This window comes from Mus caroli, unplaced genomic scaffold, assembly GCF_978045245.1.
Source record: "Mus caroli unplaced genomic scaffold, Mus_caroli_1 scaffold_12, whole genome shotgun sequence".
NCBI lineage: Eukaryota > Metazoa > Chordata > Mammalia > Rodentia > Muridae > Mus > Mus caroli.
Genome location: NW_028227267.1, coordinates 60,048,042 through 60,192,220, shown reverse-complemented (window position 1 = coordinate 60,192,220; position 144,179 = coordinate 60,048,042). Strand labels below are relative to the sequence as shown.

The 144,179-nt window shown below is 46.0% G+C and overlaps 3 protein-coding genes across 3 annotated transcripts in view; 1 reads left to right on the top strand and 2 right to left on the bottom strand.

Annotated features, from left to right (window-relative positions):
- CUNH8orf74 (chromosome unknown C8orf74 homolog) overlaps positions 1-8,876 on the top strand; it is a 16,862-nt gene extending 7,986 nt beyond the window's left edge. The window contains exons 3-4 of the mRNA XM_021182347.2: positions 6,483-6,898; positions 8,542-8,876. Of these exons, the coding sequence (XP_021038006.1) occupies positions 6,483-6,898; positions 8,542-8,781 (656 nt within the window). The 3' untranslated portion in view covers positions 8,782-8,876. The remainder of the gene's footprint in view (positions 1-6,482; positions 6,899-8,541) is intronic.
- A 21,817-nt stretch (positions 8,877-30,693) lies between these two features.
- Positions 30,694-36,721, bottom strand: Sox7 (SRY-box transcription factor 7). Its single transcript, XM_021182321.2, has 2 exons — positions 36,423-36,721; positions 30,694-32,683 (listed from the first exon to the last, which is right to left on the bottom strand). Exons 1-2 carry the CDS (start codon positions 36,658-36,660, stop codon positions 31,779-31,781), a joined length of 1,143 nt encoding a protein of 380 aa, XP_021037980.1. The 5' UTR covers positions 36,661-36,721; the 3' UTR covers positions 30,694-31,778.
- A 23,964-nt stretch (positions 36,722-60,685) lies between these two features.
- On the bottom strand, positions 60,686-121,130 carry Pinx1 (PIN2 (TERF1) interacting telomerase inhibitor 1). Its single transcript, XM_021181999.2, has 7 exons — positions 120,998-121,130; positions 117,012-117,121; positions 115,143-115,235; positions 112,770-112,848; positions 109,028-109,120; positions 102,877-102,953; positions 60,686-61,438 (listed from the first exon to the last, which is right to left on the bottom strand). The coding sequence occupies exons 1-7, from the start codon at positions 121,014-121,016 to the stop codon at positions 60,914-60,916; spliced, it is 996 nt and encodes a 331-aa protein (XP_021037658.1). The 5' UTR covers positions 121,017-121,130; the 3' UTR covers positions 60,686-60,913.
- Between the last annotated feature and the right edge of the window lie 23,049 nt (positions 121,131-144,179).

Below are 144,179 nucleotides of genomic sequence, written 5' to 3'. Positions count from 1 at the left end.
TCTCACAGGTGTCATCTAAAAATGCCATGTGTTCTCCCGCCATTGGTCAGCAGAGCAGGCACAGTCATACTCCCAGGGCAACCGCAGAATGATGTCTCCTGCCCTGGCTTATCCCTTCCTTTCCTCAGAGACTGTGGCTAGCTACATTCAGAGACATTTCTAACCACAAGAAGCCTCAAGGGGCAGGAGCAAGAAGTAGAAGAAATATGTTCCTTCCCCAGGTTAGGAGTTGAAACTGACTCCAATGCTAGGCTCTGGTCCCTGGGTTGGGAAGGGTCCCATCTTTTTTTCTGGACCTAACTTTATAGAACAAGGTCCCTTGGTCCAGATAGATGATTTGAAAGTCATTGCGTTCTCTCCACCTTGTTGATGACTAGGCTGCTCAGTTTCCTTGGACCAGTTTATTTTTGAGGTCTTTGGCTCAGACCCTGCATCTCTGAGATAGTACTCACTGCAGAACAACCTTCTTTCTTGCATCCACCTCTAAACGTCTACAAACGGAGCTTGAAGCTGCTTAAGAGACAAGTGGCTTGGGTTGAATTCTGACTCTGCCAGTCCTCAACTGTGTGTATTTGAGTGAATCTCTCAGCCTCTCTCTGAGCCTCAACGTGCCCCATGGGTCAGTGTGAGCCTCCCTGAGCTGAGAGGGGATTGAGGGGCCCAAGTGACACAGGGTAGATATGATGTGATGCTGTGTCCTCCAACCCTGAGGATAATACTGCCTTGGTAGCCACCGCATGGATTTCAGATGCTGCTGAACACAGAGTGGAGCTGGATAGAGGGTGATGAGCCTGAGCTCCCGTCTGCCTTCCTCTTCTCAGGCCAGCCTCTGCTACTCAAGCACTGGGAAAGTCAAGTTGTCAGGTTGTGTCCTGGCTTGACTCTTCTGCCTTGGATCCAAAACAAGGCAACCAGACTATCGTGTTGGAGACACCTAAGTCATCCGGTACCCATCCAGAAAGATCAGCCCCTCTTCACCAGTCCTAGGTCCTCCCCACCCTCAGGCTGGGCTCCTCTCCTGTGCTGCTTTGGAGACGGCAGTGCTCCCCTTCCAGGTCTTTTATGCCCAATGCTGGAGCCAGCTCTTGTGTTGCCATCGGCAGATCCTCCCCCACACCCTTCTCCCATCATTCCTCTCCTCCTCCACTCTGCTCCTCCTCACAGGTGTGGGCCTCCAGGGGTTTGGGGACAGACTTCAGGAAGTTCCCAGTGGCCAATGCAAATGAAGGCCACTCCCTGTTATTGAAGAGCAGTGTGCAGGCCCAGCTCTGCCTGCCTCTACCAGAGACTTCTGCGGCTTAATCCCTCCATGCTGAGTCACTAGGACACAAGGAGCCAACTGTGCACCTCACAGCAGCGAGGGACAAGGTCTACTGAGCCCAGACAGTGTCTCTGGTGGAGTTCAGAGTCAACTCGGGATTCTTGTTGACCCAGGCAAAGGCTTCACTACAGTTTCCTTACCTTTCAAGAAAGCTGCATCAATCTCAGGAAGATTCAGACATGGCTGGGCCTAACAGATGTCACGATGCAAATCTGAATTCTGTGTGTGGCTGCTGGGGCTGAAGAGGACGAAATGGCCTTGGGGAAAGCAGTAGACATGGCCACCCACATAGAGGGGCAGGGCCCCCATGCTGTGCACTGCTGAACCAGGCCAGGCTGCAGGCAGAACAGAGCACCTTCTGGCAAGTTCATCATGAGGATCCTCGAGAAGTTCTGACTGATGGCTTACCTCATGAAGGTTCACCACTTACAGTGATTCACCCAGGCCTGCAGGCCAGCTTTAATGACTTCCTGGCACTCACCTCGGACACCTGTCTGGTGGTCCCTCGACTTGGCTGTCATTCTCAGTCTGAAGCCCACTCAACCTCCTCTTGCTTCACTACCCGGAGGGCCCTGGAGCTACACTGTAGCGCTTAGCTGGGAGGAACTTAAGGATTCTATGTGTTCCTTCAGCTTGAGGAACCCCTCACCTCCCAATCTTCGGCATCCACACACATCCTCTCGCCACCCCTTCCGTACTTCTTGCTTTTCTCGTCCTGGGCCTTGAAGGAACTGCAAGTGTTTATACTTGCATCCTCATCTCTTGACAATTTGCAGTATGCATGTGCCCTCAAAGTAGCCAAGACTGCCTATTTCACGTCATTTTTTCAACCACTACCACCCTCTCCAAAAGATGAACTGAATTTGTCAATATGCCTACAAGTCTGAGCAGCCCCAGACTCACGCCCATGTAGGAAAGGCCCCAGCAGCAGGAGGGTGATGACCTGGAAGCGATCATGGAGAGGAGAGGCTCTGTGTTCCTGCTGGTCACCTTGTAGCCAGAGGCTGAGAACTCCTGGCTTTGATCCCAGATGCAAAGAAGAAATTCTAAAAGCAGCCCTGCCCTGGGAACCAGTCCTCACCTTCTGACATGGATGAGACAGGGCTGTGTTTGTAGGGAACTATCTGCATTCTAGACAGTCCCAGGGATTCTAAAGTGCAAAACTGAGAGGCACAGTCAAGGGTCCCACTGGGTCTAGTCCTTCCTTTCCACTAACCAGGATGTCTGTGATGCTCAAGAAACCCAGAAGGAAAAAAATTAATGCTAAGGATCAGGGTTGCTGGCAGAGCTCAGCTTCAGAATATAGTTAGAGATCAATTTTTTTTTGTCCCATTGAAGGTGTGTCCCCTTGACTCATTTGGAGTTTTAATAAACTAATATGCAAGAGATAGGAATCTAGTTTCGTTCTGCATGTGGATATCTAGACTTGTTAGCACTGGGTGCTGAAGAAGCAGTCTGTTCTCCAGTGTATTCTTTTAGATTCTCTCGCCCTAGCTGCATGGGTTCCTATCTAGGTTCTTTGTCTTTCCTTTGCTTCACTGTTCATGTATTTGTTGTGGAGTCAACGTCAGAGATGCACTATGGCACTAAAGTGGAAGCAATAGTGACTAGGAAAAACCACGGGACAGGTGGAGAGGGAGGGGTGGGAGGGGGAAAGGCAACAGGATGAGAGATATTCGAAGTGTATTATGTGCTTGTATGAAAATTGCTTTATGTAGCCCAGTACATAAGATTGTTAAAAAGAAAGAGGAAAGAAAAGAAAGTGTGTGTGTCAGAGGAACACAAAAGAATAGCAAAAAAGAGGCCAGGGAAGTTGGATGCTGTTAGGGTTTGAATATGTAGTGCCTTGCACAGGCTTATGTTTTGACTACTCAGTCCCCAGCTCTGGCCCTATTTTAGAGGCTGTGAAGCCTTTAGGAGGAGCAAGTAGATTGGGTGGAGGTAGTCACTTCAAAGGAGAGGGCCTTTGAAGGGGATGTCTGCCTTTGGTTCCACTCTCATCTCACTTCCTGAGTGCCACCAAATGAAATAACCTCTGCTCTGTACTCCTACAGCACCGACTGTCCCATTTCACCATGCTTCTCCTACTGTGAAGGACTAAAACTGTAATCCCGACCCAACCTTCCAGTTGCCCCTGTCAGGGATTTAGGTTACAACCACAAGAAATGCAGTGGATACAGGTGATAGACACAGCAGAGTTGCTCAGGCAAGTAGCCGCAAAAGAAGACACAGCAAGATGGAGCCAGGCCAGTACCCAGGTGAGGTGCCAGCTGCTCCGTGGAGCACAGATGCTAGCCTCACTGTGTTCCCAGGGGATGCTGCTGTTGTCCATTGGCTGCCTTTGCAGTAGAGGAGTCTTCTATACTCAAATTCCCAGCTCAGACAAGAATAGGGTAGCGAGGGACACTAGACATTGGTGCAGTCACTGTTCCCCAGGTGGCAGCTGCCAAGAGCCTCTGGTTGGTGAACCAGATCAGTGCTTGCTCCAAGCCAATCCCTAAGCGTCAGTTCCTCTCTCCATCATGGCCTGCTGCTCCTGCTCACAGATACCCCACTCCCACCTCCAAAAACTCATTTCTGCTCACCTCGAATCTGCTGCTCAGATGTCCCTAAGTGTCTGCTCCTAATATTTAAGCCATAGCGATTGAGCATGGCCCATGGGTCCCTTCCATTTGCTTGCTACCTCCTTTGCTGCCAACACTTGCTACGGTCTATCTGACTCTACTGTTCTGGACCCATCTTGCCCCCAACCTGAGCCATGCTGTTGTTTGCTCAGCTCTTTCTCTCCACACTGGACTAACCTCCCTCCCTAGCCCTGCCTCTTTTAGCCAGAACAAAGCTGCTGGCCAATCCCTTCTTCTCAGAGTGCAGTCATCTGAGAGTTCCTCCAGCCCAATCCTTTCCTTGTTGGACACCATGGCATTGGCTTCTACTTCCCACTCTTCATGGGTAGAGGTGTGACTTTTTAATCATAGCACTACCAGCACCCAGCACAGTACCTTCTTACAGGATGGGCAGTGGCTGTTCATAAACTTGTCAACAGATTGACAGATTGACAGATTGACCTTGGAATAAGGGCAGGAGGAGCTCAGAAGGAAGTTGAAGATAGGAAGGGTGAAGACAGGAAAGGAGAGAACAGAAGGTGGGGGTTGAGGGAGAAAAGAGAGATAGCAGAAGCAATGAAAGAAGGAGGGAGGAGGGAGCCAAGGAGGAAGGAAAGAGGGAGGCAAACTTTTATCAAATGACCTCTGTATCATCCGTGGCTCTCTGCCCTGTAGCTCTAGGAGAGGCAAATGCATATGTTAGCTCACAGGAAGCTCCAACAAGCCTTTAAGTAAATATATACAACCCACAACTTTACATTCAATGGAAAGTTGCTGGTGCCCCAGCTAGGAAGGGTCAGAATGAGTGTCTTGGAAGGACACTCATCCAAGCCAGGGCCTTTCCCTAAGACAGAGCACAGCTCTTAGAATTGAACTTGTTCTGCTCTGCTCTGCTCTGCTCTGCTCTGCTCTGCTCTGCTCTGCTCTGCTCTGCTCTGCTCTGCTCTGCTCTGCTCTGCTCTGCTCTGCTCTGCTCTGCTCTGCTCTGCATGAAGGGGTTTGCCTACACCCAGCTTCAGCCTGTAGCCACCTCCCTTCCCACTCACCTGTGGAGCCCGGGCGTTAACAGTCTAAATCTGAAATGTCTCCTAAAGAGTCGTGTTTGGAATGTTCACTTCCCAGTGAGTCACGGTGGACACTTTAGGAGATGGATCTAACTGGCTGCAGTACTGAGCATGGACCTTTGAAGGTGGCATCCAATGCCTGTCCCAGCACTGTGCTCTGTCTGCTTTCTGGTACACTCTCACTTGACTAAACTCCACTTCACACCTATACTGTCACAGTTACAGCCTCAATGCTCTGCCTTCCATAGCTTCCCCACTGTGACAGACTGAAAAACCTCCGAAAATGAGCCAAAATACAAGAAGCCCTTCTTCCCTTAAGTTGAATCTGTGGGGTTTGGTACCAGCCACAGATGTAAAAATACACCAGACAATCTCCCCAGAGCCCCTAACGAGGCTCTCAGCAAAGCTGGCCCCTGCCTACCTGCTGTTTTTAAAGCAACACTACCTCTTCCCTTGGTCCTCAGTTTCATGAGATAATTAATGGTCAATATTCCCACATGGAACAACACAGCCCAGAGAAGTCCAGAGTAGGTGGAGACCTAAGATGGCAAACTTTCAACATGACCCTATGAGCAGAGCCAAGACACCCATTTATAGAAGGTGGGGAAGGGCAGAGTGAAGGTTCCTCTAAAGCCAGGGGAATAAGGGATGTTGGGAAGAGTTAAAGAAGAGATATGCTGAGTCACCCCAACTTTAGGAAAAAGCCAGGCTCCTGCATCCAGGACTTGATTTCTATAGCCACTAAAGGGACTTGCATTCTAAGCATGTGTGGCCCTGCATTGGCCTCATACAGAGGGCAAGGAGACACATGACTAAGCTCACTGTGTTTAGCCATGGCATCTATGAGAACTGGCTCTCCTGGTTATATGAGGGTTGTGTTCTTAAGCCATATCTTGCTTGCTCTGCCTAAGACATGCACAGCAGTCTGCCATGACCCTTCAGGAACCAATTCCTGTGTCAAGTCCTGGCACCGCCTGAGTGGAGGTCTGCTTCCAACCATTGCACCAAGGCACCTAGAGGGCTTGGGCATGGGGAGGGATGGGAGAGAACTGATCTCTCTCCGAGCTTCACCGTTGGTGTTCTCAGAGCTGACTCTGGGTGAGGTGAACCCTATTTGTCCAGCTCTGCCCCCAAGTCCCCATTATCAAGGTGACCTGGACACATCTCCAGTCACCACCTTCTCCACAAACAGCAGAGACCCCTTGTTGCTCTGCCTTTTCCTTTCTGAGGAATTGAACGTTGAAACTGTGCAAAGCACAGTTGGAGCAAGTCAGAGCAGGAGCCTAAGGACAAAAAGGATGAAATAGTTCCTAAGAGAAAGTGCAGTAAATACAAGTTACCATGGAAGAAATGCATGGGAAATGAGCCGCACTCCAGAGCCCTTGGGAGCTAGTGCGTGGTGCTGGAGAATCAGAGTCAAGATGCAGGCTCTGAGGTCGAGCCTGGGTTCACAGCCCAATTGACACTCTGTACTCTACTGCTCTTTCCCCACAGGCTGCTCCATCACAGAGGCTGTGACAATACTGGGGAAGAAGCTCCGAGATTACCAGAAGCAGTTTAATGTCACCCACCTGCTGGCCCTCTGTGACTATTCCCATAACACTTTCATCAGACACTATAGACTCTACCAGTATGTCCTGAGCCAGGATCAGGAGGTCAACCTGACAGTCGCTCATGAGCAAATATGTGCACCACCCCAGCCCCTTCCACTGACGGACGGCACAGACAGGGATGTGTGGAGGCATGAGCAGCAGGTAGCTGAGCTGAGCACGGCTGAGGTGGAGAAGCGCGCAAATGTGCTGATGCTGAAGGAGACACTGCGCATGGAGCAGGCACAGATGCTGCAGAAGGCCTTTGGGGTTGAGGAAGCTCCAGGGCAGCTGCAGCCCCATCCAACCCTGAGGAAAGAGGTGAGGCTCTGCCACAGGATCTCTGAGACACAGCAGGCAGGACTCACTCCCAAGCCTCCTTCACTATGTGCACTGGTAGTGAAGACAGAAGGCCACATAGGCATCTAGCATTTCCCACAGACTTTGCATGCACATCATTGCACAACATTCCTGTAGAGTAGAAACTCTGTCCCCATCTCTGTGGTGACATAATAGGGCTAGAGAACATCATTTTCCCAATGCCACCAAGCTATGGTGGAGTAGAGTTCATAGTGGGTTGAGGCCTGCTGACCCTGAAGTCTGAGTTTTTCCCATTGTTGTTGACTGGACACAGATACCACTGAGTGTGTCATCAAAGTAGCATGGCTCTCTGAGCTGATGGGAGATATCTAAGTGCCCTTTGTCTGTATATCATTAGGGAGAACCAGGATTTAGACAGTTTGTTGTGAAGGGTTCCATTGTTGTTTGGTTAGTTTGGGCTTCTGATTTGTCAGCCAAAGAAGTAAATATTCCTTTAAAGTTCAAAACTATGTATGAGAAATTGCTAAAATAATAATAACCTAGCAGGTTGGATGACACTCATCCAGGGCCAAGGCTCCTGGTACATGGTAACAGGACAAGACCATGCGATCTAAGTACATGAAGACAGCCAACACAGGTAGCCAGGCATGGAAGTGCACATCTACCATCCTAGCACTCAGGAAGTAAAGGCAGGGGAATCAGGAGTTCAAGGCCAATCTTGACTCAGTCACAAACAAACAGACATCTGGTGGGAGTTGAGGAAGCTCAGGAACAGCCTGTCTCCAGGTCCCTGTCCCCAGGTCCCTGTCCCCAGGTCCTTAAGGGACCTTTCTCTATGATACCTTGGAGTCTGTAGGCTAGGCCAAGGAAAGGCTGCTTGATAGCAACTCCTGCTCCCAACACTGCTCCACCATGCCTTTCAGATCCCTTTGACCTTCCTTAGGGCTCTCTGGCAGAGCTTGGGCTCCCTCGCACTGAGCCCAAGGGAGACATTTGACACCCAGCACCACGTGACAAGTACACTTCTTTGCGGAGTCCAATCTTTACCTAATGCTGGGGAAGAACATTATTTTTATATTGAAGTAAAATTCAGGGAATACTCTGGGATGAACAGTACACCAGATTTTAAGTACATATTACAAACAACAGCATACCCCCAAAATATATCCTTCATCATCTCCAGATATCACGCACAACTTCTCCTTTCGCATATCTCTAGGACACTGCAGGTCAGGAATGTGAAAGGGGTCATAGTGTGTCCTGTTAGAATGGTAAATGGGGGCTGAGCTCATATTCTTATAGCTGGCTGGTCGGGAGGTAAGTCTACTCTCTAAAGCTCTGTCTGTACCCTCCAGTGTAGTGACTAGAACTGAGAGGTACATGGGAGGAGCTTACTATGGCCACACGAATTATGAGTTGTCACCGGCTTATGGTTCCAGAAGCATGTGAGGGATGAGTGACACACAACAAGGAGATTGTTACCCTGAACTTGACAGTGGGAAGGGCGGAAGCAGTGAGCTGCAGTGAGGGAGAGAGGTGTGTCCAGAGAAGATGGCCACCACCAGGAAGAGCCAGCACTGACAGGAGAAGGAGGATGAGCCTTGGCTGTCCTCCAAGCATGCTCACTGGTGTGTATCTTGCAGGCTCTGGAGCGTCTGGTCAGTGAAGCCATCCATATCCAGATTGCGTGCCTGCAGGAGCTTCTACAGTACGAGATCCAGGCAGCCTTTGACATCCTGGACCTGAGGCTGCAGAAGAAAACACTCAGTCTCAATGCTCCTCCACCCCCGCTTCCCTGTATCACCACTGGCCCAGCAGCCTTAGAGGACTCTCCTAAGGCTAGTAAGGCCAATAAAGGAAAGAAAGCCAAAGCTAAGAAGTAGGAGGCTGGTGACTACCACTCAAGGACACGCGAGAAAAGCAACTTGGGGCATGCTCAATATAGACCAGAGGCTCCTAGTGATTAAAAGGAACAAAGTGACTGCCATGCTGTCTCTGTCTTAGAAACCAGTGTGTGATTGGAGAAGGTAACCGATTGGCTAGGCCAGACCTTTCTTTCAGTGGGACCTTAGAAGTCCCCTGAGCCAATAACACCCTGAGGTTCTCTTTTCCTGCATGTTCAGCAAGCGGTGAAGGTCTTCCAGAGGATGCTAGGAGAGAGTGCAGGCAAGGTCAAGGACCTGCTCACAGCCAGCTAGAGACAGAACTTAAGAAAGGGTCCTGGAGCCAGTGCTCAGGGTTCTGTCTGGATTCTTTCCCTGGGGCACTGTGCCTCCATGCAGACAGATACAAGTTTGCAGCTTGCCTCCATGCAGACAGATACAAGTTTGCAGCTTGCCTCCATGCAGACAGATACAAGTTTGCAGCTTGGTTTGACAGGAGACAATAGCTCAGTTACATCACCCTACCCCCCCACCCCCCCACCCCCCCCACCCCCCCACCCCCTCATGAATAGACCACCAGCTCAGGCAGATTCATCCAACTCAGCACCAGTCAAGCCAGCCTGGAGAGGGCAGGTGCTCCAAAGTAGTTCTTGTGGTCCCAAGTCTACAAAGCAGTGACAGAATCCTTTAACTCTCTGGGGCTCCTTCCCCTCACCCAGAGAGAGTGGGGTCCCACCAGAGTTTCAGCCATGCTGTAGGTGGGGTGTTAAAGAATGGTGTGCAGTGAGGGGGCTATCACTCCATTGGTAGAATGCTTGCCCAGCATGCATGTGACCCTGGGTTTGATTCCCAGCACTGTGTGAACTGGGCATAGTAGTGCACACCTGCAATCCTGGCATTTGAGATGTGCAGGCAGGAAATCAGAAGATCTGGGTCATCCTTGGCTACCTAGAAAGTTTGAGTTCAGCCTTGGATACATGAAAACCCTGTCTCAAAAATATGGATGGATGGAAGGAAGAAGGGATGAGATAAGAATCTCCTCCCTCTGTCCCTAGAGATTGAGAAGGACATGAACCATCTCAAAGGCAAGTGCTCTTCACTGTGGCCTATGGTGAGCCATTATCTTCATCACAGGGAAAGCTGCACTGCTCTGCACTGGAAGCTTCACCCTTATAAGTTTCATACTCAGGGGGAAAACAGGCATGCCCATCCCTGGCTGACTCTCACAGGCAAAGTAGGCACCAGGATTTGCATCTGTGATGTGGGTTTCAGGGAAGAAGAGACTGTACCTCCTTTCAAGTTCTTTCTGGATCTATGATCAGGACAAAAAGAGGGCTTGGGTGTTAGATTCTGGCAATGGACCCTGAGCTGCCTGGAAGCAGCCCCAAGTAGGATTTTCCAGCATGGTGGGTGGACACTAAGCAGACAGTGGACTGAGGGTTCTTCCCTGAGCCACACATGCACACACCAAGCTGTGAGGAGCCTGAATAAAGAGCTGGCCTATGCCGGTATAAACCTGGAACAGTGTGGGGGTCCGAGGATGGAGTGGTTACAGATTGGTATAAACCTGGAACAGTGTGGGGGTCCGAGGATGGAGTGGTTACAGATTCTGCTTTGTTGGGGACAGTCCCGGGTGACATCTGCTGGGCCCAATTTACTGCTTGTTCCCATGGTAATGGAAGCCAGGAGACTTGCTTTAAAAGATGGCAGGCTTGGTTGGGAATCCTCTACTTGTCCCAGGTTCAGTCACCATACCGTATGTGGTGGGGACATTGTTATGATCTGAATCTAACATGCCCCTGCCAGGCTACTGTTATGAACCCTTGTTGACCAGGGAGTAACACTACTTAGAGGAACTGTGGAACCTTTGGGTAGCAGGGTCTAGGTGACAGAAATATGTCCCTAGAGGTAGGCGTTTAAACCTGATATCTGGTCCCTGCTCCTGATTTGTCTTTCAGCATGCTGCTGTCACCACGACCTGTGCCCCTCAACCATGCTTTCCCTGTAATGAAGGACACAGATGCTAAATAAACCTTTCAACTCTAAAGTTGTTTTGCCCGTATTTTGGTCACTGCTGTGTAAAAGTAGCTAATACATGTGAGGGCAGTCATGGCATGCAGTGAGTGAGCTCTTACCTGGTCTCAGTACCTGAGAAGACACCGGGGTGCCGGGCCTCCCCTCTCAAGCCTTCCATAACTCAGTGGAACACTCCATGGATAGTCTGTGAGGCCTCCCTGGCCTATCAAGAGCAGGCCAACACAAGCAACCACAGATAGGCAGCTCCTCCCCGTTAGGGCGGAGCCCAGAGAAGGCTCAGGGACTGATCCTCCTGCCAGCTGTTTAGTCCCCAAGCCACTGTGCACTGTAGGTGTGGGAAGCCACCAGCCAGCAGGCTCCAGAGCCTGTGGGAAGGGTGGAGAGATGAGCCAGGTGCTTCTTGTGTGGAAGGTGCAGACGTGGACGGAAGGACTTGGCCCTGGGCCAGGGTGGGGGTGGCATGATAAACCCACAGCCATCCACTTACCTCACTGCTTGCCGTGACACTTGACTTTTCAGTAGAGCCTTTGGCGGCAAGAGATTTGATCAAAGAAGAACCTGCCTGGTAAAACGTGATTGGTTTTGAGTCAGAAACTTTATGTAGCCCTAAGTATCCTGGGACTTCCTAGTAGACTCAGCTGGTCTCAAACTTGTGGCGATCCTCCTGCCTCGGTCCCTTGAATTCTGTAATTAGAGGCACTCTTCACCACACCTAGTCCAGATGTGACTATCTCGGCTTGGCTTCTTTCTAGAAAGGTAACGGCAATACCACAGTATAAACAAACTCGATATCGGGTATACCAGGAAAGTCACAGCAATATCCATGGGTACAGAACTCAGAGAGTGCCAAGCAGCTAAAGACAGACATCTCAGGAGGTCAGCAGGACTTTAAGGCCATCTGGAACTTGGAATTTGACACACAAGGAGCAAGTGACCATGAGGCAGTTCTGGGGTACTTGCTCTCTGTGGATTCCTAAGATGTCTTACACAAGCTGCTCATTGGACATCACTGACTCAAAAGACCTTCCCTCTCGGCAAAGGATGCCAAGTGTTCTGTGCTGATAGCAGCTTCAACAGAAAGCACAGAAGGTCAGTTTTGTACTTCCAGGAGACACAACCGAGGCAGAGCAGAGCCTCAGAAAGATTCATTCCAATGCCTTCAATATTGTGAATGGTGTCAGAAATTCAACCAAAGTCTAACACCCAGGGCTAGGGTAGGTGACTCAGTAAAGTCCCTGCTGTACAAGCACAGTATGAAGCTGAGTATGGCTTGTAATCTCAACACCAAGAAGGCAGAGACAGGAGGATCCCTGGGGGTCCCTGGCCAGCCAGCCTAATCTACTTGGCAAGTTTCAAGACAGTGGACATCCTGTCTCAAGCCAATCAACCAACTAACCAATCAAACAAAAAGAACAGAAGGCCCCTGAGGCTGAAGTTGACCTCTGACCTCCACAGGTATTTGCATCCTACCCTACATACACAAACATGAACCCCCACATATAGAATTCAGCAATTACTAATGATAAAAGTACTTGTTTGGGGGGGTGCTTATCACCACGGGAACAGGAAGCAGAATTAAGAGAGAAGAGAAACTGGAAACAGGAAACTGGAAAAGAACAGGACTCCACCGATGACACTGCCAGAGGCTGTCAGTGGTCCCTCAACTCTTCACCAGTATTAACTGAACACTTACTGCTACCAGACACTCAGGGACAGCTTTTCCACTTTTGAGTTGCTTGAATTCTAAAGCAGGAAATTAACCAATGATAAAATAAGACTCCTGGAAGTGCCTGAGGCTGTTCACACTGTGGCAGATCAGGAAAGAGAGAAAGCAGGACCAAGGCTCGGGCCCAGTAGCTGGGGATCATCTTCAAAGTTCAGCCACCAGCAGCCAACCTCAATAGTCAGGCCCTGCCACCCAACAGCCATAAACAGATACACACATCAGTGTCATCTTGGGTGTCAGTGTGTTCAAAGCCGAGGCTGTTTAATGCCTACTGTATGCCAGACACTGGGGTGTGTCTTACAAAGAAACAGAAAAATGTCATGCGTGCTCTGGGGGGGGGGGGACATTCACTGTAGTGTTCATGGGAGCTCTTCACCAAGGTTCCCCCCTCCCACAGGGTGAGAGAATTCCCCAAGTAGACCAGTCAAAATAGTGACCCCAGTAAATGGACCAGGCAGGGGAACAGGACCCAAACTGGACCAATTAACAGACCTCATCTTGACCCATCCACCATACCACCAGACATGGTGATGAACCTAGAGATTTTGCTGCTTGAAACAGACAGGACGCATTTCCTCTAAGTTGTGAGGCTCAGAGGATTTTAGGACCAAGGCAAGCTCGTGACTGAGACTCAAGAGGGAGAGAGGGAAGAGTCCAAGGTGAGAAAGAGAGAGAAGGGAGAGCTCTGGCTAAGAGATTACATCTTTAATCCCCCACGCTGGGAGAAGCACCACCCTGTTGCTCAGTGGTTTGGCTGTGTGAGCCAAGGCACACACACCCATTATCTGACTGAGGTCAGTGGGAAGGGCCGGGAAGGATGCAACCGGGACAGATAAGGAAACTGAGGCTCACAGGTGAGATGATTGCTCAAAGTCACTTGGCTAATAGAGGGTGAAGCTTTGCAAGGAGCAGCCAAACCTCCCACTAGGCTGCCTGGGTGACAGCTCCTGGGCCGCTGGCAGCCTCACAGATGGGCCCTCTAACCAAGACCACCACCCTCCCAATGTGAGCCATAGGCCCAATGACAGAGACTGTAGATAGTCTCCATGGAAGTAGCAAACTATCCAGGCACCGCTGCAGTTCCTATCCTCTGGAACATGTGCACACGAAGTCAAAAGGAAGGTCAGAACAGATGGGACAGAGCTTGCCTACACCCCAATAGCAGACCCCATTCGCTATCAAACACAGAAGTCCTAGCTTACATGGATCTCTGATGCTCCTCACAGAGCCCCTGAGCAATGTCTAAGAAGTTCCTGACACTTAAAGGTTCTTTTCTATCCCAAGGGGTGAAGTACAGCCTCCAATGGCAGTGCCCAGCCTTGAACTAAAGAGTTGGGGAACCCATGTCTCTCCCAAGACGACTACTGCTCTGACATTTTAAGAACATGGTTTCCAGTCATTGCTCCGTGAGAACTGGGCCACAGGGTTGCTAAACCTGACCCAAGCCTTAGACATGATGAGACTGTGCTATCTAGGCCCCACTATTTCAGAGCAGGGCTCTTGGGTTGTCCTTCCTGTGGGTTTCAGATTTCAAGTAGAGCCTGGAAATACTGTTTCCGTTGGCCCTCCACACAGGAAATGGCATGGCTGAGATCGCCCGGAACCTAGTGTGTTTGTGATTCTCTCTCTCTCTCTCTCTCTCTCTCTCTCTCTCTCTCTCTCTCTCTCTCTCTCTGTGTGTGTGTGTGTGTGTGTGTGTGTGTGTGTGTGTGGTGTGTGGGTGTGTGTGTGTGTCAGGGCTGCACTGGCTGTGTTTTGCACTTTGTGTTCCCACCAATGTAGTGCACAACTAGTGCAGCCCTGTCACTGGTGCCTGGCAAACAATTCCAGATCTCTGGTTTTCAACAAGCATCATGGCTACACAGTATAGTAAGAGTTAACATGAACAGCTTGCCTCTGCTCCCTGTAACATCTGCCCAGACAGGTGAACAGGGGCCAAAGCATGCACTTCTATACGGCTAGTCTCCAGAGCTGGCAAGGTGGACCTTGCCAGGTGACACTGTTAGCTGGCAGCTTGTATTCTTACCCCTGGGGCTTCCTCACGGCATGGAGCTGGGTTCCAGTAGGAGGAAGAAGTTAGCAGACACTTCCATGGGTCAGAGGCGAACACCCCCACCCCCTGCTTCTACCGGTGCTTCATTCCTGTTAGTTGCTTTTGCCATTGCTGTGCCAAAACACCCTCATGAAAGCAGCTTAAGGAAGGGTCTATTTTGGCACACGGTTTGAGGGTACAGTTAAACATGGCAGAGAAGCCACAGCAGCAGCAGGGTCGTGTGACAGCTGGTCACATTGGATCCACACTTAGGAAGCAGAAGGGCAGAGGGTATGCTGGTACTCAGCCTGCTTCCTCTCTTTTATTCACTCTGGGACCCCAGCCCACGGAATGGTACCATCCACATTTAGGGTGTTTCTTCCCACCTCAACTAACGTGTAATCTTGAAACTCCTTTTCCAGACATGCCCAGAGGTTTGTTTCTAAATCTCATTAAGCTGACAGTCCAGATTAACCATCACAATTCCTGAAGTAGTTTCAGGCCAGCCAAGACTCAAGGGGGGCAGGCAAACAGACACAGCCCTCAGTGCAGGGCGTGACAATCACATCGAGCCATCTGTAATCTGCCGGGCTGGCACAGACACTGGATAAGCGAGGAAGCAAATTAGCAATCAATTGAGCAAGCAAATCTGTGAATGGGAGCCACCGGAGGACTCCACGCATGGTCTCTCTGCTCAGCTCCAGCATTCTGCTTGGGCTCTCGGGAGAAGATATTAACACTAATTTGTCTCAGACTGGGTGGTTTCCTTTTTTAATCTCAGAGTTATGAAATAGCAAAGCTGACGGGATTCTCGGGGTGTAGAAATCTACTTCAGCCATCTCCTAGCTGAGTAAAATGCAGAGGGGAAAGAATTTGCCTCTGGCATCCATGGTGGCTGTTGGCCCATGTCTGGGATACTCCAGAGCCTCTTCCCAGGAGTCTGCTGTTTACAGCATGGGAGTCTGCCTTACCAGTCCCTTGTGAAGATTCCCTTCCAGAAATCCCCCTCAGTGCCCTGTTGGGGACAGTTATTGAGACATCTCTAGAACCCCAACACAGGAGGAACCAAGGATACGGAAGGAGCTCAGACCAGGAACTCACAAAGCCCCTGTTTGCAAGGCTTCACATTCATTCCAGGGGTGGCCCACTCGTTTGCCAATCACGTAGTCGTATGGCTTTGATAGACACACCTATGGTGACCACACAGGCACTGTGTTGTTCCACATTGCACAGTCCAGGGGCATTTGTATGTTTGGGCCCATGAGCATCATGGGGAAATCATAGAATACAAATAAGCCCTGGCTTACGTTGAGCGCCTACTAAGCAAGGCTCTGATTTAGTCTCCTCCATTTATGGATGAGAAAACCAGATCCAGAGATGTTGAGTAATCCTGGCTCTGTCTCCTTGGTTAATACTTCATCTGCTGGGGCCAAACCAGACCACCTACTCCTTTCCCTCAGTCAGCCAACCTGGATGTCACAGCCCCACTCTACAGGGAGATCTCAGGGAGTTCTGATACCTTCCACTGGATCCATGATGTGGCAGAGCTGAGGGAATACTGGTCACAGAAGCAGGACTCGGAACAAGAGAGACATAGTAAGCAGGGGTGAAAATGTCTGGGAGCTGAGAGGTTTGAGGGAAGGTTAGGCATATCTGAGGTATATGCAGCCACACACTGAGCAAGCTACATGGTATTGCATGGATTTCTGGAGAGACGTTCTAATCAGTCCAGATCGAAATAGCATTGAATGGCCAAAGAAATGATTCTATTTCAAGTTAGGTGAACCGGTGAGTTTCCTGGAACTGGTGAGTACAGGCACATACGGGCAAAGGGTGACATACTGGCGTATGGGTGACTCAGAGGTAGCTTTTTCACTGGAAAGGTCACTCTAGCATGAGTGACCACGCTAGAAAGCTGTGTTAGTGGAGCCTCCCGCACAACTTGTGAGCAGCTATACCACTGAAGTGTCTCCTCTTCCACAGCAACGATATGCTGTTTGTGGGAGCCCCAAGAGAGCATTAGACATTTCTTGTGAGTCTTATGAGCCTTCTTTTCTCCAGGAGGGAATGTTTGAACTTAGGGGAAACAGACACATGACACTGGCTTGCTCCCATGTTAGATGGAGAAGAGATTGGCCTGTGAACGCTGGATGATGAACTAGATCTAGTGGGAGCAGGATTTGTGACTGGGGAATTCTATATTCCAAGTTCATGGTCTAGGGGACCAACTGTTTTCTAACTCACATGTTTTCCTCTGTCCTCTATCAAAACTACTGCAGGTGTCTAGGAGACAAAAAGAGAGAGAAGAGAGAAGAGAGAGAGAGAGAGAGAGAGAGAGAGAGAGAGAGAGAGAGAGAGAGAGAGAGAAAGAAAGAAAGAAAGAAAGAAAGAAAGAAAGAAAGAAAGAAAGAAAGAAAGAAAGAAAGAAAGAAAGAAAGAGAAAGGGGGAGGGAGGGAGGGAGGGAGGGAGGGGGAGAGAGAGAGAGAGAGAGAGAGAGAGAGAGAGAGAGAGAACCTACAAAGCCACGGTTCAGCTGTCAGAGAGACACACAGGACAAGTACCCCATGTGGTTTACAGAAAACCGAGACACCTCCAGGCTCAGGAACCCCAGGGCCTTGGTCCCTCCTCCCAGGAAGAGAGGTTTCCATGTTAAGCAAGATAGTACAAGTCAGAGGCTGAGCCTGGCTATCCTGGCTCAGGCTTATTCCCAGCACTGCAGGACATCAGGGCCAAGTGACTGACTCACCCTGCAAGGCTCCACACAGTCACTTCCCTTCAGGGCAGTGGTCCAAGCTTGAAAGTGGGCATCCCTGCCACCCCGGCCACTAGGGCCTAGGCCTGGAGCCCAGACGGGCCTTTCCAGCATTTCTGAACGAGACTGACTTGCTGCTGGCAATTGTGTTGTATCCTGGCAGGAAAACTCCAGAACCTCTTGATGGTGGGAGCCATTTGGGAAGTCTCCTGGAGGAGTCTGTGCCAGTGGGAAGACTCAGCTGGAGGCTGGGAAAGGTGGGTAAGGTTCTGTGCTTGCTAGGGCCCTGCAGTAGAGGAAACGGGACCTGGCTCCTATTCCTTCAGCAAACCCAGTGCATCCTGGGATGCAGTGCCATGGAAAAGAACCTGAAGCAGGTTTAACACAGGGTATTCACTCACCATAGAAGTATAGACAGTGATCAGGAAGACATTCAAACTCATATTTATTCATTTAAAAAGCAAGTTCCCAGCCTGCTCCAGGAACACTGGGAATAAGCTGAAGAGGGTGAGGGAGGCAGATCACAAATTTGCCACACTCTCAAAAACGCCAGTTTCTAAGAGCTGGGATGTAACTAAGGGGTAAAGACCCCCCCCACACACACACACAACCTGTGCAAGGCTCTGAGCTCAATCCCCAGAACCGTTCAGAAATAAAGCAGCGTATTTCCAAATCAAGAATCTCAACGTTCTAAAGAGACTTTGGGTGAGCATAGACTTTGACTGTAAAAACATCTAGAAGGAACATAGTGAAATATCAGTAGACAGCATCCATCACTGCATATGGAGCTTATAGGGATCTCCCCTGTCCCAAAGGGATCAATGAGAGAACAAGATTTAGTGACCCGAGAATGTGTGTGTGTGTGTGTGTGTGTGTGTATGTGTATGCATGTGTTTTATATGTGCACCTGTATTCATATGTGTATCTGTGTGTATATATGTGTGTGCGCTCACATGTACATATGTACATGTACACACACGTATAATTCATACATATATGTGTGTAAATTATATGTATATGTATATTGTATATCTATATAATATGTGTGCAAATATGCATGTGTATATGTATAATGCATGCAGGTCTATATGTAGATGTATATAGATGTGTGTGTTTGTATATATGTGTGTATGCATGTGTTTATATGTATGTGTGTTCATGTACACATGTGTAATGCATGTGTATATATGTATATTGCATGTACAGGTATGTATATATGTGCATCTATATAATCTGTGTGCCTGTGTGCATATGTATGTGTGGATATATATAATGCATGTATATGTATTATGTAGATGCATGTACACATGTGTGTCTGTATATGTGTGTGTGCATTTGTGTGCATGAGTATGTGTGTCTGTTCCCATGTAGCACAGATTTCCTACCTAGCCATACCCTGGTGAGAACAGCATTCCAAAGCACTTTTGCTCATGCATGGTGCCAGGGTAGGGTGTGGCTTCAGCCTAGGAAGTATCAGAATTCAGGATAACATTAGATTTTTCCGGGATCACTAGAGGGTGACATTACTGGGAAGCTATTTCTCATCATGGATCATCCCCAGCTACTCCAGCTGATTCTGTGCTACCTCTGATGTCCAGAAATATCACCTTGCAGAGAAAAATACAGATGCAGAAAAGCAAAGCCACTGGACTAGGATGGAACCCTGGGCTGGGATAGAGCTCTAAGCTGGGACAGAGCTCAGGACGAAGGCAGAGTAATGGGACTCTCAGGCCTGAGCAGTTCTTATCCATTCTGCAACCACCACAGGACACCTTCTCTGTACATGCCACAAAGATCAATGTGATGTCCTTCCCAGATAAACACATTCCCAAACTGGTGGGAAGAAACAATTACAAAGCTGGCATCAACACAGTACACTGCCATGTGCAAATGACTGTGGAATACACAGAACTGGGGCCAGTCAGCTCTGGTGGGGACTGTGAGAGAGCAGGCCTGGGGAGTGGAGGGCATGTCAATGATGCTTTTAAAGGTGGAAACACTTGAACCAGTGTCCTGGCACAAACTGGGAATTTTCTATGTGAAGATGTGGAGGAGGGCAATTCAGCAGGCGAGAACCACATATGCTAAGACCATGGGGTGTGAAGTAACGGATATCCTATTTGTATAATTTCTGTGGACACCAGCTCAGGCTAAGAAAATAGGTGAAACCTCATGAAAATGACCCTCAGAAAGGGTCAGGCTTCATTTCATTAGCAGAACTAAGCTAACCTGGAAGAAGGAAAGGCCCAGGGCAACAAGGATAGGCAGGATAGAATCCAAGAGAGCAGGGGCTCAGAGACACTGTGCCTAGCAGCAGAACCCCAGGATCTACCCAGCAGGGGAACCTGTGAACAGGATTCAGACCATCAAGGCCTCTTGTCCCACCCTGTTCAGCTGACCCAGGCTGGTGGAGAGATGGAGAAACAGATGTGGACAAACGGAGCACTGTTTGCAGGAGATAGGGACCAGGGTGGTGATGCATGGGAATGGAGCCAGGCCAGGTGTCTGGGGGATTCATGCCATACCCTAGTAGCCAGGACAATGGAAGCAGCCAGGATGCTGACTGAGTTGCACTAAGGGTCAGGATACAGCAGCTCTGGTGCCAGTCCAGCTATGTGCAGCTCCTAAGCCTCACCTGGCTGAGCTCTTGCCCAAAAGCACCACCATCATCACCACTACCACCACCATCACCACCACCACCATCACCACCACCACCATCACCACCACCACCATAGAGATCACCCTGATACAGAGGCCAGGGGCAGAGCAGGGAAGGACTAAAAAGATCTTTCCACAGTTCAGAAAAGTAAGGTGTTTTAGCACTAGGACACTATGAGTTCTGCCTCCTAATTTAGGGAGGCACAGAAAGGGTACGCAACTGTCCAAAGTCACACAGCAATTGGATGGCTGAGCTGGATTGGCAGAACACTAGAGAAAAATACCTTGACCCTGATTTGCTTCCCACGCTAAAAAACTTGAGCTGTACATTGGCCCTTGGCCATCTGCCTTGCTTCCCAGGGAATTTCCCTCCTTCCTCTTGTAGCCCACCAGCTGCCTTGAGAACCTGAGGCTTTGCCCATTTGGGAGGAGACTCACTCCAGGATCAAAGTAGACCCTGAGCCAATGGAGCAGAGACTGCTGGGAAGGGGTGGGGATCTGGCCTCATGACTCAGGACCAGTCTGCGGCCAGCCATGAGGATGTGGCCCTCTGGCTATCCAGCTGGGTGACCATTACAAGCATCAGCACCAGCCTCCCCTATCTGGGTTGGGCATACTTGTGCTTGGGTCAGGATGGCTGGACTGAATAAAGGAACAAGCAAGTGTAACAAGGGCAAGCACTTACAACAGCACACACTCACCTCCGCACGTGTGCACAAGAACATTTGCCCAATAGACGCAAATATGTCCCCATCAAGCCTGAGCATACCAGCTCAGGGCAGAAAGCAAGCCTTGTGGGTGGTATGTGTGTGTGTGTGCACGTGCACATGTGTGTGCATACTTACACAGGAAAAGTACATGCAGAAGGGAGGACAGAGGACAGTCTCAGATGTCACTTTGCCACCCACTCTTTTTTTGTTTTTGTTCTTATTTTTTACTTTTTTAAAGACTTGTTTATTGTATGTACGTGAGTACACTGTCTCTGTCTTCAGACACTCCAGAAGAAGGCATCAGATCCCATGACAGACGGTTGTGAGTCACCATGTGGTTGCTGGGAATTGAACTCCAGGCCTCTGGAAGAGCAGCCAGTGTTCTTAACTGCTGAGCCATCTCTCCAGCCCCTTGTTTTTATTTTTTTAAATAGAACTTCACTGGGTAGCCCAGGCTGTCCTGGTACTCACAGAGATCTACCTGACTCTGCTTCCAGAATTCTGGGATTAAAGGTGTGTGTCACTAAACCCAGCCACTTTTTGGTTTTAGGTCAGATTATTTACTGGCCTGCACCTCCACATGTAGGCTAGGCTAGCTAGCTAGTGAGCCCCAGGGACGAGCTAAGATCACAAGCCCATGCCACAGCCATACAGTTTTTTCACAGGTGTCCTGGGAACTGAATTCAGGTCCTCCTGTTTTACTGACTCAGCCATTCCCCCAGTTCTTTTGGAAATCTTTTTTTTTAAAGGAGTCAACTCTGAACCAGGACAGAATGGCCAGAATATAAGGATCTCCCACCCACTTTGGGGAGATGCCCTAACCAGAGATGGGCCTGGGAAAGGGGCGGGGTGTGTGACAGGAATGTCACCTGGGTTTGTGAGCTCAACAGCCACAGGCCTCACAGGACCAGATCCTCCTTCATTCACTCTCAGCTGAGCTCTGAGCTGCAAGCCCTTCCTCTACAGCCTATACCTATTGTACCCCTAACATATCCCACTCCAAAGAGCAGAGTCTGGTCCGACACCATGGCAGATTAGGCAGGAGAAGGATCCAGAGATTTTCCTATAGGAAGAGAAGCTAGGGTCAGCTAGAGAAAACACTGGAAACAAGAGACCCCTCCTCTGGCCGCTCACTTGCCTGTTCTTCCTCAGGGTTTGGGGGGCACTGGACAAGCATTCCTGCTGCTCCTGAAGATGCCTAGCCCGCAAATCTAAAGATGGGGTTAACTCCTAGAATCTTGTGATTTGCTTTCTGAGAGTAAAAGGCAGCTCAATAAAAGACAAGGCTAGCCCCTCAGAGCTGTCAGAGAAAGTGGGGGTACAAATCTACACCCAGAGCCCACATCTGCCTCTCCTGGGATGTCCCTTGGAGATGAGCAGCTGGGAAACTGGGAGGAGGTGGGTTCTTTGGTAACTGAACAATTTACATGGTTTCTGAAGCCCAAATTCCAGGCGTGGGGTCTGATTGGCTTCTGCTAGTAGAAGTTCTGATGTTCTGACAGTTGGCTCAGGGGGCAAGTTTTCTGGTCTCTGGGGATGCAGAGGGTGGGACTCTGAGACAGGCGGAGTCCCTAGGTGGGACCCCTGGGTGTGCAGATCCCTGCATTTCCTGTGGCTGCTGGGGACAGTCAGGCGGACAGAGAGGAAGGCACAGAGCTCTGCTAATCTGGAGAAGAGATTTTCCTCCTAGGAGGCCCTTCCTTGGGCAGGGCTCTCTTGGTGGCGGCCGAGGCGGCTGGCCTGAAGGTGGTGGCCAGGCTCTATAGGGAGAGGCTGCCTTATCAGACAGGAAACACTGGGCTCTGGTCACTTCCTCCCACTCCTGGTCACAGCAGCTCTCAAGGCAGGAAAAGCTCAGCAGCTACTACTCATTGGGTTCTCTGCCTGCCTAACCCCCTGAGCTGTTCTCTAAGCATAAAAGAGGCTTGCTTAGGTGCTGTGTGCCCCCACTGCATGTGCAGTGTGTGTGTGTGTGCGCGCAAGCGTGCATGCACACGCGTGCGCACTGTGTGCATGTACTATGCACATGTATGTCACATTGAATAGGCTCTATGTGTGTTCTGCTTGCTCTGTGTGCACTGTGTATGTGCTATATGGATGTATTATGCACATGTATGTGCTATATTCACAAGTTCTGTGTGTGTGCTATGCACATGTATGTCACATATGCATAGGCTCTGTGTATGTTCTGCTTGCTGTGTGTGCACTGTGTATGTGGTATGTGGGTGTACTATACACATGTATGTGCTATATTCATAGGCTCTGTGTGTGTGCTACATGATGTATGTGCACTGTGTGTGTGATATGCGGATGTATTATGCATGTGTATGTGATATATGCATAGGTTCTATGTGTGTGCTATATGCTGTATGTGTACTGTGTATGTATGCTTTGTGCAAGTACTCTTATGTGCTGTATGTGTGTCCATGCTATGTATGTATGTTGCATGCTCTGTATGTGTGCACACATATATTTGCTGTGTGATGATACAGGTAGTGTGTGTGCACATGATGTGTGTGTACTCTGTCCCAAGTGTGTTTTGTGTGCTGCCTGTTGTGCATGTTCTCTAATTGCTGTGAGTGCAGTGTGTTCTGTTTAGCTTCTCTGGACCTCATCGCACAGAGGATGTCCTGGAGTCCTGTGCTGGAGCCCCTGGTCATATTCCCTCTTCCAAGCTCCTTACCCTCTTCTCCACCTCGACCCCTCAGCTGGCTACCCTTAGGTGAATCTTTACCTCACTGAACCCCATCATCAAACCTAACATGGGGTATATAGCAACGATGCCTCCTGCTCAGCCAGGGGAATTTTTCCCCCAAGGGTTCAGAGCTGGGGTGAGAGTTTTCTAGTTCCAAGTCCCTTCCATTAAAAATGCAACAGCAGCTTTATGCATAATAGCCAGAAACTGGAAACAACCCAGACACCCTTCAACTGGATAAAGAAAATGTAGTTCATTTGCACAATGGAATACTACTCAGCTATTAAATACAAGAACTTCATGAAATTTGCAGGCAAATGGATGGTACTAGAAAAAATCCCGAGTGAGGTAACCCAGACTCCAAAGGACATGCACAGTGTGCACTCACTGAAAAGTAGATATTATCCATAAAGTACAGGATACCCACGCTACACAGACCCAACGAAGCTAAATAACAAGGAGGGCTAAAGGGAGAATGCTTGAATCTCACTGGGAAGGGGAAATAAAATTGCCATTGGAGTTAGATGGATGGATGGAACTGAGTGGGAGAGGGAATGGGGAGTGGAAAGGGAGATGTAGGGAGAACTGGGGAGAGAGGGCTGGGAGAGATAGAAGTCAGGGGGGAAGGCACCTCTAGGACTTGCCAAAGACCTGGGATGGGGGAAGCTCCAGGAAGTCTTTGAGGTTGACTCCAGCTAAGGCTTCTAGCAGTGGGGAATATGGAGCTTGAAGTGGCCACCTCCTGTAGTCAGGCATGACTCCCAGTGGAGGGATAAGGACACCAACCGACACACAAAACTTTCCACCCAAAATTTGTCCGGCCTACAAAAAATGCAGGGACAATGATGTCAAGGAGACTGAGGAAATTGCCAACCAATGACTGACTCAACTTGAGGTCCATCCCATGGGCAAGAACCAACCCCTGACATTATTAATGATACTCTGTTAGGCTTGCAGACAGGAGCCTAGCCTAACTATCCTCCTAGAGACCCCACCCTGCAGCTGATGGAACAGATGAGACCCACAGCCAAACATTAGATGGAGCTCAACTCGGGAAGTTTTATGGAAGATTTGGGGGAAAGATTGAGGGACCTGGAGGGAATAGGGACTCCACAAGAAGACCAACAGAGTCAACTAACCTGGACTCTTGGGGCTCCCAGAGACTAAACCACCAGCCAAAGAACATATAAGGGCTGGACTTAGGCCCCCTGCATATATGCAGCAGATGTGCAACTTGATATTCATGTGGATCCCCCAACAACTGAAGCAGGGGCTTACCCTGATTCTGTTGCCTGCCTGTGGATCCTGTTCCCCTAACTGGGATGTTTTGGCTGACCTCAGTGAGAGAGGATGCACCTAGTCCTGCAGTTACTTGAGGTGTGAGAATGGGTTGGTACTCAGGGAGAACCTCACCCCTCTCAGAGATGAAGGGGAGGGGGGAAGAGGAGCAAGGGCCATGGGAGGGAAGGACTGAGAGGAGTCTGGGCTGCAACTGGGATGTATAATGAATAAATAAATTAATGGAAAAATTTTTAAATAAAAAACAATGCAATCACAGTGAGACTTTGGCAATCAAGTGGGTCATATTGCAGACTCGGTCACTCAGACTGAAAGAATTCACAGTATTGCTGGTGTCCTACCCAGGACAGTCAGTCAGCACTGAGCCTGGGTAGGCTTTGCTCCCAGTCATTATTTATCATTTTCCAAAGAGCCTGACCTAAAGAGAGGTCGCATAGTAGAGCTTTCTGTTAGGTATCATGAGTCATCTGATGTAAAAATCTCTGAAGGTGTATTCAGGCTAACTGTGGACTGCACCCTGTGATATATGGGGCCTGAGCACAGGGGATTTGAGAATCCACAGGAACCCCCATGCATACTAAGAGTTCTAAATTATAATGGCTGAGGAGGTAGCAGTAGGATGTAACACCGCTCTTCTGTTCTCTTGAGCACAGTTCAGAACGTTACACATGTTCTCTGGCCTTCCCAGCATCTTGAGATGGGGTGGCAGGGCTGGTATTCCTATCTTTTCAGATAGATAGATGGTAGATGATAGATAGATAGATAGATAGATAGATAGATAGATAGATAGATAGATAGATCTCTAGCTTCTTGAGATCTGGTCGAGAAGCTGTGAGATTTTCCCCATTTCTGTGATAAGAACCAATGGGGTAAAGAGACATGGGCAAGTGGACTTCTTTAGTCACTCACCCTCCACACGACCTTGTGACCTTGAAGTCACAGCCTTACCATGTAGATCTCATCACCTCTACAACATAATAACTGCCTTCTTGGGGCCTCTGGGGTGACCAGGGCATCTGAAAATGGAGGTAGCAAGAGTCTGGTCACATAAAGTCAGTGACAAAAGGTCACCAGGGGTTTCCAGCCTTCACATAGTATCTGCTCTTCTTTGTGGGATCCACAGGATCATCTCAGATTCTTTGTACCAGGAACTGTAGGTAATGTCTAACCTAAGCTACTTATATGCTAGCAAGTATAGCTATATATGTGACCCAACAGATAACCATAAAGCTACTTAAAATATAATAAATTCTTCTTGCAAGTTTTAAGGTTGAGGTATAGCCTTTATAAATGACATCCTGATACTGGGTCAGCAGGTTGAACAATCCAATTATGGAGAGAGTCATAGGATGGCCAAGTGAAATATGTAAACTGTGATGTCTCATAGGGTGGCCAAGTGAAATATGTAAACTATGGTGTCGGTTCACTGAAGTTCTGTGTAGCCACAGAGGAGGCTAGTTGTCACTGACCAACTCCTACCTTAGGGTGTTGACTGGAACAAGCTATTACCAGTGGGTTGTGTGTCCACATGATCACAATCATAGTACATACAACCGTGTAAGCTGGAAAATGGAACAGGAGATGACACACATAAAATCAACGATAGGGAAGTAGATACAGCAAGGGGGCAATTTCTTTCTCCGTTTTTCTATGGCTCTCTCCTTTTCTTTTCTTTTCTCCTGCTGTTTTTCCTTCTCCTTGTCCCATATTTCTTGTTTTACCCAGAGTCTCACTGTGTAGTTTAAAATAGTGTCAAACTTTTGATCTTTTGTCCTCCTGTCTCAGCCTTAGTGTTACTGGCTACACAACAGGATGGGTGGATGATGAAGCCCATCTGAGGCTCTCCATGTTCTTATTAGAATTTTATCAAGCAGGAAGAAAACAGCTTTGTAGAATAACTAAGCCTAATGATATGGGGAAAATTTAACATTAAAGAGTAAAATAATTGTTATAAAAGACATATGAATATATAGACCAAAAACGTTTAAAGCAAGATGGATATATGTAAAAAAAAAAAAAAACTAATGATGGCTCTAAGTTTTGGATGAGAGCTAACTTTATTTTCCTAAATTTACTTTAAAGACTAAGTCTATATTTATAATTAAAAGAAAGATAACAGACTGACAGGAAGTAGGATGAATCTGTGTGTGTGTGTGTGTGTGTGCACGCACAGATGAGTGAATGCAACAAATAGAGAAAGAAAGGAGGCATAAAGGGAGAGAGAAATGGAAAAAGAAAGACAGAAAAAGATGATATACATATATCATATAAATAGATTATTGATAGATAATATATAGATGATTGATTATAGAAGATGATAGATGGATGGATAGATAGATATAATAGATTATAGATAGATGATAGATAGATAGATAGATAGATAGATAGATAGATAGATAGATAGATAGATAGATTATAGATAACATTTGCTAGATATTGTGGGGTTTTGTTATTTTTTTGTCAACTAGACACAGATTAGAGTCACCTGGGAGGAGGGAAATTCAATTGAGGAATTGGCTGTGGGTGTTTTCTTGATAAATGATTGATGTAGGAGGGCTTAGCCCTCTGTGGTGGTACCATCTCTGCACAGGTGGTCCTAGGGTGTATAAGAAAGCAAACTATGCCATCCACCCAAAGCAAGCCAATAAGTAGCACTCCTCCATGGCTTCTGCTTCAGTTCCTGCCTCAAGGTCCCTGCTTTGATGGACTATGATGTGGAAGTGTAAGCCAAATAAACCCTTTTTTCCCTGAGTTACTTTTGGTCAGTCTTTTATTGTAGCAACACAGAAGCAAATGGGACAGAATGGGTATGGCCTTTTTCATTTCTCTCTCCCCTTTCCATTGGGAAGAAAGCAGAAATACTATTTATTCAAAGAGGAAGGCTCATATTCCATCTTCAACCTATCTCTCCATTCTACACTGCAGCAGGTGCAGGCCTACCTCAGTCACATGAACCTGAGAGGCACATGAACCAGAGGTCTTAGGGACATAGTTCCAAGGAGGATGGACCCAGAAGGATGGGGGGTCTTTCACCACTACTCAACCCAACTAGGGTTCTCAAACCTACTCTGGGTCTGGCAATGGAGGACACACAATCTAGTTGAATTCATTGTTGGCCAGTCGCTGTAGCTACCAGGGTCCATGGGAGAATAAGGACCTGCCACTTGGACATTGTATGAGGTATCACTAGACAGGCAATAGTGTGAGGGTCTCCATGCTGGCATGGTTAAACATGGATGCATGAGAAAGGATGGTATTTTCAGAGACCGGTTGGTATTCTTGCAGCAAGATCCACCAGAAGAAAAGAGAAGCCGAGAGAGAAACTTCTGGAAAGGAGAGACTCGGCCATTGGGGAACTAACATTGGGGCTGGGCAGATATGACAAGCCTGAAGTTTGTATAGTTGGCAGGAGATGTAGTGGTGGGGGGTGTGTCTTAGAGAAAAGAACACAAGTGTTTCCCTTTCTACAACATTTGTGAAAATAAAGACTGCCCTGCACATAAGCAAGTGGGAGTTGAAATACAGGGCTCCTCAGCCACAAAGTGGGTCCCCTTTATTGTTCGCTGCTTAAGGAACAGCAACAGAGAGAGACCTTAAGGCAAAGAGTGACATGGGAACGTCAGCATTTTAGAAAAACAACTTGCTGTCATGGCTTGTCATCCTGTAAGATGACATCAGTCACATTGTAACCTGAGTACCACTGGCAGGGTGCACAGGGAGCTGGGACCCACAGAGACTTTGGTTCCCACACTGTCCCACTCAGAACAGAGAACCCTCCTGCCTTCTTCTTGCCATCTCATCGGCATGGACAGTGTAACCACACTGTGTGTTACAATGATGCATGCCCATTTGGCAGTGCCAAGGGGCATACCTTGACCAGATACTGCCAATTCAGAGCTCAGTATAGCCAAGTATAGTACCTCAGTGTATCTCTGCATATGGCCACCACTGGCCAGGTGCAGAGCAGCACGGCTCTGTGTCATCTCAATTGTCACCCATAATTGCTTTCTTCTTCTCTGGCCTGAGATGGTCATGGATTGAGGAGCGGTTGAATCCATGCCCCAGTGAGGCACAGAGAATGGAACCAAGGAGGCTAAAGAAGGGTTTCCACAAGTCCAAGGCTAGTCTGGGCTACCTAGTGAGTTCCAGGTCAGTCTGAGCCACAACATGAGGCCACATCTCCAACACCCAAACCAGGACCAAGGAGAAGCACTAAACCCTCAGCCATGAATGCTCCCAACGAATGCGCCTCATGGGTGCTTGAAGCCAACATCCTAGGAGGGTGGTGAGTCCCACGCCATCTCCCACTCAGAACTGTAGTGTCCCTGTCTGTGTAATGTGGTGGGAATGACGAGCCCCACCTGGGCTGTGGATGAGAAACAGGTCAGAAACCTTTGGTAACACTCCCAACAACAATGAGGTGCTACTGAATAATGAGTGTGGGTTATGATCAGCAGAGAAGGATGTGCAGAACCCAGGAGGGCCCTCGTTGGCCCAGAGGAGCATGGGAAGGGGCATGGCTACCTTTGACTTAAACAAGTTCCTTCTTTACATGAAGAGAGGACCATATTAGGTGCCATACATGGGACAGAGCCAGGCTGATTTTCCAGGAGCTTTTTTGACTGAGTGTGCGTCCTGGGCTTTCCCAGCTGTCTCAGACCTTGATTCCAGGCTGTGTGCCTGTCTCCCCGACAGCATGCTGTCCAGTCCAGAGGGCCACTGCATACTGCTACACCACTCAAGTAGGGGAGAGGGCAAGATGGTCATTTGCTTAGACTTGGGAAGCATGCAGTTACTGAATAGGCATGGAGAAACTGCTCATGTGGGTTGCTATGGCTTTCCTTTTCCAATGTCAACAAAAACAGCACTAACGGGTAGAATCAAAGTTTGTCTTTTCAGCACAACTCATAAAGAAATTTAAAACCCTATATAACAAAAACTCCTTAAAATAAAAAAGTCGACTCAGAAAATAACACAAACAATATTACAGGTAGCACTGAGACCTAGTATGAAATTTTAAAAAAAAAATACTATTTCAAAGGATAGAATGGTGAAGGTACAAAAAAAATTTATTTAAATTAAACATTTTGACAAATCAATTTCATAGCTGTTCCATGCATATTCAGTTTTCTTGAAAAAAATGGAACAGAGTAGCTTAATGCCTGTGATAGTGTTTCACGAGATTATTAATATCCATCCGGGACTGGGCACCAGTCAATTACATCGTCAACAATTCACTATTTATTACCAAATGGTATATACAGTAATAGCATAAAGATTAAGTATATCTTATAAGTGATATTATAATAAGACTTCTTGGGGATCTGTCAACAATACAAAATATAAGGTGGACATAATGGCAGAATATAAAAACACATTTTATAAAGGCAACAATACACACGTGTCCAAGGGCAGACAAGAGTCTGTCAGCTTAGTGTTCCGTATGTTCCTTCAACGGAGGTTTAGGGGATGGAAATGTCTGGGGTGCGACCAAAGCTCAGAAACATCTTTGGGTGTCACAGGGTGTTTGTTTGGGACAGCCAAAGGACCGTGGGATAGGTGATTGTTCTGATGTATCTACTTGAGAAACAAGAATCAAGTTCCCTTCATGGCCAGGGGAATCGTGCCTGGGATTCCACGCGAGGGGCCCTTGGAATTAGGGGCCAGTTTGGAGGGAGAGTAACAGAGAAGAGAGAAAAGCCCTCCTGGGAGCAAGGGGCAGAGAGTCATCTTTTGCATCTGTAGATAGGAGTATGCTACAGCTCTGCTCTAGAAATCAACACATCCCAACACTGCTGCTTCGTGGACAGACGTTTTAGGTTCTTAGCTCTTTGGTTCATTCTGCGAGGAGGGGATGAGACATTGTTACAGTTGAGAAGAAGCTAAATCAGGGCACACACCTTGGGACACAGGGTTGCGGACAGGCAAGCCTGCATAAGGTCATTTCTCACACTGTAGTCCCCTGAGATGTATGTAACAAAATAATGTATCTAAAGTATATATTAAAAAAAAAAATCCAGGCTGGGTGTGGTGCCACTCACCTTTAATCCCAGCACTCAGGAGGCAGAGGCAGGCTTACTTTTGAGGTTGAGGCCAGCCTGGTCTACACAGTGAGTTCCAGGGCAGCCAGGGCTACACAGAGAAACCCTGTCTCAGAACAAAACAAAACAAAACAAAAACAAGTTCTAATCTGATTTTGCTTTCAGTGATGCAGTTGAACATACTCATTAATTTTCTGAACCAGGGTAGATCTTTTCCTTTAAAAAAATTACATTGTGTGTGTGTGTGTGCATGTGAGCATGCTCAAGCACACATATAATGCAGGGGCACACGTGCATTTGGAAGTCAGAATACAACTTGCAGGAAATCAGTTCTCTTCTTCCACCATGTAGGCTCCGGAGATAGAACTTAGGTCATCAGACTTGGCAGCAGGCACTTTTACCCACTGAGACATCCCACACCATCTTGCCAGACCAAAGGTGAATATTTTTCTCGACTGAAGGAGTTTCTTTGGAATTCTAGGGTGGCTGTGGACAGTGTTATAGGAAAGCAGAATACCTGGGTCCTTGGGCAGTCAGTCATTCACACTTTCCTTGGCCTTGAGAGGGCTGTAATTTGGAGATCCATAGAGCGAGGGCTTGGCTATGAAGCCAACCCTCACTGTATAGGAGAGAATAGTCAGGGCTGGTCAAGCCAGAGTGGGGTTTTGCCAGTTAGAGACTGAACTCAGATGGACCCCAGGCCCAGGGTCCATCTCACTGGGAGCACCACAGATCAGAAGTAGCTACACCAAAAGCAGGAACTCCAATGCACTGGGCTTCTCCCCATCAGCTACACTGATGGTGTAGAGCGGCTAGGAAATCCTACTGCACACAGCTCCCAAGGCTGTGCTTCCTGGGTGAAGCCAACAAAACACATTTAAAGGGACAGAAGGAGCGCTGGATCCTGGCTTTTGACCGGAAGGCTCTGGAACAGCAGTTTTGACCTCCTGCCACCAAGGAGTGGCATCGCCACAGTTTCTGCTCAGCTCAGTGCTTCATAGGGAGGAGGGGATGGCAGGGCTGGGCCAGGCTCCATTCCTCCAGCTCTATGACACACTGTAGCTGTTGTAATACGTGGCCGTGGCATCAGCCAGGACTGAGATGAGACTGGTCTCTGTAGGGCCTGTGGGAGTCCCCTGGGAGAGTGGGACATGCCCAGTGAGGGTTCCAACCCCTGCAGCAGAGTCAGGGTGGCCAGGAGTGTTCAAATACTGATCAAATTCATTGCGATCCATGTCTCCCAGAAGTTCCACCTGGCTTAGCTGATCCAAGGTGTCAAAGCCAGGGTGCTCGGGAGGTGGGGACAGCTGGCCCAGGTGGGCCTGGAGGTTGGGGTGGAGAGGGTGGTAGGTGGCATGGGAGTAATAGGCTGGAGATGGGGGACATCCAGAAACAGAGGACATCATAGAAACCCCTGGGGATTGGCCAAGGGATAAAGAACCTAGAGGGTGGCTGCAGTGGATGGGACTAGGTGTGAACTCCGGTGAGTAAGGGGGCCCTGGTAGATGGGGGAGGTGATGGGGGTGGCCATGCTCCTCCTGACATGAGGACGAGAAGAAGGTCTGCTCCGGCTCCAGCGCATCCAGGGGCGACATCTCCGGAGGTGTGGGCAGCCCGTAGGGATACGTGTCCACACTGCCAGGGGCAGCAGCTGCACCTTCACGGTAGCAGCTGTGCAGTCCAGGCAAGGTGGCCCCTGGGGAGTACTCACCCCTGTCCTCCTTCTCCCCCCTGCCAATGCCATTTTTCTCAGGCAGCGTGTTCTGGTCACGAGAGAGGGAGCTCAGGAGGAAGCCAGGGTCCACGCGCTTGCAGAGGCGCTTGCCTTGTTTCTTTCTGCGGGGCCGGTACTTGTAGTTGGGGTAATCCTGCATATGCTGCAGGCGCAGCCGCTCTGCCTCATCCACATAGGGTCTCTTCTGGGACAGTGTCAGCGCCTTCCATGACTTTCCTGATCACACAAACCAGAAAAAGGCACGCTCAGACTCCAAAGTGCTGGTTCAGCCTCCGCACCTACTTCAGCCTCCTGCTTCTTAGCATCCCATTGCTGTCCTCTGACCCCTACCCCACCCACTGGACCCCTCTCACGGATACAGAGGACACCACCTGCCTCTAGGCTCTTTTCATCCCAGATCACACACGCACTGAAGGGGCTGGACCGACTCTTCCTGTTTACACCGCACAATGTTGGAGAAAAGTGCTTAGAAATCATCATCTCACCCCAAACCACCAGATGTGGCAACCATTCCAAACCGTGAGCGTCCCAGGGAAGTCCTACCCGACCTAATGGTCAGCAACAGAAAAAATAATCTAAAGACTGTAATATTGACTATGGTTCTTAAATCCTTTAGGGGTCAGTTGTGTTTATTTGTGCGTTTTAATGAAAGTTCCCTGCCACTTATGAAGGCATGTCATGCTGTTTAGTAATGTATATCTCTTGTGTCTCTTAAGTGCGGTAACCCAGCTTCAGCCAATCGTGTCATCAAGAAGTAGATTAGAGAATCTTGTTCAGGCTCATAAATAACTATTCCTCACCTCTGAGGGTCAAATAGACACTCTATGGAAAGATATAGGAATAGCCTGTAAGCTAATATTTACACACACACACACACACACAGAGAGAGAGAGAGAGAGAGAGAGACAGACAGACAGACAGACAGACAGACAGACAGACAGACAGAGACAGAGAGAGACAGAGAGAGACAGAGAGACAGAGAGACAGAGACGAGACAAAGACCCTCGAACGTATGTGTGTGCACTACCACTTTCTCTCGTGGAGTTAGGACTCTCAGACCATAGCAGGACAGTTTCTCAGCCACAGCTCTCCACAGAGGCAAGCTCCTTAACTGCCCCCTGGTCTCCATCTTTCTGATTATAACAGGTGCTGCTTCCAACGCAGGGCTCGGCTCTCCCCTTTAGGAGTCTCCTCTCTGTGTATCCTCACCGGTGTTAAAATGCTGCATGTACTTGGTTTTCTATTCACCGTACCCTACCTGTCTGTCCCTTTGCAATCACAAGCCACCTTGGTACACCACTTCCATCTTTCAATGGAACGCAGCCCTGCTCCAGAGAGTTCCAAGGATCACTTACAGACCATTTAAACTGCTGCCCACTAAAATGGAGGTAGGCATCTGCAAATTTAGCATGCTCTTCTAGACTCTAATGTACCCTCAAGTTTCAGACCCTCTAGTGAAGAGGACAAGGCATCTGGCCGGTTAAGCCCTGTAAGGAAAGAGGCCATGTCTCCCTACTGGGTACAATAATACACTGTGGCTAAGCACAGGGTATGTACACCCTGCCCTGGTTTCTGCCCTTGCCCACAGTAGCTGGCTCCATGGGTCAGAATATTATAGGACACTGAACGCTCAAAGGCAGAAGCTACCACTATCTGCAATTGTTGCAATTAGTTGTCACTTAGAAGTATGTCTCAAAGAGTGTCCACAGCACCAGATGTAGAGATGGCACTAGTTTTGCAAGATGTCCAGGATCCAGACACACCGCATGCTCTAACCGTGGCCTGACTATAAAACGTGGCTCTGGTCCCCAAACGTACCCAGATGCACTAGACTTACTAAAACACGGTTTCCACTTTAAATCCTAACAAATGTCTAATTTGTGATACACTTTCTCATTTGTCATGTAGTAGGCACACCTCAATGTATTCATGGTACACTAAATAGTTCACTTTCTATTGCTAAAAATCCTTTACCTGGGTTTTAAGGTTGACGTTTGGGAAGCCTGCAGTGGCAAATGTTGGGAGTCTCTCGTCCGTGCCTTCCCTCGCATGGGCCAGAAAAAGAAGAACGTTCTCAGGAAGGAGGAGTACACGGGGGCTGCAGCTGCCCCTGCTAGCAGGCGCTGCGTGGTCTCTACTTTAACAAGCAGCGAAGAGCTGCTGTTTTCCCCTCGCCCATTTTGAGCTGTACTGCTAAAGGAGGAAAGACAGTCCTTTCTGCAAGATGAACTGCACACTCAGAAAGCCTGCAGTTGTATTCCAGATAGAATTAGTCCACAGGAAGGTTTGTCTCCCACATCTCTGTCCCTGTCCTCATCCCCCAAAAAAGGCAGCCTGGATTCCTTTCCAGGTTCCCCACCCTTCTATCTCCACCAGGGCCTTCCTCAGAAACCTGGTCAAAAATAAAAAACATTCTCTCCCCAACTGGGACTGAACCAAAGAGGGATTCATAAAATTCATTAAAAAAGAAAACAATATAAGCTTTCAGATAAAAAAAAAATGGTTGTAGATATTAGTCTATTTCTTGTCATGCTAACAGAATGGGGAATGTACAGGCTTATTATTTTGTTTGGAGGAAGGAGGCCCAATGGCAATGCTCACCAATACACACTGGGCAGAGTTGGCCAAAGATTTGGATAAGAGATGCTTGGAACCCCACAACTCTCACCAAGTGCTTTTTGGAGCCTCCAGACAGCCAGAGAGCTGGGCCATCTCTCTAGGCTCAGGCCTATTACCAGCAGAAAGCCAGCGCTCGCTCTGTGACTCTGAAAGAGGAAAGAGCCCAGGCTCCTACGGAAAAGGGAAGGGCTTCCATCCGAGCGGGGTGGGGTCAAGTGGCCTGTATGCCTCTCCTGGCAGGCCTTGGTGCCCTCTGCAAACAAAATATTTTGAAGGGATCTTATTGGTTACAATAAATAAGAACCACGTTGAAGGGTAAAGAGATTTGAAGTAAGGTGAGATTGAAAGTTTTTTGGCTTTGAGACTAATTCAGTGGGTAAAGGCATTTGCCACTAAGCCTGAAGATATGGATGTCTAATTCCTAGAACCCACATGATGGCAAGAAAGAACTTACTCCCCACCTCCCAGATGTCTTCTGACCACCCCACACACACTCATGGTGGCACGAGTGTGCACGCATACACTCACTAACACAAACATGTTTAATTAATATGTGGGTGTATAAATGTGTGTGTGTGTTTGTGTGTGTGTGTGTTTGTGTGTGTGTGTGTGTGTGTAATGCATATATTAACCCACCCACCCCTGCTCTGAGTACTGGAGAGAATAGAAAATCCAACAAGAACGGGTTCCTTGGAACCGTTTTAGCATTTTCATCCCCAATTCTCTGGCCTGTCTGGTTCCAGTCAGGATTATCTGCGGACAGCACCATAGCTATAAGCAAGAAGCGATGAGATTCAAAGGCCCTCTCAACTGCTCGAAATATCTTTTCAAGTTATCTACACTTCTTCGATAAATAGATAAGCGAACCCAGCCTATTCTGGAGGACATCTTTTGTTGCTGATTTTCTTTTTCTTTCTGTTAAATAGTTTAAAACAGGGACGTTTCTCAGTGAGGCCTCAACTGACGTACGTTCGTTATCTTTTTCTCCGTGACAATATCTCTTACTGATTTTCCCAGTCTACAACGTGAGGAGTGGAGTTTCCTCAGTCTTCCAGCAAACGCGGGTTCTGAGTCCTTAAACCCTAGTTCCAGTCCCCGAGACCGGCCGCCGGTCGCTCCGGCTCCTGAGACCCGAGTCTCAGCTCCGCGGCCCGGAGAAGGGACCAGTCCAGAGCCCCGCGCTGTTCCTAAAGTTTCACTGGTTTCACCAGTTTCACCGTGGCCCGCTCAGGCCCTGGTGGTGTCTGTGTTCAAATCCCACCCCCACTCCCCACCTTTCCGAACGGCGTTGTCACCCGCGCCATCCGCGCACCAGCTTCGCGTCCCGCGCACTTACCCAGCATCTTGCTGAGCTCCGCGTTGTGCAGGTCCGGGTTCTGCACTGCCAGACGTTTCCTCTCATCCTTGGCCCACACCATGAAGGCATTCATGGGCCGCCGGATCCTGCTCTCCGAACCCTTGTCCCCTGAAGGTCGGGGGACGGCGGGCGGCGACAGCCCATCCGACAGCTCGGTTTCCAGGGCGGGACACTCCAGTCCCTCGGTCCACGGGTAGGCGCCCAGCAGCGAGGCCATGGCCGAACGCAGGTCACTTGGCTTCGCCTCGTGGGACCGGCGCTGACCTGGCCCTCGCTCGGGTCGCGACGTCCAACTTGGCCAGCAGCCTCGGGCTCGGCCCTTATTTATCAGCTTCGGGCCACCGGGTCCGCCAATGACTCTCTGGGGCGGCGCGGCCCCTCCCGGCTGCCCCGCCGCGGCGTCCCCGCTGCGACCTGCCGGCAGGGGGAGGGAGGGGCCGGGCCTGCCCCGGTGCCCGCCCCTGTCCGCCCCTCCGCCTCCCGAGCCTGCCCCGATCCCGCTCCGGTGCAGGTGCTGCAGGGCCAGGAGGAGCGCGCCCACGGCTCGAAGTCACCACTGCTTGGCGCAGGAGTCAGGTCCAGCCCCTGTTCCACTGTTGGGCTGCCCTCCGCGCTGGGACCAGACTCCACCAAAACTCCCGCAAGGGAAAACCGAACTCAAACAGCTTACACCAGGATACTCGAGGAGGAGAGACACTGACTATCAATGTCCCTAGATCGGCCAAGTATGCTGCTGTGGACAGATCACACCTATGGCTTGGGTCATCTCGCTCCAGTAAACGTGGGCAGCCACCAAGGGTCTTAGGTGGATGTGGGATCCACCAGACTAGGGACTCTGCGCACTGACCTCCCTAAACTGGCACTGTGGATCTCTAGAGGGGTCCGGTTTTCTGCTATCCGATTTTCCTCTTCTTGTCTTTGCCCCCATCCCACTCTGCCTGCCGCTGCCCCCGGCAGTCGGAGTCTGCATCTTCCTTGCTAGTAGCCCTTTTGTGGAATCCATTTCTGGTGCTTCTTCCGACTCTAGAGGAGCCGCTTTTCCGCTCCTATGTGTCCCAACTACTTCCTTACAGTGGAGCCTTCTCGGTTTCCCGCATCCTGAATGAGCTGTGGACCAGGAACTTGAGACCCTAAGGCACACCGCGGCTACTTTGGCTGTTACATCAGCACCTACACACAGTAGGCATTCAAAAACTGCCGAATGAGTGAATGAACGAACGAGTGAAATAACGAGCCAACTTGCTTTAGACCCACCCCACTGTAGAAACACGGCAGGGGCGGGGGGCCAAGTTCCTGGAATTAGACCCACAAATATTTATGGCGCGCCACCCCATGTGGAGGCTCCACAGAGGCGACCTTCGAAAGAGGCAGAGTCTGAGCGGAAGACAGTGGTGTTGGGTGTGAGACTCTGTCTTGAGTTACTGAATGCGTGACATCAAGTCCCGTATCTCCCAAGACCTTTCCTAATCCTAAAACCCGGCGATAAGGCTGACCTCACAGGTGGTGATGAGGTAAATACAGTGAGCTCTGGCTGTGTAATCTTTGATGGAGATGCCTCTCTAGTCTCAAAGTCCCCGTGAGGTGACTGAATTCGCTTACAACGTGAAAGGCGGCCAGTGCTGAGGCGCTGTAAATGTCCGGAGAGCTGCAACTTCTCCGAGTTTAAGACCTAATTTTACCCTCAAGGACCCCAGATAAAATTCATCAGGGCATGTGCTTTCGGCATAAAATAGAGTGGCATTTCCCATCTCCTCGGGTCAGGGTCCAGCAACAGGGCTCTAAGGCCGGTGTCCCTTAAAGCCGGTGATCGCTGCCCTCCACCCCCCCACCCCCCCCCCCTACTGTGCAAAGCCAGGACAGCTACCAGCCAAAGGTGGTGCAGCAGGGAGCTAGTCTGGAAGAGGGTGTCCTGAGGTGCAGGCCGCAGAGCCATCAGGCACCATCCTAGACTGGAAGGTTTGCCCAGATATCCAGAGGCAGAAGTCCCCATGGGGCTGTTGGGGGCGGGCACTAGGCCATTTGCAGTGTTGTGCTTCACTGCCAGGATTGCTTCCAGAAATGCTTCTCCTTGAGAGGTATGGCTTTCTGAGAAAGGAGAACAGGACGACAGTGGATCACAGGGGCCCACTAGTTTGACCCTAACTCTGCTCAAGGGACAGGTTGCTTTTAATGCAGCGTCAGAGAGGCCAGCGCAGCGTGTGCCTGTTTGTGAAAATGCTGGGCTCGCACAGTGCAGAACCATTAGGGAAGACTGTAGATACCTTGGCAAACCCGGGGCAAAGAGAGGGGTCAGGCTCGGAGAATACAGGTTGGGAAAGTTGCTTCCAAATAGTTAGTTTCACACATTGCAGCTGGTGATCGTGAGTCTGAAGTCTTTGTGACTTTGCTCCATCGCTAACCAGACCTGCTGTTTGGAGGCTGGAACCCAGGCTGGTTGGTTTGCTCACTTTTGTAACTTCATCTTTGTAATGGTGTTTCTTCTCCCTCTCCCTCTCTCCCTCTCCCTCTCCCTCTCCCTCTCCCTCTCCCTCTCCCTCTCCCTCTCCCTCTCCCTCTCCCTCTCCCTCTCCCTCTCCCTCTCCCTCTCCCTCTCCCTCTCCCTCTCCCTCTTCCTCTCCCTCTCCCTCTCCCTCTCCCTCTCCCTCTCCCTCTCCCTCTCCCTCTCCCTCTCCCTCTCCCTCTCCCTCCTCCTCTCCCTTTCCCTCCTCCTCTCCCTCTTCCTCCTCCTTCCTCCTCCTCCTTCCCCTCCTCCTCCCTCCTCCTCCTTCTCTTCCTCTTTTAAATTTACTTTACATCCCAATTACAGCCCCCTCCCGCCTCTCTTCCCAGTCTCACCCTTACAAATCCCTCCCCCATTGTCCCCACACCTTGTCTCCAGAGAAGGGGAACCCCCCTTGGGTACCACCCCACCCTGGGGCATCTAGTTCCAGCAGGTCTAGGCACATTCTCTCCCACTGAGAATCATCCAGGCAGTCCAAGTAGCGGGGAAGGGACCTGGGAGCACGCTCTTTGGCCAGTGGGAAAGCCGGAAAAGGGTGGAGGAGACGCCAAAGGACACAGAGTTGCAGTGACCCTGGCGCCTCTCAGATCTCTGCGAAAGTCAGACTTTGCAAAAGTACTGATCAGCCCTGAAGAGTCGAAAGGCCGATGAACTACAGCAGCTACGGCGCCCCGCCCCGCCCCGCCCCGCCCCGCCCCGCCCCGCCCCGCCCCGCCCCGCCCCAGGCTTTCGGATGCCCGATTTTGCCAGTGCTGGCCCAGGACTGTATCAGTGTATTGGTCTGATCATTCTAGACTCCTGTAAGAGCTGCAAGTACTAGCCTTCTGCAGGCAATGACTCAGAGTCAAGGCACAGGGGCTGCAGCTGGTCATAGCAGAGCATAAACCCAAAGTGGCAAAGGATCCCCAGCTCCATGCAGGATATCAGAGTCAAATATGCAGTACCCGAGAGGTGACCTTGCACACTGGAACCTGTGTGTGGACCATGCTTCAAATTTATCTAACCCAAATCAGGGCTGACCCACACAGGCTACCGGTAATAACCTCCCTCTCTGCTCATCTCTTAAATGACATCTAGTTTTCCCTCTCCCTCTCCCCTCCCCCTCAGTCCTTCTCCCTCCATCGCTCTACTTTCTACCTCTGCAGTTCCCTAGCCCCGGTTTTTCAGGAAGACATAACCTGACCACAAAACCCCTCAAATCAAAGTTTTCTGCAATTTGTCCCGTGAATTCATGTCTCCTCCATCTGTAAACTGTAAACTGAAGATTAAACCAGGTTGCGTGTGCACGTCAATGAACTGTGAAACACTAGAATGGACACATGGTGAGCTTCTAAAAGGCTTAAAAGGTCAGGCCTTCAAAATGCTCGCCTCAAGGAGAGTTTTTCCATGGCCCTGGGGACCTAGGAGAGGGAGTCAGACAAAAAGGGTCAAAGCTGGCTTGCAGGTTCGCACTTCACCAGGCAGCAGCACTGCTATGAGCCAATAGCTGATAGCCACAGAGACTGAGCAGGACTAAGCACAACTTCTCAGCCTTAGCAGGAGCAGACAGCAGCTGTGCAGTCCTCACTTAGAGCAAATGTCTCTTGTTGCTGTTTGTCCCTTGATCTAAGCTGGAGGTGGAAAATTTCCTCCCCATCTTTGCTTACACTGATCTGTCTGAATTTGATTGACAGTTCACAAGCTGGTTGCTATTGGCTTGCTCCACTCTGCTTCCATACCACCTACTGGAAGTCCACGCTCAGTACAGGGCCATTTCCCAGAGGACGGAGGCCAGGCTGTGCCTATAAGTGATGAAGCCGAGACACTACCTGGCATCTCTTGCATCAGCTCCCTGGCTCTCACATGCCCAGGAGAGGGCATTTCACCAGCCTCTGAGATTCACTCTCCTTGACCCCTCCCCTTAGCTCTCTAACTTCAGGAAGTCTCAGCAGAACTTTTTTCACAATCACATCCAGAGGTCAAGACTTGGCCTGGACGCTGAAATCAAATGGGCCAAGAGCAGCTGGAGCTAGCCCAGCCCCACCTGCTTACTGTGCTCACCACTCTTCCCTGGTGACTTTTCTTTCCCCTTCGTCCTTCTGTCCTCCCCCTTCCTTTCCTCTCTCCCCCATACCTCCTTCCTCCCTCTCCCATACTTTCCCCCATTTCTCTCAATGGGTCCCTCATCCAAAACTGGTCCAGAATTAGCAGCCCCCATTTCCCTACAATTCACTGCCTTAGAGAGTTCCTCTTTTTCAATCCATAGGAAATTTGTTCAAAGCCATTGGTGATAAACCCATGGAGGTTATTAATTTAGAACAACTTTAGGGATGAAAACTAACAGCTAGGATCTGAGATGTCCCTGTAACTGAGCCGACTGGAGCAAGCAGAGCACAAGGTCATCTTTACAGATCTCACAGATAACAGGATCACAGGTCCTCTCTATGGAAAGGAATTGCTCCTGGGTGTGAATAAGGTGGACCTTTAATACTTCTTCTGTAATATACGAGTATAATATCAAAACAATGTTTTCTTAAGTTCCAGACACCCTGGTTCCTATGGCACCCCTAAACCCCCAGGTCCCAGCTCTCTAGTCACTTGCCTGACCAACCCTGCCTCCCAATAGATTCTGAGAGATGACCGAGCAGAAGGAGGACAGTCTGGGCTCTAGAAGCCCAGGACAACTGGCCACTGCTGGTTATGGAAATCTTAACCACGGAACCTTGTTGGTTCCAGCCAGGTCCAGGGACTCATCTGTGACCCCTGAAATGAAGGACCTTGTTCTGTGATTCTGCCAGTGCCTGTAAGAGGAACGGGAGAGGCCCAGGCAGGAACATGTCTTCTAATTTAACTTGCTTCCTTCCAGTCAGAACATTTGTTAGTTCTCCCTTAAAAGAGCATGCAGCCACACCACTCCTTGGAAATGCTGTACTTAATTGGTTACTACTAAACTCTTGAATTCTGATAAAGGAATTAACAAATCAGCTGGGTGTGGTGGCTCATGCCTGTAATTCTATTATTCCAAAGGCAGGAGGATCAAGAATTTGAGGTCAGCCTCAGCTACGTAGTGAGTTCAAGATTAGCCTGGGCTACATGAAACTCAGAAGAAAGAGAGGGAAAGCTGGAGGGAGGGAGGGAGGGAGGGAGGGAGGGAGGGAGGGAGGGAGAGAGAGAGAGAGAGAGAGAGAGAGAGAGAGAGAGAGAGAGAGAGAGAGAGAGAGAGAGAGAGAGAACACTGTAAGAATGACTGGGTCAAGGAAATATATTTCTTTCTCTTCATCCAGTTCAAATTGCCTAGATAGAGTGGAAGTGAGTACACACCATGAAGTAATAACACAGCATGGAAAATAAGTGTTTACTGAGGTAAGTACATCTGGGTGAGGAGTGTCAGGCAGATGATGACAAAATGGTGACATTCAGCCTGATAGAGATCTGATTTCAGAGCTTTGTCACCAGCCAGCATTCCCTGCGTGAGCTAGTTGAGGACACTTCTTGTTTGTTTAGCTTATGAAATTGCTTTAGTGGGTGGACTAAAAATTTCTATTATTTTGCATTCTGTTTCTGTTTTTTGTTTTGTTTTGTTGTTTTGTTTCTTTTTTCTTTTTTTTTTCCTTTTTTAAAAATTAGGTATTTTCTTCATTTACATTTCCAATGCTATCCCAAAAGTCCCCCATGCCCTCCCCCCACCCACTCCCCCACCCACCCACTCCCACTTCTTGGCCCTGGCGTTCCCCTGTACTGAGGCATATAAGGTTTGCAAGACCAATGGGCCTCTCTTCCCACTTGTAGCTGACTAGGCCATCTTTTGATACATATGCAGCTAGAGTCAAGAGCTCCAGGGTACTGGTTAGTTCATAATGTTGTTCCACCTATAGGGTTGCAGACCCCTTTAGCTCCTTGGGTACTTTCTCTAGCTCCTCCATTGGGGGCCCTGTGATCCATCCAATAGCTGACTGTGAGCATCCACTTCTGTGTTTGCTAGGCCCCGGCATCTGGCAATCAGTCTGGAGGTTCCTCAGAAAATTGGACATAGTACTACCGGAGGATCCCACAATACCTCTCCTGGGCATATATCCAGAAGATGTTCCAACCGGTAAGAAGGACACATGCTCCACTATGTTCATAGCAGCCTTATTTATAATAGCCAGAAGCTGGAAAGAACCCAGATGCCCCTCAACAGAGGAATGGATACAGAAAAATGTGGTACATTTACACAATGGAGTACTACTCAACTATTAAAAAGAATGAATTTATGAAATTCCTAGGCAAATGGATGGACCTGGAGGGCATCATCCTGAGTGAGGTAACCCAATCACAAAAGAACTCACATGATATTTTTGTTTTGTTTTGTTTTTTAATTGAGGCATATCACATCTGCAGAAAAGCAGGGATGCCTGCTGGCTGTTTTACAGGATGACCAAACCTCAGAGTGCTCAGATTAGGAAATGTAAGGTTCCCAATCCTGCTGGGTTTAGTTGCCTGCCCTGCTCCTATATTGTAAAATTGCAGCTTTCCTGCAATAAGGCCTTTTGTTCTGTTCCCACCAAGCCTAACAACCTGAACTTGGCTCCTGGAGCACACATGGTGAGAGGAGAGAACTGACATCAGCGGTTTGCACACACACACACACACACACACACAAATTAATGATTACAATTCTTTAAAAGCAGAGTGCTCAATAAAACATTTGAGCGATAGTAAAGCCAGCAGTGCAGAAGACAGCTTGCTACTCTTAGTGAGGGGTGAGGGGAACACTGTTTCAGGAAGAGTCTGGGGCAGGGGGCTTTGGTTAGACAAGAGGCAAAGGAAGAATGTGCCAGCTATGCACAAGGGACTCCACCATCAGCAAAGGAGGGAACAGGCAGGGGAAGTAGGCTCTAGGATTGGGTAGTAGGAATGATGTCAGCAGGCTCTGGGCATAAGGAGCTGTCCCTGGGGTGGGGGTGGGGGTGGGTGCACCTTGTCCTGAGTTAATAAGGACAGGTAGATAGTGACCTGGAATTTGGAAGCCTGGAAGGAAGTGAATAAGGTTGGGCTCCGGAAAGGTTTGCATACGAAAGGTATGTTACAGTAACCGTGGAGGGTCATTGCTCCAGGGTCTGCAAAGCCTTAGAACTCCAAGCATCTGCATAAAGAAAATGCAAAGTGTAGTTAGTATGTATCCATCTTTGACTCTCTTGGGCCTGAAAGAACAATTTGCATATACGGGGCCTGGGAAGGGAAGGTGGGAGGAAACAGGGAACTGTGATGCACTGGCCAAGTGCATAAGAAGAGGGCTCCCTCCTTGGCTTTGCTTCCAGCTGTTGTTCCTTTACCCAGAGCAAATCAAGGGCTTCTGCCATACTTGCTTGTGTGCAGGGTTGCTAATCAGAAAGCCGGCTTCTTGGCAGTTTTAGAGGAGCCTTTACAGACAGACCCCTTGGGAAATGTGTCCCTCATCCAACATGTCTGTGTAGACCACCTGCCTCAGTTGGTCCTGGAACCATTTGCTCCTCCATTCTGCTGGGCCCATAGGGGCTTTGGAAGGGGTGCACTCCCACTGTTGACATCTGAACACAGTGGCACAGCACAGCAATGGAACCCACGGAAGCTTCTCTGCCCACATGTCTGGCACCAGTGTTTGTTCTGGGGCCAGCCAGGCTGACCCTGCTGACTGTATGTTCTCCTCATGGTGTTGCTTTCCTTTCAGCATGGCTTCAGCGGAGATGGGACTTCTTGCATATCAGCTTGGGATCCAGGAAGGAGCACTCACGAGAGTGCGCACACACGCGCACACACACACAAAGGCACAAGCAGTGCAGCCTTTGTTGACAGGCTCAGAAAGCACCTGACTGCACCCCCACACCCAGCTGATCCACTCTCAGTCTGGCCAGATTTAGGAAAAGGAACATGGATCCTAAGTCTAAGTCTCCAAATGGAGGGTCAAAGTCATGTAGACACTACAACTCTTCAATGGCTGTGGGAGATGGCAGAAGTAAAACAGAAGACTGAAAGCCTGAGACACCTGGCAGGCTTCCTTCCCACCCCCAAGGCCCAGGGGAAAGCAGAGGAGAGTGCCCGCCTCTTTTTGACACCTGCCTTCCATACACATTTGATAGCCACACTTCCCAGTGCTACATCTTTAAAGGGGGCTCAGAGGAGAACAGTGGTCCCACCTTAAGGTGAAGGATATGCCAGAACAAAATCTGAAGGGGCAGGGTGGACATTAGAGTTGTATTTGGAAAAGACCTTATGGAGTCATAGATCTGCATTAGGAACTGAGGTGTACCGGGTTTCTTTTGAGGGGGTTTTCGGGTGCAATTTGAAACAAACTTAAAGGCCGGTATTAAAAATGGCTCCTCAGCCCTTCTCCAGCTGTCTTTGGACTGGAGTCACCCTGCTCACCTGACCTGGGGGTCACTAAGTATACTGTTTAAGAGGCACAGGCCACAGTCTTATTTCTGCATGTGAGTACACTTCTGAGGTGCCACCATCCCATCCCAGGGAAGGTCTGCTATCATCGCCTGCATTCTGTAGCTGGTGATGAGGCTGTTGGAGAGAAGTGACTTATAAATGGGGAAGAGGCCCCGTCTTCCAAGCATCTGGTCACTGTCCGGTTCTCCACAGGACACATGGCTGGACGCAGTGAGGCTGGATCCACTCAAACAGCATCCTATGTCAAAAACAGAATCCCCCTTCTACCCACGACAAAGACTTGAGGATCATCGCTACCCTCCTGCCTCACAAGCCTGCAAAGCCGGGGAAGGGATAAGGGAACAAAGGTGGTGCTCAGACATTGTGCAACAGAGCACGGGATGCTAACTAAAAGGGACACGCCTGCGGGGAGCCCTGCGTGGTGGTGGGAACCCACAGAGACTAGGGGACTCTGAGGAGAGGATTCTCAGTTCAGGAAGGACAAAGCCAGCCAGGACAGGAGACTGTCCAGAGGCAGGCAGGGGTGAGGGAGTGGGGGTGGGCTCTGAAGTTCTTCTGCAGGATCAGCTGAGCACTAATGCACACATATGTGTGTGTGCATGTACAAGTGTACACAGTGTGTGTGTGTGTGTGTGTGTGTGTGTGTGTGTGAATGCTGATTCTGTGGAGAGAGCACTGGAGAAGGCAGGAGAATAGTTGTTGGTCTCCTGAACTCTCACAGGGACAGATAGATTCTGCTCTCACCAGTCAAACTAGGAAGCCTTCCTAAGACATGCAAGTAGCCTGAGGGGTAAAAACAAGAACATACAACCTATAGTCAGAAGAAAAAACATCAATCAATAGAAACAACCAGAAATGACAGGCCTGATGAGACTGATAGCATTAAAAGAGCTTTTAAAAGAAGCTCCTCCTCCTCTCTCCAAGAGGAAAGTGAGAATTGAAGAGAGAAGAGAAAATCGTTAAAAGACCCAGTTGAAGACAGAAAGCTGCAAAAGGCAACGTGTGAGAAACAAGATGCAGGAGACAGGAACAGCAGTCGGCTGGACACCGCAGGCAGAGGTCATAGCAAGCCCCGGGTGTGCCAACGTGAACTCTCCCAAGGGAAAGGGGAGAAAAACTACAAAGTAAACAAGAACAGAAACTTTGGAAGCACCACTAAGCGCAGAACTTAAAAGCAGCCAGAGTCTCGGAAGAGAGGAGCTAGGAAACAGGTTTGGAGGGATCATGGCTGGAGACTTTCCAAATTTAACAGAAGCCATAAGCACACAGTTTCAAATGACCCAAGATCCCCAACCAGAGGCAACACAAAGACAGCACACTGGGCACACCTGGCCAGGTTTCTGATAGTTGTTTGACATATTAATTAATGTTGGTGTGTGTGTGTGTGTGTGTGTGTGTGTGTGTGTGTGTGCCCTCTCGTGCATGTGCGCACATGCGCTCCTAGGAATGGGCCATGTTCACTGTCTGTTGTGTGTGCAGAGGCCTGCTTTATGACTGACTCTCTACCTTATTCCCTTGAGACAGGGTCTCTCATTGAACCAGGAGTGAGGCTGGTGACTACTAATTCACAGCTATCCTCCTGTCTCCACCCTCCACAGTGCTGGAGTTACAGGCTCAGGTGTGTGGTTATTCTTTGTTTTTTGTTTTGTTTTGTTTTGTTTTTTTGAAGTGGGTGTTGAGGATTTCTCAGGTCCTCATGGTTGTACACCAAGCAGAGGCTCTTTCTTACCTGCTGAGCCTTCTCCTCGGCTGTTAGTATTTGAAAATATTAAAAGGCACCTAGAAGTCCCATGGCAGAGGATGCCCCACGGAAGAGGACATCCCAGGGCAGATGACATCTTGGGGCAGAGGACATCATCTCCTGGCAGAGGACGTTCAATGGCAGATGATGTCCCACGGTAGAGGACATCCCAAGGCAAAGGCACATATACAGCAGTGAGTGGAAGATTTGGAGGAGCCTCGACACGTGGGTGGCCTCTTCTACCAGCTCCTCCATGTAGTAACTAAGCCACGCCCCGGAGACCTACGCCACGCCCACGAGACAAGTGTCAATCATTTATCCTGGGCACCGTTCTAATTGTCTCCTACCACCTCACCATGCCTTTACTAAAGGCCAAGCTTCAAGCGCATGAATCTTTGGGGAACATGACATATTCAATCCAGAGCACCCAGAAAAACTACCTTTTAAAATGCAGGCAAACAAAGGACTTTTCAACGTACGAAAGTTGTGGGAACGTCACTCAGCAGGCAAGCGCTGCATTGGATAATGAAGGAGGTTAGTCTTTCCAGCAAAGGCTTGCGGTGCCGCACAGACATCTGGATCAACACAAAAGAATGGTAATATAATGTATGGGCAAGCATAAGATATCATTGAAAGATAATTGCTTAAAAATAAACCCAACTTCCTATGGAGTTTAAAACAACATTTAAGTAAAATGGTGTAATAACAATAGCACAAAGACCAACTAGAGGGGCAGGAAAGTAAGTATAAAGGCCTTTGAATGCTTGTCTATGTAATGTACAACTTTATTCTATGGGAGACACTGAGCAGTGATGTAGACTGTAAACTCTTTAGCAACTACTTAAAAGAATAGGCAATTAATGTATGCCAAACTGAATAATAGAAAGTAATGGTTTTAACTTACCCAACCCAGGAAAATGAAAGGAAAAACAAGCAAGCAAGCAAACAACAAAAACCAAAGGGCTGGTGAGGGGAGTCGTCAGACACACAGCGTTTGCCATAAAAGCCTGGCTACCTGAATGCAATCCCTAGAATCCGAGTGGAAGGAGAGAACCACCAGCTCTTCAAAGTTATCCTCTGAACACCACATGTATTCTGTGGCATGCACGTGCCTGCATGCTCAGACACATATATCACACACACGCATACACACACATGCACACACACACAAAACTAATTTAAATAAAAAAACAAAGCAAGATGGATAAGTCAAAACCAGTAAGATGTTAGATTAAATACAGCCATACTCACAATCACGTAAAATATTTATGGGCAATCTCTCTATATGTATATATATATATCCAACCAGAATAGTCCCATAGAAATTGTTTTAAAAATAAAGCCTTAGATTAAATGGAAAGAATGGAAGGTCTGACTCACACAGGCATGCTGGAAGACAAGGAAACACTTGTAGAGCTACAGCAGGCACGAGAGTGAAACTCAGGTAGGTCAAAGGCATTGAAATGATAGGTGTAGGGAATTAAATGATTACCATTATAATGCTAAGAAAACATAGACGGCATTCAATAGCACATAGCAGAGTTAGCGGAAAAATGGTATTTCTAAGACAAAAGTTAGAAATGAAAAACAGAGATGAATCTTCAGCAATTGGCAGACTGGACACGCTTAAGCCACGTGCCAGTGATCTTGAGAGTATGTCATACGAGCCTCCTAAACTCTAGGAAAAGGGAAGTGGGTCAGAATGTCTAGGATTGTGGGGACAACAAAGGGCAAGACTCAGACGACCTAGAGCAAGCGAAGGCGAGACAGACATAGGGAGAAGAACAGAGCAAAGGGAGAGGGAAGTTGGAAGTAATGTGAGAATTTCCCAAGCCAAACAGGCAGGAACCCAGTACACAGAAGCTAAACAAGGAAAAAGCAACAAACTGTGGAGAGCCAAACACAAGGTAAGCATCACCAGAGAAGCCGGGGAACAATCATCTCACCATAGAAGGAGGAGGGCAGCTCCCAGGGTCTCTGTAGAATCTACAGGAGACAGGAGACAGCAAGAGGAAACATTCTAGTGTGTTGAAAGTAAAAACAAAACAAAACAAAATCCCAACCATGTGCATGTGTGTGCACATGAGCATACACACACAAAGAAATTTTCATTAACAAATGTTCTTCAGAGAGAAAACAAATTCCATAGGTCAGCAACTTGGATCTATATAAAGAAAGGTCTCAAAAAGAAGACAATTAAAAAAAATTACTTTATTTACTTGAGCCATTACAGATGGTTGTGAGCCACCATGTGGTTGTTGGAAATTGAACTCAGGACCTCTGGAAGAGCAGTCAGTGCTCTTAACCACTGAGCCATCTCCCTAGCTCCCAAAAAAAGGACACAATTTTCGTGTATCATCTGAAGTGACTGAGCTCAGGGACTTGTGTATGTTAGGCAAGTGCTAAGTATAGGCCACTGAGCTACAGCTGGAGCCCAAATTGATTAGTTGTTTTTCATTATTCTTTGATACAAATGATGCATTCAATCATTATAACTTACCTGTAAGTAAAATGGATGACAGGGGCAAGAGACGTGCGAGAGAAGTCGGGATCCGCTGGTGCCAAGCACTTGCATCACCTATGATGTTGGACAGTGTCCTTTGGAAGCAGACTTGAATTAGTTGTACAGTGTATATTGTAAATCCTAGGGTGCCTACTAAAAAGGTAAAGAACTGATATGCTAATAATATGCCTAGAAAAGAGGAAGATGGAATTTTCAAATAATGTTCAATGGAGCTGTATGGTAAAAAAAAAGAATGGAAACAAAGAAAGAAAGGAAAGAGGGAAATGATGGCAGACCCAGTGTGCATAATTCAGCTCTATGATGACTGTGTCCACGTCCAGCGTTCTAAGTACACACTGAATGAGAGAGGCTGTCAATATGGGCTGAAGAGCCAAAGTCCGATGAATATATCCTAGGCGAAAGGCATAGAAAATATTTTTGATATAATCATAGAAAAATTCACAAGTCTAGAAAAAAAGAGGCTCTTTTTGTGTACAAGATATATACAGAACACCAAACAGGAAAAGAAAAGAAACTCTCACATCATATCACCATGAAAACACTTAACATATAGAACAGAGAAAGTGTATTGAGAGATGGAAACTCCAAGAGAGAGATGCTAAATCACGTGGAAGGTACCCTCCTGTGCCCGCTTCTGCAACAGCTGACTTTAACAGAAACTCAGAAGCCAGGCCTTGACTGAAAGTGAGGACAGACAGCAGGCATCGGGAAGAGCATGAATCACAAGTCCCGGGTTTTCTTTTCCACGGAAGCACATAGTTTCAGTACTTTGCTCCAATCAGTTTGTCTTTTATAGCAATTAAAGTATGACATGTGCATTCATTTAAAAAAAAAAAGTTAAAGAAAAGTATGCCGTGTTGGTAGAAATCCAAAGAAATCTGAGCCAAGCCTGGTGGCGCACTCTTATAATCTCAGCTGTGCAATTTAGTGAGACCCTGACTCAAATTACAACATGAAGGGGGCTGGGCTTCAGCTCTGTTGAAGGGCACTTGCCCTCCTGCCTAGCTGACTCTGTATAGGGGCCTGTGCTGGCTGCTTTCTTTGTTCTTTCCATGGATCTTCTATTTTCTTTATGCCCATGTGAGGGTTAATCTAACATTGAAAAGTTAAGATAATCTACCATAGATGGTTCTGACATCAACCACACATACAAAACTCAAGGCCTTTACAGCCCTCATCCCTGTGTGTCATAACACCCATCTTTATATACACTATATCCATTAATGTAGACATAGCTGTTTTAATTAACTCACACACACACACACACACACACACACACACATATATATGCATAATGCATGTTCATCAGTGCATGTATTTACTAGGTCTACATAGACTGCCCACTCATTAAAGTAGATGTATCTATCTGAATTAGCATACATCTCTGTATATTCTTATTTTAAGGAAGATGCATATTTCTTTTTAATGTTTTTATTTATTTCCTTTTATGCATCTACTTAGCCCTTTTCATTATTTTTTTTAATTAGGTATTTTCTTCATTCACATTTCAAATGCTATCCCAAAAGTCTCCCATACCTCCTCACTCCTCTACCCACCCACTCCCACTTCTTGGCCCTGGCGTACCCTCCTGTACTGAGGCATATAAAGTCTGCAAGACCAAGGGACCTCTCTTCCCAATGATGGCCAACTAGGCCATCTTCTGCTACATATGCAGCTAGAGACACGAGCTCCAGGGATACTGATTAGTTCATATTGTTGTTCCACCTATAGGGTTGCAGACCCCTTTAGCTCCTTGGGTACTTTCTCTAGCTTCTCCATTGGGGGCCCTGTGATATATCCAATAGCTGACTGTGAGCATCCACTTCTGTGTTTGCCAGGCCCCGGCATAGTCTCACAAGAGACAGCTATATAAGGGTCCTTTCAGCAAAATCTTGCTGGCGTATGCAATGGTGTCAGCGTTTGGAAGCTGATTATGGGATGGATCCCCAGGTATGGCAGTCTCTAGATGGTCCATCCTTTCGTCTCAGCTCCAAACTTTGTCTCTGTAACTCCTTCCATGGGTGTTTTGTTCCCAATTCCAAGAAGGGGCAAAGTGTGTCCACACTTTGGTCTTCATTCTTCTTGAGTTTCATGTGTTTTTGCCAATTGTATCTTGTGTCTTGGGTATTTTAAGTTTCTGGGCTAATATCCACTTATCAGTGAGTACATATCATGTGAGTTCTTTTGTGATTGGGTTACCTCACTCAGGATGATGCCCTCCAGGTCCATCCATTTGCCTAAGGAATTTCAGAAATTCATTCTTTTTAATAGCTGAGTAGAGATTTATCTTAATAAATTTGTCTTTCACATTCCATACAAAGAAGTGGGGCTGCAAAGTAAGCCATAGAGATGCTTTCTAAAAGCTATATGATGTGTCTGAGCACTTGCTTGCATGTATACAGGTGTACCACGTGTGCAATACTTTATAGGGAAGAAGAGAGAGTTGGCCTCCCTAGAACTGGAGTTCCAGTTGCTTGTTAGCTGTCATGTGGGTACTGGGGTGCTGAGAGAACCTGGGTCCTCTGTAAGAGGAGCAAGCTCTCTTAGCCACAGAACACTTTCTCTCCAGCACCCTTTGCCTACATTTCATGACTGAGGCACCAGCCAGGAGACTCTAGAGAGACTAGAAAGCACGGCAACAACTTTGGAACCATGGACACATGGGCTCCTGTCCTGGCTAAGTGTTTGCTAGTTGAATGATCTTGAGAAACTCTCAATCAAGCAGTGCCCTGCTCTCTACAGAGTGGTTACAAACAACTCTGGGCACCATGAGAATAAAGTAGAACATACTTACAAAGCATCAAGTCCGTAAAGGGTGATGGCTAGATAAATCACCTGTCTTCCTGGCTACCATAACTTGGGTACAGAAGGCAGAACTGAAGTCCTTGAGAAACTCAAAGTACCCTTCACAGAACTGTGACCAACATGAGTGCAGAGAGCTGGCTTAGAGTATATGAGTGTTTATCATGCAAGTGTGAGGATCTGAGTTCAAATCCCTGGCACCTACAAAAATAATCTGGCCATGGTGGCACATACTTGCAATCACAGCACTGGGAGGATGGGGTGAAGACGGGTGGATTCTGGGAAGTCCGGCCAGTCAGTCAGTCTAGTAGAAATGGGAAGCTCTGTTCAGTGAGAGACCCTGTCTCAAGGGAATAAAGCAGGGTGCAATAGTGGCACCCAACTTCCTTCTCTGGCCTACATATATGTACGTGGATGGGAATATGCAAACACACACACACAAAGAGAAAGAGAGAGAGAGAGAGAGAGAGAGAGAGAGAGAGAGAGAGAGAGAGAGAGAGAGAAGAGAGAGACAGAGAGAGAGACAGAGAGAGAAACAGAGAGAGACAGAGACAGAGACAGAGAGACAGAAACAGACAGAGACAGAGAGAGTAATGGAAAGGGAAAGGGATGGAGAGATGGCATGAGAGGGAGAGGGATGGTGGAAGAGAGAGAGAAGCCAGAAGGTCCCCATGTAAAAGAGGTCATAGGAAGCCATTTGGGGTTCCTCTCCAGTCTAGTGGTCTTGCAACAAATTAACAAATTGTTGCCCCGACTTGCACTTCTCTGGCGAATTTTCACAGGTTTCTTCCATCTCTAAAGTCCAGGACCCACGAGGGAAGTTCACACGAACACCTGGTTCCAGGGAAGGAGTTCAAGGTTTCCATTTCTGACCTTCCTCAGAAGAGCACAAAAGGAGTTGGCACTCGGATGGCCTACTCCTACCTATTCACCCACACTGGTTTTACTCCCCCAGGTGCACAGGAACACTCCTTGGCTTGCAAAATCTTTAAAGGCTGAGAGTTTCCTTTTGACTCTGGACATACGAAATCCTGAGGGCTCAGCTTCTGTGGCCCAGTTAACTAACCGTGAGCATCTGAGGGCTGGAGCCAGGTCTCTGGCAGCATGGTCACCATCTCTGGCAATGCTGTAGCCTGCAGGCTGGTAGAATGTTTATGTGAGAATCGTGCTGGAATCTCCCCACAGTAGTCTGCACCTCTTCTCTTCCTTGTGAATGGAACTGTGTTGGTATGCAAGCACTTGACCAAAACAGGACTAAATACATTAGTGAAAAATAAAAGCAAGGGGCTGAGGTGATGGTGGGGTGGAGTGAGTGGGATGGGTAGGGTGGGTGCGGTGGGGGGGGGGGGGTGCTGGTTCCATAGCAAGCATGAGGCCCTGGGTTTGGACCTTCAGCACACACGTAACAAGTGGCAGCACACCTGTAAACCATTGCTGGGGAAGTGGAGACAAGACAGGCCAGGCCAGACAAACTGGTTAGTTCCAGGTTTAGTAAGAGACCCTGTCTCAAAACATCAGGTGGAGAGCTGAAGAGGTGACCTAGTGCTTAAGAGCACTAACCCTGCAAACAGGGAGACCAGAGTTTGGAACCCTGAGACCACTTGTGGCTTGGCCTCCTAGGGAGAGTGGAGACAGGAGGCTCACTGACGCTTGTGGCTTTCAGCCTTGCTGAGAACATAGGAGCCCTGGTTCAGGGAGAGACCCTATCTCAAAGAAATGGACAGAGAGTGGTAGAGGAAGGATATTTAATGCTCTATTTTGGCCTCTGAACATAAGGAATGCTTGTGTGTGTGTGTGTATGCACACACACACACACTTATGCACATGCACACACATACACAAATAAATCTTTAAAAGAATAAGCTGGAGAGTGATTGAACTCTCCAGTGATGAGTGATGTACACCCATATAACTACAGTATAATAATAGAAAGACAACCCTAAAACATAAAATATGAAGCACAGTATCCTAAACTTTCACATGATCAGGAAGAGGTGAGCACCTGGGGGGACAGCCCATGTGACAGCCCACTTCCGTGCTGGTGGCCCCTGTACTCATCTGCTGGGCGTGGAGTGAGCCGTTCTCCCTTCAGGGCTGGAGCTGTGGATGGACCCTGCTTTGGAAGCTCCTCAGCTGTGTCTCTCCCTCTTCCAGCTCACTTAGCATCGTTTGTTCACCTCCGATGGGCAGCACCTTGCCTCAGCACGGTGGAGTTTTGCAATCCCTCCCAGCTAAATTGCAACAACTTGCTCGACTTGGGGCTGCCTCAGAGTCCCTGGCAAGGTAAGGATCCCAAAGCCTGTCACCTGAGAAGTCTGAGTCAACGTAAGCCCATCCCAGCCCTGCCCCAGGGCCTGCTCACAGGTTGCCACCTCCAGTGGCCAGCCCTAAGCCTTCCTGGGACTCAGCTGGCTTCAGGATGACCTGACCACGCCTTTCAGTGTCTCATCCCGAGCTCGTCTGGCCTGCACATCATCAGGGCTTGAGAGCTTGAGAGCCCTGATAATGGCCTACATCAGAACTCCCGTTCCAGGCCGTGTGTGCTGAGAGGATGGCTGCCACCTTGCCTGTGATTGGGCTCCCATGAGGAGCATCTACTTTTAAAGACGGTTTCCTTAGAGTATGTCTAGGGACACAGAAAGTTTAAGAAGAAGGTAGGGATTGCCCATGTGTCCCTGACCCCCATTCATCCAGGTGCTCCTAGTACCACTCCTATACCCCCATACCAGGGCCAGGTGGTAGCTACGGTAAGTGGACATCTCCCAGAGTCCACAGTGGATGTGGAATCCTCTCAGGAGCTTACTCAGGCTTGCTTTGGACAGTGTGTTCTGTGTCTTTGCCATAGTAAGCACTGTCTTTGTATGTTCTCCTTTGGCCCATTGGAGGCAGAGAGTACCAGCTTCCAGTACCAGTGGTTGGGTATTTTGCTAGGTCCTACTTACCCTTAATCCCTCTGCACCAAGTGAAGAAAGGAGACTTGGAAGAAAGGCCTTGTGAGGAGTCATATGAGGGTCTAGTGGTCAGGTGAGTCACAAGGAAGGTCCTTCAGGAGGGGTGGGTCTCATATATACTGTGTATATAAGTTACATGTCTATTGCTGTGATAAAACACCATGACCAAAGGCAACTTACATATGAAAGCATTTGTTTTGGCTTATGGCTGTAGAGGGATAAAAGTTCATCATATGTAGGAGAGGCATGGCACCAGGAATAGGAAGCTGAGAGGTTACACCTAAACTGCAAACAGGAAGCTGAGAGGGCAAACTGGAGGTGGGGTGAGGCTGTAGACTCTCAATGTCCACCCCCAGTAATCTGCTTCCTCTAGCAAGGCTCTGTGACCTAAAGGTTTCATCATCTTCCCAAATAGCACTACCAACTGTGCTCAAATACAGGAGCATTTCTAGGGGGAACATTTCTCATTCAAACCACCATAGTCAATTCCCTGGGGCCCCATAGGCTCATGGCCATATCGATGCAAGACATTTAGTCCATCTTCAAAAGTCCCCACAGTCTTTCACAGTCTCAACACTGTTTAAAAGTCCAGAGGCTCTTTTGAGATTCAGGGCAATCTCTTAGCTGCGAGCCCCTGTAAAAGAAAAACAAATGACATATTTCCAACATACAGTGCACAACACACTTTCTTATCCCAAAGGGGAACAGGAAAAGCAGAGTGAGGGAACGGTGGACAGAAGTCCATCAGGGAGGACCCCAAATCTCGCAGCACCTCGCCCGTTTCTGTGACTTGAATTCCAAAGGGTTTTTAATGGCATTGCACCCCCAGCTTTGCTGCATGTAACATCCATTAATTTGGGGCTGGTTCTACTTCCTGTGTACATCTCTCTCTCTATGGCAGATGTCTCTGGCATCTCTAACATCTTGAGGACTCTCCCAAACCTCAGGCTTCACGTTTATAGCTTCACACAGTGGTCTCTCTGGACCTCCATGCCGTGACTCCGAGCCAGAACTACAGAGCCATGGCACTGGGGAGCATGTCCCAGAGATTTGAGAATGGGAAAGAAGCCCGGATGCAACTGGGCAGTGCCCACAGGTAGAGGGTGCTAAGCTGTGAGCTTCAGGACAGGCCTGCTTCATGCATACTGGTGGACAGGGGAGAGCAGCTGAAAACTCCACACTAGAGTTGCTGTCTGTGGATGCATGTGGTTCCTATGGCAACAGCAGGTCCAGAAGGCAGCCAGGGAAGATGAGCTAGAGCTCCCTGATGATGCCTAGGATTTGAGGGCGCTGGAAAAAGCCCCCTGCAGAGGTAGGTTTAAAGCTTGATATCATTGGGTTCCTGGACTAGGAACTGTCTAGGATGCAGCAGCAATGCAGGTCAGGAGCATCTCTACAGAGGGAGAGGGAAGAACAGCGTGGAATACCCCCCAAACATTTAGGGTGTGTGGAGCCCTCTCCTGCCAGGTGGAGGGCAAGAAGAGCCAAGGAGTGGAGAGGAGACTGGAGAGGACATTGTAGGATGGCTGGAGGTGAAAGAGAGTAAAAACATTTGTCACACTCTTGGTCCATGAGCCCCAGACTAACCACCACCTGACATTTTAACTGACATTTTAACCATTCAATGGCTGACTTGGTCCCTTTCAGGCTAAAGGGTTCTCTCTGGCACTGGGTGGAGTAGGTTGTCTCCCAGCTCCTTCCATCCTTGTCTCTGCAGCAGGCCTGCTATGGCAGAGCCACTGGAGGGTAGCTGGGCTCTGGCATTCACATGGACTCCAGGGTGGGCAAAACTCATGCCTATTGCAAAATGTGTGAGGAACACAGAGAATGAGCATCAGTTCATCAGCTAGAAATGCTGTTGATAGATTTTAGTACAAGCTCACTCCAGGTTCAGGTTTAATAATGGGCTGGCAAAGACCTTCTGAAAGCTTCCGGCCCAACTGGAGCACAGACCAGGATGCTCTCAGGATGAAACACTCTGCTTGAATGGAGGGGAGGGGGCTTGAGCCTGGGGTTGTGCGATGGGATTATCTCAGGATCTACTGGTCTGCTCTAAAGGACACACTGGGAATATGGGGAGATCTTCATGGGTCAGCTCTTCTACCGTGAGCAGCCTGAAGCCTAAAGTTGGTGATCAAGACATGTTTTTACAATAACTGTTTTTTGGCATCTACGTTCACTTTCCCAAGGAAATCCAGTGTGGAAAATTCCAGATGTAATTAGTTACCAAGTCCTTTCCTCGGTAAAAGAACTCACTGTAGGCTTGCTTACATGGTTTCTCTTTACATGAAAATTCAACTCAGGTTCTCAGTCCATTCACTAGCCAGTCCCTAACTGCAAGATCACCTCTGCATGAACTCTGGAGTGGCTCGCTTTCTCTGTTCCCTTCTTTACACAATGCCTCTGTCTGCCTTTTTCTCCTTTTGCTGGATCCAGAAGGGCTTGTTCGAGTCATTTTAATATATTCAGTCTTTCCTAAATAGACTACTTGTATGCAAGGTTAGTCACCTCCTTTATTAGGACACGGTACTAATTTGCTCATGAATAATGGTACACCATAAAAGCACGCACCGGGCACCCGATCTGACCTCTTCCACTCCATGCCAGCACAACAGGCTCTAAACTGCAGCGGCTGCAGAAGCTGAGAGAGATAAACAGGGTGGCGGGCGGGGAGGAAGTTCTTACTCAAATCTAAATACAGCCGCTGCTTGCTGATCCAAGAGCTGAGATCACTGGGAGAGATTGCAAGGGAACTTTTCTGGTGCTGATTCTTCTGAGCAAACAGGTCTCGGCCTGCTCCTGCCACTCAGGGGACAGGTGAAGAAGAGAGAAACAGAGGCATGGCCTGTGTAAGGAAGCAAATGCTGGTTTGGGTTTTATCTTCCAAAAGCATCAATATTTACTGCAAAGTGGAAGGTTCTTTTAACCAGTCTTCAACACAGGTTGTAAGAAGCTGACTTAGTCAAGTTCCCAACAACTGCGGGGGCCAAGGTGGAAAAGGAGGCCCCTTTGGGGATTTCCAATTCACCCAAGGGCATGCTCTCATGACAGGTAAAACCAATGTGGGTTAGCTGTGGAGTCTGCCAGCTGCTTCCTATGTGCAGGTAAGTAACCAAGCGATGGGACGATGGAAGCCAAGGGCCTACAAGGCAGGTAAAGCTGGAATTGAGAGTTAGGTTGGGCCCAGGATGGTATGGAGATGGATGGTGCTGGGGCATCATGGGGCTTTAGGGCAGCATAAATCTCCAGCCATCACAAAAGGCTCTTCTGTAAAGGGGAGAGGAATGAAGGTTAACTCACAGGGCCAAATGACAATTTAACAAGTTGATTTATTTAAAGTGCTTGGAATAGGGCCCAGCACAAAGACTGTGCTTAATGATAATTGTCTATTAAAATCCATAGAAAAAGGTTGTTGCAAGACAACATGGGGGCAGCTTGTCAGAGGGCTGCTCTTTTTCTGGGAACTTTTCCTCTAATGAGGCTGCTGAGGAGAGCAATGAAGGATGCAGGATTGCTGCATTCTCATCCAGTGTAGTAACTCAGGCAAAGGGGAGACTTGTGTGCTAATGATTTTATAAGTATCCAGTCTATCACACGCAGTTCCCCGTGTGCTTATCTTATTATTCCAACTTCCCCTCTGACCCATGGAACAGTCTCAGAGGGAGACCAGTGGGAAAACATGAAAACGGAGCCTTCTGGAGAAAGTGTTCTGTCTTTTTCAAAGCCAATGATTGCACACCACTCTTAGCTAATGTTAAGTACATGCCTTCCCCCCGCCACCCCCACCTACCTATTTAAGACCATTGAGTGGTAGTTACTAGGCATAGCAACTTGCTTGATCTTCAGCACTACAAAATACACAAAGATCACCCAGGAGCCCACTAAAACTACAGTCATATTCTACATCTCTCTATAGAGGGTGACTTGAAGCCACCTGCATGTGGCTGCTGGGGATTCATCTTCCCAGTTAGTCTAGATGGACCTCACATGTTCCTGATCATGCAGACAAGTCTATTCTTTTCTCCTCTCCCTAGTTCCCTTTCCTACACTAGGAATGGAGCCAGGCAAGCTCTCTGTCACTGAGCTCCAGCCCTTGCCTCAGTTTACTAATCTAGGGAACTAAGTTCAATAGAACCCGGGCTGGAAGATGGCTCATCTCTTAAGAACACTTAATATTCTTGGTGAGAACCCACTTTGGGTTCCTTCCCAGCATCCCATAACCATACATAACTCCAGTTCCAGAGGATATGATACCCTCTTCTGACTTCCTGGGGCACCAGACACACAGAGTACACACACACATGTAGGCCAAACACCCATACACATAAACATAAATAAATCGGTAAGCAAATCTTTAAACTCAATAAAACAAAAGGCAAAAGAAGGTAGCAACATGTCGCAGTGTGGGTGTAGGCCTACCTGAGTGGTCCCCACTACCACCGAAACAGTTCTGTGAAAAATACAGCCATTAGCACAAGACTGCCTCAGAAGGATGGGAGGCAGGGTCTGATAAACAAGCAGGAAAGCTAGGAACTGGAAATACAAAGAGAGCTAGAAAGGAAGGAAGGCAGGGTTGGAAGAGGAGAAGTGGCAGAGAGGACACAGGCTGAGGGATCCATACAGCAGGGTTGGCTGGCTTGCGGAGGCACTTAGAGGCATGGGGAAGGATGTGTGGCAAGGGGAGGGAGTGTGGATATAAGGCAATAGCACCTGGCTTGAGCATAGCTTGGTGGTGCCTTAGATACCCATAAATATCTATACTTGCAAGAGCTTCCTTACGGCAGTCCTAATGCAGAGCCTGCCTTTAAGAGGACATCAGTTTCATGCCTTAGTTTTCTTCATCCATCCAACTTTCTGTAGACTTAATGATCATTATACACAAACAAGCCCATTCCAAGGGATTCGGCTAAGGAATATGAGACAGAAATAAGTCTGACTCTACACTCAGGAACCTCTGGTGACCTATAAGAGCTAGGGACTCACTATCCCCAGTTGATGCTGTCATCAAAGGAGGCCTGGGATCCCTAGTGGCCAGCAGACAGCAGAAGAAACAGCCACCCACCAACACTGAAGCACAGCACAGCAAAACATTCACTGGGGAATGCAGTCATGTAATTCCCACTTGGCAGAAATGTATGGCTGGCTGCAGAACAAAAGGAACCATCTGCATCCAAGCCACTGCCTCTTAATCCCTTAATTAGACTAAGTCCTTCAGAAGGAAGCAGCAGTCAGTTACTGAAGGAAACCAGAGTGTGTGTGTGAGTGTGTATGTGTGCGCGCACGCACACCTGTATTTGTATGGATATGAATGAACACTCATGTGAAAGGCTCAGCATTTAAAAAAGAATCTATTTGTTTATTAAAAGTTATTTTATTTATTGAAAGCCATGATCTGGAACATTCAAATCAGTTCTCCTAGGAAGGTGACCTGGGGGAAATGTGGTGAGTAGAAGCAGCAACCTGGGGGCATGTTAAAAGATGCTGAGCCACCTGGGCTTCGCCGTGCTCTGACTTCAGGCCCTGCAGTGTGCTGACAGTTGAGTGGTTGGAAGCCACAAGTTATCTGGAAACTTTCTTCTTCTTTTTCACTGGTGCTCTGTCTAGCGTGGCGTCTATTTCTACTCCTTCTGGCCTTTGCAGCTTTTTCTTTGCTTTCTTCTTCTTGGGCTTTGGGACATCATCCTGGTTGTCTGGTGTTTGTACACAATCTTCTGCAGCTTCGACAGAGGCATCGGAACACTCGTCCTCACTGGGGCCTCCAGGCTGCAGCTCTGCTCGGTCTCTCTTCTTGGCCACAGGGCCCCTCTCTGCTTCCACACGCTTTTTCTTTTTATGCCTCTTGGCCTTGTGTTGGGGAGAGTTCTCTACATCTGTGTCTGCTGCCTCTTTGTTTTTTTTCTTTCCCTTTTTCCATTCAACAGGGGTCTCTGAAAGGTCAGACCCTGGAGTTGAGGCTTGTGGCTTGTTCTTTAACTGAGCCATCCTCTTGGCAAAATATTCCTGGATGGTGAAGGCACTAGTGGTAGTCGTGGTTGTGGTCAGGGAGGTGTCCACCTCATCCGCAGAGGAGTTGCTGCAGCCATCCTGGGGATAAGAGTGAAAAGTGATTAGCAACACTCATTCATCCCATGAAATAACCAGGAGGAGCCACCCGAGCCCACTCATGAGGGACTTGAGTTGCAAAACCTGAAACACAGAGAACCATGTAGGGAGAAGGCCGGACAGACCTCATCTGGCAAGTGGCTTCACAGACTTTGGAAGAAACCTTACCCTAGAAACAACAGTGTAAGTGAGGATGAATCCCAGACACCAGGGACATGCATGTTCCAGAGCTCCGTGATTCTGCTGGCCCTTCTGTGCTGACCTAGAAACTTGGACACCGTGTGTCCGAGCACGCGTGGCTCGGCATGCTCTGCTGCTGCCGCTCTCAAAAACAAGGCTGCACACATTAGATTCTATGTTTTCTTGACACAGTAGCCCTCAAAAACTTCAGTGGAACTAAAATTACATCTCTGTTTGAAATTCTAACAGAATCAACATTCTACTGAATGACAACTGGGTTCTGAGTAGCCACTGCAGCTCAGAGTTCCATCAACTCAAGTACAGATCAAACCAACACTGGCTGTACATTTTCCAGCTCATGGCTCAAACAAAACAAAACAAAACAAAACAAAAACAAAAAACCAAAAAACCCATGCAGTCAATTTCAAGATTAAAAAAAAAATAAAATGCAGAACAAGTGAGACAAATGGGAAGAAGTTTAAATACTCTCAAGGGTGGCTAGGAAGTCAACTCAGTTGTTGCACAAGCATGAAGACCTTAGTTCAGTCCCTAGGGTTACTTTAAAGAGCCAGGCAGATCCAATCGAGGGCATCTGTAATTCCAGATGGAGGAGTCATAACAGGCCAATCATTCAGTCAGTGAGCTCCAAGTGCAAGGAGAGATCCTGCTTCAAAAAGTGACTGTGGAGAGCTACTGAGAAAGACAGGCAACGCTGACCTGCTGGTCTCCTTAGAGACCAGTGGTTCTCAACCTTCCTAATGCTTCCACCCTTAACACAGTTCCTTATGTTGTAATGATCCCCAACCATAAAACTATTTTCATTGCTACTTCATAATTGCAAATTTTCCACTGCTATGAATTGTAATATAAATATTTGTATTTTCTGAAGGTCTTAGGCAATACCTGTCATTGGACACCCCCCCGCGCCCCCCCCCAAAGGAATTGTGACCTACAACAGACTGATACTGAAGGAATCCAGAGAGTGCCTGTGCACATGTACACACACACAGACACACAAAACCTCTGTCAGTCAGCAAATGTTGCTGGTATCTCATCAGGCTATTTTGAAAGAAATAGAAATTAGCAGCCTTAGGACTCCAAAACCAGGCCACTCAGTCCTTTTGTTCCTCAAATGTTGAGTGAGGACTGGAATTCTGCATGACAGAATGAAATACCTTCTTAAGGCTCTCAGTACTTGCCAATGCCAGACTGATGGACAAGAAAGATCTTGCCTCCCATGTAAGGGCACACACCCATAGCCATGCATAGACACGGGCACTGGGAAGGTGGCCCAATAATGTAACAGAGGTCTCATTGATGGCTGTGTGCCAGGTCTGAGGTTGGGCCTTGTGTTCAGCTCGTATAACCCTGGCTCCGTGTTCTTTCACTTATTACCTTCAGAATTCCAGTTCTCAATCAGTTAATAGCAGGAACTGGCTGCTGGTGTTAATCACCCTTAGCTATTAGGAAACACAGACCATTTCTGAGTCACTTACTCAATCTCCTGGGTCTCTAATCCCAGGAAGCATGGGCCTAAGCAATTCCTCTGGTGGGGAGGTGCTGAGGACTCAGGCTCAGCACTCAGCTCAGCAGGGGAGGAGAGCATGACTGAGTACCAGCACTCACCCTCTCAGCCTGGAGAGTGGACAGAGCCCCTGCAGGGAGAGCTGTCCAGCAGGAGAGGCTCCTTCCCTCATCATTGGAAAGCTAACTCTTGGTAAGGCTTTTATTTCTAATAGTTGGCAATCTGATTCCCGAGGGAGCAGTGCTCATTACTCCCTTCTACACATTGACAACTGGAGACCAGTTTCGCTATAGAGTATAACCCTGGCGCTGTAAAACACAACAACATATATACCTTTATAAGAAAATGAGTATTTTCAAATCTGGTCTAACTTCAAAGCAAACAGTTACCTTTTAAAAAAGCATTTAGAAACATTTCCATTAAATACAAGATACAACTTCAAAAAAATCCAATCATACTTAAATTTTTCTACTCTGTACATGTTGACAATGTCTTAGGTTCACAGTGGTGTTTTAGAAACTAATATAATAACCTGATACCTTCGGATTTTATATAAAATACCACAATAGGAGGAATGACTAATCATTTTGTCAAACATTTCAGTTAAGTTCAAGGGCTCAGAACATCTATCTCTCTTAAAAAGGCCTGTTGGGGTCTCAGCTACTAATCCAATAGGGAGGTGAAGATGAGCTCCTTGGTCCCTCTGTGTGCTGGCAGCTGCTCTGTGCAGAGTGCTGGGGACCAGAACAGAACCAGGAAGTTCATAGCAAACTTACTCTGACCACCAGATCAAGCCAGGGTAACAGGAAGGTCAGCTTAGTGCATCCACAGAACAAAACAAACAGATCCACCACCTCAGAGATGCACTCCTCATGATATTCTGTCCTCAGAGGGCTGCAAGAGTCACCCACATGCCAGGCCTTGGAGGGAATGGTACTATGCAGACACTCAAATCTGTTTTAAACTCGGTGAAAAATAATCTCAAGGTTTTGTCTTCTATGAACAGGCAAGGAGGTAGGAGCCTAGACTCCCATGGTTACTTCTGAGGTTCCTTTGAGGAGCGGCAGCTTGGAAGTCTGGACCAGTCCTTTGTATCCCTGAAGTTGGGGCAGGCTGTGGTGGGAAAGGATGGTTTCTAGAAGTGCGGTCAGTACTCGTGAGTTGCAATGCAAGATTCCCATGGTCCCACTCTAACATCCTGAGTTTTACCAGCAGTAAAGACAAATGCAGGGAGATGTGTAGGCTTTCTCCTGGGCCCAGGGAAGGAAAAGGTGGGAGAGCTTTCTGCATGGCCCCAGGCCTCCCTTACGTGGCTGTGGTTGAGCTTCTGGCACAGGCACATGCCATATGTAACTATTATGGCAGTTTTCTAAAGAAAGAGCTCAGGGGTGAGGGGATGGCCATAGAATTAACACTGTCTCTCCATTGTCCCATCTTCTGTTTCATTTACTATTAGGAAGAAATGCTTGCAGAGGCAAGTGCAGAAGCCTGACGTTTTCTATGCATTTCTGAAGTGGCTCTTGTTTTTGAGCTAGTGCACAAAGCAGGTTCCTGGTTAACCTGGATATTCAGAGCCTCTGGTTTTCTCACTTTGGTTAGAGGTGCTGAGTACAGTGTGTGTTTAAAATCCCTAATGGCAGGTTTCCTCCAAAGAAAACTAGGGCCTCACTTCTACCCAATCAACAATATACTATGGGTCAGAATGGACCACTCAGGGAGGCCTGCTCCTCACTTTATTGAGTTGAAAATTTAAGGATAAAAGAATTCTATGAGATAGTTACACTGAGACATACAAGAGAAAATTGTAGCCAAAGTGCCCATACCCAGCTGGACTGAAGAGGGCAGCCACCATCAGTGTGCCAGGCACTTAGCATGGCTCCAGGAGTGGTTCATGACATGACAAGAACAACCTCTGTCCATTACAAGGGCCTAAGAGAGACTTGGGGCACAGGCACCTTATCTACAGGCACGGAAGGAGCAGGTCCTGATGCCGTGCTATGGGGTGCAGAGCCCTTGCTCCCCACCATGGCACACTGACTTCTAACCTGCATAAGACTCATGTGCGGTGTTAGCCTTTCTCTTCTGAAGATCCTGATGCCAAAGTATATCTACTGGTGTATAACCTACAGACAAGGCTTCAAGATCAGCTCTAAGGACAGATTAGCTGAAGCAGCAGCTTACTATAGAAAAACAAACAAACAAACAAACAAACAAACACTCCTCTTTAAGATCAGGAAAACCAGATTATCAAGGTTACAGTTCACAAATATAATAATTTTAAAAAATGCCCCGAAGCCAGGCTTAAGAGGCTTGTAATTTGACAAATTAATATGTAAATTTCCTTTACAGAAGCTCTTTATGTTTTTTTTCCCCTTTATACTGGATCTTGCTCAGGCTGGCTTCAAACTTGCTATGTAGGCTTGACTGGCCTTTAACTCACACCTGCCCTTTAGAAATCCAATCCTCTCTTGGGCATCTGCATGGCTGCCTACCCTGTGTTAGCATGCTTGTACTCTTTGACTTGGTTTCCTCATCAGCAATGGGCAAAGTCAAGTACCTGGAGGGTGCACAGTGCGAGGACCTCAATGACATCAATCAAAGAAAGGACAGTGATGTAAAAAGAGATAACCCTAACAGGATCTATGGTGGGAACTGCCTGTTGTCACTGTCTGCAGCCTGGAGCTGAAAAGCACACGGAGCAGTTTGCTCTGTCATTCCTAGAACAGGTACTGTCTGAAGGCCTGGTGGCTAGGGAGCCTCTGCAGAAGCCCTGCTAGGCTACAGAGAACTCTGCTCATGCACCCTTAGACCTGGACACTGAGATGGACTGCCAGGAAAATGCCCCAGAGAGGTTTCCTCTTAGTGCTCTCAAAACAGTCAGCTTGTTAGGGGGCAGGGAAAGCAAGCAGTCGAGAGGGGACTTAGGGAGGTGTTTGGAGGTGATGCCCGGGACAAATGTTACATGTGTCAGAGGCAAACCTTTCAGCTCACCAACGCTTTTCATACATCACTGCTCACCTTAGTGACAGGAGGCCAGCAGCTTTTGAATGAGGTAAGGCGCAACAGTAATCTCCAGTGAGCTCTGCTCAGAAGACATAGACTCCCAAAACTCAAGGGTAACAGACACCCAAGGGTAAGAGGTTAGTAGTTCATTGCTGTTGCCCATGATAAGCCAACTCCTGCTTCCACAACAGCTGGTCTGTCACCAATTTGTGCTGGATTAGTCTGTGGAAAGTTAAAGAAGCTTGGCAAGGGAGCAGTCTATAAAATCAGAACACTCTGTACGTTTTCCAGTCTCTTCAACACAACAGTTCTGACAAGCCCAAATGAGGTAGTAGTAGATCACTGCAAGGCAGAAACTGCATCTGCTCACTGTAGGCAGAGATAAGCAGCTATGAAGTGACTCTGTGACTGATCAGGACAATGACAAGGCCGACTCACTGCATGTCACATAGGCTTCACACCTTCCAACAGAAGGGGCAGAGTTACCTGCTCCAGAGCATAGATGGTCTCTGCCCTACAGAACTTAGAACTTCCTTCTAGATCCCTCACAATTAAGTGTATCACTTCAGTGATGGGACCTAGAGTCTGCACAGAAACCAATGTCCACAAGTACCTCTGAAGGGTTATCTAGACTGGGTTGACTGAGGTGGGAGGAGCCACTTTAAATGTGGATAGTACCATTCTTCACACTGGGGTCTCCTTAATAAGAAGGAGAAAATGAACCAAGCACAAACATTCATCATTCCATTTCCTGATGTGGGGGCAGCGTGACCAGCCACTTCCTGTTCTACCACACATCTTCCCTGATACATGGACTGTATCCGGTAGAGAAAAAACCTTCCCTTAAGCTGCCCATTTTTTCTGGTATTTATCCAAGCAATGAAACAAAACTATAGCAACTTCTCTGAAGATCCTGTGCAAGCCTCAGGCTGACCTTGCAGGGCTGTCCCCTTGGTTACTACCTACACCAGCAACTAGCTGCTTTTATTTTTCATTTTTGATTACTTACTTGTTGATGGCAGAGGCCATTTTTATTCTACTTGTATTCTGCATACTCTCTAATGAGAAAGGCATGGACAGTGTTCAACAAACGCATCAGATAAAAATGTACTGCAGAGAGATAGAAAAGAGCTCCTACCACTACCCACCCACCTGTTGGGCAGGCTGGCACCGCAAGGGGCATGAGAGCGCAGGAAGGCAAAGTGACCAGCACTTGCAGAGCCTGTCTTTCATCCAGACACAGCTATCCTTTCAGTCAAAACCCTGCCCTACGATAAGCACTGCTTGCAAGGAACAAGAATTCTGTCTGGTGCAGTGTACCAATTACCATCGTAACCCTTAGCAATATATTGACCTCAGTTAAATGACCTGAGTATTTCTCTCACGTTACCTACTTTCCAGGGGAACTGTCACACCTCCTGTGGGATTAGCCGGACACATCAATGGCCTACCTGGACTGAACTGTTTTTAGTGGACTGTACAGCAAGAGATTCTAAAGCCCAAGAAAGCCACAAAGAGGACAGCTCTTTGGACAGTAAATGAAGTTCCCTCACAGCCCCTGGCCTGAGATCAAGGGTTGGAGAGGCAGCAGTCCAAAGCCTCAGCTAGAAGTAGGCACTGAGCCTCTGGGGCACCTCTGTGGTTTTATCCATCCCCTTTGCGGTTTCAATGTTCTTAAAAGAGTGCAATGACTTACAGACAAAGAACTACTTTTGTACTCACAAAGCTTGTTCAAGCATAAAATCCTGTACTTTTCTTGTGTGACATCCATCACACAAATTTAGAATTAGGCTAAACATATAAAGCCTCAGTAGTAGCCAGCCTAAGGAATTTGTTTAGGAAACTCAATCACTTTCAACATAAGGGAGTACATGGGAATCAAAACAATCTGAAAGCCTCTTATGGAAGATAAGTTTTGATGTCAAGCAATGAAAAATGAAAACTCAGGGCTACCATTAATAGAATGGAAATTGTGCTATGACTTAACAGGCATGATGTGTGTACATGTGTACAAAGGGGGTACAGAACCCAGTCACATGTAAGATGCCCACTGTGCAGAGATTCGAGGAAGGAGCTCCCTAAAACAGGGACTGAGAAATTACTGCTGAGGGGTCTCATGTTCACCTCCTAAGTAGATTTATTTTCACATTTCTAAGAAGTTGGGCAAGAGAACCAAATGAAGACTATATCATAGCATGTGAAACTACATGAATTTCAAATAACTATAAAGCCCAAATTACCTCAGTAAAATATTTGTGGAAATATTTTCTCTTTAGTTACACAAGTATTGTTACAGGTGCTGGGTGAACATCTGCCTAATGGATATATTTTAAAATACAATCTGCTTTTAAAACCACAGTACTGACAGCTTTTGGAAATACCAGCTGTTCTCTCTCTCTCTCTCTCTCTCTCTCTCTCTCTCTCTCTCTCTCTACCAGCTGTTCTCTCTCTCTCTCTCTCTCTCTCTCTCTCTCTCTCTCTCTCACACACACACACACACACACACACACCCTCCCCCTCCCCTCTATCCTTGGTTTCTTTTTGGTATTAAGGTTTGAATGTGTTCCCTGAAAGTTCATATGTTGGAAACTAAACCTTAATAGTCACAGGTTAAGAATATTTGAAGGCAGGGCCTTTGGAGGTAGTGAAGGGCCACAGGCTTAGATGAGTGACTTTCCAAGAAGACTAAGAGACATGAGCTCATAGGTTTGTTACTGTGTGATGCTCGCAGCCATAGGAGGAAGGCCCTCATCAGATACTGGTCTTGCTATCAAAATTCTCAGCTTCTGAGAGATAAATCTTTGTTCTTTATAAATTGCCTCAGGTATTCTGCTAAGATGGCAGAATATAAACTAAGTGGAAAATTCTAGTAAATTGCTTGCCATTCTGAATCAGTGCAATGAAATCTTGTCCATCTGCCTAGATCATGAATCATCTTTTGCCCAGTGAATCTATACTATATAAGCTATCTGCACTTTTGTCATTTTGATGGCTGCCTATGCAATCAGATGTTGTGATAGCATAGCACTGTGTTCAGGGATCCTCCTCCTCTTTTTCCTCCCTTTCTCTTCCTTTTTTCTTTTTGGGTAAGAGCTCATGGAGTCTAGGTTGGCCTCACTCCCTGTGAAACAGAGTAGCCTTGAACTTCTGATCCTCCTGCTTCTGCCTTCTGAGTGCTGGGATTACAGGCATGCACTTCAATGTCTGGTTTATGTGGTGGGGAGTATGGGATCCAGGCATGGCTCACTCTAGACAAGCACTCTAGCAAGTGAGTTACATTCTCTAGCCCCTCATTTCACTCAATGAACTTTAACGTCTAAAGCATAAGAACAGCAAGGCTGGCAACTTGAATATGCCAAAACTGTAAAGTGTATCTTCTGGGTGAAAGGCAAAAGTTCTTAGGGGAAGAAGATGAACCATATACTGGGGTTGCTAAGGTCTATAGTCAAAATGAATCTTCTACCAAACTTGTGACTAAATTCTTGAGGAAAAAACTCTTGGTACTGCTGCACTTCAGGCAGTAGGAATGGCTCCTTCCACCCAAGGCTGCAGGCACTTCCCAGGTCTCAGGAACACACCCACCTTGAGCAATGGGAGACAGCTGGAAACCCTTGGAACTGAGGGAGGGCTTTAGCAGTCTTTTGCTAATGACAAAGGCTAACCTAGCAGGACTGGGCCACTGTGGGCTTTCAAAGAGCAGGGAACAATAATCCTGGAAAACGCAGTGATCTGCCATGGTCACCCTGGGAGCGTGCAGAGGTTTCTTTTGAGTTAGGCACTGGGTTTTTCCTTGGAATTCATACATAGACAAATGGCCCTCTGTGAGGTAGTAGGAATGGAAGCAAAAAGCAACTCACTTTCTGCAGGCCAAGCTCCTCACGTGAACGCCAGTGTTAACAAAGCTGCACATTCCTCTTTACTTCTTTCCACTCGCCCGTCAGCTGCCTAAGCCACCTCTCATTAGGAAAAGCCAACATAAACATGTTTTAGAAGGACCATTCTCCATGGCAACAACTTTTCAAGTCATGACATCAGAATCACTGACAAGTCATGCCACCTCTGGGGAAAAGAGAGGAAGGAATGGAGCAGTTTCCGGCCTCCCTGAAAGGTCCTCAGGCTTAGAAGCTGTAGTGACTCACACGGCAGCATCTCATCTCATACTGGCCACAAGATAAACGAGGCTCCTCCAGAGCAGACGTGATCAATGTGACATGGGCACCAACTTCTTTGAATGAAATCTAAAAATAATCCACATTGACTGTTGTTTATAATTCTAGGTCAACTGGTTCTCCCCCAGAAGCAGGACACACGGCTTCCACTAACAGCTGTGTAGGGCTCCCATCTTCCAGGGAGTTCTGGTTCCTCCATTTCTCCTCTACAGGAGACTGAAAAAAGTCACACAGGAAACTTAACAACTCAAATTGAGTACTTTTTCCTAAAAATGCAAAGTAGTTTAAAAAGACTTTAGACTGTTGTAAATATTTTAAAATCACTGCATAAGGTATCAGAAATCGTTAAGGTGTGAAACTTTAGAGAGCAGGGTCTTGAGAGCAAAGATCTTTGTAGAGTACAACACCTTCATTAGACATAATTGGTCAGGGTGCTACTCAAATAAACTAGTTTAAGAGAATAAAATTGCAAAGACCCAAGGAACTTCTCACTTCTTGTATACTATTTAAGGTTACTACCTTCACAGACTCTTTTTAACTCTGTAGAAGTCAGTCTAGACAATCATTTAAAATATATTCTTAGGAATAAATGTGGCAGGGAAAAATGAATTAGAATTCTGACTACAGTGACTCTGACTAAGCGGACCGTAGCTCCCTTCCCTTCTTGAGCTCCTAGGGCAGCACCGAGCACAAGTGGAAAACAGCAGCTAAGCTTGACAGCCTAGACTGTTTCACATCCTTCAGCAACAAGTAACTAACAAGCGTTCAAGAATAAAACCAGATCGTTAATATTATGTAGTAGATGCAACATTGAAGTGTATACAATCTCAACTTTAGGCAGCTGTTCATTAAAACTATTCAAGCAATCACTTCTTCCAAAGACATTAACACATAACAACCCTTGACCCTCAACACTCAAGTCTGAAGTTGCAAACCCATTTTCTGAGACACCTACTGGGATAGGTAAGCAAGGAGGAACCCAAGGCTGGACTGCAGAGAGGACAGGGATGGCTTAGTTGTCCCTACTCCAATCAGATGGCATGCCAGGAACATGTCCTCTCTGCTAGCTTTTCCCATGCTCTAAGTCAAAGGAAGGTTCCATGTCACCCTATTTTTATGATGCCGTAGGCTGAAAACCTACGAGAGAATGTCACGGCCATCTCCCTAGCAGGAGGTGAGGACGGAGGGAGCATGAGCTGTTATTCCACTCTTCTGCTCCCTCAACCAGGCCTTCTGGGTGTCATTTTCTCATTATCACAAAGGCCCTGAAAAACAGCAGTTTGACTTGTCAACAAACCCAAACTCAAATCTAATCCTTTCAGACCCAACATGTGTCCTGGCAAAACTCTAAGCAAACAAAGCAGTCCTTGACCTAGAGCCCGGGCACCTGGCAGGCCCTCCTCATGCTTGCTGCTTCTGTGTGCCTGTCTAGAGTGTTTTGCTGTGCAAAAGCTACATGTGCCCACCAGGAAGGCAGCTCACTCCTCAGTGGTGCTGAACAACTTTGCAGACGGCAGCTACAACCCACTTTCTCCTCCTAGGCTACTCCAGACTGAGGCCAGCCCAATCCTGTTTGAAGTTCTGGCTGCCAGGAGATGGCCGTTTATGTCCCCTGTCTGAGGACAGGAAAAGGACTGAGCCGTGTGCGAGGGAGAGATAAGAGCTGAGATTTCTGTCCTCAGTCCTTTATCAGCCCTTCCTGCAACTTTCCAGAGCAGACAGCAACATGACAGGCACAGAGCTGAGTTAGCTTGGGAGGCCTGGGCTCCCATAGCTTCTGATGAGGATCAAGGTAGGGAGGGGTATGCAATGAGCTAAGAGAAAGTTTTTCCTTTATCTTAAAATAGTTTGGCTCAAACGAAATTGCCCTTTTCTCTGTTTAGACACACAGATATCGCATCTGCTTGTTAAAGTGCAACAACAGATATGGGTTTTCATAACTTCCTTTCTGGGTGAAATGAAGCATTGCTTTCCTTGTGTAGGTCCCTGCCCACAGTTTTGTGCTACCAGCTCTTGGGCACGTAGCACAGGGCCCGTCCAGTGGGGGTCCTCAGGCTGGTGCCTGTAAAGTTCCGGCTGCGGAGCCAGTGTCTTCCACATGCATGTGAGACTCCCCACCTCCAGCCTTGCTTTCTCAGGCCAGCACATACTTAGAGAGGGCTGACAATTCCAGCCTACGCTGAAACAGACCAAATGAGGCCTGGGAGAACACTGCAGGCTGTTGCTGCTCATATGTATCATGTCACATCTGTGATACTGAGGATTGGACTCTGGGGACCTGGGCCTTTCTGATGAAAGACTGAGGGGCAACCATAGCTGATGAAGAAGAATCTACAGTAAGCAGTAAATAAGCAAAAACTGAATGGTTCTCTTGATGGAGTATTGTTGCTAACTAAATCTTAAATGTTCCCATTCTGTTCACAGGGGCAGGATCTTACCCAAGAATAAGACACTACACATAAGAACAGTAGAAAGCCAGCAGTGAGGACCTGGTGTTGCACACAGTTGGCTGCAGGGAAGCTGTGGGGTAAGAACATCCCCAGTTATCTCATTAAACAATGGGAACACCTGTGCCCTGCCTTAGCTGGGAAGCCAATCCTCCACTGGAACGGAGCGCAGCAGGAGACAGCATGTCAAGCCGACTGCCTAGAACTCAGCCGCCTTGGAGGACCACAAGTGGGGAGGAGGTGCAGTTCATGCCACCAGGCAGACAGCTACTGGCAAAGACAAGAGATCTAGGGGCTGCCTTTCCCTTACAGCCTGCTATACCTCCAAACTATGGAACAGTGAGGAAGAGACTGAAAAACCAGGAGAAACCAAGAATACAACCAGGAGGCAACAGATACAACAGATTTGATTTAAACAATTCTTAAAAATAAAATGAAGCAAACTTGATTCCACAATCAGCTGGCTGAATGCTACACATAAAGATTCTCTATGACTTTAAACCCTAATGATTTGTACATAGCCACATGGTATTCTCTAAGATCAAGGAGTACCATCCCCCCTCAGCAGCCCACCACTTGCCTTTTCACCTTTGGTACTCTGTGACACTGTACATGGGATGGGGGCTAAGGGAGGGACAAGTTACACGGCACTGGAGTGTGTGAGGAAAGATACAAGATGACTAAGCACAAGTCCTTAAGTCCTAAATCTGAACAGGCAGTCCGATGATAAACTCTTATTTCAGCATAAAAACAAAGTTTCAGCCATGTGACAAGAAGTAGAGGCTAGGATCTAGAACACATGGACTACCCTAATCCCTAGACTGTGATCTCCAAACACTTAGGGAACCTGGACATGGGACTGCATATGTGTCAACTCATAGGTCAGACTGAAGGGAAGCCACCCAGTACCACTTACTGCAGTATCAAAAGTACTCAGGTCACCATTTTCATACAGAAACACCAAAGATTCCCATAGTGATTCTTCCACTTCACTGAATCTTTCATCTCAGTAATTCTTTAGTGAAATCATTGGTGATACATGTTATGACTATGTTATCTTCAAAGAGATTATTTCTCTTTCAGTTTGAAGATTTCCTTTCATTTCCTTTTCTTCTCTGAATGTCCTTGCCAGTATTTCCAGCACTATACAGAACAGTTGTGGTGACGTGAGCGGGCACAGTCCCTGCCCCAGACCTTAGAAAGTGGTTCTCAATCCATGTGTGGCTCGAATCTCAAATATCTACAAGATGATTCATAACAGTAGACAAAATTACAGTTATGAAGTAGCAACAAAAATAATATTATGGTTTGGGGTCACCACAACAAGGGTGATGGAGTTATTAAACTATTAGGAAGGAGGAGAGCCACTGTTTGTAGGAAAGGCTTTCTTTGCTTCCTGTTGACTGGTTTGAGTTTTCATACATGGTCTTTTTCTTATGTTCAGGAATTGTTCTCCTATTTCTAAACTACTGAAACTTTCCATCAAGAAAGGATGTAAGACTTTCCCAAATGCCTTTTTTTTTCTTCTTGAAACCAACCAAAACGATGGTATAATATCTGCTGTCCCATCTGTTATTGGGCTATCCCACACTGATTATTTAGTCTATGTTTAATAAATGGATCCTGAAAACTAGATTTCCATATGCAAATCTTCCTATCTTCCACAACAAATAAGCATCAACTCAAAATAGGAAATTCAGAAGTCATAAGATGTAGAAGGTACACAAAAAAAGGGCCTTATCTTTAGGCTTGACAGTGATTTCTTGGACACTGTATTTCAAACTCAAGTTATAAAAGCAAAAACACATGGGACTATAGCAAACTAAAAGGCCCTTGCACAGGAAAGAAGACCCCCCCTGCCCCTGCCAAGAGAGAAAAACACTGCAAACAATGCTAAACAGAATGCAGTTTGTACCATTTGATGGAAAGAAAGCACCACTTCATCACAACAGGCAAATGCAAACAGATGTTTCTCTGAAAGGTCAACATGCGACACCCACACAAAAGGTATCACTCATCAGGGAACTGCAAACGCAAGGCTGCTGTAAGAACCACAGACCTAAAAAAGGTAGGAGATAACATCAGAGAGGAGGAAAGAAATAGCATGGCCATTTTGGAAGATAATAGGAAGTAACAATGACTACCATATGACCCAATAATCTTTCTATGAAGGAAATAAAGTCCTCGTCTCAGAAGACCTGCATTCCAGGATTTACTGCAACATTAAGCTTTCACTGACCATAACTCAAAAGACAGTAGAAACACAGCATGTCCTCACTTATGTGTCGATTTTCTAAAAAGCTAATATGGAGCTGAAAAGATGATAAGCAGCTAAGAATACAAGCTGCTCTGCAGCTCCCAGACCCATATGACAGCTCACACTGTAACTTCAGTTCTGGGAGACCTGATGCCATTTTCAGGTCTCCATGGGCACCAGGCATGTGGTGCACATGCACACATGCAAGCAAACATTCACACACAGAAATAAAAGCAAAAAAATATCTTAAAAAAAAACAAAACAAAACCCAAAACACCTAAGATTCAGAAACAGAGAAAAAAAGTATGGGTACCTGGGCTGGAAATGAAGATCCAAAGACACAGACTAGCAGCAGACTTTGAGATATTAAAGGTAGTGGTGAGGACTTCTGCTAAGTGACTCATAGCTGCTTCTGCCATGAAGGAGATGCATAACTGTGGCCCTAACGAGGGCGCTGATGATATATAGTTCACTTGCTTTATCATCATCAGTTTGCTCCATATATGCATTACATAACACCACAGCTGCGCTCTTCACATACGTCCAATAAAATTTGTTTACAACACAAGGAAGTACCTGGGAACGAACCTGGAAGGTTCCCATTAGATAAAGACAGAAAGTTTGCTCACTAGCAAATATGGTAGTTAAGATGTGCTGGTACAAATACATGTATTCCAATGTGCGAGTGATCTAGAAATGGAAAATTTGCCAGTTACCTTCGAGGAACACTGGAGAACCTCATTACCATTCTGAAAGCTACTAGATCAAGGAGCTGAGCAAAAGATCCATCTTATTTTCCTACAGAAATCAGGCTCAGGCCACTCTAAAAGTAGACATATGAGAAATACTGATTCTAAGCATGAAGGAGGAACAGAAAGAGATGGAGTCAGATTGGAGACTGATGTTCATGTACAACTGTTATCTACTTCTGTATAGTGTAATAATGCTAATAGACTTACAGATTTCTGCCCCTTACTTTTATGTGTTTATGTGTGTCGTGCAGGTATGTGTTGCATGACTGTGTCCACACAGGCCAGAGAAAACCTGTCCTCCTTTCCTTTTGTTGAGACAATGTCACTCACTGGCATGGGACTTGCCAAGAAAGCCGGGTTAGTTGGCCAGTAACATCCAAGGATCCTCTTCCCACTGCCCCAGTACTGAGATTACAGTCATGTTCTACTACATCCACCCAGCTTTTCATATGGCTTCAGGTCCCCATACTCAGGAAACAAGGACTTTATCACCTGAGGCATCACCCCAGTGAGTCCTTATCTCTAAGATAATTATTTAAGTGCTACACTATTTATGGGTAAAATTCTGGCTTCTCAGATGGCTGCTTCAAAGCACCACGTGGAAGAATTATCACAGTACTTGCCCCTCAATGGCCATGACTCAGACACATCTAAATGCACTTCCCTAAGGCCCCACTTTCACTGGATCTACGTCTTTGCTGGTATGATATTCTTTTCCTCCAGCTGCCCAGCTACTGTGAAGATTCCATCCTTGGCTTCTGTGAGCCAAGTCTATCACTAACATACCTGTCAAAGCCCTTCAACATCATACTTCAGGCTTTTGTTCCAGCTGACAGTCTGTGCCTTGGACTTCCTGCCCATACTGTACGTGGGACTATGTCTCACTCATTTCACAATCTGTCACCAACAGGGTTAGTGTGTGACAAGGAAAAACATTTGAGTGAGGTCAGAGAAAGAACTGGATGGAGGGAGGAAACTAGCTTGGAAGAAAATGGTTACTGCAATAGTAGGGGAATGAAGAAGAGAGATTAAACTAAGATCACAGAAACTGCATAAGGCCGCTCATGGCTAAGGCCTATCACTGTGGTCTGAAATGCAAACGATTATATAGTACGCACGGTTTTGGTATCTGGTAGCATCAACACACACAGCTGATTTTATTCATTAATTTAAAGAGAGTACCCCAAATCTCACCCTAGAAGTTCTAAGTCCACATAAGGACTGCTAAAGTGAGGTCTGAAATAACTGGGACTGATAATAACATGGTGATTAGTCCTATTCCAAGTAACTAAGTCCACACAGAACCAAACTGTTGGAGGCTGTGCTTCTGCCCCTAACACCTGCTTTTCCTAATAATGGGAGTGACTAAACTTAAAGCACTAATGTAACTCAGTGAATAAAGTCTCTTGAACTGTAGACATTAGTCATTGTTTAAAAGATTGCAAGGAAGTACCCTAAGGCGCTCAGGAACAGAGTTTTTATGTTAAACTTTTTAACAATTTAGGAATAAGACTTGTACAAGGGTCTAAAGTACACACTCTATTTATAAGTTTCAGTAATGCATGGGACATAAAAGAAAACTAACTCACTGCTTCCCAGCATCACTCAGCCACTTCCTGTCACTTTCCTGTGGAAAGCTTGCTGACTTTAGTACCCAGACTGATGGTGAGTGGCTGTTCAGCTTTTATGCTGATAGGCAGCAATCCCATGGCATCTAATGCATTGAACTCAGTGTGATTGAAGTTCATGTAGTTGTTAGAAAGCTACCGGGGCAGTGGGGGGAGCTCAAGTCCATAATCCTTGCCCTGGCTTGGAGGGCTATGGCAGGAGAAACTCCAGACTATAGACTAAGATCCTGTCAAGAATACCTACACAGTGGTTTGGAGTTCAGGTTCATATACTGCCTCAAAGCCCGGTGTGTGAAACCCACGCTCAACTTCATGATGCTGTCAGAAGGTCTGGACAACTCAGGACAGGTGATCACAGCTGGACACCACTGCTGCTACTTTGTACAGGAAAAATGTTCTGCTGGGGCAAAGATGAACCTGTCAAAAAGTGACAGCTCAAAGCAGTCCAAGCCACCTTAGCCCTGCTATTGCTCCAAGAGACTGACTCAGGGTGAACTCCCCAGACATTCAGTCTGCCCAGAAAGGAAGGAGCAGAAGCGTCACGGACGGAAGACCCACCAGCCCTTTGGCTCCTAATAAAACAGGACTTAAATCTTTCAGAGGAAGCAAGTTATGTGCTTCCTCCAACCTAAAACTTAACATTTGGAACAAGAGGTTTTAGGTTAAAGACCAATTTTTTTTTCATTGTTATAAATTGGTTTCAACGAAGCTGTGCAAGATTACAGCTTAAAGACTGATGTAAACCAAGAAGCACAAAGTCACACTCAAGGAGGTCTTATTAGTTTAAGCTAAATTTAACCTGCTCCTAAACTATTCTGTGGAGGGAAATTATCAAGCAAGTTTCTCATTGAAATTCCTTACTTTAGAATCCAAACCTATTTAAGATGTTTAGCCGCCACCTAACAGTACCCAGGTGATAAATCAGCTAATGACTTAATTATAGTTTGAATCATGAAGAACTCCTAAGGCAGAGGGAAACATTTATTTACATTACTTAAAAGAAAGCTTTTAAGGTAGCTGTGAGCAACTTAATGACACTTGCTTATGTACAAACATTTGCTGTACTAATTACAACCTGGTCTTAGAATAGCAATCCCACTGGGACAGTTTAAACAATAAGCTGGGGTTGAAGCTGTTTTTTCCTCTAGAGCAAAGGTTCTTAAACCCCAAACTCAGGTTAAAAGAAAAGCTTGAATACAAAGGCTTTCCACGACAGTGACCAACTCTGTTGAATGACCATCTGGAGTACCTGTTGTGAGTATGTGCAGCCCAGCATGGGCAGGGTGTGTGTGTGTGTGTGCAGTGTGTGTGTGTCCAGCTGTCTCTGAAGCAGTGAACTGAGAATGGTTTTCTCTTCTTCAGTATTTAGGTTTGTCACCATGAAAATCAAACCAAACTCATTATGTCAGGATTGGCTACCACAAGTTCAAGGCTGTATGTACCATTATTACATTAATGGATTCTCTGTGACTAGTAAGATGAAGTAGTAACTTTTATTCTGAAGATGTCTACCTCATATATATGTGGTCTGGCTCACGGTCTATCTGTCTGTCTGTCTGTCTGTCTCTCTCCCTCATATATATTTTTCATTGATCCAAAAAGCCTTGTAATCCTGTAGAATTATCTGTAAACATATGCTTGCACCCCTGTCAATGACTAATGATTCCCTAATCATGAAAGGTAACCTAGGAAGCTGAGTTTGGATGATCTTTCTGAAGTGACTATCACTTGCTGAGGTAGGGTGAGTAGTTTATTAGTGTGTGCTAGGGAAAGAGAACCTTACAGCTTGGGTGGACTTCTTGGGGCAATTTGACCTGACAACTGAATGTCACAGCCCTATCTGCAATGTGGGACCAAATTCTTCTCTCACATGGCTAGTTTTTGACTTCTGCTTCTATCACATACCAAGCCGCTCAGCCTTCTTGGTTAACACAGCTCCTGTGTGGTAAAGGTTGGCAGCAGTCTAAGCCAGAGGGGCCAGGGAAGTGTGAGCAGGGTGGTCCCCCAAGTCCCTCCTCGGCTTGCCCGCTGCCTAGGGTCACCAGCCTGCTTCACTGGCCGTTTACTCACCAGGCCTCACACTGTCCAGCTGCCAGAGCTGTTTGCGATCAGACCCCTGGTAGAGGGCAGCTGCTATTCCTGGGGACAGATTCCAGATGAAGTGGATAACTGCTGCAGGGTCACAAGGGACAGGTACATTTAGCTATCTGGGGTGTTCTGAAGAGCTTCCTGTGGAACCAGCTAAGGACTTGTCTCCACTGCAGTCACCTCTCCTCCCCGCCCAATTATGCCTCCACTCTGCATCTCCATTATGGTTTTTTTTTTTTTTTTTTTTTTTTTTTTTTTTTAACCACCTGTACTCATTCTGAGGCCAACCAAGAGCCAGCTGCAAGTGTCCATCCCAATTCCTTACTAATGACACCCTCACTGGCTCAGTGTCCCAATTCTACCCCTGGTAGCTCAGTACCAGGACCCAGTAAATCCTTTCTACTGCCTGATCATTTTTAAGACTATGGTAAAGAGTTAACTCTCATGGGAACAGTTATTTTATAAGTGTTTGTGGTGATATGTGGTGAAACAACACATATGCATATTGGTGACAACACAGATTTTAACTCAACACTTACCAATCATTACCTAAATGCTTTTAGTTAAAAAAAAAAAGAATCTAAAATATTTATTACTATTTGTGTGTGTGTATGGGTGTGTGTGTGAGGCTGGAAAAAGGGAACTAGTTTTCTTCTTCTATCAAGTGGGTCCTAGGGACCAAACTCAGGTCATAAGGCTTGGCAGCAAGTGCCTTTACCCACAGAGCCATCTCACTGGCCCTATTTATATTATCTGACACTATTACTTCAGAAGAAATCCTATCAGTTATTTACTATCACCAGCTCTGATTACTTTTTCAGTTAATAGATGGCAAAGGGCCTCATGAAGGAAATTAACGATAAATGTGTATGGTAGGGATGTTAACTTGTGTCACGGGGTTCAGCACAGGATTTCTTCAAAAGTGATGGTATTAAAGAGCACTATGAAGATGGACGCAACAAAATCCAGAATGTGGGGGATTCCTGAAGACAAAGAACCTTAACAGCCTTCAACAATCAATTCCAAAGAGAAGAGAAGAGAAGAGAAGAGAAGAGAAGAGAAGAGAAGAGAAGAGAAGAGAAGAGAAGAGAAGAGAATGAAATCACCCTCGTTAACCAGCTTACTCCAGCTGAACTATAGGCAGATTGTGCCCACCTGTCTTTACATGGGTTCTGTGAATGAAAACTTCAGTCTTTGTGCTTGCATGGGCAAGGGCTTTGACCACTGAGCCATCTTTGCCCCACTCCTCCTTGCCCCCAAGCGTCTGTATCTTAATAGACATCAACAAGGAAAGGATGAGGAAGAATATGAGACTAGCTGGCAGGAGACTGGCTAAGCTGGGGAATGTGTACATTGAGACTTACACATTACAGAGGGCAGATGTAGCCGTGACCAGAGTTTGGTAGGACAGCCCAGGGGAAGACAGCACCATGATGCCCACATGAAAGTTGTCCCTGGCTATTGGAGCTGCCACAGTGTAGTGGACCCACAACACACCCTCTGAGGAGTACAGACTAGTACATACACAGAAGAAAGAAGGCCTCTGGAGCCACCAGCACAAAGGTGGCCCCATCTGTGCGCTGACTCAGACAGGAACAGCGAGGCCGGTGGAGGACGACATTTCCGTTATGAGATCATGCGCTGGCCACTGTAGTTTCAACTGAAGCCAGCCCAGGGGTTTTCCCTGAAAGAGTCACAATTCCTCTCCCCAGCAAAACAGGAACTGATCCTAACAGGAATATTATGTAATGCCAGGGAACCAGGAGAGTGGGAAAAGCAGGGTTGGGGGAGAAGCACCACAGGATGAAGGGAGAGATGGGGTGGAAAAGCAGAGCCACTCTGAGCAGCCTTTGGACATGGGACAGGCCCAGTAGCCACTCAGCCCCTTCCAGCTCCCTGGAGTTACTTTCCAGGGGTAACCAGGTATCCTTCAGGCAGGCATCACCTCCCCATCTGAGAGAGGAACTGCAAGGACCTGAATACAGAGAAGGAAGCTGACACTGGGGTAGGTATGCTCTCCTGCTATACCATGTGAGCCTTTCCATCCAGATCCATTGAGGGGTAAATACAGTAAACACTTAGGGAGTACAGGACATTTTGCTCGATGTATATGCTGAAACGATGGCACTACGCAGCTAGGTAGTAGCCCCACACAGCAGTGGTCTTTGTGTGTGGTAATGACAGGCACCAGGATCAACAGAGGCTTCTAGAACCTCCTCATCTCCTAACTCTGCCTAAGCTACCCAACCTGCAGTGGGCAAGGGAGGAACATGCCTGGGGTGGAGTCAAAAGAGCATGGAGCCCAGACTTCAAGGGCCCAGACACAGATGTTCAACAGTTTGTCAGTACTGGCTCTACTTTTGGACAGACAGGTACCCGTTATTACTGCTTACACATGCCTGGTTATGCACCAACCTTCTCACCATTATTTTTGGCTATGTGCATAATGAAAAAAGTTTTTTCTTCTTTCTCATGAACTGGTACAGCTTGTGACTTTTCTAGAGTGGACATTTACTGTTTTACTAATACCAGAGTACTTGATATTAAAACACATAGAGAAAGCCCAGCAAGTAATTAGACACCTGACAACCTGAGCTCAACTCTGGTAGGAAAGAACTTCTGCAGGCTGTCATCTGACTTCCATGCTTGTGGCCTGGTGCTTGAGCACTGTCATACATATGCACACTCCCACACATGAAAGCAATAAAAATGCTCTAAGTAGGGCTGGAGAATCGGCTCAGAAGTTATGAGTGCTTGCTGGTTTCCAGAGCACCTCAAGTTCCCAGCACCCAGTTGGGTGGTTTAGAACTGCCAGTAACTCAAATCTGACACCCTCTTCTGGACTCCATGGATAACTGCATGCATGTGGCATTCATACACAAACACACATGCCTGCACACATACACAGAGTGAGACGAAGAGTACAAGCCTAAGAGCAGGCGCAGGCCCTTGAGTTTGGGCTGGTTAAAGGCGGCCACTCCTTTGTCCCTCACACAGATACTGCTGGTATTGCACTTTCAGAAGGTTCCTACACCTCTCTCATGGTTTTCCCCATTCAACCCATGTCTTCAGGGGGCAACAGAGGTTAAGTGATGTCTTTCAGCATGGCTCAGGACAGAAAAACATTCTCAAGTAAGACAAGGTACCCCGAATGCTCGGCAGTATGTTAGCTAGCTGAGGTTTCCCCTCCCAGAGAAGCCCATCCCTGTTATGCAATCAAAGCTACCCGCTGCTATCACTCATATCTCCCCAGATACCCCAATTACTTCATATGTCTTCTGTTTCTCTAAAGCACCATTCTCCTCTTGGAGTCTAAACTCACCTTGCAACACCCACCCCTATAGACAAAGTCAATTGTAACAACCTTTCTCGACAGGTCCTAAATCCTATAGTGGATTCTAGTCCTTCTCACAGTGTATGCAAAGTGTATACAGCCTTCTGGATGGCATCCAGCAGGTTCTGGAGGTATTTACAGATGACCAGGCAGGGATACCAGGTGCTCCGGGCTCTAGCCAGACATTCTGCGGCCTGAGATTGATATTTTAACACAGCTACAATTCAAATCATGCCTGCTGTGCCAGTTGGCAAACTCGATCCAAGAATACAGGTGACTGGTGTCAGTCAAGTTACAGTTGGGATCCAGGCTCGAGGCTGATGCTGGAAACAACCCTTCTTTTTTAAAAACTCAGTGAGTTGTTTCTGCTCAGGACCTGCTAGCCCCACACAACTCAAGTGTAGGTTCTAAACCAAGGGAAGGGTGGGAGCCACCTCTCTCTGCTAACTGCCCAGGTAAAGGATCCTCCCTGTCAGCTCTGCTGCTGACATCTCTGCCTAGGACCTGTGTAAGACTTCTAGGCTGACCAAAAGAATCTAGCCTCTGGAGGCCCATGGCTCTCATAGACACCCACCCTTTCCTCAGTCACTACCACAGAGGACTCTGCAAATGCTGTCTGAAGGCGAAACTAGACAATCCACTCTGATAGAGCACCTGTCCTTCACTTGGAACGACAAAGGGAGTACAGACACTGGCTAATATCTTCTCTTGCAGGTTGAGATTCTAAGTTGAGGGTAACTAACTTGGATACCTAGAAAATTCTGCTGGGCAGATGCACACCTGCCTTTCATGCCCTTCCCTAGTTCTCCACACCTTGGGTGGGCAGACCTGGCCACTGCAGCCTACTCTCTGATGCACACACAGGCCCTCCCCGACCCTTTGTTCTTTCTAGATTGCCTGCAGCAATGCTGGTCTGCTGGAGGAAGCAGGCCCCTGCGAGGAGGTGTCCACACTCACTCAAGCATAGGATGGGCTCCTCCATTCTCTCATTCCATTTGGCAGCACCATGACTTCTACCTCTTACTGCTGGGCATCTCACATTTCTGTAGAAAGCTGGCATGATCCATGGCATAGCCCAGCTTGGACCACCCTGGCAGCTTCATCCCAATATAGTTGCCACATGCGCCTCAACCCTCACCTGCATCTTCTGAGTGGCCCCTGCATGCTGACATTTTGCTAGGGGTAAGATAAAAGTGAGGAAGGATAACGATACCAAGGCCTCTTCCCTTCAGAAACTTCTTAGAAGTACAAGCTTTAGTAGTTCCTGACCTCAAATTTGTACCTCACAGTATCTGCCTGCACTGTTTTAATAAGTGAGCACATTATCTACACACTCCTCTATTAGCTGGTCTATAAGAGACTTTTCAATGAATTATTATCATGTCAAGAGCCAAAAGGTGGGGCTACGCTCAGTCTGCTTAAAAGTTTTGTCCAGATCATTGCCTTTTCTACCCAAAACTTCAAACAAGCTGATGTAAGGGAAAGGACACAGGCGTCCTTTGGAGTAAAGGAGTTTATTTTCATTTGAATTATGAAAGATCATTAATGTTAGCTATACCAAAAAGGGCCAAAGTTTTTAAAGGGGAAAGGAAGAGCAGGGCATAAGTAAGTTACTCAGCCTCAGGCATTGCCCTCACAGAAGAGCCATGAACACAGTTAATGCTGCTACAAGTCACAGTGACAGGAGTCATATATGGGCACTTTCCTATACTCCATATTACTTATACAGATAATCTTTAAACAAACATTATTGCAGTAAGTACCTGTAACAGATTCAAACAAAAACAGGTTCAAAAAAAAAAAAGAAAAAAAGAGGCAAAAAAAAAAAAAAAAAAAGAGGCAAATAATTCCCCTGGGTCCGTAAAGCAACACTGTATGACACAGAGATGATAACTATAGTCAGAGATATAGGAATGGCTTTAAATTTGGGCAACTAGATGTAAGCTAAAAATGGAGACTGGATAGTTGCTTAGCAATTATTTTTATTAACAAAGCAATTCTTAATTTTTCTCTTTGAGAATGGGAAAGTTGGGCTGTGGAGATGGCTCAGTCAGTAAAATGCCTAACATAATCAAATGAAGCTGGATTCGAATCTCTGATGGTCATCTAGAAAGACACACAATGTCAGCCTCTGGCCTCTATACACAGAGGTGCATGTACACCCCCCCCAACTTAAATTCACATATGCATTACATACACAAACAAACAGAGAAACTTATGAATGGCAAATGAAGAGAGAGGTTTTTAGGCAGACTCCTAAGAACTATGAATGTTCAGCTCTTGGTTATGTATCACAATTCACTGCTTGCTATTCCTTTTCCTAGTAATTTAAGTTTTAATTGTAAATATAACAAAAGATATAGATTCTGGGCTGGCAAGATGTTCTTTGGCTAAGCGCACTTGCTGCTAAATCTGAGGACCTAAGTACAATCCCCAGGACATGATGGGAGGAGAAAACCAACTCCTCCAAGTTGTCCTCTGAGCTCTACATCACACCACGGCACATGAACCCTCACCACAAACAAACAAACAAATGTAATAAGATGAAAATGTAGAGCCTGTAACTACCCATACAAATAGCTCCTCTAACCTACAAAGAAGAGCGGTGCTATTCACAAAGTTAGCACTGCTCTATGTGGACTTGGGGTAAAACCACTCAGAACATATGAATAACTTCTTTAGTTGGAATAACTTTAAATTAGTAGCACGGTGCCTTCGCATTAGACTTGGCATTACAAGCTCCAATCTTAGTGCAGAAACTTTGTGAAGATGGTGCTTAGTTTCTATGACACCACATAAAAGGTGCTCTGACTTCTTCCCAACAATAGAGACCGTCGTCCACTATATTGACTGAGAGGCTTCCTGTCCAAGCCACACTGAGGACTTCAACACGGTTGAGGAGGGATGGTGACAAAGAATGGAAATAAACTGGAACATGTCTCCAGATAACTCACTGGGAAGACTGATGCCTGTTAAATCAGGAAAATAAAATTCAAGAGTGTGTTGGCTTCCTTTTCTTCCTTCCTTCCTTCTTCCTTCTTTCTAAGATTTATTTGTTTATTTTAGACATATGAATGCTCTATTTGCATTTACACCTGCATGCCAGAGGAGGGCATTATCCCATTACAGTTGGTTGTGAGCCACCACATACCTGCTGGGAATTGAACTCAGGACCTCTGGAAGAGCAGCCAGTGCTCTTAACCACTGAGCCATCTCTCTAGCTCATGTGTTGGCTTTCTAAATGTAAAACTCTAAGATTATTGGGCTAGTGAGATGGCTCAGCAGTTAAGAGCATTGGCTGCTCTTCTAGAGGACCTGAGTTCAATTCCCAGCAACCACATGATGGCTTACAACTATCTATAAGGAGATCTGATGCCCTCTTTTGGTCTGTAGATGTATACACAGCAGAGCACTCATACATTAAATAAATACATAAATAAATAATTTTTAAAAAGACAAAACAAAATAAATTATTAAAAAACTCTTAAGATTAATTTGCTACAAAAAGTCATTTTGGCTAGGTGAAATTTCAATATTAAAAAATGTCTATTGGATCTACAAGAGAAAAAAACAAACAAACACCCACACCTCAAGCCAGGCCTGGTGGTGTACTCAGGAGGCAAAGGATAGTTGGGAGTTCCAGGCCAGCCAGGACTACATAGGAGACTTGGTTATTGTTGATGTTTCTTAAATATCCAGGGCTAAAGGTTATCGAACCTCCATCTCAGACAAGTAAGTGCATAGAAACTTCTCTTGCTTAGCTACAAAGGCTTGGCTCAGGTCCCACCCCAACACTCAAAGAAGCAAAAGCACCCTTTGGAAGCTATCAACCAAAATCTCCAGCAATTAATATCACTTTATGGAAAAACTAAGCATTTACCTGAGAACTTCATGACTTACTCACTGATTATAGGAAAAAAAATGAATCTCCAAGACTTTCAAAACAGTGTCACTGAAGTTGGTCAGTGTTAAAAATCAAAGTGACCTCACTTTTAACATACAGGTATATGCTAGAGAGTTCCAAATATGACAGCCACTACGAACCAACAATCACAAACATGTTCTCACTCATGAACACCACATGATCCTCATGGTATCTAAGCTTCCACCCCATTCATCTGAACAAAGGATTTGTACAGAAAAGCAAAAACAGAACAATTGCTTTAAGTGCCTAAAGGAGGCTTATGCTGAACTCTTTCAGTCACAGAAGCATCCATCAGGTGTTTTAATACAGGGAAGTAGCCAGGGATGCTGCAAGTCCTGTGGTGGCAAAGCTGGAGTGTTAGCGTACCAGTAGGATCACATGGGGATGTGATGAAGAAAGGATGGAGCTAAAACTGGTTACAGAAGCACACAGTGATGCACAGGAATGACTCATCTGCTGGGCATGCTGGGTAAAACCTGAACAATGGGCAGTCTAGGAAGAAGAGCTTTACCATGAAGTCAGAGTCAAGGACTGAAGGCACAGGTCCCCCTAGGCCATGTGGAGTACAAAAGAATTTTAACCAGGGTAGAGATTAATGTGCAAAACTCTGACATGGGCACTGTGCTGACTGATGGCCTTGCATTTCTGCCTTTACTCCATATCCACTTGGCATCAGCCTGTCTTCTGGAGGACAGACACACAAAAACCATGACAACAATTCTCAATTATATGGATTACCCAGCTCACCAGGCATGCTTTCCAGACTGCCATTCTATTTGTTTAGCTCTAAAACTTCCCAGATTCTCTACAACAACTCTCTTTCTTATGGCTTAGGTTTCCAAGCTTAACCACAGTCTGAAAATACTAAATGCAAAGTTGCAGAAAAATACAATTTAAACTTCACAGTTCTAATAAGTGTGATAACATCTGACATAATCTTGACTGGGGCACAAATTGTCTTTTTGTTCAGTGTGTTCATGGTATATATGCTGCTCACCTGTTAGTCATTGATAATAATTTCTGTTATCTGATCAACTGCCTAGTGTCACAGCTCTTGTGTTTAAAGAACCCTAATTTTACTTAATAATGACTCCTAAGTATAGGCAGAGGGTTGCAAAAGTTACTCCAGGGCATGGAACCTGGGGCAGACTATCTCCAGTACTATTTGGCAATGCTACAGTTTATAGAGTAAGGACATAGTATACATCTCACAGGGCTGAGTAGTATCCAAGGTTTCTAAAATGCACTGGTGTCTCAGTATAGTCTCCTCAGCTATGGGGATGACTGGACCACGCAGGACATGGGAAGCACTATGAAACCAATCAGCTTACTCCACACAATCTTAATCTGGCAAAGTTGCTCTGTCTTCACTTCTTTTTCTTGACCAGTGGTTTCTTCTCTTAGTCATGCAGAATATCTTTCCACAATTTAATCCAAGGAGCCTAAATAAATAAATAAATAAATAGGTTCTACATACGATGACTAAGTGACGTTTAGGAGGAAGGCTGAGTTCATTAACACAGAAAAAGCTCTAAGAAGGCCACAATATAGCTTTGTTAATTGACCGCATGCTTCCAAATATCTATAATCCACAGGACACCTAGGAGTTGGGTGGGGTGAAGAACTAATATGAGGCACTGGCCACAGCTTCAACTGAAGCCCATCTAGTTCCAACCTTCCTCTACCCGCAAGTACGTGCTCTTCTACAGCGTGGTCTTGCCTCTACCCCATGGGTGGTTGCTAGGCTACATCTCCAGCTCTACAATGGAAATTATTAATGAAGAAAAAACATAGTTACATTCCTTTAATCAGCCCAGCTAGTAGCTAGGACTCTTGAGAGCAAACAGTCCAGCAGGTAATTCTGAAGCTGCACCACGGATGGGGGTGTGGGGCAGCACACTGGTAACAAACTGGACCTAGCTGATCTCCTTTCAGTCACCTGCTGCTTTTGCAACTCTCAAAAGGGGAAACCATCTTTTATCTTAAGTGGAGGAAAAGGAATTATTTTGAATTTGTGTCTCTGCAATCATACAGCAGCTTTCTAGAAATTGGTTAAAAATGTCAACCTATCTACTTAAGGCAGAGACTGAGTATTTAAGTGTCTTTAGCCATGAACTGGAGGCAGTGAAAGCTACTACTCAGGAGCTCCACCTGGTGCCAGCTTTCCAAAAGACACCCTAAACTGCACAAGGAAGAATGGCCTGTAGGAAACACAGCCATCACTCACAAGGTCAAAGAGCCATCCTCTAGGGGAAGAACATGTTACGTCTTACTTAGTGGTTATGATCAATGATGCTCAGAAATGTATTCTGTTTACATATCATTTTCTGCTATTTGTAAGAAGCAGACCACTGGAGAGATGGCTCAGCGGTTAAGAGCACTTACCAACTGCTCTTCCAGAGGTCCTGAGTTCAATTCCCAGGAACAACATGGTGGCTCACAACCATCTGTAATGGGATCTGATACCTCTTCTGGTGTGTCTGAAGACAGCAACAGTGCACTCATATAAATAAATAAATCGAAAGAAAGAAAGAAAGAAAGAAAGAAAGAAAGAAAGAAAGAAAGAAAGAAAGACACCTTTGTAATGGTTTGAATATACTAGAGGTGTGGCCTTGTTAGGGTAGGTGTGTCGTTGTGGGCGTGGGCTTTTACACCCTAGACCTAGCTACCTGGAAGCCAGTATTATGCTAGCAGCCTTCAGATGAAGATCTAGAACTCTCAGCTCCTCCTACACCATGCCTGCCTGGATGCTGCCATGTTCTTGCCCTGATAATAATGGACTGAACCTCTGAACCTGTAAGCCAGTCCTAATTAAATGTTGTCTTTATAAGAGTTGCTTTTATCATTGTGTCTGTTCACAGCAGTAAAGTTCTAACTAAAACAAACCTCCATCACATAAACTTTAAAAACCTGAGTTTGTACCTAAACCTACTTTTACAGAAAGGAATTAGGAATGGTGACCTCTAATTTCTTAAAACCTGATAAGCTGCAGCTAGCTTATTTAAACTATTTCAATACGCATGGTATTGAGAAAAGTTTCTTAATGTTGCCATTAAAAGATCTATTTTGTTATACTTAGAAGAAATAGTCACAAAAATGGCAGTGCAAGTCACTAAGTTAAATGTTTTACTGTAAGCCTGCAGTTTTATGCTAGTAGTTTGAAATCCCATACTCATGAGCAGTAAAGCTGACAGCAGTGAAGGGTGTGTGCATCAGTGTGTCAGTGCTGGGCTTTAGTACAGGCTTTAGAGTGCAGGGTTTCTCACAGGCCTGAGAGTAGCCAGGCAGGTGAAGACTGTCGCCTGCATTTCCTGCCGTGGCTCCACAACACAGCTTATTCTGCGTTAAGAGATTCCCATGTAGTTCCCTCAACACCCACTTGGCTTTGATAGACATGAGACCAGGAAAAGGCCTCCAGAGAAGGCAGAACCAGGTGGCCATATCCAAGGGAGAGAGCATTACAGCTGTCATCCTACCTGTCTCTCTCAGCTGTGGTTTATCAGACAAAAGTGTGACCCGTGCATGTGACTCGGCACAGAGGCCTGCTATCTACAGTCACAGCACACAGCCATTTGGTAAGAGTCACTTAGCCGGAGGCCAAGGGAAGGCACTATTTTCCAAGACAGATGGGAACATGGGCCATAGGACATTATTGGGCCAGGAAGTTTTTCTGGTTAGTGTGACTTTCTACCCATGCTTGCATGAGGAACTCAGGAGCCAATGCTGGGACTGTAGTTCTGGCTGACCAGTGAAGCTCAGATGGGTTGAATTCCTGTGGAAAGTCATGACTAGAATTCAGAGGACTTCGGTGCAGGTCTGTGAAATGATGACAGACCTGCTCTTGCTACTTACTAAGTGGTCTCATTTCTGTTTGTTATTTCTGGACTGTAAGTCTCATTTACCTTGTTACATTGATTTGCTTAATTAACATCCTTCTACCTCTGCTGTCACTTCCACAAAGTGAGATCTTATGCAGGACTGTAACCTAGTAAAAGCCTGAGATACAGATCTGGTGCTATTTCTAGGGTTTGATGACTGTAGACTGCATGACATAGAAACAAACCTGTGCAGCTGAAGTGTGCCAGTGTGATCCAAAGCCACCACAGGGTGTCACCCAATGCCAGGGAGCACTGTTCCATGGTTCTTCAACTGAACCATTTACTTAGTAAATTGGGCTTTTTTGGCCACAGCTAACTAAAACAGAATGGTGTTCACGTACATGATCTGGCTGGGAACAAGTAGGATTTTTTTAGTGCTATGCTAGCCTCAAAAGCAAAGGGAACCACTCTTATCCCAGCCTTCCCACAGCCAAGACAATGGACCCTGGTGCAGGGCCTGTACTACTTAGTGCAGCATCCACAGATCTGGCCAAGGTTAAATTTAATAAGGTAACTGCATCGTACAGGGTCCTAAGAAAAGTTTCTGCTCTAGATTTATTGTCTTTGCTTAGGACGGTTGAGATAAGACATTTATGAAAACACTTCCTGAGAAATGGGATCCTAGAATTAAAAACCCTAAAGAAGGATAGGCAGAGGTGTACACTTAAAATCTAGCACTTGGGAAGGGGAAGCAGGGAGATTTCAAGTTTGAGGACCGTTTAGGTTACATTATGAGCTCAAAGCTCGCATGAACTGCATAGGGAGACCCTGTCTCAACAACAACAGCCACAGCAGCAGCAACAGTGACTTCTTTCTAGCATCATGAGGCAATCATGGCTCACCCTGCAGAGGAAAATAGTGCAGACAGGAAGCAAGGAAATCAGAAGGTACACTGAGGGTTTGCTAAGCACAAACTGCAACTCACCTTGCCTCTATCAGAAGCAACTGATCAAGGCCTAGGCTCTGGCTGACCAGCTAAAGGTAATGGTGAAGCTTTTCATCTACGTAGGCCCTAGGCTCCCCAGCTGAAGCAGAGCCCAGAGCAATTTGTATAATTTTTTGTGCTTCCTTCATTTTCAGGTAATATTTAATTCCTTCTCAGATTTCTGACAGGTTTGAAAACTAAAGTCTCATAATTGAACTTAAGTTGTTTAGCATTAAAGAAGATGTTCTAAATTTGAAAGGATGGTTTTCAGATTGTTAATTCAAGTTAAAATCAAAACATAATTCAGGTATAGAATTTCAAACTCTTTAAGTTAGGATAGATGATCGAGTAGTGTGTCTAAATTGACAAAATTGATAGACTAGACATTATTAGTGTATATCATACTTTACAGTTTACATAATTGTTATAATTATCTTCAATGTATACCTGAGAGAAAAGGCCTTTTTAACTGGACAAAGGGGGAAATGTAGCTGCTTGTATTCTCAGGCTAATTATGTTCCCCCAAAAACCTGATTGCAAGAATGTCTGCATATAAGACACTAAGGGGCCCTGCCCCCAGTTGGTTCTGATTGGTAAATAAAGATGTCAACAGCCAATGGGTGAGTAGGGCAGACAGAGAAGGGATTTTTAGGATTCCTGGGCTAGGGACAGGGAGAAGGGAGAAGGAGATCCCCACACCATGAGGAGAGGAGAGCCCCATGCCTGAGGAGAGTGAAGGACAGGGAGGCACAGCTCCCAGGGAGGAGCTGGGAGAGTGCAGTCCACCTGGGTCCAAAGCAGCTAAGAAAGAATGTAGGATTTAGTAAGTAATAACTTGGAATTATCGGCGGCAGGGGGTGGGGATGCATTAACCACACGGAGGTTAGAAAGTGGCCCAGCCATTGAACCGATCTAGGCATATAAAAGTATAAAGGCTGTGTGTGTCTTTCATTCGGGAACCCAGAACATTGGGGCAGGCAGTGAGGACTGCACTGGCACTGGGGTTTATTTCATTTTTAAATTCTTCACACAGAAGCACAGCCTGGAACTCTCAGTCCTGCTTCATGGTGGACTAAGCAAGTTTTTTCTCTCTGGACCTTGGCTTCCTTTTTCTGGAGGTGATGTGCAATTATAAAATTGCCAATCATTCTGAGGACTGAGTGACATAATGGGAACGTGAGCCCCAGTCCGACTTAAGCCATCTCCATTCAAAAGACTAGACCAAGGTCAGCTGGGCAGGTTTGCCTCTGAGAGAAGCTCTATAGTGAGAAAGAGTTCCTGGCACCACTCTACCTCTGGGAACTGCATTCCAAGGGGCAGCAAGATCCCTGCTAAAGAAACACAGCTGTCATAAGGCATGGTACCTCCGCACTGGCCATGACTGTGCTGGCCAAAGGGCAACAGCAACAAGACTACACACACTAGAACCATCTAAATGTGGCACAGGAGCAGCATTCCTCTGCAGCGAAGGGGAAGCGAAGACATACCTAGTACCACTGCACTCTGCTGATAAACAAGTGCTCACGGGAGAGAACCCACAACTCCAAATAAAGGAGCAAATCAAAAAGCTGTTGCCTGTAAGTGGATATATTCCTCTAGCTGGGCTTGCCTCAGGGGAGAGGATGTGCCTAGCCTCACAGAGACTTGGTGTGCCTGGGTAGGGGGACACCCAGGGGCCCCTACCTGCTCAGAGGAGAAGGGGGAGGGTGGAAAAATTGTGGGAGGGGTGACTGGGAGGGAGGCAGTGAGCAGGATGGAAAATAAGTTTTTTGTTTTTGTTTTTTTTTAAAAAAGAAAAGGTAAGATGGCACTGAATCCAGAAGCCTCTGGGGCAAGTCACAAGCCACACCTTCTAGGAGCACAAACAGATGATTCAAGGTGAGGCTTTTCAAGCTACACACAGCTGGTTCCCTGGCGGAGGACACTCCATTTGTCATACATGTTGTGCTATGCAGACACCAAAGACATGCCACCCCAGGCTGTAGGAATTTTACTAGTATGGGGACAGCAATTGAACTCCAATATTCCAGGCAAGAAGAAGCTTTGTATTCCAACCCTCCGTGACACGAGAAAAGCACCTCCTTTAAAAAGGCCTCCGATTTGGGGACTTCTGCCTGTACCAGATCCTGAATGATAGCAAAACCCTTCCACTTACTGTATAGTCTTAAGTTGCTGCTCCTCCCCAGCAATGAGAAGAGGTGACAGTGGGCCCAGGAGGAACCAGGAACTCCACTCCCTCACCTCACTTCTCTCCTGTGTGCTCACATGACTGAAAGGAGGGAGTCTTAGCTCTCTAGAGACTCAAGGGTATGCAAAGGAATGGGCATTAGATTCCAGAGAGATCCAAAACATTTACTTTATGCTAACAGCCTGACTTCTATTATCATTAGTACACTTAACAGAAAGACTAAGAGTATCTTAAGAGAGATGACATTTTAAATTTACCACACAAAACAATTAAGCTGTCTTTGGTAGAGTGGAAGAAAATGGTAAAGAACACATCATTAAAACCTGTAAACAAACAAACAAAAACAAAGTCAGGCATGGGGGCACAAGCTTTTTTTGTTTGTTTGTTTGTTTTTTGTTTTTCGAGACAGGGTTTCTCTGTGTAGCCCTGGCTGTCCTCGAACTCAGAAATCCGCCTGCCTCTGTCTCCCGAGTGCTGGGATTAAAGGCATTCGCCACCAACGCCTGGCTGGGGCTCAAGCTTTAATCCCAGCTCTCAGCAAGGCAGAGACAAATGGACTCCTGGATTCGAGAAAAGACTGTATAGTCTTAAGTTGCTGAGAAACCCTGCCTCAAAGCAAAACCAAAACCAAACAAACAAAAACCTATAAAAAATTTTATTTTGTACAATGTTAAAATAAGCAAAGAAAAAAAATTTAAAAAGCTCTCTGTGGTGGTTTGAACGAAAATGGCCCCTATAGCAGGCTCATAGGGAGTGGCACTATTAAGAAGTGTGGCCTTATTGGAGAAAGTGTTAGAGAAAGTTGGAGGTTTCAAATATTCAAGCCAGGCCCAGTGTCACTCTTTTCCTGTTGCCTGCCAATCTGAATGTAGACTTCTCAGCCACTTCTCTAGCACTATGTCTGCCTGTGCACCTCCATGCTTCTTGCCATGATAATAATGGACCAAAAGCCAGGCCAACTAACTGTTGACCTTTATAAGAGTTGTCATGGTCCTAGTGTCTCTTCACAGCAACGAAACCCTAACTGAGGCACGTCCATACTCTTTTCAACAAGTTTTATAATACAATAGCTCAGTGGTTGATCACTTACCTAGTATGCACAGGACTCTGGGTTTGATGCGAACCACCATAAAAAACCAAGCAAACCATACATGTCAGTAAGACGCCAAGAAACCTCCTTACACATTCACACCAACAGTACACCAAATAAAGGAAGTATTAGCATTTAAGACACATCAAGAACCAGCCTTTAGCCACTCGTGTATGGCCAAATGAAGTCTGGAACAAGCCTCCATAGACACATGGTTATTACAATGCATTGGGTCTCTCTATACACAGCACCGTTTTGTCCACTACCTCATTTCCCTCCTACACCCTGGGCTCACAGTCAAAATTGTGCCGGTTGTCTTGAGCTATATCCTACATTTTGGACTTCTGTTTCTGTCTTTATGAGGGCATTAAGCCTGTAACTCCTCTATACTCGATAGTTTCTATAACTACAGACTACTTTCAGACTTCACTGGCTGGCTTTAAGTTCAATTTTCTTCAGGGACTTGGATTGTGTCACTCCAGGAGCACATCAACTGATCTGTGAGCTAGAAAACACCTTTCCTTCCGTTGAAATTAGGCCTACTATCTAAATGATTTAATTACCTCTTAGTATGCATAACTGTGATGGTCAATCTTCACTGTCAACCTGGCTAGATTTAGGACCACCACAGAGATACACTTTCCTGTTGTCTCTAGGTTCTTCCAGAAAGCTTAGTAACTGGGGAGGACAGACTTGAATGGGAGCAGCACCATCCAATGGGCAACAGTTCCAAACTGAAGATGCCTCAGTGGAAAGGGTGCTTGTTACCAGGTCTGAGAAGTGGACTTCAATCCCTGAGACCCACAAGCTATCTTATCTTCATCTCTTCCTGACTATAGAGGCAATGTGATTAGCTGCCTCACATTCTTGCTGTTATATAACCCTGGAACTAGAAGGCAAAGTTAACCCTTCTTTCCTCCCTTAAGCTGCCTTTGTCACCAACAGGTAAAGAAACCCATATTAGCTTAGCATTAAAGTTCAATCCATTGATCAATTTAATTATACAACGACTTAAATGTTATCTAGCTACTAAGTTGGTAACTACTAAAGACACTGAGTCAGAACCACCTATGATCAGCTCTGTGCAGTACCAGTGGATGAGGGGGATAATCAGGGGCTGAATGATACAGTAAGGAAGCAGGCCCTGAACAGGCAGTGACAGCACCTGCTCCCTTTACCTCCCTTCTCCACTGGTGGTCAGAATCTCATGTCCTGGCTATTTTGTTTTTAAATAGGAATGGATTTTCTTGTCTTTATCACAGAATTGAATGGGTGAGAGGGGTGATAGTGAGGATCAGTTATACTCTGGTAAGAGGCCTGGACGGGAAGGCTGAGACTGCAGTGTCCCCAGTCCCCAGCCTCTCCTCTCACCTTCCATCTCTGGAGGCTGTGAGAATTTCCTGTATCTTTCCAGGTTACTAAGAGATGTGCTTTGGGAATGGAAGAAACTGACCTGCATCATGAATAAAATTTATGAGGCAAATTTAAAAAAAAAAGGAAGAAATATCAATATGAGATTTTATATTAAAATACAAAGGTAAAAGGAGTGAAGGCACTGTAGGGAGCAGGCAGGCGAGCTGGAGCAGCAGGGGTGTGGGAGGAATGCTCTTTTTCATCATGAGCTACTCCATGCATCCTAACATTTCCACACCTATGGGTAGTTTTAATTCGATAAGAAAAATAAGTAGCAGACATTTTAAGAGTCCATTCTATGTGCTGGCCACCACTGCAAATGCCACATGGGTGACCTCCCTCCCCCTCACAGCCAAAGCAAGGGGAACCCTTGCCCCATTTAAAGATGAGAAAATATGAACTTGGAGAGGACAGCAACCACTTGGTCCAGGACTTAGCCTCAGGCAGTGCGAACCGCAGCCTGGAGAGTTTAACTTTGAAGGAAGGCTTGCAAGGAGAATCTCACAAATTATTATGTAGAAAGCTGTTAGACTTCACCTCTGAATAAGCCCAGAGAGGAGAAACCCATCAGCCTAACATGTGAGTAAGTAGAGAGCACTTATTTTCTCCTATCTAAAATCCTATACTTTTCTATCAACCACACAAACACTGCCTAAACAGCAAGGGCAGCAGAAAAGAAAAAGTTGGGGGAAAAAATTGCAGTCACACAAACTGTAGTTAAAAAATGACTAAGTTTCCTTGATATATGAATTTGTTGGAAAACCATTTATCAACAGCCTGTTTCTCTCTAGCAGAGTCCCTCAAGCCGAGAGCCATGTCATTCCCCTTTGACTGATTAATTAGCCAATCAGGGGACATTTTTCATTGTGAGGCATGATGGTTTATTGCAGCTAATGTTTGGTCTCTAATGGCGACATATTAAAGCCAACTCGGCTATTTTAGCCCCGTGGAGTGACCAAAAGGAAAGGATAGGAGATAAATCAAGAGTGCCCTTCAGTTTCCCTTCAGTCCTTAACAAAACCCCCAAGGAGCAAATGGCTAGAAGTGAGCCCTACCAATAAAGGAAAAACAAATAAAAGAAAGGCACAACTGCCTTCAAGCCAAGGTAGTCCTTCCCGTTTCTGAGGAACAATAATTTATCCTCTGTGATTAACAGACCACTGATAGAACGGACACCTAAAAGTCAATAGCTTGCTCTTCGTCCTTTTATCAAAGGCTGGGCTCGATAGGAAAAGTGGCTCTGCAATGCTTCTTGCTCACTGCAATGGTTTCTCCTGTGCTCTGAACCCAGAGCAAGCAAGTACCCCCATGGCCAATTCCACCCCCACATTCTACTCCTGCTATACAAGCTCCCCGGAGCCACAAGGTCCAGGTGTCTCCTCCATCCTCAGGCCGTTGGCAGGCACTGAAGCACAAGGAAGCAAGTCCAAATGCAAAAGTGTGCAGACAGAGTTGCTCATATCCAGGAGACAGCATGCTTAGTACATTGAGAAATGGAGGAAGCATCAGGCTATGCAATTCCACACACAAACATGGAAAACTACCAGCCTTTCTGGCTACCAAGGAAAGCCAAAGACACACATCTATTAGAGCAGACAGATAGATGCTTTGCCTGTTTAGAGAGTAGATACAGCCATTCCCTCAGCATGCATCTTAGCATCTTCATCACAGTTTCCTTCAGTACCTGACTTAAAGACTACTCACTCAGTTACACTTGCAAGTAGGGACCCCAGTGGCACAGGAATTTGACATCTTTTGTGCACTAGAAGCACAGACTCCTTCAAAGCCTGTCTCTATTCCTAGTTCCCTGTGGCCTTGCCTGCCATTAGCAAAGTCAAGGGCTCTCCATGTGGGTGCTGGATTTCTCAGTACTGAGCAGTTCAAGGCAGATGACTGCTCACCTCAAGGCTCTAAGCAAATGCTCTAGCTCATACAGCTTCCAAAGCTCCACAGCATCCCCACAGCTAGTCTATTGGCTGCAAGAAAATCAAAGCCACCCAAGGTTGGGGACGGGCAGGTGGAGGTGAAGAGGTCATAAGGAACCTGTAAGAGCATGTGGAATGGGAGGCATTGCCTAGGCCCTTGGTGGAAAACGGAACCTGCTACCAGGACATATAATTCAGAGTTTACAGATAAACAAGGAATATCCAATATCCAAGGAGTATCCACCTTACCCTTGCCATCACTCTCTTGAACAACCACTTCAAGATCTTCATATCCACCTCTTGGATAAAGAATATAAGTGGACAAAGCCCAGTTGTCCACTATGAGAAACAAGAAAAGAAAACTTAAGTAATAAATGATGGCTGGTAGCTCAATAAAACACGATGTACCATGGATTCCAGCAGCAGTCATACAGGTGATTCCACGTGCTCATCCTCCAGAATCCAAGTTAAGGACTGAAGGCTCACGGGCCTTACCTACCAAGACTTCCTGCTGGAAATGGACCACCCACCGTTGCATCTTAGGCTGCTACCCAGTGGTCAGTCTGAGTTGTTTCACTCCCAGAGCAGCTCCACTTTGAGCTCCTGCTTCCTCCCTTCACAGCCCACCTGTGAACCACACCCAGCTCTACTGCCTGCTCCAGTGCACAGCACACATCTCAGAAACCTTTTCCATGAATATATCTCTGAACACACTCTTTAAAATATGGCACCCAGACCTGAAGGCAACAAGTCAATCTGCTGCGGCAGACAAGCAAAAGGCACAACCCTCTACAGAAAGAAGCACCTGCCATCTCAGGCCAATGCCATGCTACAAGTCTCACCCTTGGTTAATCTGGGATCAGGTTACATGTCCTACCCTCTAATGTACTGATTCAATGAGACTTTACACAGCTCATTAATTCACCTTCAAGAGATAAAGATTGGACCAAAAGTTCCAACTTAGACTATTTGAATCTGGTTCTGTTATCAATGGCTAGACAGTGACAAACAAATCATTATGAAAATCATTATGGATGAAGAAGAATCAACTGTAGAATTCAAGTGTATCACATCACATGTTTGTGAACATGGGCTAGATTTATTCTAACTAAAAGGAATATCCACCTTTTAAAAGGTGCTTAGCAGATCACAAATGCCTGCCTCTCTGGTGCCTGGCTCTGCAGTGAGGACAGAGATGGAGGGTCACATCCTCTAAATTACTTACCAACTCAACCTAGCTTACTAGTATAAAGTATTAGCATGGAAATCTGAAATGAATGGATAAAAAGAAGCCTCCAATTCAAAGACATTTTAAGTAAGAAATGTTTTAACATTTTGAAGAAAAAAATTTTTTTCTTTCACAAGAGATTTAAGATACTGCATCCAACCAGGAAAAGGAAGAATAGTCTAAAATGCCTCATGAATTAATCTAACCAAATAGAAAGGGGTCTGCATGGAAGCAGTGTTCAGATCAAATGATGAGCAAGGCATGTTAAAGTGGATGTGTAACATGAAATGAGAAAGGTGCACAAACTTAAAGAAGCCATACAAAGAAAGCCATTATTAATTTGGTGTCTTAAGTATACACAAAACAATGCAGGGTTCTAATTCAGTCAGGTCATATGGTGATGACATAAACACTTACTTGCCAGGAGCCTATGCCAGAGGCTTGTTGTTTAAAGAAACAAAGTGAGACTGTTAGTAACCCATTTCCAAGCCTCGATACGGTTTAGGAGTATTTTCTCTAGTGATAAGGCTGAGTCAGGAAATAAGCTGGATGGAGGAAGGAAACTGGGAAGGTGGGGGGAGGGAAAATAAACGAGAGGGGGAGCAAACTAGAAAGTATCAGGAAGTTCACCCAGATAGGAACTAATGGAATTTGTTTTTCAGTGTCTTCTAACTTCAATCTGCAAACTGTGGGACACACACAGAAACACAAACCACACACACACACACACACACACACACACACACACACACACGGAGAAATGACATTCTCTAACGCAGCCCCACCCCCATTGAGAACATATCCATAATTCCCAGAAGTAACAAGCTAAGGGCCAAGTAATTTCAATTCAGTACACAAGGTCCTTTCTTTGTCTCCACAGAGGATGCAGGCAAATCCAACTTAGGGCGCACTCTGCTTCACTGTTTCTTTGTCTCCACAGAGGATGCAGGCAAATCCAACTTAGGGCGCACTCTGCTTCACTGTTCTCCAACGAATGTGGAGCCAAGTGAAGAACGAAAGAACTCAAAAACCAGACAGGGACAGCCATCCATGCCTGCACAGAGCAATTTACTAACAGTTCTGAGAAACTGACAGTTTGTGATGCTCCTTCACTCATTAAGCAAGTTCTTCTTCAGATGCAGGCAGGAGCTAAGCTCCTCTTAGAGCCTCTACAGCTGCAAGAAATGCTGAGCACCAATACCGTGAGCGGAGAGAGAAGGCAGAGCAGAGGCCTGTGGTGACTGATGCTTTCTGTCCTGCAGTAATGAGAAACAGCAACAGTCTGGAAAACTACTCTAGCCTGAGACAATGTCTGAAAGCCAATCTCTGACAAACTGCACTCATCTTCAAGAACATAAAGTAGTACAAGCAACTATTTATCCAATAATCTCCCCACAAAAATGTACTATGGACACCAGAGGATGGTGACTGGCACCGCAGGCACCTTGATCTTCTCCTAAAGGAGAAGATATTCAAACAAATACCAGCCCCAAAGTTATGCAAGGCATCATTTAAAAAATATTCAAAAACTAAAGTTCAATTCGTACAAGAGGATATACAGTTAAATTTCTATTTACTGAACCCCCTACCATTGCCATACTGGATGATGCACGAGTTAGAAACCCAGAACTGGATACAAAGCAAGTCCTTTGTCTTTTAAGATGTTCACTGTCCTGCCAAAAGTACTTGACAGATGAAAAAGTCCACATGTACAATACAGTAGATGGATTTCTTAAGACATTAGATACAATGAAATTGTTAGGTACAATGTTTGGCAATGCGAAACATAAATTCAAGCCAGTGTTGCTATGGGGGTCAAGGGAGGAAACACAATAGCCCAGCTGAAAGAGGAGCCAAACAAAACAAGCATTTCCAGACCAATCTGATCCAAGGCCTTTGCCCTGCTGTGCGGACTGTTGGAAGTAACATGGTAAGGTTTCTTAGCAACACTATTTAAGGAAGGTGCATCTGTACCGTGAACTCAAAAGCAAACCCAATGTATATCCAAGATAGGAATACATAGGGAGACCTTTGATTGCTCTCAGCACAGTTAAACGGATTGTTTTCTGCATGCATATGACTGTAATATAGACTGATCTCCTCACTGTGCACATGGGCTAACAACACCCACATACCCCAAAGACAGGCAGACTTCAGAATCTGCAGGCCAACAGGCTCCACAGGTGACTGTGTGGCACCTGGAGGCTTGTGAAGCCCAGGCACACAATGACAGTGAATGGAGCAGCTCTCTTGGTACAGCTGGGCTTCGGCGCTTCCTTGGCATTCTCAACCCAGGTTCCTTATCACTGCAGTCTTTTACCTGGATCTGGATCAGCAACCAAGACTACAACAGTTCTTTCTCATATGAATGGTGTGTATGTGTGTGTGTGCTCACACATGGGGACAGATAAATGGAAACCTGAGGTTGACTTTGGCTGTCTTCCTCTGTTGCTCTTCACTTTATATATTGAGACAAAGTCTCTCATTCAGTTTGCTATCTCTGCCGGTCTGGCCAGCCAGCTCACTCCAGAGATTCTCTGTGGTGTCCCTCCCCCCCGTGACCCCTTAGCTGTAATTACAGATGCACTGTTACATCCACCTGGCTTTTATGTGGGCTCTGCAGATCCCAACTCTACTTTATCTACTGTGTTATCTACTCTGATCTAAAACCAATCACACGAACAAAACTATTTTCCTCCACTATCAGAACACGTCATCACTGAGGACAGGCCACCTTCCATGTGACTCAGCAGTCACCAGGCTAAGCAGGCCACTGGAAGCCCTAGGAAATAGCTTCCTCTACATTCCTCCTGATAAAGGAACGAGGCAGAGAGGGACTAGGTGACATAGGAATCCAGCCCTAATTTGCAAAGGAAATTGCTTGGCAAAGTCTTTCATCATAGACAATTCTCAAGTTTCTAAACACTGAGTAACAAATATCTACTACCCTGGAAAAAAAGATACCCATCAGTCTGGAAAAATGCTAGAGATAATGAAGTTGTCTTTTTGTTCCATGGTGACCACAGATCTTGGCAAGAACCAACAAAAGAACAAAGCACCAAAAGGCACAGCCTACCAGACTCACAGAGGAATTGAATTGTAGTAACTTCAGATTTTCTTAGCTGAAATGAATTTTCACTCTCTCCATCAATCTAGCTAAAGTCTTTAGTTTTTTTCACATTAGGATGACAGACAGGCTGTCTCTCACATTTGGAAGTAGTACAAAAATTCTGTGGCATATACAGCTCAATGGAATCTAATAGACTATGAATTATGGGTTCATTGGTACCTTCCGGTTCTGAAACAAGCCATCATGTACAATGGAGGATGTATCCACTGTCCATCTCATCCTCAGGATCTAGAGGTTTAGGTAGGAGTGAGGTGAGTAGCTATCTGTGACATTTTCATCCTCAGGGAAGAGGCAGAATGGGGACACACAGACAGCAGCACAACCACAGCTGGTACCTGAGCAAGCTTCTTGTTCCTCCTTTTTCCAAAAATGCAGTCCAGGTCGGTTTCACTCCTAGAGGACAGATCCTTCCCTAGAAATAACACAAAGCTTTTCAGTAAGACCATTTGTTTGAAATGAGAAGTACAGATAAATGTGACTCAAGAAAGGAGGCAACAGCAGAGGGTCAGTCCTGACTCTGACCTCACTTTACAACTATGATTAGGACACGGACTACAATTAAAGGTTCAGTGGTGACTGTCTTAGGATCAGCGCCATCCAGTCCCCTCTGAGCTGCAAACAACCTGGAACACGGACTGCACAGAAAGCTCCATCTTGAAGCTTACTGTGCCTTCAAGGTGGGACTTAGGGTATCTCTGGGTTCCTATCTGCAAAATGATCCCATTTTCTTCAAGGAGACAAAACACAGAACTGAAAATACTGATAGGCACAAACCTCAAACCCTTTAAATACTCACTCACTCACTATTTTTTTGACACACAAAATCTCAATAAAGCTAAGTGAAAATTTAAAAGAATAAAAGCAAATTAAAGCTCAATTATTCTTTTTAAAATGCTCTTACTTTAACAGGTCCACCAGTTAAACAGAAGGTTACATGGTGACTACAGGGAAATAAATGGCTCTGGTAAGAGCAGTGTCCAAGAATCGACACTTCCTGTTTTAAAAACTGACCTAACTCAATTCCAAACCTCCAAACCACTAATTTAAAATTCACTTTGGAATTTCCACTTCTACCCAACAGTACCCTGTGAGCAGTCAGCCAAATCCACTGCCATCCATCAACTTCAAGGAAAGAGCATCTGAAAGCTTAACTCTCCGCGTGAAGCCTACTAAACTGGGGAAGGGAGGTCAGGCACATACAGGAATCTGGGCTTCTAGCTGGAAGCCAAGCTCCACAGTCACCAGCTCAATGGTCTTGGTTTTCTGCAGAAAACTGACTTGACAAAGTAATGTCATGACCCAGAAAGTTCTGGTTCACTGATTAGCACTGGGGCATTCAAATATAACACTGCTCAGTGACTCTACAAAATTGAAAAAACAAAACACCCTTCAATTTGATGCAAAACCAGGTGCCAGAACCAGTTCCAGCGGCAGTGGTACCGGAATGGATGGCACAGTTGGCACAACCTGTTCCTGAGGGGTGGGAAGGCTTCCAGAGTTGCTCTCCTCCCACCCGAGGCCAACACGAGCACCCCAGACTCAAAAGAATCCCTAGTCAAAAGGCAACCAACCCAAACAAACAAACAAAACCAAGGAGAATCTACATAAGAACAGAGTGATGCTTATCACAAACAGTAGCATAGGAAATAAAAACCAGAGAGGCAGCAGAGACAACTTGTGGTTGCAGCGCTGAGAGGTGCACAGCTCCTTGGGAGGCAGTGATCTATCCTCAGCTGTCGCCAGTGCAATCCATTTCCTAGTGCTAAGCACATGCACTGTGGAAGTCAGCTTAAGACGGCTCAGAATGAGCATCAGAAACCAAGCATGACAACGCATGCTGTAATCCAAGCATCCCCTAAGCAGGGGCAAGAGGAATGGGCTGTCGAAATCAGGGTGTGCCACACAGTGAAAGAAACACCAACTCAAAAACAAACAGGAACCCTCAAACCAATGGCCAGCTCCCCTTAACCCAGCCCCTAAAAAGAGGAGCCACCCTGAAAGAAACATAAATTTTTATAGCAATTTCACTGAATGCAAAAGTTCAAAAAGAGAGAACTCAGGGCCACAGTTCACAATTAGTATGTGAAGAAATATACACATTGAGATCCAGAACAAATCTCAGACTCAAAGGGAAGCCAGTAATGTTCAATGGAGGTGCTAGGGTTTCTAGACTTCTAGTGATGGATTCTTTGTTCAGGAATTTCTATCCTCTAGCAAAGTTCATTTAAACATAGAAACCAGGGCTGTACAGAACCTGCTCAGGATTTAATCTGAAAAACAAGAACACAGAGAAGAAATGGGAGTCAGAGTCCATAAGGAAGACACCTGTAGTGGGTACAATGGGAAGACAGCTATGATCTTGAAATTAGAAGTCAGCTAATAGTCCTGACTGAATCGTATATATATATATATATATATATGTTATGAACTTATGGCCACTCTTGGACAAAATACACCTAGTAAAACTCATCTTTGAGTGGATGTTAGCTTCAGTTCTGATCTATGGTAAAAATCACAACAAAGACTGATGACAAACTGAGATCTTTGACAAATGACAAACAGGGCAGAAAACAGATGTTATCTATCTAGCTGTGGCTGTTCTAGCTGTATCTAGCTGTATCTAGCTGTATCTAGCTGTATCTAGCTGTATCTAGCTGTGGCTGTTCTAGCTCAGCTATAACTGTATCTGGAGAACCAGGAAGAAAGGCTTCCAGGAGCCGCAGACATAAGGAAGTCCATTCGAGGCTGGGTGTAGGTTTTTACAGAGGAATGCTGCACCGAGGACAGCAATCAATCTGTCTCTGTTTGGCTATCAATCACTGTTATCAGCTTTTCCAGATCATCACTGTGGTCACTGAGAGGAGGATGTGACTCCCAGAGTGACAAATGCCAACTGCACCCACTAGTCTGGCACCTGGAGAGGAAATGGACTATAATACAGGTATAAGATCAATGAGGTATAGATAGTCCTAACCCTAAAGAAATGTTGCCTTAGTAAATATGTTTGTTAAATTAAAAAACAGGTTTATCTAGGATACGTCAAAATTCATTTACATGATTCAGTCAAGAATACATTAAGTACAAAACCAATATCCCTTACAACTCGGGTCTTACTGTGGGATGTAGTGAGTTTTTGTTTCTTTAAAAACATAATTATGTTATATGAATATGTTTTTGTTTTAATCCCAGGTGTGGGATATGGGCTGCTTCAGTTTGTCCATAGCCATTAGCTATAATTATCTCATGCTCTGGGAGGGGCATGATCTTTACCAGCTGCAGACCGTTTAATTCTGGGGGTCACTGAGAGGATATAAATGAGAGAGCCTTGAGAAAGCCTGTGGTAGCTGCTGCTCCACCCGCTTCAGGGTTTGCTGGCTTGCTGGCTTGCTATTGCTGGATATTCTGATGATGAAGATTAGACTTGCCTCAAGGAACCCAACAACCCTAATCAGCAGGAAGTAGTCTAAAGAGGTCTAAGCCCCTCTTTCCCTCTAACCTTCTTTCTCTCCTACCTTGTGTTGGGGGTTGAGAAGGATTAGGGTGGAATAAGGGTTAGAAGTATGATAGACATAAGAACTCAATGAAATAGTAAAAGAATACACCAACAGTGGGAGGAGCTAGATTTCAAACAAATATAGATGATAATAACTTAAAATTACATAATTATTATTCCAAATCAAATCACCAAGTAGAAGCTACAAAAAGAAGTAATTATGCATCAGGACGAAGACTAATGTAGCTGGAATTTAGTAGCAGATATTACAGTACCACTTGCTCTAGCCAGGCATTTTGTAGTTTTTCATGTACATGAGGCTGGCTTTATATGCAGAGATCTGCTGCCTCTCTCTCCCACTGCTGGGACTAAAGTCGTGCACCACCACAAAGGCTTCTCTTGCTCTGGGAAGGTCTTCAGCAGGCTGTTCAGAGGCTGTACAGAGGAACTGCCTCCCTACGTTTTAGTTTTCTGGACCACATAGGGGCTTATGATGTGACTCATCCTCATTAGCAAAGGGAACTAGGAACCTTCATCATGAACATCAAATCCCCTATTTCCACAATGCTGGAAGAGCATGCGTTCCATAAGAAGGGTCATGTCTCACAAACCACAGAACAGAGCCTCACTGAGCTTCATGGCAGCTTGCAAATACCTCCTCTGTTACAGAAGAGGAAACAGAGTCTGAAGGAAGGGAAGTGGTTAGGGAAGTGTCTGGGAGAGCACCAGCCAGAAGCCAGCTTCCGCAGACCCAGACAGGCTCCTTTAGGATAACAACAGTTCATGTTTGTCATTCATACCCAGGGACAAGAACAACTGAAAGAAACAGCTTTTAGGAAATTAAAAGAACTGTAACACCAACTTGCACTGGATGGTGCAGACAGTGGTTATCTGCTGTTTCCTGTACTACCTGGATTTCCACTCCTTTTTCCTCTTCCTTTCTTATTCCCAGCCTTTGGGTCCTCTATTTCCTGACACCTCCTCTCCCTTTAGCATAATACCCCTTCAGCTCTTTCTTCTCTGCACAGTAAGGCCTCCTTTCTTCATGAGCAGGGCTGATAAATATGCAAACCTCACTGTGAGAGAGAAATGAAGGTATCACACACCAAGCAGTTTGACAGGGTCACCAGCAAGGGAGTGGCTGAACCAGGAATAGAAAGCAGACACAGCCAATATCCAGCAGATTAAAGCAACTTAGGGAGGTTTATCCTAACTTCAGCAACTGCTTCAGATGAGTCAGGTTCTAAAGGACAATCAGAAGACTACATGCATTTAGAGGGGAAGGAGTGGGGGAGGCTGCATGTCATCCAAAGTGAATTCATCTGTGTGCTCTGCAACACCCTTCTGCAGTGTCTGTAGTCTTCCTATAGTGTCTAATGAAATAAGAAGGGTTGCTTACGGGACCAGGGACTAAGGGGCAGCAAAGCAGTTTTCTGGTCTATATGGGTTATGGTGTGGTAAAGATAAGTCCTGTTAGAAGCCTCATGAGCCGCCAACAAAAAAGTGTTTGCCTATGAAAAAGAAATGGATAGCACAAAGGATTTGATTTTATGTTCTTCATCTTGACAAAAGGCTTTTAGCCTTTTTTCAGTTCTTTTTTTTTTTTTTTTTTTTTTTGGTTTTTCAAGACAGGGTTTCTCTGTATATCCCTGGCTGTCCTGAAACTCACTTTGTAGACCAGGCTGGCCTCGAACTCAGAAATTTGCCTGCCTCTGCCTCCCGAGTGCTGGGATTAAAGGCGTGTGCCACCACGCCAGGCTCTTTTTTCAGTTCTTAATGGTTGTGGAGGATAGTTCCTGTTATTTGGCAGTTTGGATCATTAATTATATAAAAATCTATTAAACCACACAGGGAACAAAGGGGACTGCAGCTCTCCTCCCACAGAGCCTGGAAGTCACTCTGTCCCCTAACCCCAGGCTCTGCCATGCCTTTCACTTCTTCCAAACCCAGTTCTACCTGTTGGGGACCTGGCCCTGAAGAAGAGCTACTAGCAACAGTTTCCAGTCAGAAATGTCTCCCACAGCAACTAAGGTAGGTCCTAGGAGTTAAACAACCCCAAAATGCCAAGACCAAGGCAAAGAGATATGTTTTTTCCTGGCATAGAGACAGGAACAGACATTGGTCTGTTGGATAATTTCCCAAAGAACAATCAAATAGTGTATGGATACCACAGAGCAGTAACCATCACACCTAGCGCACACGGAATACAGCATGTAATAAAGAGCTTGTGGCCATTCTACAGAAACAGCTGAGACTTGTTTAAAGCAAAGTAGAGGCTTCTCATCTGTACACGACTGCCACCTAGTGGCTATAGAGGAAATGTGCACCCACCAATGAGAAGCTATGTGGGGAAGGTGGGAATGAATGTCCCAGGAAGGTGGAGAAGAGCAAAGGAGGGTTTGCTGCCCAATTTCCAACCACTGCATATCTTGACACCACCCTGGCCATGACCATGAGATGCCTACAGCGATACTCCATGAGATGGAGAACTTATGGAGACTATGTATCATTACAGTGTAGATTTGATATAATTAATGATCCAAACTGCCAAATAACAGGAACTATCCTCCACAACCATTAAGAACTGAAAAAAAAGGCTAAAAGCCTTTTGTCAAGATGAAGAACACAAAATCAAATTATTTTCTCATCTAGCTACATAGCATTGTCATCTCCTCTAACCAGACACCGACTTCCGCTCTCAGCCGGGAGACACAGAGACTTACCCAGTCTGAAGCCTCCCCTGGGCTGTTCTTGGAACCACTGCACCCCAGTTAGCACTTTAATAAGATTCCTGGCAAGTCAGCACAGGGAACTTGCCATCATACTGAGCCCTTGGTACCCAGGGCTGCTGCAGATCAATCCACTAGGCTGCCCAGACCTCCCGTTCAGAATTTCAAACAAGCAGCCACTGCTCAGTGTTGGACGAGAGTCACAGTGCCTCAGGAAACCCAGTGCCAAAATACATACTCCAACAAGTGAATGCCAGCTCTCACCTTTTGTGAATTTCATATAATGAACCCGGTTTTTGGAGATTTTGGATTTTTCTTCAAGGCTAAAAGATTTCTTTTCCTTGTTGTCTGAGGACTCTTTAAAAAGAAGTAAAATATTAACATTGTGTAATTCTTTCTCTTCATCAAAGATGTTACTTACATAAGCTTTATAGGAGTGTCAAAAACTTATTACTGAACTGTTACCTAAGAATTGGAATTTTTTTTAAAGTAAAGTCAGGCAAGGTTCTCTCTAGCCAATAAAACTCTCAAAGAAGAGAAATGAAAATATCTTCAGACCAGAATCTACACATGATTCATGGTCTTACACGCAGCAGTACAATACCAAGGTAACACGAAAGCTTTTCAACATGGCTAAGCACATTAACACAGCCTGATACTAGAATATCATTTAATCACCTGCAGTAAGGAGTGGTGGGTTGAATCCATCAAGCCCACTGAGCCACACCTTAGGTAGCCATATCTCCCCAGGAGTTCCCAGTAATTTCAAAATGGGGCATGAAGCAGAGCAGGCTGGGAACACTGTGAAGACAGTGCTCAGCAAGGGCTACTAAGTGCTCCTTAAGCCACTGCACTGGGTCCCACCAGAGCTATTCTTGGTTTCAAAGACGCCTTGTGACCTGAGCCTGGATTGAGCCAGGGGATCACGTTGTCTCTGGGAGTCCACAGGCATTCCTCCATGGAGAAGGCCACAACCGACATGGCTCTCCTTTCACCCATGCTCTATATCACCTTAGGACCCCTTCTCTGGGATCAGTGAGCAACCCAGATATGGTTAACAGGCCCCCATCTTTTCATCAAAACTACCTTTCAACTTAACAAGACACAAGGCCAGAGAGTTTCCTGCTTTATTTATGAATACTTATCAGAATTTATAACATGTTTTCTGGTTATGCTAATAGTAATATGCTAATTATGATAACTTAACCCAAAAGAAAGCATTAGTATTAAGTGTTGCGTTCACTAGGAAACAATGTAGCCCATTATAAAAGTGTTTACAGCTAGTCATAGTGGTACAAATTTATAATCGAAGTACTTGGGAGACTAAGGCAAGAGGATCATGAATGTGAGGCCACCACGCACTACCTAACAACCCTAACTCAAAACACAATTATATAAAAAATTAAGAATAAACATATTACCATAAGATACAGTGGTGTACATGAGATGGAAATGTTATTTCAGAGGAAAGGAATTATGAACTAGAGCCTTTCTGGCAAATACAGAAGTATATGCTTACATACTTTAAACAGAAGACAGTGGGCATCAACCTCTGCCATTCACCACAGGCATCTAGGGTTGCTGTAAGTGTTAGGGCACACTTTCAAAGCTCTTTTCAGGGATACCTGAGTAAAAACTTTTGAGGATGCTGCTTCAAACCACACATTTATATTTAACAACTTCTCAGCAACCCACTTTCCACCCCAAAATATTTAAAATAATGAATGGCAAAATATCAGAAGGTTAATATGCAGTTACTATGGCAGAAGAAAGTGCCCTCGAAATGCTAATGTGAACCTGTTAAGCTATGCCTAAGCAAGACAGGATAGCTCTTCCCGTGTGTACATGCACACACACACACACACACACACGTAAGATTATAGACTTGTTTATGTTGATGTCTGCATGTGTGTGATGTGTGAAAGCATACGCACGCTTGTGGAGGCCAGAGCATGATGTTAGGTGTCTTTCTCCATCTTGCTATATATTATTATTTTGTGAAAGGGTCCTTTCTCTGAAACTGGAACTGACTGATTGGCTAGGAAGGTTGGCCAGTGAGCTCCAGGGATCCTCCTTATCTCTCCTCCCCAGTCCTGGGGTTACAGTCACTATGAGTCTTTTTTTTGGCATGGCTGCTGAGGGTCTGAACTCATGTCCTCACGATTATGGGACAAGTACTTTATTGACAGCCCCTGCCCTTTCTGCTTGTATAAGATGGGCTGACCATGTACTGACAGTTTACACGAGGCTTACACTGAACAGACCCTCCTGCCTCTTTCTCCCTAGTGCTGACATTGTAAACACACTACCACACCCAAGTATATGAAAAAGGTAACTTTTAAAAATGAAATTAAAAGATCATTCTGACTCTTGTGTTCTACAAGAGAACAAAACAAAAGGTCTGCTTAGCTAAAAAACAAACAGTTTGAATTTACTAAGGAATCTTAACAAGAGAAAAGAATGCTAGGTTCCTATGTCAGCTACCATTAAATACGATGTCAAGCAATGCATGACTATGGTAAAAAAAAAAAATTCACATGGATGAAGACAATGCATTCAAAAAGGATGGCACCACAGGAAAACAAGCTCTGCAGGTCTGTCCTGGGGACAGGCTTTCCCTAAAAGGAATCTTCTGAGAGCACAGTTCTGGGTGGCAGTGGTGTCACAGACAAGCTTCTCTAAAAGCATTATCTGGGCAGCAGGGCTACTGGCCCCCTCTAGTGGTCCAGACAGGAAATATCTACAAGTTGGTAGCTGCATGCAGCTTTGACATCATTTAAAATACTACAGGTTTGGGCACCAAGGAAAGTGAAGCCCATGCAGACTGACCCTGGAGGAGGAGGATGAAGAAGGCCAACTATCATTTGTGAAGTCAAACACAGCCTTCCTTACAAACAGCTCAGTTCCCTGGGTCCTTCACAACACCCACTGCCTGCCCCTGCTTAAACACTTCTGGGAGGGGCTGTTGCAGGTCCTCTGCCAGCCTTGGCCATCAGTGTGGGACAAGGGAGGCCAGGCCTGAGTGAGCCAGGGTCCCAACAACTGAAATGGCACTTCTCACTTAGAAAATAGTGATTATGACACCATCAGACTGAGGAAAATGGAACTTTCCAGATAATCCCTGAAAATCTGAAAAACAAGCCACCTCTTCTCTACCCACACAGCCCATCCCAGGTCTCCCTTCTTTGTGGGATCTTGGAGATCGGTTCTTAGAACTCTGTGACCTGACAGTTACGAGCACTCTCGGAGGCACTAAGCACTCAGTGACAGTAACCAGGTCGAACCCAGCACAGGACAGTTTTCCATGACTAAGAACAGGGGTGTGGACAACTGTGAGAAAAGGATCCCAGGTTCAAAGGTCCATGAGGACACTAGTGACAAAGGCGTCTCATGCCTGAGTGATGTCCTAGTCATGACACTCTGACGTCACCAGATGCTCACCAAGGTGCAGTTTCTGGTAGTCAAAGGCTTAGCTGACTTTCATCTTAGTCTTTACATAGCATTAATTTCATATGGTGTATTTTACTTTATGCCAGAAACACTCAAGAAATGTTCACAATTCTTTTTATCACAATGTGTACATAGCATATAGATACACTTAAAACCTGTATAGTTGAAGAATTATAAAGTGAACCCCTCCATCACCACTTACAGGGTCAGACCACCAGCACTATCAGTATCTAGAAGCATCCAAGTGCCCCTTCTTAATATGCCCTGCTGTTTCCTCCAAAAAAGCTAAGCATTCTTTGCTGTGAGCCACAGCTGTTTCTGCTGCAGAACGCTTAGTCATGGTCCTGGCATTCCCAGATACAAGTAACATGTCCACAGCTGTGACAACTGAAAATGTTGCTAGGACAAGCAAGACGGATCAGGGAGCAAAAGCTCACTCAGTGACAGTGACATTAGACTATAAAAAGAGTATCGGGTCCATCAGCGACTCAGGTCCGAAAGGCCTACGGCAGGAGCATGACTCTGATGGGAGGAGCAGCAGTAGTAGTGCCCTTACCTGCTGTTTCCTGACCGTGGCAAGTGTTGAGTGCTGCCAAAAGCTGGTTGAAGTCATCCTGGTGAGCAATCCAGTTGTCCTGGAAGCACCAGAAAGTGTGAGAGGCAAGCCTGAAACCTGCTATAATGCCAACACAGACATGGAACAGAAATCTGACGTTAATGTGAAATTGTACATGTTTCATTAAAATATTATTTAATTGGATTCACAAAATAGTATAAACCTGAAATGAGATTTAAGCAGATCCACATCAAGGAGGGGGTATTTAGGGCAAAGCTCAGTAGCAGAGTCCTTGGTTTGCATGTATAAGGCCCCAGGTTTGTTTCCCAGCACCAAAAAGTCAACAGAATATAAATACATATATTTAGTGGAAGCTGCTTAGAAGCTCCCACCCGTATCTCAAATGTGGATGACCCATCAACAGTTAAGTCAGAGCAAACACAAAGTAATGGCAACATTTAGAGTATTACACTAGAGCAATATAAAATTAGTGTTTTCTCACACAGAGAGACTACTGGGAGCTGGTTACATGACTCAGCAGATAAGCACACTGGCTTACAGAGGATGCAGGTTCAATTTCTGTTGTGTCCTCCCACTCCCACACCCCCAACGATGCAAGTCACATCTGTCTGTATTTCCAGTCCCAAGTGAGCCCACACCCTCTTCTGGCATCCATGGGTACTGCAAGTATGTGGTACCAACACAAAGGCACAAGGAAAACACCCATACCCATTAAAATAAAATAAACTCTGGAGGTGGGAGGCAGGCACACACCATGAACATGAAAAACAGCAACCGTGAGAGCAGAGTCCTCCTCTTTGCTCAACAAAAACTTGGACTAGTCTGCTGAATTCTAACTACTGTGTCAGCAGCAACTTCACAGAACTCTGTGGAAGGAGACCCTAAGTCTCTGAATCAGTGAGATTCAACTGTAAGATGTTCACTAATAATGTCCTCAAAACAATGAGAACCAGTTGGAAGCAGGGTTTCTGAGCAGGAGTTTGCCCCATGCACTATACACAAGCATTTCTTATTAAGAAAGTTTAAGCAGGGTGTGGTGGCACACACCTTTTATCCCAGCACTCAGGAGGCAGAGGCAGACAGATATCTGTGAGCTCATGGCCAGCCAAGAAAAGAAAGAAAGAAAGAAAGAAAGAAAGAAAGAGAGAGAGAGAGAGAGAGAGAGAGAGAGAGAGAGAGAGAAAGAAAGAAAGAAAGAAAGAAAGAAAGAAAGAAAGAAAGAAAGAAAGAAAGAAAGTTAGTTGAAAAGTTAAGGTGTGCATACAGATTTCCAGGACACATGCTTCCCCTAAGAATGTACATAAAGCATGCTTTGTGTTTCTTAAAACAGCATTCACAGTCAACACTATAAAAACTCTTTCTTTAGTGGCTAAAATTTTAGCTGTTATTCCAGAGAACCGAAGCTGTTCTAGCCAGAGATACCAAATTACTGAAGCAATTCAGTTTACATAAAGTAATTCACCCAGTTTTTAACTGGGTTCTGTTAGCTACAAGGGTTCAGGAAGAAAGCTCCCAGGCCTGCCTCTGAATGGGAAGCAGTAGGTTGGTGTTGAACTTGGAACTCTGACAGCCGTGTCCGTGCAGAGTCTGTGTTCAAGAGAACACGTGGGCTGGCAAGATGGCTCAGCAGGTAAGAGCACTGACTGCTCTTCCAAAGGTCCTGAGTTCAAATCCCAGCAACCACATCGTGACTCACAACCACCCGTAATGAGATCTGATGCCCTCTTCAGGTGTATCTGAAGCCAGCTACAGTGTACTTATGTATAAATATAAATAAATCTTTGGGTAGGAGCAAGCAGGGACTGAGTGAGCAGGGTTGACCAGAGCAAGCAGAGGTCCTAAAAATTCAATTCCCAACAAGTACATGAAGGTTCACAACCATCTGTACAGCTACAGTGTACTCATATACATAAAATTAAAAAAAAAAAAAAGAGCGAACACGTAACCAACTGTGGAACACCAACAGTCGGAAGCACGACAGCTTTCTTTGGTCACTCCCCACTCTCAAAGCCACCCATGTTAACAAGACAAACTAATACTAGGATGTGGGTAAAGACAAAAATTGATCTTATTCTGAAATGAACATTTCTTTAAAAAGACTTTTTACAAAGTTCAGCTATAAAAACAGGAGTGCCTCTCGAGGCCACTGACTAAGTAAAGGATTCAGGAGGACGAGGCAAGGTGGTGGATGCACCGCACAGGATGAGGACCAGGTAAGCCATGTGCTCTTGTGTCTTTCTTCACCCAAAGCAGGAATCACACTCGTGACTTAAAACCATCCCATTGCATGAATCCCAATGTTGATGTTGACACAAATCAATGATGCAAAACACACATGGAGAAATTGCTCACTTCATTATTGTTTGTAGCTCCAAGTCCCAGGTGGTTATTTTTAACTTTAACTTTAATATGTTCTGTGGCTCCTTGCTCCTGAGCCCCCAAGCCCTGTGGAGATTAAACAGAAAGAGATTAAATATAGCTCTCTCAGCTATAAAGAGAAATTGCCTCTTTCTTCACCATCTATTCAAAAAGTCCACAGCCTGAGGTAGCAGTTCTCAACCTCTGGGTAGTGACCTAATCCTTTCACAGGGTCACATATCAGATATGCTGCATCTCAGATATTTAAATAACAATGCATAACAGTAGCAAAATTACAGTTATGAATTAACAATGAAAATAATTTTATGGCTGGGATCACCACAACATGAAGAGCTGTATTAAAGGATCGCAGCATCAGGAAGGTTAAGAACGAGAACCATCAGCCCAGAGGGCTCTGGAAGAGACTGCACCAAGAATGCATTCTTAATTGTCAATGCTGATTCTTGAGCCCCAGAGCCAATAAAGAGTTCATGAAGACACTGAACATCCATCTTACACATGTTCTGGAGCAGGCCACTGCCTCAGTAGTGGCAGAAGCCCACAGGAGCATGTGGAGCACATGGCACTCTCTGTTACTTAGTACTGCACCATGACATCAAGAAAGAAGGTGGAGTACTCCAGGTTCCTGGCCTCACTTAGCTCTTACACCTAAGGTTGTAGGACATACCAAGAGCAAGGACAGAGACTGCAATGAGAAAGAACCTCACAGAACCTTGAAAGTTCTGTGGAGCAGGGATGGAGATTTTACTCCTTGGAAACAATGTTCAACAAGGGAGCAACCGGATCTAAAGCGCAGTTTGAAAGGCCTGCCTGCTTCCTGTATGCTGAAATGGACGTAGGAAGGAAGAAGAGCAATGGGAGGCAGCATTGTTTGAATGCAGGAATAAGCACCACTTTTGAAAGTCAGGAAAGCCTAGAAAGGAAAAGACTTGAGGGTATAAGAAGCTTATAATAAAAATTAATCTTGACATGGCCACTCAAGTATCACAGCCAGGAGGTATAACCCAATGCCTGGTAACACATGAGTTCCCCTGAGGAGAGGAAGCAAAAAGTGGCTTCATAGCCACCCTTTAATACGGTACTCATGCTGTGGTGACCCCAACCATAACATTATTTTTATTGCTATTTCATAACTGTAACTTTGCTACTGTTAGGAATCATAATATAAATATCTGTGTTTTCCAATAGGCTTATTAGGTGGCCCCTGTGAAAGGGTCACCTGACCCTGAAGGAGCTGTGGCCCATGGTTGAAAGCCACTGGTCTAGACAAAGTCGATGGCTGAATTAGATAGAGGTGGTTAATGACATAAAGAATAAAGCAAGAAAAAGGGTGGGAAGGCTACCACAACAGAGTTCAACAGAGCAGACACTGCTCAGAACGCTGCTGACGGGTGAGGTGACTTAAGGATACCATATGCCCATTGGATGCAAACACAAGAGCCCTGCAACCCTGACAGAAGCAGTTTCACAGTAGAAGCCCCACTGCAAAATATAAGAAACCCAAGAAAACATGTATCTACTACAAAGGAAAATTAAGAACCACTCTTGGAAAACACAAAATTCTGAGGCTTAAGTATGAATTCATGTGAAATGAATTAAAAAATATCTAAGAAAGATACTAATTACAGCAATTGAATTGATAAACCAGAGGACCCGGTATTTATGTTCAAGTATAATTTACCACCTGGTCACAATTTATTTCTCCAAAATCAATTAAATTGATCTAAAAGAAAGAAAGAAAAAAAACCTGATCTGAACCCTAAAGTTCTCCCAGATTCTAAGACAGATGTCTTCTGAGTCCTAATCTCCTGACATGGTGTGGACACTTTAGAGTTTTGCTACCTTTCCTTTAGACCACCCCATCTTCTCAAGCATCTTCTGGCCAAACTTGGAATCATCATTACTCCACGCGGTATTTCTGGGATCCACAGTCCATTTCTGCTTCCGCCGCCCTACAAACAAAAAGGTATCTCATCAGCACCCAGTCTTGACCTGGAAGAACACACGCGAGTCAAGCACATGCTTCATACAACACGACACATTTAGTGTTCAAGGGGCTTACAGACAGAACCTTGTCCCTGGTACTCTCAGTAACTACATATTCCTGACATTAAAACTGGCCTTGTTAAATTTAAAGTAAACTATTCCTTCTAAGAGACAAAGCAAAATATTTAATAGGCCACTATTTGAGCCTTCCCTATCCAGTCACGGGCAGTAACCAGAGCCTCTCAGTGAACACCTTCACAGCAGCAGGTGTAGTCACCATGACACTCACTGTTGCATGTTATAGGCCAAATGCTACACATATATTAGACTCAGCTTCCACAGTATCTCAATGAAGGGAAATATTCTTACCTCTTTGATATGAAAACCCAAGTCTGAGAACAGGCCCTGCATCGCCTAGACAACATGGTGGAGCTGTCCCTGATGGCAAAGGCATGGGTGAGTCAGCCCTGAGGGTGTGAGGGTGGGAGAGCTGTCTCAGCCCCTCATAGGCTGCAGCACTTAGGAGAAAGAGTCCCCACACCTTGACTGGGCAGCACAGTGGAACTGGCTCTGGGAGTGTGGGTGTGAGTGAGCCAGGCCTAGAGCTTGAGAGCAGGAGAGCTGACTCTGCCTCCTGCGGATAGTGGCATTGGATGGGCTAGCTGGAGCAGTGCTGGAGAGCTCGCCTGCTCTGGTGGTATGGATAAGTGAAAGTCAGGGGGCTGACCAGCTCAGCCACTACCCTGGCCTGGATTTGAGTTGGCCCACCCCAAAATCTATATCATCTGTGAATGGTTGGGACATGTGAAAGGACCAGAATCTGCTGATTCTAAGCTACAGGATCTCCATGACACAGGACAACAGCAGGATAACCAGGAGTCCCAATGAGGATCTAATATTGATGGTGTCACAGAAGCCAGAGATCTGGAACCAGACCTCTGACTCACTGCAACGAACATTTGCAAGTGAAGCTGTGTGGACAGCAGGACATACTGGGCACACACTGTGACATGCTACAGCTTCAGTGATGTTAGGTTTTCTATGCTTGGCTTGTATTGTTTGTATGTATTTTATTTTGTGGGGGAGGTTGCAAGGCGAAGGAGCTGAGTGGGCCTGGGGTGCATGATGTAAAACTCACAAAGAATCAATAAAAAGTTGAAAAAAGAAAGAAAGAAAGAAAGAAAGAAAGAAAGAAAGAAAGAAAGAAAAAGCTGAGTCTAAGAGATCAAAATCTGCCTACTGTCCCCAAGTAAAGCCCAAAACCTTTTATACACATTTCAACACTTACTATTTAAGGCACTGGTAAGATGGAGACTCATGTAGCACCCAAGTTAACCTTAAATTTGCTATGTATCAGGCTGGAGCGATGGCTTAGCAGTTAAGAGCACTGGCCGTTATTCCAGAGGACCAGGGTTCAATTCCCAGCACTCATATAGCAGCTCAAAACTGGCTGTAACTCCAGTTCCAGAGGATCTGACACCCTCATACAGGCAAAACACCAATGCACATAAAATAAAAATCTTTAAAAAATTTTTTTTAATTAAAAAAATTGCTCTGTAGCTAATGTACCTTCAACTTCTGATCCTACTGTCTCTATCTCCCAAGTACTGACATTATGGGTGTGTACCACCATGCCCAGATCAACTTATATTCTAAATTCACAATACACAAGTCATTATGGCCTTAGAAAGAATCAATTGAACATCATGATTAACAGATGATACATCTCTTCTTAGTCAACACCGTAATGGATTCACTTAGCCTCCAGAACTATCTGTGGCACTTCACACACCACTTGCACTGTGGTGTTTATACCCATCTTCCCTCCCTTAAGTGTCATAATCAATCCTTCATCCTTACACCTCATTACAGGGAGGAAGATAAAAAGCACTCTGTCCAGAGTGGCACCTGATAAAAATGCATGGACACATAAAGGTGTCTGATAGGAGAGAAGTAAAGGAAGAAAGGAAAAAGGAATGAATAGCTGAAATAAGGGAACAGCCTTGGGTTTCAGGTAAAGCTTTCTCTGAAATGAATATAAATAACTGGTCCCTAAGAACTCAAGCTTATCACTGTAGCTTTATTGTCTGCTTATCTGCCTAGGGTGGCCTTGAATTGGTGGCCATCCTCCACCACTCGGCAGGGATCACAGGCATGAGCCATCACATCTGGCTTCACTGTCACAAATTTGAGGAAAGACTATGACCCGCTAGGTCAATAGAACACGAATCTGAACCCCTAAAGGTGTGGCCAAGTAAGAAATCCAGAGGTTGAATGTCATTACTGCTAACCCATGGCATTCATTTAAGCACACTAACATCAATGGCCTCAAAACTGAAAAAGATCACAACCTCTACTCAAAAGAGCTCACTGTGTTGCACATAAAATCAGTAGGGATCCTTATCTATAAACACCCAGCAAAACCAAGAAACACTATAAGCATGCAGGGGGGGGTGGGCACCACAAAGCAAACTGAGTTGTGGATTCAAATTTGCAGTGCTATACCTGGGGAGGGAAAGCTGATCCAAAAACTTGTTCCGTATATACCAGCTCAACAACCTGGTATATAATATACTCAGCACAATACTGTCTTGCTCATGAGCACAGCAAAGACAGCCATATTAACCAGTGCTCTGCATGTGTGTGTCAGACCCATGTGTGGAGAATGCCTGCCAAGGATTGCTGACCAAGGTCTGTAAGGAGCCTGCCTCTCCCCTAAGAAAGGCATCCCTGTCACATACTGACCCACGATGCACTGCCCTGCTGCATAAGGAACTGGCTGTCAGGTCACTTGTTCATCCTGTATACCACTGACATTCCAAACTAGATTCATCTAGTTACCTCACTAAAATCTTTAAAGCCTGGGTGAGGCAGAGAATAGTTCATTTTCATGGAAGTAGAGACCAGGTGAACTGCCAGGAAGAGGGATCTACCTAGAAAGGGCAGTTTCCAGTCTATAACCTATTGAGCTGCCTGCAGGAAGAGCAGTGTGCTCCACTAAAACATGCTTTGTTCTAAAACGCCACAATGACATTTTTGTTTGTTTGTTTGTTTTGTTTTCGAGACAGGGTTTCTCTGTACAGCCCTGGCTATCCTGGAACTCACCCTGTAGACCAGGCTGGCCTCGAACTCAAGAGATCCCCCTGCCTCTGCCTCCCGAGTGCTGGGATTAAAGGCGTGCGCCACCACTGCCCGATAGACACGATGGCATCTTTTAAAAAAGAAAATAATATGTTTATGTTCTTTGATAGCTACACAACTTCCAGGAAAAGTTAAAAGCCAGTTCTTTGAGAGCATCACACGACTGCCAACTGGTGGCAAGAATCCATAGCTACACATAGTCTCATTTAGAAACAAAGTAGCTTCGGACTTCAGAGGCTAACCACTGCTACTCTCTCTCAGTCTCGCTTAAAACCATTCATCAGCCTGCACTCCTGTCAGGGACTTATCACTGCCTGGCACTTGTAATCCTTCTGCTTTTTTTTTCCCCCTCTGGGTCCAATACATTTTGGACAGTTGGAATTCAGGCCCTGAAGCGATGCTATGGGACCTGTCTTTGTGGAGCCCCAGGACACTTGGTTCGAGCCTGGAAAAGTGAAAGAATCCTCCTAGGTGGTCACGCTGGCCAGCGCCAGGGACAACAGTCTGGGACTCGGTGTCCTGAATGTCGGAATGCATGCGTGCGCGCACGACCCGAGCCTTTAGTACCAGGAACTGAGTCTGCCGGACCTCGCTGTTCTGTCCCCTCGCGGGCCCTGCAGTCACTGTTGTCCCCACTCGGGCCCGGACACCCGCGCCCCCGTCATCCCATCTCCCGGTCGTCCAGCTCGGCAGACACTCACGCTCTGCTAGCATCGACATTGTCTCAAGTTTGTCGAACGCTGCCTCTGGCCTGACGCCCAGCGGTTTTGAGGAACCTGAAGCGCGGTTAAGAAAAAAGCCGGCTAGGCAAGCACGCCGGGTGGAGAGCTTCGCTGGGGCGCGTACTACTGACGTCACCAACGCGCGACTCGCTACCTAGTGCGTGAAGCGGAGGGGCGGACCCGCCTTGCGGGACTGAGATTCGTTCTAGGGCTGGGGCAGAGCTGGGACGTGCGCAGTTCGCAGTTTTAACTCTGAAAGCGGGTGTGCAAGCAACCTTAGAGTTGTCCGGGGTTCTGTGAACTATGGGTACATTTAAAGAGCTGGAGAGACGGCCGAAGAGGAAGGTATTGGCACTGTGGAAGGGACCTATGCTCTTTACACTCTACCTCTGCCCATTGGCGGATGCTGAGAGAGGAGGGAGGGAGGGAGAGAAGGCAGAAACAGCCACCTAGCTGGCAAAGTCAAATGAAGCACCGTGGTTTTGTGCTTAACGGCCGAGAAATGTTAACTCTTTTGTGGTCTTCGCTGTGACAGATTTAAATCCCAGAGGCCTTTCCCAGTTCCATCGCTCTCTCTGGCATTTGCTCAATGCGTCCTGTCACATTCTGTTCCCTCTTTTTGCTGTCCTGTCTCCTCCAGAAGTGTGACCTCAACTATCTCCCACGCTGTTTATTTGCCCTGTTTTCCTCTAGCCTCTCCCTTCAACGTCCCTTTCTTTGTCAAGGCTTCAACTTCCAATATAGACCTTAGCTTTTCTCAAATCTATTTTGTTTAGCCATACCTTCAGCACCGGCCAGTGCCCTTACCTTCCAGAGGCTCTTCTTCCCTCGTTTTGTCTTTCCTTAGGAAGCTCACATCCATTTTTTTAATCAGACCTAACAAGATACCATGTAGACCCCCCAATGCACTCAGTGCAACACTTCTATGATGCAGTGTGCTGGTGAAATATGGCTGTGCTAGAGGACCTGAGAATTAGGCATGACTGTCACTTTTACCTACCTGTAAGATGAGGAGGTTGATAGCCCCCAGCCAAGAATGATTGTGTGCTTGACCACCAATTATTAACAAGAAAGAAGAGGCAGTAAATGTGACCGTGTGGTGATGGGGCTGGGTCTGACCAAATCACCTGCTTAGGACATCTGGGCTTTGCCCCAAATCCTTTCCAGCTTTCCCTTTCCCTGGGCCAGGGTTCCTGATCTAGATAACCAAGTCCAAGCCCAGGTAAACGGTGAACTTTAAAGAAGGAGGGCACACAGGAGCATTTCCTCACATTCCGTGAGGACACCAGCTTTGATGTATAACCCCTCACTCCTCTCTAAAAGATCTTTATGGGACAAGGCGGATTCGCCAAAGAGTAGAATTCCTGGTGAGTGTTCCTGGATCACAGCATCAGTTACCTTTGAAAGTCTTTGTCCTTTGTTTGTTTGAAAACATCTTTGGGGAGCATCGTAAACTTCTATTTGTCCATTAACCCCAGTTTAAGAAGAATTGGAGGAGCAAGTGTGGAGAGGACAGAAAGGAAAGTATGCAATCCACGCAGCCCTGGAGTCTGAAGCAAGTTTATTAGGGCACTGTAGGGAACTTGTTTCTATCCTGGCATTGCCTAGAGCAGAAACTAGTCTTGGTGATTAAAAAAAAAAAAAAAGTAAGCTAGTAAATTATTTAATCATTATAGAAATAAAAAACAACCAGAAAAGTTCCTGAGACTGACAGTGTGAAGTTTAGCATGCATTATGTAAAAAATATTCTGTAGCTGTGAGAGTGAAACTCCTGCTCTCTGCTAAATCCTCAGTGATTCTCCGGGAAGAGAGCAGGTTGACATGATTCATTTGTGCCTTCCACCGTCATTCCTCTTTCATTATTAATATTGGCTAATGGGGCTCGGAACTCAGCCATGTGTAGCCTGAACTTGACTGAGCAAGGGGTCGCCGTATCCTTTCCTAGAGTTAGCCATGGTGTGCTGTTCCCAGGAAGAAAGACTGTGCTGAGTGGAATTCCCGATTCAAGGTGACTTTTTTGAAACATCAGAGGTAAAAAGTAAAAGTTGTCACAGCTCAAAACAGAAAAAGAAAGATGGGCGAAGGGAGAAGGAGGATAGAAAAGGGAACAGCTCAATCGATGCTTGTCTTGTCATCAGAAAATATGCTCATGCTTGCTTCTTTACTACACAGAATGGCCAGGGGCTGATAAGAGGTCAGTAATGTCCTAGGGGTGGGGTGCATGGCAGCAGTTGGCCCTGGTAGCTTCGGGGATTGTTAGCAATAGTCCCTCCCACAACTGGCAGGGACAAGGAAGCTCAGAGAGAAGGGCAGACCCACTATAAGACATGGGCTGAAACCTTCACCCCCAAGGAGATGGGATGAGGAGGTGGTGCCTTTAAGGGGGTGTGTGCATGATCATGACCGAGGAGCCTCGGGATGGGATTGGTGCTTTTCAGAGAGAGAGAGAGAGAGAGAGAGAGAGAGAGAGAGAGAGAGAGAGAAGCCAGATGTCCTCTTCTCTCATATGCTCTAAGAATGCAGCAGCATGACAGCCTCTGGTAACCAGGAATCAGCCCTCATAGAAACCAAATCTGGCAGCCATTCGACCTTGGACTCAGCCTCCAGGACCTTGAAGGATAATTTTCTGTTATTTATAAGCCACTTTAAGTATTTTGTTACAACGGCTCAAATGGACTAAGACAGACAAATTACACATTGGCACAGAGCAACAATCTTCAGTTCCAGAGCCATCTTTCCAAAGCGCAATAACTGAGGGCAGTATCTCCTGTCATCTCCTTGGACGCAGATATTTAGAGCGTGAATGCACTCACACTTGGAGGAGGAATCTTAGTTAACAAACACCAGTACAAGCCTCACACATCTTCTTCAGAACCCAGCCCCTCTTTAAACAGCTGAAAATACTGTGAGTCAAAAATTGCCACCAGTGCAGAAGAATTTTAGAAAAGTGTTTCAGAGGGAATCCCTGTGATTTTTTTCCGGTGCATACATCTTCAGATTTGCCCCTTCATAGGACTAATATGTATTTTATATAATTGACCTCTGATTCATTTCTAAATTATTGACTTGAACCATAAAACAATTTAGTCATCAGCCCCCGACCCCAGGCTAGGATCACATATTTTTTAAGAGAAGATGGGTGAGAGATTCAAAAGCAAAGGCAGGCTGCTGCTTTTAGTGTTTCTCCTGGGAAAGACAGATAGGGTATGCAGGAAGGGGAGCATAGAAAGACATGAGGATAGGACTGGAGCTGGCTCAGTAGTTAAGAACAATCCTTGCTCCTGCAGAAGACCCAGTTTCAATTCCCTGCACTCATGTAAGGCAGCTCACAACTGCCTGTAACTCAGCTCCAGAGAATCCAGCACCCTCTCCTGACTTATGTAAGCACATGCACTCCATTTCACATCTCAGTCCACATAACTAAAAGTAATCAAAAATGAAGCTTTTTAAAAAGGTTCTATGTGTAGAAAGTTGTGGGTACCTAGGAAAATAGGACATTAAGGGATATGGACCAATTGTTGAGACTTGTGTACCGCTCTTAGTCGTGGACTGCTGAGTCTGATCATAGTACTCTTTCTGCACCTTTCTCCCTATCCCTTGCTCCCTCTCCCTCTTCTCCTAGGAGAGGAAGACACCCTGCCTTTGACGAGGATTTCTCTCAAACCATGTACTTTCCCCTTTCCCCCAGACTGCACGGCTTGAAATGAACCATGTTCAGATTATGCAAGGGAAAGTAGAGGATTACGTCCATAATTCCTGCTACTGCTGTCTGTTTGCTGCAGATGCTTTAAAAGCAGCTGCAGTCCTATAGACACATCTCTCCTCCCGCTGCCCTGCTTCCCTGCTAGCTCCACCCACCTTCAGTTCACCTTCCAGCAAAAGACATAAAAATGGAGTATGATTATATCCCATTTTGTGTTTTGCCCTACATCACAATAGAATGCTAGATTAGGGGCTAGGGGATAGCTCAGAGGGTAAAGTATTTTCTTGCAAGTATGAGGATCTGAGTTCAAACATCCAGAACCCACATAAAAAGGTGGGTTATAGTTGTACATGCCTGTGATCCCATCCACAGCAAGTTAGAAGGTCGAGACAGCCAAATCCCTAGAGTTTACTAGCCACTAGCTTAACATACTTCCTGAGGGTCTAGGTAAGTGACAGACCCTCCCTCAAACAAAAGGTAAAAGACACCAGAGGAACAACGCCTGAGGTTGTCACCAGAGGAACAGCAGCCACTGTTGCTCTCCAAAGTCAATCAGCATGAATATGGGCATGCAGATGCACTCCAGAAAGCATTCTAATAGAAGCATAAGAGGCCTGTTTGCTGCAGGCCTCTGGATTGGTCTGAAGGCATTTTACTTCCATGAGTCATCTGCAGGGACTTTAACATTAGGAAGGAAAAGTTTATGTCCAGAAAACACAACCCAGAACGTTTTAGTCCATATTCCCTTACACATATTTTTAGTATGGAGTCTTCCTCTCTAACTTCTCAATTTAAGTGTCTCTGGATTTCCTTTGCAAGGCCAGAGTGAGCAGGCCAGAGGGGAGACCAGTACAAGGTAGAGCACGGTAGGGGTCAGCGTTGCCCAGGAGGCCACCACTTACCTCCATCCTTCCTTGCTTCAGCATCTTTTCCTCTCCCAAAGGCACCAGCTGCTTCCAACCCCCAACCCAGAGGCTTCTGTTGCAGGGGAGGTCTCCCTCTGGTCACCCTAAGGGCAGTTAACACTGACATCTTCCACCCCAGGAGAGTTTATCCCACCCCACTATATATAAAAGGAAAAGGCACACACACGTGTTATTAAAATGAACTGTTTATATTATCTCAGTTGAGTCAATACATTATAATGTATTAAAATGGAAAGGTACAAAATTGAAATAAATACTTTCTGATTCATGTATAAATCTTTTTTTTTTTTTGTCAAGATGACTTTTATCGTCAGTACATGTCACAAGAAAACATTTAAAACGACACCAAAACAATCTTTGAAATCATGGTGCATGGAGGAGAAAGGAGAAGAAAGCAACGGTTGGCTTGTTTTGGCATGAGACCTTGATACAATTTGGGTTCCCCAAAACCATGTGAAGGGTGATAAAATAGAAATGCTCAAAACTGACTTAAAAAAATAAACAGGCTTTACAAAAACCCTCTTTTTTTTTTTTCTGAACCCAGCCACTTCTCTACATGGTCTGCACTTACAGTAGATACATTCATTATTGTCCAAGGGAAGACAGCCACTGCCTTTCACTTAAAGAGCTTGGTGGAGAGGCTGAAGGGATGGATGCGCTACAGCCGAAGTTGAGTAGAATGTTCCAGAGAACAGAAAAGTCTACATGGTCTTCAGGAACAGCACTGAGCATGATGGGGCAAAGGATCTCTGGGTGGGAGGTGGAGGTGGAGGATAGGGAGGAGTCCAGATCTGAAGCAGTGGAGACCAAAGGATGGAGCAGGGTCAACGGTGGCCACCATGGGCACTGGGCATCTCTCAGCCTGAGCAGTCCTGGGTTTGTCCTTAGCCTGGGAACACTGCTCTGTCAGTGAGAGATGGGCCCTGGATTTTGGAGAGGGAGTGTGGTCTCCTTTCAGGCACAGCAGCGTGAAGGGGACAGGCAGGCTTCCAAGATATGTTATGGGAGGGACTTCTCGCCTGGTTCTGACTGTTTGGTAGGTGGTCATTAAGGCAATAAGGACTTTAGCAAACTAGAGGTTAAGAGCAGCTAAATTCAGCCAGGTCAAAGGTGAACAAAAGGTGAGAAGGGGGCCCTTTCTCCTCAGCTACTTTCCCCAAGCTCAGCAAACCTCAGCTCCTGGAGCATGGGTTTACAGTACACAATAGCAGAGGGCTTGCCCTTTGGGAGGCTCCATGGAAAGAAGGCTCATCCAAGACTTGGGGCAACCTAACCAGTTTCTAGTCTCCAGACTGTTTCCTGTGGTCCCTTTCTGGTGAGTGGCAGGTGGAAGCACCAAGGTTCATGCAGAAGTTAGGTCAAGACCCCAGCTCTCGTCTTGCTGGTCTGTCTCAGTGGCCTTGAACACCATACATCCTGGAAAACCAGGCCAGATGCTTGCATGTACCATAAGACCTACACTCGGCTGGAGATTGGGCACCCTCCCCTGAGCAGATGGAAGGATAGCTATAAGGGCTATGGAACTGTGAGGTTCCACATGACCTCTGGGGAGTGGGGGAAAAAGCTCTTGTGGTTTGAATCTACTCAGAAGGAGACATGCAGAAGATAAAGGGGAGCAGAACTATTATTCTCTTTCTCCATGCTCTGGACAAAGGAAATGACCCTTATAATGCTATGGGAAGAGTGACCTCGAACAGCTACCTATTTTTTTGGGCTAACCTCTGGCAAGAGGCTGGGTGGTCTGACTGCTAAGGCTCTGGGGTAAAAGAAGGGGACCTGGGGATATTTTCTGCCAAAGGACATAGCTATCCCTGCATACAAACCAAGTATGACCTGGGTAAATCAGGCCATCCCCCATCCTCCCGCATGTGATAGCAAGCCAGAAAAGGTTCTTTATGAGATGCCTAGGGCCTGCAGGAATAGCTGGAAGATGCTAGATGCAAATTATTCAGGAGCTCCCTAAAGGACCTTGGTGGGGATGAGACATTTGCAAGAGAAAACACTACAATGGCCAGCTGTCTGGGCTAGATCCAGGCCTGGTCCCTCTGTGGTAGGAGTTGTCTTATTTGGACCCAAAGAAAGTGGGTAACAGGACTGTAAGGATTACAGCAATAAACCATCAACAAAAATGTGGCAAGCACACTGTAGGAATGTGGACAAAACAATATTGGCAGCAAGTTAACTGATCATGGCTAAGGAGGACTGGTGGATGACTTCCTTCTCGAATCCTACTTTAGTGCACAATTAAACCTATCTTCTAAGTGATACACAGTACAAGCCAAATCCTCTAAGAAGCAATCTAGCTTATCTGTTCCTTTCCCTGACAGATCACTCAAAGCCACTTGGGAAGGGGCTACAGAGAATAAACTACAGTCCAGCCATTTATCTACAGCCACTGGGACATTGCAGTCACCTTTATAGTCTCTCTGGCTCTGGTCATACCATACTGGGAAGCAGGCAGCACTCTTCAGAACTCCTGTCCATGAGCCTCAGGAACATAATCCTGGCAGGCACCTTGTTGCTTTGCTAGCCCTGCATGTATCCTGAGGAGCCTGCTGAACTCAGTGGAGCAGCATCCCTGGGCTGGAGGACTACTGTGAACAGTGGCTGGTGTGTGGCATCAGCTGCTGGCCAAGTAGTGTGCTTGCTCATCAGCCTTGCCTATTCTTGGAAGAGTTTCAGAATATGGGAACAGAGAAAACCAATTGTAACAGACAAAATGGAAGGTTTTCTAGGAATGCAGAGATGACATCCGAAGGTGCACAGGGAAGTCATTTTAAGTTAGGTTATGAAAGAATGTTTGCAAATTTGATTGTTTCTTAGCTTTTTAAAAAGAGAAAATAATGATAATTGTTATTGCCAATATCAAGCATATTAGTTTTAGGGCTTATGCTCCTAATTTGAAGTAGTGACAGCTCCTTCTCCTGATGGAACAAGTTGGCTGTGTGGCTTATTAGCCATATAAATTCACCATTTTTCAAAAGAGCCACTAGAGGGCCTTCTGTAGCCATAGAATTCAAGGAAGAACCTTGAACTTTTAACATTTGACCCATTACCTTGCAGGGGTTTGGGGGAAATCTCAGAGAACACTACCAAGTATGCCCAGGGTCCTTTTTGGCTTCTGGCTACAGCACCGGCTTCTCTTGGGCTGACTGGAGTGAATAGGGGGACTTGGTTGAGGAAGGGAAGCTGCCCCTTGGGAGTAGGCTGTAAAGGGCTGGGACAGCAGTTCTTTGAAGGTATAAAGCCCTTTAAAAATCTCCAACTCAGGAATTTGATCTCTTTCAAGAAACAGCCTCCAGTGTAACTGGAATAAAAAAAAAGTTTCTCTGTGTAATATGACAAAGGGGGAAAAGGACTCTTAAGACCTGGAAGCTGGGGCCAACAGAACAAGCCTAGTGGCCCTAATCCATGATAATACAGTAAAACTCAAGGGGCCTCCTCAGCAGGCTGTGGACTGTGTTCCAAAAGGTCATATAAAAGCACATTTTAGATTAAATCTTTATAAGGGACAAATCTCAAGGGTCCTCCAGAGGAAAACAATGGCCACATAAGAACGGGGTCACTAAGCTCCCTACAAGAGGAAGGGGAGGAGGCTGCGTCACTGTTGGGGAAATGACATTTATGGAGGTCCTTGAAACTACCATTTAGCATGAATAACATACTTGATGACTTCTGGTGGCTCCTCAGAGATAAAAGTTGACAGAGATGTGCAATGAAGAAACATGGAAAACTTAAAGTAACCCTAAAGACTCCTCAGATCAACGCCATGGCTTTCTGAGAAAGACTGTTTACAAACAAACAACAAACAAAGCCGTAGAATGTTCTTCCTGGAATGAATGGAGACAACCTTGAATGAAACTATCAAGTCAGGGGTGGGGTCTCAGGGATGGGAAGATATACGGATAGACTACTGTGATCATGAAAGACACCCAAAACAGATTCCAGCTGAAGAGCTTGAACGGGAAGGACAAAGATGGAGAATCTGCTGATAGTGTCATCACTATTCAGTGCCTTTCAAAAGCAAAGATAAATAGGATACCAGCTCATTCCTTGTCCTACATACTAGCCTTCTTCACTTGGCTCCTGCAGGCCGTGAAGTGAGATGTGACCTGTGTGTCCCCATCAACCATGATCATGGAAGATGCTTAGGAAAGTCAAGCACAGTGGTTGGGGATAGTCCACACAGATTTCATAAATTTAAAGGAGCTCTGTGAGCTGGTGGTCCTATGTTGAGAGAGAGAAAATGGCTCCGTCAGTTCTGCCGAGCTCCCCTGCGCATTATTTCTTCTCTCTGGGTGTGGCTTGCCTCAACTGTAAAAAGGAGGACCCAGGTCCTCAGGGATCTCCGGGCTTCTCTGGCACTCAGGTCTGAGGTACCAGATGTTGTCAGCTGGAACAGACAAGAGTAAGGGCTGAATTCTACAGCTTTATACCCAGAGAGTGAGCTTGTTCCTGGGAAGTAGCAAGTCAGTGTCCTCACAGCCTCCTTCCTAGAGACTGGAGGCCAACATCAGCACTCTGGCTTTGCTCCCCATGAACCCTGGCCACAGAGGGCCTGCAGGAGAGGAACAGTGCCGACATGTTTCTCTGCATCCAGCCTTGGCTTTGAGGGAAAAGAGGAAATGTACTCAATACACTCTGGAAAATGGCCACCTGCAGATGACAGCAATGGGCGAGACACTCACAGTTACCTACACCTGAGTGCCCACAAGGAGGAAGATGCCTATGAAGTGTGTTTTGAGTCCTCAACTCTGAAGAGGGGACAGACAGAGACAGTCAAGAACTTGTTCTCATTCAGTTGGCCATTGGACAGATAGTTTTCTGTAAGACCAGTAAGCCCCAGGACCTTGGGAACCTAACTGCCATGAGCTTGGGAAGGAGGAAGCAGCCTGTTTGCAAAGGGGTGAAGCATCTGCCCAAGAAAAGCAAGAGAGTCACAGAGCCTGGAACCAAACACCACAGCACCACAACGGTGCATGCTGGATCCTGGCAAGGGTTGCCATCAGAGTCTGGGGTGGGGAAAGATGGGGTGGCACACCCAGGGACTAAACATGCCCACAGATGCCTATTTGGCAAAGAGAGTATAGATTCTAGGGCAAGAACTCAACTCCCTTGACTGGAGATGCTGCCACATCCCCTCTGTCTGTTCTGTGAGGGAACCATTTTGCTGAAGAGATGTGGAAATCTTGGCATTAATAATCTCGTTAATACAAGTCTTTCCCCTGAGCAAGTCTAGGTGTCCTGAGGGGGAGGGGAGAAGTTGCAAGTGTTGTCTCCAGACAGCAGTTCAACCTTACAGGTAGCTCAGGACCCATTTCTGCATTAAGTACACTGAAGACCCAGGAAGGGTAACTGTCTCCCTTTCTGTCACCTCTCTTCCTGATCTCACAGATGAAGAAACTGAGGCACGACAAGGCCATCTGTTTTTCTTCAGTCTTCCATGTGGATCAGGTGCCATTCCAGGCAAGAAAAGCCCTGCATCTCTTTCTGAATCCTTGACCATCTCCCATGGTGTTCCTAACTCTACATTTACCATCTGTCTGCCTTTCTATCTACAATATATTATATGTACTCTTGTGTATAAAATATAAATAATTCTTAGACTTCCACTTACCTTCTTGTCCTTTCTTCTCCTTTATGTAACTAGGACTGAAAAAATAATGTTCCATGATAAGGGAAAACCACTGTACTGTTCAGAGGGAGAGATGCCCACCCTTGTCTCCAGGGCCTGGTGCTTTAGAGCGGGACTGCTCAGCTGTTCAGTGGAACGTAATTCAACAGAAATCAGCAATGGAGACAGCTGTACCTGATGAATGAACTTCCACAACCTGGTTCTAAGGAACAGTAAATACAATAGAGATAGATAGATAGATATGCTATGTTGAACCTTGAGTACCAAACACAAGTTATAAATAGAATTATGCTAAAGGAAAGCAGACAGACATCATTGGGACTAAGTCTGGTTGACAACCAGTCACCATTACGATTAAAAAATAAACTGGCCTGTTCACTGTGCACCTCCACGACACTTCTTAATGCACTAAGTACATTTTAACCATGCAAAAATACACAACATCTTAACTAGTTTTTTGTAAAAAAAAAAAAAATCAAACACCAACATTATGCATTTTTGTTAATTATATTGTTAAAGTAACAGCCAGTGGCTGCCAGATATCAGATACATCATATACATATTTTTATACAGAATCTGGACACCACAACATTACACATCAGAGAGAGAGAGAGAGAGAGAGAGAGAGAGAGAGAGAGAGAGAGAGAGAGAATTTGTTCCTTTGTGGGTTTGTTGCTGTTCAGTAAAAAAATAAAGTAAAATATGAGAAGCAATGCTAAGAAGGAAAACGCGTCAACAGTTAGGATACACGGGGAGAATTGCTAACTGGAAATACAGGAGGCAAAGAGTTCGTATTTAGGTCTGTGTCTAGAATGCTCTTCACTAAGAAACAAAAGAGCACAACAGCTGTATCGGTTTGGAGAAGCAGAGGGGCGGTAACATCATGCTGTCTTTTGCCCAGCACGTTTCCAGCGGGAAGGAAAAGAAATCATAATCACAAATCAACTCCAAAAGTTTTGTGTTTTTAAAAACGTCCTCCCTTGCCCAGGACGCTGGGCGATGCAGGGGTGGTGGCCGCTCAGTCGAGAGAGTCCCAGGCAAAGGTTGGACCCAAACCATTGGCCTTGATTTTGTTGGAGATGTGAGCTGTTGTGGGAACTCACAGCGCAATGGGATGCAGCGAGGCTTGCTCTTCTAGGAAAGGTCTCCCTGGCGCCAGGGCAGGGCCTTCTCCATGACAAGTGCCACTATTCAGGCCCCAATCCTGCCCCCTAAAACTTTTGGCGTCAACACAATCTTAAGACTTCAACCTGGAAAGAAAACAAGGCTTTGAACACAAGCTATGGAAGCTCTGCTGTGGTTATGGTTGGATACAAAAATGTGAAAATCCAGATGTAATCAAAAATACAAAATCAGTTTCAACAGGATTTGCTTTTGTTGTTTTTGTTTAAATACCATTACAGTGCAAGGGTTTTCAAATTACAGTAAAAGTTATGTTTGCTTACAGTAACTAGAATAAGTAGCTGATTTTGTTCTATAATCAGAGGTCCCTGATAAGTGAGAATGCACCAATTGAAATCAACTCAGAAAAACAGATGGAGGTCTTAACAGAGACAGGGCGCTTAAGGGGTTGCACCTTCCAACGCTAGGAACGAGAGAGGGTGGTGTTTTGCACAATTCGCCAGCACGAGATGTCTATTCCTTCAAAACTGACAACAATTTAAACGAGAAAAGAACTAGAAAATTGGAGTTAAAGAATGGAAGATCCCACGGGAGTCCTGCATCACTGAGCTTTCCCCATTATTCTTAGAAAACAATGTGTGAGCCTCCTGGCCACAATGCATTGCTGGTCAGTCACTGTTCCAGGATGTTGGGAGAGAGTGTGGTGCCACCTACTGCACAGAAACAAAACAAAACAAAACAAAACAACAGAAGCAAGCAGGGAGGATGAGGGTAGGGGCCCAGAGTCCTCCAGAGTCCTCCATTTGGTAAATGGATGGCCATTGCCAAGGAGACAGTGCCTCTCAAGGTCTCATGTACTGGAAGGAAAAAAAAAATCAAGCATCTAGAAGGACATCTGAGAATGGGTGGCCCACCTCCTGAGCCTCACCTAGGGGCAAGAAACTGGAAAAGAGGAAGCTGGCTAAAAGAATTGACCAGGTCCATGAGTGGGGCATGAGAACAGGGGGCCTGTGGAAGACTTGCCTCTTGAGACCTGGATTATCAGGACGATGGGGAGTTTTAGGAGGTTCACGAGGTACTGGAGAGGCACTTGGCTACCCTTTCTGTGACCAATGGGGGTTGGCAAACACTTGGTACTGGACACAGACAACAGCAGGCCAGAAGCTTGGAGAAGCTGCAAACCCTGCCTGTCGGTCTTTGGCCTTCTTCATGAAGCTCTCTGGAGTCCAAGCCCAAGAAAGCCACACTCTGCCCTATTTGATGGTGAATCTTGGGGCTGATTTTAAAGGAGGCTATTTTAGCACAATAGTTGCTTTGGGCACAGGATTAGCTAGACCTGTGTAGGATGTAGAATGCATTGTGTCCCATCTGTGAGCCGTGGCTGGTAGCATGGTCCCTGGGCTTCCTCCTAATGACCTGCATAAGTGGGTAGACTTATGTCTCCAGCCTAGAAAGAATCTCTGCACCATCAGGAAGTCTCCCTGCCTTTGACACTGAGTGGGAAGTGGTGATGTGAGTCTAGGAAGTACTCTGTGATTGGTTAAAATCTGTCCATTAGAGGAAGCATGGGCTCCCTCTAAAATGAAGTACCTTCCTTGATTTTGGCAAAAGGGGACTTCTACTCCTCACTTTGACCAGAAGAGACCCTATCTCCAAATCTCTCTGACTAAGTTTCCCCAGTTAGTCACCAGTCCACAGCCCACTCCCCTACCTTGGAGATGCTCTTTGCTCCCAGCCTAGTCTGACCCACAGGATAGCCCACGGTGTGGGAAGCTGGTCCACCTTAATCGCCTTTACAGATGCTATAGTCTTCCAATAAATCCCCAGAGTTCTGCCTAGACAGCCAGGTTCCCTCTCTGCAAATTATGCATCATTTAAAGATTTGTGATAACAGATGTGTTCATGTGAGGAAAGGGACAGAATGAAATTAGGGGATGGGGTGATGGGAAAAGCTAAAAGTTCATCCTCCAGAACAAGTCTGCATGGGTCATTCTTGGTACCTTGGAGTACTTGGTACCATTATGGAGCTGCCCTGCCTGAGAGACATTCTCATGAATAATGCTTTACCAACTGACACTGTTGGCACTGGCATGGTGGCAAAGTGGCTTCTGCATTTTTAATGCCTGTCACTGGAGTCTAAGATGGTTTCTTCATTGTAGTTATGTGACCTCAGTCAGGTCAGCTTCTCTGACCTCCAGCCGCCTCACATTGGGTATGAAACCACTTAATTCATAGTGATCAGAGGCAAAGCACTCAGTTGGCATTCAGGAACTGCCATGGAAAGCCTCATTTATTTCTCTTAAACACATCCCATCTTCCCATTCTGTGGAGCATCGTGACTTTCTCTATCCAGAGCACAGGACTTGTGACACATTCATCTGCAGTAGGTGGCTTCTAGGAGACAATAGCATATGTGGGGTTCTTTTGTGCTTGGCATTATTTGGTTTGCTGGTTAATTTCTGAACATCTAAGATGGCTGCCTCCCAGCTTAGCACCTTGTCTTAGAACACTCAGATCTTCCCCTTTCACACATTGAATGTTTAATATCATCAACAGGGCTTGGGAGAAGCAACACTGAGGTGTTTGTTTGTTTATTTTTAAGAAAAATAAGTGTTTTGGGCGTGTTTATCAGAGCAATGAGCAATTGACTTCATTTTTTTCTTTTAAATCAAGAAAAATATAATTGATTTTGGAGATGTTTGTTTTTGTTTTGTTTGACTTTGTTTTGAGACAGGCTCTTTCTATGTGAACCACACGATCTTCTTGGATTCTTCCCCTTATAAACATTGGGGTGAGCGAGGAAAGGGGGAACTGAACTATGTTCCTCTGTGAGATGAGTGAGTGTGCTGACAACAGAGTTCTAGGCTAGCAAAGGACATTAAAGAGTGTTGTCTGTACTTGCCGAAGAGGAAACTGCATCAGGGCTAGTGTGTTAGGCTGATGTTGCTTCCAGTGTGCCACCCGCCTTGGATTGTGGTGAAACTAGATTCCCCTTAGACAGGAGCTGTGCTTATGATGTCTCAGCATAGCTTCCTCAATTCCAGATTTCTCTTTATAGAAGTTATTCTCAATTCACATGGAAAAAAAATCCACTGGCCACATGCCTGGCCCACTTATATGTTCCAGTTAATCAAGTCAAACTAGGAACTTACTTCTTTCTGGAAGGTTTAGAGAAGGAACAATGCTAGGCCCCATCACTGTTAAGCAGTGAGAACTTGAAAATACCAGCAGCAATTGCCATGATAGACTCACTAGGAGATAGATATGTACTGCGCTGGAAGTAGGCATTGGTAAGTAATTAATGTAGTGACAATGATACACACTGAGTTCAGAACACTTGATAAAGTACTGCAGCAGAGATCTTGGAATTGGCCATGACAATAGGACAGAACAGTAGCAAAGAAGGAATCGGTAGCAACCAGTTTGGGCCCAAAAGGATACTGGGGGACTGGCCTATGGCTTCTGAGCTCACAGGGAGCTTTTGAAAGTTGGCTGAATAATGCAAGGCCTCACTATCTAGCTTATCCTCAGAATATTCTTCTCCCTTATTCTAAGTAACCATAGCCCTATCATAGAATATAGATTCACATGACCTCTGTAAGTCCCTACAGCTCAGGACAGAGGCCTATGGTCTCTGGATGTAAATGCATGATGGTCAAGAATGACAGCTAATAAGGCATAGTGACAGTCTCATTTCTCCTGGAGGTGAGGGAATGGAGAGGCTCATTCTTCCAGCTTGGGATCAATATTAGCACAATTTGGGTACAAGCAACCATCCCCTATCTTGGAGAAGCTAGTTCAGAGAAAGTTCATGTATCACTCTCCACTCTCTTTGTCTTTTTTTTTTTTTTTTTTTGGTTGAGACATTTTTCCTAAGTGAGTATCATTTTGGAGAAGGGCTCTTTGGGCCCTTGCAGTTCCTCTACAAATGGTCTACAGAGACAAGCACTGGCACTCAGTCCTGGGGACTTTCATGGAATAGAGCAGGGAAGAAGATGGAGTACATCATGTTCATTTCCCCATCAATGTTCATAATTCTAAAATCAGGAGGTACTGAGAACCACGAGGAATGCTCACCAGTAAGGGGAGGCATAGAGCTCGTGAAAGCCATGTCACTACCTCTGTTTTTGAAACTCAGTGGTGTCAGACCATCTTCCTGTCCTTTGAACCCAGAGAGCACCACTTTTTTTGAACTGGATTTCCTCCCAACAGACTGTGCATAACTTGGGGATGGGTCTAGTTGAGTGCTTGGGATGTCTGTCGGGCATTAGTGAGTGAGTAGCAAGACTGAGTTGAAAGTAGACTGTGTTAACTGGTCAGAGATTTAGGAATCTGGTGGAGCCCTATCCTAAGGAAAACAAAGCTCTTCCTTTAGCCTCATAAGAAATAGTTGTTGGTTCTGATAGGAGGTCTGAGACAGACAGCTGTGCCTGAAGCAAAGCAAGAGCCCAGCCCTTCAGACCCGCAGAAGCTGCCCGGTTTCTGTTTAGCGGTGTGGGTTCTCCCAAAACAATGGTGTCACTCAATGTTCTGACCCCTTCTCTGCTGAGTGGGGGTGATCCTTAAAAACTGGCCTCCTGGGAGAGGTCTAAAAAGAAACTGATCAATGAAGTACGTACTTATAGATTCTGTGTTGGCATTCTATCAGGAGAAAAATCTTTGTGAGGGAAATAGGTTTGTTGCCATCTGTCAGGCCCAAATGAATGTTATTCAACCTCTTCTCTTGGCCATTTCAGCATTTCATCAGTAAAGCCGTTGTGGCTGTTGCAGGCATGTTTATCTGGGGAATGAACCTTTACAGTTCCTTTAGGCAACAGAAGGAAACAAAAGGCAAAGAACCCATTGATCAAGAAGGGGGTGTGTGATCAGAGGTGAGGTGGGAAAGATGAGGGGGTTTTGCCCAAGACAGCTAATCATGTGCCATGGTTTTCACTCTTATTAATTGAGGGAATCAGGAAAGGGTATTCAACCACCCACATCTTATTTTCCTCTGTAAAATAAAGCTGTGTTGTATCCCATTAGGTACTAAGGTTAATCTGAAGACAAGAGTTTGTGTCCACTAAATAAAATAGACACTCACTTAGCAAACCAAAAGGAAGAAAAATCCCAGTCAGCATGAATGAGATCTAAGTGGGGGCACTTTGGGCCACACACTCTGCAGAGGACAACATGGGCATGAGGTATGGTATGATGTTTGTGGGGGTGAGCAAGGGTTTAATGCCACTTAGTAGGTAAAAAAGTGAGGTGGATGCTCAACTTTAATCTCCTGAAGCCCAGGACTTAAAACACTCATATGAAGTTGCAGTCCATCATTTCTGGATGGATGCGAGGCTGACAGGGCTGGGTTCTTATCTGCTGAAAAGAGCCTGGACTGTGGATTGGTAACAATTGTTATTGTAGGAAGATTAAGGAGAGAATAACCATAAGAAGCAAGACTAAGGGAAATGGAGTAAGTTTGATGGCTGTTGCTCTAGTTCAAGTGCTAGAAGTGCCACCCTCTGCATCTCACAAGCTATGCTCAGGCCAAGGTCAATCCTCAAAGCTAGGCTACACTTGGAATTGGCAATCCCAGTTCTGGGAAGAAAGCTGCACCTGGTGCATGCTGGAGATCAGAATGCATTCTCATCAGGAAGAAAGGAATCTTAAGTAAACACATAATACCTGACTGAGGTCATAGTCAACCCTAGTGGCCCATCTCCATGCATCCTAAAACCCTTCAAAATCCGATTGAATGGTATAAGCTATCTGTTCAGTTTCTGTTTAGCAAAGTCTTTGCATATACTTCTGCTTGAAAACACCATCTTTTTACCGATGCCCACTCCACTGTACACTTCTCGTGCTCTGTTTCCTGTGGTATGATAGGGTTTGCGTGCAACTCTTACCCCTTCTATTAAATGCCTTATAAATGTTTTATGTGTTGATTCCTTATGATTCTAGCTCTGTGCTTGGTATGGAAAATACTCTTAGTGGTCAATTGGCTAAATTTTCAATGGGAATATTGTTTTGGCAGGGAAGTTCTTTGAGGTAAAATAGATTGTCTGACAAGCAGCCCTTGGAAGGAAGGTCAGAGCATTGCAGACACACTCATATATAAATATATTTATCATTATATTTTCCCTCCAAATCAACACCAGTGTGTTCTACCTTCAGTATACACGTTCTCTGCATTTCAACTCATGGACAGACCATTATACCATAAAAAGAGAAACAGCCAGGGACAAGCAGAGTGTAACGTAGCCATGGCTGTTTCCAATGCTAACCCAGCATTGTTAAAGAACAAAACAAACCTCCTTCAAATATAAGTCCAAATGCCATCCATTGATATACACCAAGCAATTCCTTATGATCATCAGAAAAAGAGAGAGAAACAACCTAATATGAAATTGATCAAAGGTGTTTTCACTTCCTTGTAACATCGTATGCATTTATAGGGAGATTGCCATTTGCCCCCATCAGGCTACCTTTCTCCCTAGCTCCTCAGAGCTGGAGGATAGTAGGACAGGTCTAGAGTTTGGCAGAAGTGTCATTTAAAGGATACTTTCCTCTAATTTTGAAACCTTTCTTCATAAGGAAGCAAAGAGGTCACTGCATGGGCAAAACTGGCTTTTCTGTTCATAAGTCTCACCCCATGTCTTGGTTGACTATTAGCATCACCCAAGCCTATTGGATCTTCCTCTAAAAAGACAACAACAACAGAAAACCCCGCAAAAAAAAACATTCTGAACCTTGTGCTCTTGGCTACGAAGACTTGTGCTGTCTCTACCAAATGCAGGAAGGACAGCTCCAATGGTGGCTGTGGCCTAGAACCTGCATGGAAAGAAAAGGGAGACTGGTATTCAAGTTCTAGAAGGTTCTCCCGGAATGGAAGCTTAAGCATGGAAAAACTTGGGGAACAGAGCACATGTACAGGTGATTTGGCATGAGCAGGCATTTCTGCTTTCTCTTGGTGTTGAGTGAAATGAAGGGCAAGAGGCAGAGACAAGGAGTTCCAGTTTCCTCCTTGGACTATACTGTAGCTATGGAACCAAAAGGGTAAGTTATAATGGAAATTGTGCTTTCTAGTGCGGAAGGAAGGAAGGAAGGAAGGAAGGAAGGAAGGAAGGAAGGAAGGAAGGAAGGAAGGCAGGCAGGCAGGCCAGCCAGGAGGAAAGAAGGGAAGGGGGAAGGAACAGGAAAAAATTTTAAGCAAACACTTTTCAATCATTTAATTATTTCCAATGAAATCTTATAATTATAGAAAGCTCAGTGAGGTGGAAAATCCCTACGAATCAAAATTCAACTTTGGAAGTGCATGGCTATTGTACTCGTGTGTGTGTGTGTGTGTGTGTGTGTGTGTGTGTGTGTATCATATACTCCCACTCACTTAGTTACACATACACACACACACACATATAAATATATTTATCATTATGTTTTCCCTCCAAATCAACACCAATGTGTTCCACCTTCAGTATACACATTCTCTGCATTTCATCTCATGGACAGACCATTATACCATAAAAAGAGAAACAGCCAGGGACAAGCAGAGTGTAATGTTGTAGCCATGGTTGTTTTCAATGCTAACCCAGCATTGTTAAAGAACGAAACAAACCTCCTTCAAATATAAGTTGAAATGTCAACCATTGATATACACCAAGCAATTCCTTATGATCATTAGAAGAAAAAAGACAACCTAATATGAAATTGAATCAAAGGTGTTTTCATTTCCTTGTAGCTTTGTATGCATTTATAGGGAGATCACCATTTGCCCCCATTAGACTATCTTTCTCCCTAGCTCCTCAGAGCTGGGGAATAGTAGGACAGCTCTAGAGTTCGGCAGAAGTGTCATTTATAAGGATATTTTCTCCTAATTTTGAAACCTTTCTTCATCCCATTTCAAGCACATTTAATTACTTTGAAAAAAGACATACATAGTTTTTGGCCCAAAACACAGGAAAAACAACGATTGTTGAAGCGTACAAATTATACAGGGCTTGCAACATGGATGTGCTTAGTGAAATGAAGGTTATTTTGTCCAAACACATGGATAAACAGGATACGTTGAAGACAGTCCACCTTCTAGTCAGGATCTCACGAACCTGTCTCATTATCCACCTGGACTCCCCAGGGAACCATGAGTTCTTAGGTGCCTCCGGCTTGTGCACTGTGAACACCGTTCCAAATGGTTCCAAAGCACCATTCCTCTTAACACATTGGTATGGAAGAGAGTTCCAGAAGGTTTAGAGAAGAAGTGGAGGCTGGGTACATCAGTTCACCTCCAAGTAGTACAACATGATATCAACCTAGAGAAAATAGCAATCAATGTCAACAAGGAAAGTAGCTGTGTCAGACCACACAGCCAGGCAGTCAGCATAGACTGTCCTCCATGCCGCAAAGTTGAGATTACAAAAGGAAATTATATTGGATACAAATAAACAGAAAAGGTTTCAACCACAAAACAAAACCAAAGCCAAACCAATGTGTCCTTTTCCCCCGCTATGCACAAACCTTTAGTTCTAAACCCAAAGAGCAAAGGTGTCAAGATCAATCCTGTTATCTAGAAGATTCGGTCTGCAGAGACATTTCCATTTGGTCACTTGCATCCACAGAAATAAAGCACCTTTGAAACCAAGAGTTGTTCAAGAATCCTAGTGTCTTATTCAATGTGTCAAAAAAAGTACAGTGAAAATAAATAGAATAACTTATCAAATGGCCAACATAACAATATTGACCTAGTGAATAGGCAAAAGGGGTCCCGAGGACAGTTCACAACCAAGAGGACAAGAAAAGGCTATGACATTTCATGAATATTCTGTGTTATAGCTTTGAACTTTATTGCAAAGCAAAAAATATATATTTTATATATATATATTTTTATCTACATTTCACCTCTGACATTGTACACAACACGGAAGCACAGAAAACCAAAAGAATCATAATGAGGTAGATACAGAACACTTACAGATGGAGGCGACTAAAGATTGTAAATTTGGCTTAATACTGTGGCCACCAATGTCAGCCATTTCACCAGGCCAGCAGCAGCCTAGTGATCTCTGACCCTAAAGTAAGTCCCAGTAAGAACATCTGCTTCAAGATGGAAAAAAAAAAAGAACATTTTTTTTTAAAAGTCAGAGTAGCAAATGTGTTCAATTGCAAACCCTGGTAAAATTAAGGGGGGGGGTGGGAGAGAAGAGGGTTTTCCTTTGTCATCATTGTTATTTTGCTTTTGTGCTCTCTATGCTTACCCTGGAAGGAGTTTTAGCTTATCTAATCAGGAGTAACCTGTCCCATAGGGTTATTCTCTGCCATCTTACCACATGGGACCTGGGGGGGGGCAGTCCCAGGAGCTCATCAGTTAGGGTCAGTGGTGAACATGTCATGGGGTTTTAATTCCCTGAAGCATCTTTCACAGTGGTAGCTCCTAAGAAGAGGACTGCTGGCCTTTGGGACCTTCATCCACTAACTGTAACAAACCCAGCTCCTTTCTGGGATCAGCTGCTCTCAGAAGCAAGAGGTGTCTGCCAGTTGGCATCCCAAGGTGACCCTTTCCCCTTATCATTTCAATGACTAAGCTTCCAATGGGGAAGCTAATGGGCCAGAAGACCATCTCCAGCCTTGACTATATGCATGCTCTGTCACTGTCTGGAGTGGTAGTGACTACGACAGAGACCAGTTCCTGTGTCCTTCTGTCCTGAAATGATAGGAACAAGGACAGAAGGAAGGAGCAGGAGAGGAGGACTCAGGGCTAGGTGAACCATGAAAACAGCTCACCAGCAAAGGTCAGCTCAGACACAAGCATATGGCAAAAACAAAACAAAACAAAATCAAAAAAACAAAAACAAAACAAAACAAACAAACAAACAAACAAAAACAGCTGGTCATGTTGTATGTGACCAGAAAGCTCTACAGACTTAGAACAAAAGGTACAGAGGGACTGGAGCTCCCATCTAACTATGGGGCTCACATTGAACCAGACTTCAGTGGATGGTTTATTTAATATATGAGCTATATCATACATGTCTCCACTTGTGTCTAGATCCTGCTTTGGATGACATTTGCTCTATTGAGAAATACTGGAGACAGCTAAAGGCCAGGACAGGCTTGGGCCAGAGGGAAGGCTGAGAGGTCCTGATGGAATGCCTAGATTCTTTGTGGGGGAACAAGGGAAAAGGGATGGAGGACCTTGGGGTGGGGGGTGAGGGTGAGAGGCCAGAAGTTAATTGGTTTGTCCCTCGTGTTTGTGCTTCATTGACCTGGGGATTGAAAGCACCCCAGGAGACCCTCTTTTTCTCTCTGAAGCTAAGTACAATCCCTAGTCCATGGACAGCATAGTCCAGGTTGAGCTGTGTGTTTAGGAAGTGCAACAAGAGGTTGGTTTGAGGCAGAAGGGAAGACCTCAAGGTTCTCAAAGCTTTGGAGGTGATATGAATATTAATCTATGTCCAGGTGGCTCCCAGGGTTCTTCTTGCCCTTCTGGGCCCATACCAGGGAAGGCCAAGCTTTGAACTTTGATCATCAAACATCAGGATAGGTAAGAGAATAACTAAAATCAATTCACCTGTAAATAGAAACCACTGTAAGGCCAGACAATTTCTCCAGCCTGGCTATGGGTGTGGGGCTTTCTGTCAGATCACTTCCTTTTCAGAGAATATGGTCAGGAGAGTTTGGGATTTCCATTGTTGTCTTAAGGAGTTCCTGGACCAGGCAAGACCAAGGGTACATCCAAGGGACCCAAATACTGGATCTCTGTCTCCTGGGGACTCAAAGCAAGGAAAGTAGCTGGGATTATAGTAGGCAACACTGGGACTGTTCTGAAGGAAGATTATCTGATTTCATGGTATCCTATGTGGAACAAAGGAGAGGGTGACTTTTGTCTTTGGAGACCTGTGACAGAGGGCATGAACAAAACTGAGATTACAGTGTCTCCTTGACACTCTGAGATCCTATCATGTCCTGTTCAGTGATACTCAGCTCTGTGCATGGGATGGAAGGGCTTTCACGATGGACAACCTTTCGGATTAGTGCAGAGTTGGGACTGTGTGTCCAAACAAGTACACTGAGTCATAGTGCTACCAGGCAATGGTCTGGGAGAGCTGTGGTTGCAAACATACAGTGGCAGGGACTGAGAGGGTCAGCATGGTATATCTGTCTTATCTTCCCCACCTTCAAACCCCTCTCAGGTACCCCACATGCCCACTTCTCTGGCTCCCTTTCTGCTCCCTGTGCTACCCTAGTCGCTGTTTCCTGCCTCCAGTGGTGGAGGCTGTGATTCTCACTTAAGTTGGTTTCATCTTGTCATGATGCCTTCCCTTCCCTGGTTTAGGTTTGGAGCATGATTGGCCTTCCTAGGTCTGAACACATCAGTTTATTATATGAGACTCTCCAGCATTGCACTGCTCATCCTGCGTCTAGTGTTATCTGGTGGCATGGTTCATAGAGGCTGCAGCCCCACCTCTGCTTCTTAGAGACAGGAAAACAGAAGCTCCTGGGAGGCAAGTAACCTGCCTAGAAATGTCAGGACAGGAGAAGACATGGCTCCAACCCTATGCTCATCCCCACCTCAGGCTGACACCTTCTCAGATTCCTGCCTGGGGCCCTCCTGCTGTGTTTGTTGGATGGAAACAAAATGGCAGATTTCTTGGTATCCATCTCACTCTACCAGGTTATGTGAGCCACTTAATCATTGGGAGCTTTGACAAGAAAAAAAAATGATATGGGAAGAGCCTGAAAAGGAGTGAACCCCTGAGGCAGACCAGAATCTACTGTGTGGTCCCTCAGCTGTACCTCTGACTGACC

What these genes read in the sequence shown, in the direction of transcription:
- Sox7 (XM_021182321.2), bottom strand. Translation starts at nt 36,660, where the DNA reads ATGGCCTCGCTGCTGGGCGCCTACCCGTGGACCGAGGGACTGGAGTGT. An exon ending in GGAGCTCAGCAAGATGCTGG is followed by an intron (nt 32,684 to 36,422) that starts GTAAGTGCGCGG and finishes TTGTGTGATCAG; the next exon opens with GAAAGTCATGGAAGGCGCTG.
- Pinx1 (XM_021181999.2), bottom strand. An exon ending in GAGCTACAAACAATAATGAA is followed by an intron (nt 112,849 to 115,142) that starts GTGAGCAATTTC and finishes TGGTGCTTCCAG; the next exon opens with GACAACTGGATTGCTCACCA. An exon ending in GGAACAAGAAGCTTGCTCAG is followed by an intron (nt 61,439 to 102,876) that starts GTACCAGCTGTG and finishes TCTTATCCCCAG; the next exon opens with GATGGCTGCAGCAACTCCTC.